The following is a 121,896-nucleotide window of genomic DNA, read 5'->3' as shown; positions in this document are numbered from 1 at the left end:
TCATTTCATGTGTCACAGCACCCCTGGCTGTGGAAAATGAAGAGGAAACCTCTGGCTCATTTTGAGCAGCTTTCTTAAGGAAACCTTGTAAACGAAACTACGGGAAGGCAAGAGTGTTGATAGTTAAGAATAAAAGGACATGAAAGACATTTATGTTAAAGTACTGGGTACCTAACCATAGCTCTGCAGCTTCAGAGGGCAATAAAAGTAGAAGTAAAGCTTAAGATCCTAGGGATGACGAGTGAACCAGCTTCTGTTTCTAGTAAGAGGAAAATGCTTTTTTTCAGTTTAGTAGCATAAAGAATAAACAGAACTGTTGTGGGTGTAAAGAGACAAAGGTTTACTGGTACTCTTGATTGAAAGGGTGGACTGAGATGCTGCTTACAAATATCAATGAAAAATAATCAGTACAAATTCCTCAAATTAAGTCAAAGCAAGTAATAAGGTTCTTCAGGTTTCTCTATTTTTCTCAGGAAGTAGAAGACACAGATCTGCTTTGAGAGGGTGCAAGTGACCTCCATGAAACTCCATCAGTGCTACAGTGGTATAAATGCTAACGGTTAATTTGGAAGCCTAGAAGGATTGCAAGGACTAACTTCATTCAGGATGAGAATTGGTCTGGCCAAAATCTTTGTAGTACTTCCATTCTGCCAGGGAGTCTTTGGGAAAATCTCAAAAATTGTCTGTAAGCTATTCATTGTATTCATCGATGACACTGCCCTGTAACACTAACATTAACATTATTATTAATAAAATATATTAGTGATATTAATAACTAGTAATTAATATAATATTACTAGAGTAATTAGTCACAATAATATGTCTCACTGTCTTTTGAAAAGGCAGGCCCTTAGGAATCAGCCTAGTGTGAGAGCTGCTGAGCAAACCCCAGTGAAGTACAGGTATGTAGTGTCTAAACATCCCATCCTGAAGTTCAATCAGAAGGTGATCACAACCTGTTAATATTGGTGCCTCAAGAAGGTCTCAGGGAGAAACTAATTTTCTAATGTGTTCCTAGCTAGAAAATTGCTCTTTCAGGCTTTCTGGTTTTGCTGATTTACTCTTCAGGGAAACAGTAAGAAAATACACACATATAAAATCAGCTCTTGGACATGTATAACTGCAAAACCACAGTGAAATACCTTCCAGTCTAGACCATCAAAGAAAGCTCAGGAGGTACATAGTGTCAGGCTAACAGTACTCAGCCCCACTGCTTTGATGATCAGAAGCAACAATTGCTAGAATTTACCCCCTTCAGCCTTTGGTGGTTTGGTTTGTTCTGGTTCGTTGTTGTTGTGGTTGTTTGGTTGGTTTTGGTTTTGTTTTTTCTTTCTCTTTCCATTTGCAGGAAGCTTGGTTGTGAGAAATGTTTGTTCACTACATTTCTGAGAATCACAAAGAAGAGAACTTGAGGTTTTTTGCTTAAGTTAGGAACAATTGCCATGTTTGAGAGCTCTTTCAAATAGTGACGGCTATTTTTAGATGGTCTGGACATTTTGGTTGAAAGGGTCTTGGGAATTTTTGATTATATAAGAACTCACAAAGAAAGTTTGCTCTTAAAACATGCTGTTTACAGTATTAAACAGACATAAACACTATGAGGAAGTCATAAAAGCTGGAAGAGTATCCTGATCAACAGGTGGCCCTGGGCAGGATATCTCTCACTATTTGCCCTATAAATAAGTACTGGATTAGGAAAAAGGCCTGGCCTGGGGAAAGACACAAGGCTTACAAGGGAAAGTAATCCATCATCTCACAGCATCTGTCAACCTGTCTTCCATGTAAGTACTCAAACCAAAATAATTTGAATAGACATTTAGAAACCTTAATGGGACTTGGATGCCAGCCAACTCCCATAGCTTTTCTGGTACCACCACTAGATAGAAGTGAACTGCAAAGAAGAAAAAAAAAATCAGATAAAATAAAATTTTAAAATAATTTAATTACTGTGATCATGGAGTCTTCTTGTGTATACCCTCCCGCCTCAAACCCAAACATATCTGAGCATGCACTGGCATGCAGTCTTCAGCTGCCTGATCACATACAAAGCTATTTCTCTGCCCTCAGGACTCCTGTCTCATAAGGGCAACGCAGGGATAACACGCAACTGGGAAACCATCAATTATCTTTCTTCTTGGTTGTGCAAACTGTCCCCGTACTTACCTCACTGTTCCAATAAAAGAACCACTACGTCCCTAATAGGCCACTAATTTCTATGGAAATCTGCCCAGAGACACAGCACTGTCTGGCTTTCAATATCTTTTTTCATGAGTGGCATTCACAGCAATAAGGTGGCACTGATGATGAAGCTGAAAAGGTTGAAAATTAGCCTAAAACTAAGTTAGCCAGCATTAAAGTGGGAATAGGGTCATGATCTGCTCTGACATGAATCTCTGCTTTGGATTCACAATCTTGCGAGGGAATTTTGCATAGCTGGTCAGCCCCGAAGCGGTGGGGTTTTGGGTGGGTTGTTTTGGGTTATCACCCACCACAAAGGAGCTTGTGGGTTAAGCTGTTCCTCTTACTCTTTAATTCAGTTCTTAGAGCACTTACTCAGGATGTTTCTTCCTTGTAACTCATCTGAAGGAATTCAAACTGGTCTTTCCTACCTCCCAGGCAAAGGTTTTCTAAACTCAGGTTCTCAGTTCTTCCCATCTAAGCTGTCCTGTTCTGCATGAGCTAGCTTCGTATTTATGGAAAATGGAACCAAGACGGATTCTGTAACTATAGGGGAGGAACAACCACCTGAAAATGGGGATGTCGTTCCAGAGACCTCCAGCTAATGCTCAAATGTTTTAAAATATTCACTGGAAGCAAGATTTAATCCCAGCTGAATTGATTCTATGCTCATGTACTGTTTCCCTCCTGCAATCCTGCCAGTCTGGCCAGTTATGCAAATGATATTCCAGTTTTATTCTGTCTCCTCCATTCTTCTCCCACATCCCAAATATGCTGGACCAGAAGTAAATACCATAGTACAGCAAATATCCTATTCAACATGTCACTTCAAACTTCTGAGACATCACCACGCCCGATAGCAAAATTACAAAATGCTGGTTCTTGTAGGCCATCTAGTGGTAAAAGCAGAATAGTATAAAGAGAAAGCCATTTCAGGCTAATCCTTCCAGAAGATGATTAAATACAATCTGCAAAACACACAGGGCTACCTTGCTGATCAGTGGATGTTTTCCCCACACACAAGCAAGCAAGACGATTAGGCTCACAAGCCATAGTCTGAATAAACTGAGTGTGTGGCCACAGGCTCCTTATCTCTCCACCATCAATCCCAAAATCTATGCTAGAAGTTCTGTCTAAGCAATGAAAAAACATACTGTAAATCACCTAGAGCAGAGAGGAGATCTACTGAAACGTCTAAAAAACAAATTTTTAAACCCTATATTGGATGAGTGCTACCCAATTCTGGGTTCCTCTGGTTTGCTTCTGAGAACTTGATGAACAATATCAGGTATTATAAGCAACAGACAGAAGTTCTTGTTTCGGTAGACGCTGCAGACAGTAGTTGCTTTGCTTACAGTTCTCAGCATCCTGAGAGCACACACCGGTTCTGCAACCCCTTCCCACCTTCGCATGGGTTTGGCCGTGTGCTGGTTTGACTGAAAGCGAGTTAATTTTCTTCATGCAGTTAGAAACCTTTATTTTCCATAGCTCACATGGTCATTGTTTAGATTTAGTTTAAGATCAAGAAGATAACACCCTGGGAGATAGTTAATGTTTTTAATTGCTCTGGTCTAAGTCAAAAGGCCTCTGAGCTCACTGTCCACAGGTGTGAGGCAGGTAGGAAGGGGGCATAGATGGGGCAGAGCTTGACTGACATCCAAACTGATCAATAAGAATACTCCATCCCATTAGTGTCATGCTTCATATTCAAGGAGAGTCAGGATCTTCCAGTTAGGTTTTTCTCAGAGCCAGGATGGACACCTGCTTGGGGGAGTTCTGTTTGAGACTTTCTTTAGTTCAGCGTTTTGCCATCCTGCCCTTTTGTAGAGGCCTCTAGGTTTTTCTGCCTTTTTCTCTCTTCTCTCTCTGAGATTGGCTGTTCAGCCTGGAGAAGAGAAGGCTGAGAGGGGATCTCATCAGTGCTTATAAATATCTCAAGGGTGAGTGTCAAGAGGATGGGACCAGACTCCTTTCAGTGGTGCCCAATGATAGGATGAGGGGCAATGAGCACAAACTGAAGCACAGGAGCTTCCATCTGAATATGAGGAGAAACTTCTTTGCTTTGAGGGTGCCAGAGCACTGGAACAGGCTGCCCAGAGAGGCTGTGAAGTCTTCTTCTCTGGAGACATTCACAAATCTCCTAGACACATTCTTGTGCAATCTGCTCTAGGTGTACCTGATTTAGCAGGTAGGTTGGACTAGATGATGTCCAGAAGTCCCTTCCAACCCCAACCATTCTGTGATTCTGTGACCAGGGTGCTACTTCCTGGGACTGGCTGTTAAGTGCATACAGAGTTTGTGAGTAATTGCATTGAGTATATTTTATATCCTATTTTACATTTTATATATACTATTAGCAGTAGTAGTATATTAGTATTATTTTATTAAACTGTGTTTATCTCAATCCACAAGTTTCTCCATTCCCTTTCGATTCTCTCCCCTATTCGGGGCCCGGTGTGGGAGAGAACGAGCAAGCAGCTGTCACAGTTATTTTGCTAGCTTGGGTTAAACCACGACAGGCTGCCCGCACACAAGCAAGCTCTGGCACGGCACCTGCGATGAGCCTGCTGTGACAGGGCTGCATGAGCAAGAGCTGGGGGCAGCCTTGTTGAAAGCTTCTTCCCCTTGACTCAACAGCCACATTTAAGTGCATTTAAGCTCAGGCCCTGGGGATGGGTCCCTGCCTGAGCTGTGCTGTAGGTATGCCTGTGCTGGGCCAGGGATCTTACTTATCCTGACCCTGACTTGCTGCCATGACCATACCAAGTGGACACAGGCTACAGTAGCCTCTTAATATGTGACTGTCACAGACAGAAATACAAAGGCAATGACTGTTAGTGCTTTATTCATGTTATCTAAAAGAGAATAAAAATACATACCTGCTTGAATAAAAGTTTATTTCGTGCATCATAGAAAAATCATGTATTCTATCAAATAAGACTTTCAAGATAAAGGATATAAAGGAAAGAAACATACAAATTCATAAATACACTGTTCTCTCATTGTATTACACACAGTACTCCTTAGAGTTACACACTTAAAAGACTAGTTGCTACCATTGCAGTTAGCAGACATTTCACTTGCAAGATTGATCCCTGTTTTTAAGGCTAAATCCTGCCCTCTTTAGTTCAGCAAATTCTTAGAGCTATTGCAAAGAACTCAGCCTGAACAAAAAGCAGAAGACTGGACTTGGTTTCTAAGTATCTTAGGTGCAACATTCATACGCAACTGTAGAACGTAATCCTCTTATTACACTTGGTTCTACTCAGGAGTCAGCTAATATAGTTAATAAAGTCACATATTAAAAACTAGTTCCATTTACTGAATTTGGCTGATCTGACAAATGTAGAAATAGTCTGCAATATCACATGTTTAAGCTTGTAATTAACTGGCAGTGCCTTTCTGGTAGTCACAGTTAATGTTTCCTTATAGTTTTTTAATTAATGCATTTCACATTCTCTTACACAGTTGTTTCACGATAAAGAACAAGTACAGCATCTTTTACTTGAAAAACCTGAGAAACATATCAGTTTTATTCAGATATGGTACTTCAGAGTATAAAGCACTACAAAACACAGCTGAGATACAAACCTGAATTCTTCATAAACTCCAAAACCCTACTGATGTTAACAGAGTTTGGGAGCTGTGCAATAGAGTTATATTTGACTGTTTCATCTTAGTCCCTTTTTGGACACCACACAAAACCACTGAGCAAATTTTTTACTAAGCGTGCAGCAAAGTAAAGCAAACGAAAAGAAAAAAGGTATCACAGTGTATTGAATGCAACTGCTATTATCACATTATGTCAATGTTAATAGGTTTCTCATATACATTCAAATGCTGTTTGAATTCTAGCTGCGTTAAACTATCCAACAAGACAGAAAGAAACTACCACCTTTACTAAGTTAGTAGCAAACTATCTCCATACTCAAAGTGAGAGTTCTATCCAGTAGCTACAGGAAAAAATCAGACTATGTAATGAAAAGATTAGGTTTACATTCTTTTAAATTGAAAACCCCAGACATCTGCATCTCATAATAATATCTGTCTGCTGACTCCAGTTTCAGTGCATCCTCATATTTCTGTAGACATCACAAGGTATAAACACTCCAAACAATGCTGAATGTACAAGAGAAACAGTTTCACAAATGAGATATAACGTGCTTTTTAGGTTACAATGTCTCTTTGCTATCACGCCTCCTTACTATTTTGGTCAATTTTTCAAAAGACAAAATAGTCCCTTGTCAAGAACTTGGTTACATACACATATTTACAACAAACCCAAGAGTCTCGTGTGTTAAATAATTTGAAAAGGATAGGATTTTACCAAGCAACATACCTAAGCCTCTAGTGCTATCATAGTCCACAACATTTTACAAAGATAACTCCCATGTTTTAAAATAAACTAATACAGTGTTTTCTCCTTGTACTAAACATTATTACTTCCAAGTTTATAAGCATAATCAAGACCTATTCCCTGGAAGAAAAATGCATTTTTCTGTAGCTTACCTTAAAGTGTGATCCAAGACAATTACCATGTTATTGAATGTAAATTTTTTTATATTAATGGTCCAACAGTGCAAGAGAAACACAGGATAAATCATTGTAAAGGAAGAGAACTCTTCTGGCTTTCTGTCATGTGCAGTGCACTATGTCAGCTTAATTACACAATGCTGACAAATAACTTCATTTATAAATAGCAACACTGCATCTTTGACATGACACTCAATCAAAAAAATAGATTTGCTGAAATGAAGAAAACTTTCCTGTATAAACTGGAGTATAATTATAAATCAATTCTTTTGTTTCCTCGTCTTCACTGGGGAAACGGTGCAGGCTCTTCCGGGCTGTAAAACATCGTAAAAGTACAGATCACTTTACTGTTATCCTCCCTGAAATCACCTTTCTAGGCAGTTATTCTGTGTAGCATAACAGCAAATGGAATTACAGTAACTTATATGTGAAGAACTGTGAAGATACATCTTCAGGAAGCTGGTTACAGCATATTTTATTACCAGAGAGGGAGAAATTTAATAATTAATTTAAAGCCAAGACTGTACAAAAATATTTATCCATGAGATACTGGCAGTATCTACCAGAGATACCAATACCTGTAACACTGAAAGAGTGTCAGCCTACTGGAAGTTGCATTGTTAGCACAGACTGTGCTGGTGACTACAGTACAAACTGAATCCTTGTCTGATTTATCATGTTGGCAACTCTACACAAGTTCAAATTAAGATTTTAGATATGAAAATGATATTTCAGTAGAACGGTTTAGTTATCAAGTGATCACAGATGAGTATATTTTGCCAGCTGAAAACAGTTTGTTTTTCATCCTGTGGTTTATTTTCTAAAACTATCAACTACTCATTGCAACATTACAATAAGAAGTACTCGTTAAGAGCAGCTGTACACAGATCAGGGTGGTAATGAAAAGTAACTTGTGATTTGGTATAAGAGATGGGGAGTAGACACATGCAGCTGGCTGACAGAAGTTTGCTCTACTAGAATTGAAGTTCAACAGATCGAAAAGCTAGTGAGGCATCTGTGTGGTACTACACACGAGCTCATTATATGTGTATACATATATGAAAGAACTTTCATGTACTGTGTCTCGACAGGACTTACAGAGCTGGCACTTCTTTTGCTACATTTACTTGGATAATGGCCTACGCAAGCTTACTTCTGCCTCTAATACAGCGTGCAGATAGATAGTACAGAACGTAGCAAACAAAACTAGAAAACATAATGCATTCTAGAATTTAGACTACAAAAGAAAACAGACGCATCCTATACTTCCTTCTATTTTCCCCTTTAATTTTGTCTTAGTCTCCCATAAGAACCTTATCAAAATTCTTAAGACACACGAAGCTTATGGATACTGACAAGGAATTTTACATGATTTTGCTACCTTTTAGTGAATGGGAATAGGATTAAATATTGCAAAAAAGAGCCTTGAACTTGTACGAAGCACAACTTTCTATACTCTCACTGACCATGTCAGCAGAAGTTGCATTTCTTTAAACCACAGAATCAAGACGTGCTTTCTCCAGTTAGGTGACTCTCTTTATTAAGGATCAGCTTTAGAAACCAAACTCTATTAGGTTATTGATTATGTTTCTTCATAGTCTCAATCAAGTAAGACAATTTCATAAACAGTCACTTTAAAATATGAAAATGATGTCTCAACAGAACGGTTTAGTAAGTATAAATAAAGGAACAAAATAAGTTTGATCCCTTCAAATACTCCAGTATTTATATCTTGCTAATTTATAATGAATAGACCAAAGGTGTCATAAATTTTAAAAATTTTACACATTGGTTATTTCCAGCTTTTACAGAAGCTCTGTAAAATTTAAAAACTTGTTATGCTCTCTATAGTATATAAATGTTGGGCACTGTATTTCATCCCTTTGATACATCCATATACTGCCCAAGCAGTATTTATAATCTTGGTACATGTATTTTGCAAGCAAAACTGAGACTACATTTAATGACTCTAACTCAGTTTGGAACTGAAGAAACCTCTGAAATTATGAATGCAGTATTTTTTTGTTTCACTGTCTTTGTGCAAGGGAGGCTAAAATGTTACAGTGACCATTCAAAATCGTAGATAGTCATAGCACAAACAACGATTTTGAGTCGGTCTACTGAAAAGAATTAGTGGAATGCCTGGTCTTTTGATGTCACTTTTACCAAGCCATTCTATTTCTAGTATCCCTTGTTTTTTTATAAGGCTATAAAGTTTGCAGAATAATCTTCTCAGAAAGCGGTAAGAGGTACTGAACTTTGACAGCCAAAAAGGAGGTCTGTCTTCAAAGATTTTCAGTCCAAAAAACCAACATTTATAGATAATAAATGTCTTACCTTCGTTAACGAAGAAGTCAGCTATATAATACGCTGCTCTTATAGCTGATGGGGAATGTGGAATGCCTGGTGAATTCTTCCACTCAAAAGCATTTTTCTCTGGATGCCACTGAACGCCATAAATTGGATATTTGTATGCTGCAACAAACACAAAGCACATAAGAAAAGTCTGCCTTAAGAATTATGTGCTAAGCCTTACTGCAAAAGAAACTCAAAGGATAAGCTATAAAAACACTTCACTTATCAACAGTTTCACAAAAGTTTAAACAGCAAGTTGAAATTCTGTTACACCCAGTAGAACTGAAAGGAAACAAAATGCATATTGTAAAAGAAGGGTCTCAATCCATTCAAGAAGATTTTTGTACATCACTTTTTTTATTATTCACTTCAGAATGTTTATATATATAGGTATAAACTAAAAAGTAGTGTTATAAGTGTATCAGTCTCAAAACGTCCTATCTACTGCCAGCAACACTCAACATGCAATATTCAAAGGCACAAAGGAAACCCCTGGCAGTTCCATAGGACAGATCCAAGTCTTAGGTTCTCCTTCAAGGCCCAATCAGTCCAGGGGCAGCTGCCATCTGCTCTGTGCCAGACCTGACACCCACAGGGAGAAACCAGTCCTTAACTGGATTAACAGAGAATAGCAGCACAGCAGTTGATGACTGCTCTGTGATTAACTGCTTGCAGGCACAGGAGATGTCTGTCATTAGCCTAATCAGTTTTTCTGATCAAACTGCTCTTCTCCTCTTCTGGAGGATGGCCAAAGGAATCCCATGGGCCAGCAGCTGGGCCTCACTGTAGAGCTGCTAATAGTGCACTGATCAAGGTAAAACACTCCCTAAAGAGCTAAATTGTTCCTTGAGCTGAGCAAGCCTGGTGCAAAACATACACAAGACGAGTAATGCAAAAGGCTTTTGGAGGAGGCTGCTAAAGTAACAAGGGATGTTGCTGTTACCTCAGTACCCTGAATTGTTCTTCCTTAAAGCAAACACATACAGAGCATCACAGGAGCACAAGCATAAGCAAACAGACAGAAAACAAGGTGCAACAGAAGCACATTGCATTGCACAGGGATTAAACTACTACAGGAAAAGTGCTGTTACACTTCACACCACAGAACTGAAATACTCCAGTGCTAAAGCGTAACAGCATATCTGGAAGGGGAACAGCATGTGAGACAAGTCAGTAATTAGGCTCACAGATATGTACTCATAAGATAAAATATCTCTGCAAAGAGGGCATGTTCCTCACAGCCAGAGCACCAATAGGGCGGATGCTCACTCTGCTATTCTACCAGCAAGCCTGCAGTACAAATTAACATCAGTGCCACTACACCCCTAAAGAATTAGTTTGTTACAGTCACAGTTTACAAAGGAAATTCATTTCCCTACCTTCCATGGTAGATATAAACTCTACTTCATCATCAGTGTTAGTGGTCAGAACATTATAGAAATTACGAAGCTTTTCATTCTTTGTGAAATTCTGCGATGAGGGGAAAAGAAAAAAAATATGTTATTTGCTCATTTATATATAGTTTTAACAGAGCAAATGCATTTGTATTCAGGAAAAAAAATTATCAAATACCTTCATGGAGAGGCTCCACATATGGAAGTTTGATGACAATGGCTTAGTAGCAAATGCATGTAATACATCATCAGGGAAATTCTTGAATAATCTACTGGTTTTTGCAGCTATTACAAAGAAAAATGAAAAAAGGATATTGTCCATTACCCAAGCTGCTAACAGATGGACTAATACTGGAGACAAATTTAATAAAATACTGCACTAAAGTAAACTTTTTTTCTATAGTATAACCATATCATTTTAGAATACATGCAAGGAAAATCAGAGAAATAACTACTACAGGTTTCCAATACACTGTTACCACTGTCCTCCAGTCCTGACACACAGAGGACCCAACTTTGCTGCTTAAGTTCTCAATAAGTATCATTCTTTACCACTCATTTCAGTGATCTTTCCATTCACAACGAGCATAAATGATGGAATTTTTGAATGCTACATAGTCCACAGATGGCTTACTCACAAATTAAAGGATAAAGTATCAACAGAGGCCACATTTCACCAGTGTTGCCGAGTGGCACAGCTCTATCTTAAGGGATCTCTTCTGATTTCAATACTGTACAAGTGGGACAGCAATGCTAATATTCATCATTAGGAAAGATGCAATTTGTAAACTTTAAAATGACCTGCTCCCCGAGTTTGATAGGTTTAGGACCTGTGAATTTTGTTCAACTCAGTAGCAAAAAGGGACCTAAACCCACATTATTTTTGTAGGTCCAAATTATCAAATCACTCAAAGAGTCACTGTGTCTTTTTGCTGACTACTGTGGTTTTCAAATGGCTTTTGCTCACATCTCTGCTTTAGAAGTGATAAAGTTGGCACTGACTTTCTAAAAACAGTCATAGCAACTTAACAAGAAAGAATTTAACAAGCTAATAATCAGGAGCCTCCCAAACATTCACACCTGCATATTTATCACAAACAAACCACAGCACCTCTCAGAAAAACTCAGACATCAGATACAATTGAATTTTTCACCTGAGGTAAAGTTCAGAGGGAGTGCAAAACCATTTGTCTTGGTATTAACAAGTAAAACTTCACCACTTGTGAGATATGTAAGCTCTTCGTGTCCGAGACATGTTCCCCATACTGGGAAATAATCTCCTTTATCGTTAGCCTTCAAAATAAAAAGCAACAAAGCATGTTATGAACACATAGCAAGGGCCCTTTGCAATGTCCATATGCCTGTGCCCACACACCTGTATTAAGAAAACATAAATCCTATTGCTAGCATTGCTACGGTCTTAAGTTACATTCCTATATGCTTGTTTAACTAGCAGCTTTGGATCTGTGTTCCAGAAAGACAAATTGGTAGTTTAAGCAACATAAAAAGTGACAATCATTTTCAAAAGAATGAAAATTGACAGGCAAGTGGAAAAGCAAGAGAAGAAAGTAAAAAGGAGAAAAGGAAAGCAAAAAGAGAACACAACTAGCTTCCTATCACTTAAATAAGTACAGTGGAGATTTGCATTTTTGTATGGTTTATTTCTGATAGTAAGCACGTTATAGACTGGGGTGTTTTAGAACTCCCATTTCTGTGAAATCTGAGTAGTCTTTCTTACATTTTTCTAAACATTTTTAAGTTACGCATACCACACCCTATCACCATTTTTGAGAAAGCTGAAATTACAGGTTTAGAAAAAAAAATGTCACCCTGTTGCATTACTGATAGTATGGTAATGAAAGCCCATATAAGTGCTTCTCAGAGCAAAACACTGAAGATTTACAGAAAGTAGTCTAATAATAATGCAGCATCTTCAGGACCACCCATCATGCATGGCTACACAAAGGACTTGAAACTTCACTGTCTATCTTTCATGTAAGTGAGGAACAAAACCACTAATGGCAAAAAATAGACTATGGCTGAAGAAAAATTACAACTGAACCATAAACACTTTGTGCCCTCTCCCTGTTTTTTTTTAATAAACATTAGCCTGAAGGCTAAGCATATATTAAACAACACCCAAGACATCACATTTTAAAACCTAATTTAAAAGCTGGAAAACAGTATTTCATCTAGATTTTTGCCTGGCTAGTAAAACTCTAATGACTTTAATGATGATTAGCATTTCATATCCTCTATTCATATTAAAGCAAAGCCAGACCAAGTAATTTCTCATTATGAACATTTGAAAACGAAGAGAAGAAGAGCCCTCATGTGTTTTAGAAAAAACCCATAAAATTAACTCAATTCTCTACCTGCTAATATACTCTTGACTATTGTAGCTTACCTTACATTAGTAAAACTGTTGGTATTTTATAGTGCTAATTAAGTCTCAAAAGACAAAAATCAAAACAAACATCACAAATAGCACAGAAAAAAATGACTTATCACTAAGGGTTACCTATGATGAACTGAAAATATTCTGCTTTTAACTCACCTGAAGTACACATACCACCTAATAAACCTGCCTCTCTGAGCTTAAAATTACGACATATACAATACAGTTAATCATTGTGAAATGTCAATAGAATTTTGTAATAGTACTGCCAACCACAAGAAACCTTGCCTCAGTACTGAGTACAAAGACAGAGCCTGCACTTCACACAGTGAGCGGTTTCAAAGAGACAAATGAGATTCTTACAGAAATGCAAGACAGCTTTTGCAAGATTTAGGTTTAAGGCAACAGGCTAACATTCACCATGAAGAAAGACACACAAAAGAATAATAACAGTGGTGCCATGGGGACTGAAGAGTAGGAAGCTTAAACTACTGAACGGCAGCAGCTCACTGGTCCCGTGAAGGCACTACCTGTGCTTTCCTTGCTGGCTGTCGGGAAGTCAGCAGCAAGGGTAGATGAGGAATCCCTCACTGCCAATGAATGCTCCTACCATGGCATCAGTTTAAGCACTACTCAGAACCACCTCTAGAATTGGGCAAAATTTCTGAAGTATGAATTCTGTAATCATTTCAATCAGTGTGAGATGAAAATAAAGTCAGTAAAGAGGAAAAAAGGAAGAAAATTTTTATTCAATTTGAACACAGAGGATCCTTAACATATCAGAGAGATGGTATATAAAGCTCTGTGAATCTCCACACTTTTCCACAATGCAAATTTGACTTCAAAATGCATTGACTACTATCTGAAGAAAAAAAAAAAAAACAAACCTCTTACACTCTAAGAGAATTAAATCTTCAATAAGGATTCAGATCCTTCCTGATGTTCTTTGATAGAATGAGCTTTCCCAGAAATTCAGTATTCTCTTAATAAAGCTAATGATCATACACATATTAAAAAATAATGAATATAATCTTTCAAGTGTTCTTCCCATCTTTTTTCATGTTATATATTAAGCTAGTGTTTCTTAAGAAATCTGCTATATTTACAGTTACCAATGCAAAGAAATGGGTAAAATAGCATAAGATGCTAATGCGGGTCCCTCATCTGCACCTCCAGAAATATTTTTAAATCTACCTATAGATAAGTGAGAATAAATGTGATTCACTAGCTGTAACATGTATGCAAAGGGAGGGTTTAATGTTATATTATTGTAAACTGGTTTATTTGAGAGTTTCTCTAGAATTCTTTCCGAGTCTAACCTTTAATCATAAGACTTCAACAAATGATTACATTTATGTATAACTTTGTTCAACATTCAATGTCAATAGATAGTCTCTGCTTTTGAAAGGCATTATGGTTATTTTATTGGAAGTTCCACAGAGCCATAAAGCCTGAGGTACAATAAATAAAAGATACTGTTCTCATTTGAAGAACGTGGAAGTTGAAGATCATGACACAACATGTAACAGGAGAGGGTATCAGAAGTCTGAATAGTAAGCTATTAAACAATTTTTTTATGCAGAAGCCAGCAATGAGCTACTTATTGTCAGGCTCACAGTTAACACACTGGATTCCAATGCAAAACTATGAAAATATAGGCCTCCCTGTCATTTTGATCTCTGAAAAGTGATGATAACAAGAACAGACTGTTCCTTAGTAATTACCTCTAATGCCTTGTGGTAAAATATCTTAGCAACCCTGGAATATTGTGAAGTCTTAAGATCCACACCACCTCCTGGAAAAAGTACCCTGAAAGGCAACATCCAAGAATCTGATTAGCAACAGTGACCAAACTAAAACTTGGACAATGTACACAGAGAAAGGTCTGATAGTAGTTTCAAGGGTAGGATTTGAGTCTACATTAAGACACCTACATTTCAAAAATCTATAGACAGGCATCTAAGCTTCTATTATGGACAGTAGGGATCTAGTCAGAAAAGTCAACAGAGACTTGAATAGGTTTTCTAGAGCAGACACCTAAGTGGTCAGTAAGTTGAACAGCCCTGTAGGCTCCACTGGCTGTACTGACTAGCATCCCATTAATTACATGACCTTAGACAGCTAGCACACATGCAGACAGCTAAATTTAGGTCTTCTAGTTTTTAACTGAATCATATCCTAAATCTCAGTGCTCTTATACTGAAGAATGGTTATTATCACAAAGCAGTGACTGAGCCTAGTGCAATGTAAGAAGAGAGCAAAGAGAAAATACACAAAACATACAGATTTCAGCTGGTATACAAAAAGGTTATGTGCCATGACTCCATCAAAACCTGTCCTGACTCTTAGTCGGCTTTCCCTAGCACTTTAAAATCCTGTCCTCAATCTCAATTCATCCTGTTCAGTTTCAATAAAGAACTGTAGCCCTGGCAGAGTGACCTTCTTATGGCAGGCAACACAGACCAAAAAGTTTCTATTAAAAAAGGAAAAAAGTACATCTGGCCATAGCCTTTCATCACATGGAATTTAATACAGCCGAAGAAGACTCAGAGACAATTTCAAATAAATAGTGCACAATCTTTTTCTACCACAAAAAAATAATCAGCAATGGAAATTCTGCTAATGCAAAAAGGAAGTAACCCATTAAGGAGCAATGATAATGGCTTGACATTGTCATATAGACATTGAAATGTAACTACTTCTATTCCAGTATCTCTAATCTCTAATTAGTTGATTGAATTTCAAAGGCTATTTCAGGAGTACATTGCTGTATTCATAAAATTCCATCTCTACTATAGTAAATTTCATGATTTTAAGAAGGTGGTGTTTAATAATAAATAATTTCCAACTGCAAAGAATCTGGAGTTAACCTCTTACAACATGAAAGATCAATGTATCTCTTTCTTATTGTAAGTTTCCACATAATGGAAAGTCCTTCCCTCCAGAGATCTTATTTGTTATTTACACACAGCTATAGTGTGGAAGCCATTAACTGAGAGTGGAGAGCAATAAGAGGAAATAGAGACCATCCTTACCCACCTACATAGCACAAACCCACTGCCAGTCACTGCAATGACAGAAGGGTACGGGAACTGGATCTACTTGCCTAACACCCTCTTCTACATCAAGGAAGGCGGTGAGGTAGAAAGAATTGAAGAACTCATTGGTGAAAATCCTTCTGGCAATGAAAGAGAGGCTGGCAGCCATGAGGAAGGGGTGAAATTACTCATTTTGACTCCAGCATGAGAAGCTACAAGGGAAGAAGTGTCACTGCCTTATACTTGCTTATACCAGAAGACTGTGAAGACCCACATGTTGGTGTACAGGGCATTCTGTGGAGCAGAGGACAATGCTCTCCCCAGACAGCCACAGGTCTAAACCTGCAAATTCTATGTATGTTGATTAACATTCTTGTATATGCATAAACCTAACAAAGATATTCATGGTTTAAGATCCTCATCTCATGACTACAATTAACCTAATCACACACTGTGGGCTCACATACAATCAAGCCTGTGAAGTGTAGCATCAGCTGACTCGACTCTTCTAAAGTGCACTTTTAGCAGGCAGCAACTATAAAGGGTTACGCCTGCGCTTAGTTCACAATTAAATGTGTTAAATTAGGTATCCCACACTTAAAATGTAGGAAAAGCACATGGGTGGACAGTTGCCATAGGTCAGCTGAAAAATTAAAATGTTTGTCAAGCAAAGACCTAAGCCACAGAATCAAAACAGGCAAGACGGGCCATTCAAGTAGCAAGAAAGAAAGCACCCACAGAAAAATGGGTAGAAGAGACTGGAAATCAAAAACTTTTATGATAGATGAAATGTGAGGAGTACTGGAAAAGGGAAGAAGGGTAGGAACAGGGGTAAAATACCCAGCAAGTGCTATTAAATATCAAAACTAAGGTGATGACTCAAATGAGGAAGAAGGAAGCATTAACAAAGAAGAAGTGAGCTATTTCACTTGTACAATTGTTAACCACTACAATGCCACTTCGGTCTGTCTGCAGACAAGCACAGGACAATGCCAAGATGGCACTGTTGCAGATTATCTGACATGCTCCTCAAGGAAGGAAAGGCAGCAGACTGACTTTGGATGAAATGGTGCTCTCTCTGTCTTAGAACATATTTACATGTCTGCAGCACTCAGCACGACCTCTCAAGAGAATAGAAAGACAGTGTTCTTGTGAGAACAGCAGAGCTCAAAACCAAAACTATCACATCTTTTAACAAAAAATCAGGGCTCAAAACTTACCCATTAATGGAGTGGAATAGTTTATCATATTCTTCATCTGAACGATTTAATCTGAAACACCAAGAAAACAGTTACATAATATATGAAATATTCATATTTAACCACAAAATATTAACATTATTGAACAGAAACATGATACAGAAAATATGTAGAAAGCATGCTTTCAACAGTATAAAATGAAACATTTCAATTGAAACAGCTCAGTCCACAAGGTTGAAAATAGGACCATGACACGTGCAACTCAGGGGACCCCTTTGCAGACACTCATTGAATTTAACATTTACATGAGTTGCATGGTGGTTATTTCCTGCAGACTGGCAACTCCGGTTTCCAATTGACTCCAAGATGGGCCGAGCTGCAAACAGTGGGTCACACCCAATCCTCAGCAAAGACAGAGTTGCGAGGTGGGAAGATGAGCAAGACCTCAGCATCCGCAAAACACCAGCAAACCAGTATGATGACTACACTCCAACAGAATTGATACACTGGGTATATTCTAAGTGTACAGCTTTGCTGCACCTAACACAGTTGCCAGAATTAGAAGCTTCTATTCATTGATGAAGCTTCTAGACAGCAAACATTCTGAAAGCTCCATCAGCTGCGAGAGGAACACTGGATACTTACTCAGGCACTTATTGGTGCTGGTGGTGCTCTTATTGGATTGTGCAGATAAATTCTATTGTAATTTTTGGCAGTGGCATTAGTATAGCTTCTAAGCTCTGACAATTATAATTTTAGCATTCTGACTCCAGCGCATTTACTATTTTATAGCTGTTATGAAGTATTGTCAGTTGTTACTTACTCTGTTCCTTTTTACCCAACAACAAAAACACAACAACACATGGAGTTGGTGATGCATAGTTTGACCAGAATTGGACTTCGGTTTCTTCAAGGACTACTGACAGCCTTCCTCCACTACTTGAATTCTAGGACTACAGAATGTGACAAATGATAGTATATGTATATATATAACTAGATATCTACATGTATTTATGGGGCACTATACATTAGGACTGAATATAGGTAACTTCAAAAGCCACGGATGCAAATTACACAAGATAAAGAAAATAAAGAAAATTTTTCAAAGAAAGGTTATTATCATAAACAGAACTATAAAAAATTACATGTTCCAGCCTGCTTTTATTCTGATTTCCAAACCATCCTGCAAATTGTGGCATCTTCAAATAGTCATGGAAGAGCTCTAAACACTCAGAAAAGCTGCATAACTGCTTTCTGTGCCTGTGTTAAACAACTATTACCCCCTTGTAAGGATATAAAATTCTACCTTATTGGCACAACTCGGGCACCAGCAGATTCCAAAAACTTCACATACGAAGCTGCAATATAAGAACTTCCAAATCTGTGGAACTTCTCAAAGTGACATTCCTGTGACAATATCCCTGAGGGGTCCAAGGAAAAAAAATACACTATACAAGTAGCAAATGCCATGCACAGAAAGAAAAACAGAACTCCCATTTCCTATATGCCACGTTAGTGTTACATTCACTACCTGAAAGAACTACAAACACTGACACAATGGTGCATCAATTACTTCGCCTAGTGACAAGGTACCAAATAAACACACATTATCTGACTAAGAGTCAGCGTCCCTGTTTTAACTATTTAGTACTACAACTCCTCTTAAATAAGTAAGTGTTATTTTAAGATTTTTGAACAATGTACAGCATAACACTATCTACAAAAGCTTTAACCAAACCCACGCTTTAGGAAACCTTTCACTCCACACACACACCGGGTTTCACGCCGGCTGTAGGTGCCGTTCCCTCCCCCAGGACAGCGAGGGCCGCCACGTTACCCGCCGGTAACCCCCGGGGAGCGGCCGCCGGGGGCTGAGGGGCCGTCACCCCCTCCCCGCGGCTGCCGCCGCCGCTCCCCCAGCCACCGCCACCGCCCCCTACCAATGATGGGTCTCTCGTTGCCCTTCTCCAGGTGGCCGCGCAGCACAGGGGAGGCTGCAGCAGCGCCGAGGAGCAGCAGAAAGAGGAGGAAGGTGGCAGCCCGGAGGGGAGGAAGCCCCGCCAAGCTCCCCATGGCCACGTCGCTCGTCGCCTGTCAGGACCAACGGCTCCGCGCAGCCACTGGCCCACCCGCTGCCGCGCCGCGGGGCACGCTGGGAAGTGTAGTTCCGGCGGCGGGCGTTGGGCCGTGCTCGTGGCCGTCGCCTTGTTGCGGATCCCGGGTCGGGGTTCCCCGGATCGGTGTTCCCGCGGTCGGGGTTCCCCGCCGGCGGCCTGTGCCCGCGGGGAGAAGGTGGTCTCGGCCCTGCTGAGGCCCTGTCTCACTGCTCGGAAAAAGTAACACTTGGATCACTAGAAAGTGACAGACAAGACTGGTTCGACTAGAAAAGGTTTATTAATATAATGATATTAATATGTAAAAAAATTAAACACGTTCTGCATTGCACTGTGCATAGTCAGTAGTAAATTATATTTGCATAATTTAAGAGCAGCTTGCTTTTTTTTAGAGGCACTCCTATTTTCTTAGAGATGAATAATGCACATGGAGACTTTTACTGTTGTATTTTGCTGACTCTGCAGCTCAAAGCCCATACCTCTTCCATTCATTATGCAATTGTCCTAATTATCTTCTCTCATTATCAGCAGCAACTGCAATTGTCCCTTAGATAAAGTCCCTGCCTTCTTTATAACACGTAAAGATTAAAAAATAATTAACAGTCTATGACAAAATAACTGCATTCTCTGCTCTACCTGCTGTCTTAGGCGAACAGGTTACCATTTAATAATAGATTCAGAATATTTTTGAAGACACTTAGGACATTATATTCGTAGAGCTGGTGTAGTCCAAATGAAGATTAAAAAAACACGTAAATTGAGCCCATGTAAATATGCATATATAATCAAATTAAGTCTGCTATATAAACCAGCAATGATTAGAGATTGGGTTCATAGGAAGAGTTCAAGCTTTCCTGTTCACTGAAACACAGTTCATTCTTTTATGTAGTTTACATTCCAGGATTAAAGTCAAAGGAGCATAACATTAAGACAATAGCTTCAGTTCTTCAGTTTGTAAATGATTTAGAACTTGATTTACACACTTGAGGAATTGCCAGATGCCTGACTACTTAGTTTATTTTCTTATAAAGAAGAATTAGCACTTCACTGAACTCCTCTATTTAAGGAGCTTTTATATCACAAAATAGTTCAACCTGAGAAACAGAAACCTATAAGAAAGATATGAATGTATGAAAATCTATCTGAAAAATGTTTCTTCAAATTTAAGCTCAGTATCAAGGATGTTCTGAAAGAATAAAAAATGCACTTGAGAAAATGAGGGAGCTGGAAGAAAAACAAAAGAAAAAAAAAACAACAACAACAACTTTAAGAAGTCCTTGTGAGTTTGGAAAGGATTTTGTACCTGGCATTGACCTTAACACAACAGAAGAAACTACAACCAGCAAGTAATCTATCAGCCTTTCAAAGTTGTTCCTCTTGCTATTCTTTGTTAGCTTCCAATGGCTTCTGCAATAATGCAGTATTAATCATAATCTAAAATAAGACATTTCTGATTTAATAGGATAGTCTCATTTTTCTCCCCTAAGCATATATTATTATAACATCCCAATGTCCTAAAGATTCCACAATAACTAAAGTTAGTGTTTCTAGCTACCTGAGAAACAAGGTAATTGTTATGGATCCATTTATATGAAAATTCATATGGAATGTTTAAATATATAATGCTAATGCAAAGACCCCTTGGGTTATTACAGGAAAGCTAAAAATTGGGTAAACAAACTCTAGCAGTTGGTGCATTACAGAGTTTTTAACAAAAACCTAAATTAAAAGTAAGACAATGTTTTAGGTTATTGAATACTGGGGATTGCAGGATGATACTTCTACGTAACGTGATAGCTTCTACACATACAATGTTCACATTTGAATCACGTCCCTTAAAAAAAAATCTGTTTTCAATACGTAAAGACAGATTTTTTTATTACCCCTACAGAAGTAGAGGGCTCAACAGAAATTAAAAATAATTTCTTCCAGTGCCCAACAGAAGATATAGACTGCTGAGCTGCCAATTACTTTTCTGAAAATAAAGTGAAGATACCCAGCATCTCGTACACTGAGGTCCAAAGTGACCTGCAAGCACCCTTAAACCACAGAACAAATACTTCTAAAGTTCAGGCCTACAAAGGATAATCTACTTCATCCTCCAAAACAAACAGATACTGCAAACATCTAATTGCTCTTGACCTCTGCAGTGGTCTACAGTAGGAATTAAAGGTGATCATAATCTGAGCTGCATATAGCTTGTCTATAGACAGTAGCTCTGGGAAGAAAGATACCAGAGTTTTCAAGGTTCTTTTGACTCTCTCACCAGTTCCTTCTCCTGATTCATACTGTCCTTGGAAGAATAGCTACATGGTGATCTGTTTTCCCTATCTTTCTCTATAAAATTGGGTAATTACTGTGTTAACACAAAAAGGGAATTGCACAAGCAGCACAAAGATTAGCACAAATGTTTCTACTGTTGCTGACTAATTTTCAATTTGACACAAACAAAGCAGCCATTTTCCCTGAGAATCAGTCCAAAAAGCAGCCTCTTTTCACTCTCTGTAAATGAGACCCGTAGTCTTATTTCCACAGCTAACTAGTCTGCTTGGTTCACATTTGATTCTTTTTTGTATCCTATCATCATGACAAGCCAAGATACAAGAGCTAAGCATAAGGTTCTGGACTGCGTTATTACAGATGAGTTGTCTCCAAACTTAACAGAAGCAGTATCAGTCTCTGATATCCAACGCACTCTTCAGCTTTTAGCAGTTAATCAATTACAAACAGTATTGGAAACATATAGAATCCATTAATCTCTTCAGACGTACATACTGATAGACTCCAGACAGTATAAAAGTACAGTCAATTAATACTCAGCACCCTGCAAAGATATACATTTACAGTGATTTCAAGTTTACATGAAAGATTTCATACTACACTTATTCCTACTTCCAGTGTTCAAGAATTGATATAATACTGTAGTAAGGTTATTCCTGGGCAATCAAAGAAATGCTATGAAGATAATCTGCAGATGTCATTATGAAATCAGTCCATTCCTTAGCGAGCTCTTCAATGGAGACTTCTTCCCCCCCATACTCCTGTGGAAGAATGCTAATTGGGAAGTGTTCGGTCAGACTCTGCATGTAGTTACTTCCATGCATATACACCTAAAACAAGAGATGAAAAGCATTACTTGGGTATGAAAACAGGCAGCAAAGAAACATAGTGCAAGAGCCGAAGCCACCAGTTTAGTTGGACTAAATAAGTGCACTTGTTCATAATGAGCTCCTTAAATGAAGAAGAAAGTACCACCATGTGAGTGTGTTTCCCACGGGTGCTCAAACTCTGACCCGCTCAATATCTGCAGCTTGATGAAGCATGGACTGCAACAAGAGAACTGCATTTTATACAGCTGCAAGCACAGGAGCTGAAACCAGCCACACACTTGTTCCAGACCAGTTTAGTGACACGGGTGAGGGAACACGCTACATCCGTACAACTGAGGTGAGCTAAACCATGGAAAGACTGGTCCTGTCATGATAGTTCTCTTGTACTTCTTTTTCAGTCATTTCCAAGAAAAGATCAGTGTTTGGCTCCTGGCCATTACTATCTGGTCCTGCTACATGTATTTAAAAACAACATTACATAGTATGTATGTAGGTTCAGATATGTGCCAAGAAGGATATTCAGAAGAATCTGTATCTCAGTCCTTATGTTTCAGTTCCAATTGAAATTAGATCCAGGACTTCTCCTCCACTTTAACCCTTGTAATACTGTCATTTTGGTTCTTCTTGTCTTGCTTCACTGTAGCTATTTTGAACACTTATTCATGACTTTCAGTCAGAAAGTTGTATAGGGCTCTTGTTAACACCTGACAAAAAATTCTGTAATTATTATTACACATAGATTACAAGAATGTGCACTCAAAAAGTAGTTGGCTGCCTTTATCTAACACTTCCTCGTCAGGAAGTAAGATAACAAGTGAAGAATAATTATTCCTATTAAAGTATGTGGAAGTGACCCTTAGAGCTTTTTTCAGATCATACCTGAAACCCTAAGCCAGAGACAAGCCAATCTCCTTTCCATGAAGTGGGATATCTCATTTGTTTTCTTTCAGGCCTTTACTGTCCATCTGCCCTCTTTTCTGCTTTTTGAGTTCCAGTCTGAGATATTCTGAACTGGACAGGTGACAGGGGCTTATTTGACACGTATTAATGTGCGAGAAGAAGGGCCACAGCATCAGGCTGCTGGAGCACACTCAGTTTCTTCATCTTTCCAGAGTGAGGGACTGACTGTGCTAGGCTGGCAGAAAGAATCCTGCCTCTCTCCTCCCTAACAAAACACACACGCTAGGAAAAGGGGATTGGCGAATAACAGATAACAGTGACAAAAAAAATCTGGATTTACTGTCCTAGTGAGCAGTAGGTACTGCAAATGCACAAGATCCACGTGCCGAAACAAGGAGGCATCAAAGTGGGAATAACAACAGGCAGTGCTGCTTATTTTTTACCTTATTCCTGCTGTTAACACTTCACAGTATTTCCTTTCCTGCCAGCTGAAACCACCAATATTCTTCCTCTGCTACAAAACCCAGAATTCTAGAATTTTGGCATGTTTTGCATCCAAACACAAACAGAGTTTTAAGATTTAAAAATCCAAAACAATCTAAAACAACTAAGAAGCTATTTGTAAAGAAATTTTGAACTTAAGCTTGACCTATTTTTGGTGCGTAAATGCCTTTGCAGATCTTTCAGAACTAAAAAGTTGTCTTCTACTAATTCTGCACAATTTGGAGCATAACATCACTGTTCAGTGACAATATCTCACTGTCATTTATAGGCAGAGTGTTGGGAGGTCCAGGATCTATTTCTTCCTAGTCCTGCAGACTAATTGCTATGTGACCTCAAGCAAATCATTTAACCTCTCTGTGTCACTGTAGTTTTTATCTTCAGAGTGGTGATAACAGTTACTACTTACAACTCTGGCATTATTGATAACTGAAAATGCTTTACAGTTAGTTTCCGGAGGCCCAAATGGCACTAACATTCAGAAATTGTTTATGCTCTTCAGTGCTCAGAAGCACCAGAGTCTGATGGAAGTGCTGCAGATTGTCATGTGGAAATTTTATGGCAGAAAGAAATACTTGTGTGCACTCACCCGTTGTTTTATTTTTTCAGTGAGAAAAGGCTTAATTAGAGCATAGACCGGGTAGAAGAATAAAGGCTCATTAATGAAGTGGATACCTCGAACTTTTAGAGGAAAGGAATCCTGTCAACATACATGAAAAACAGCAAAAGAAAAGGAATGCATTATTAAAAATATTCTATTATTAAGGACAAATATGTGAAAACTATCTAGTCCATAGGTTGGAGCATTCTTCCTGATCTTGCTAATACCTGCACTTCAGAGTGCTCTTAGTTTACACTGCCCCAAAAATGCTTAGAAAATCACATATTGTTCCTCCCATTAGAAAGAAAAAACCTACCAACAAAACAAACAAACAAAAACCCAGAACAGTATGAGAAGAGGCTACTAAAAAAAAACAAAACACAAACCCAAAACAACAAAAAAAGAAACAAGAAAACCTTCACCAAATTACATATAAATAACGTACACAAAGCTTGTGCTCAGCCTTTCCTCAGAAGTACAATTTTTCACAGCAGAGATTCTGCTGCTGATTTACCAAAAAGCTATCCAGCCATGTGCTTTAATTGGTAATTCACAACCTGAAGGATAAGATGTAAATATATATAAATATAAACCACTGGGGCTACTAACTTTAAGTTAAATAAATTATAAATATGATTTAGAGACCTTCTAAATATAGTTTAGAGCCTTGAAATTACTGGCAATTCGCCCAAGCTAGAAGTTCAGATTTACAACAAGATTACTGTCATAATGAAAATAAAAATTATATACGCTATGCAGTCTTTATAATATGAAATACTTCTACTTGCATTCAAGATTCATTTTGAAGTCCCAGACTTTTTCAGGTTTAAAGAAAATATGGCAGTGCTCAAAGACAGCATTATGCCATGAGGAAAGTATAGCTTACATTCATATCCCAGCTAATACCACCTCTGCAACTAGTTTTCTGCCTATAAAAATGGTACTTCTTACAGTTTTCCCCACTAGCACAGTAGCTCTTCTCACATTATTTCATGCATCATTTTATTAAAAACAAAAACAAACAAAAGCCCAAACAAACAAAAAGCATAAACACAAACCCTATACATTTCTTAAGTGCAATTCCTTTTAGATTTTAATGTATGATAAAGACCTTAAAACTATCAGATTATAGGTTTACCTCATGTTATTATGTGTTATCATATATATGAAGTCTACTATCATGTTTTTCACAAAACAATTTGTTTTTTCATGGGGTAACAGATTTTTCAAGGTGATATCACTTAATAATGTTACTATGGTTTCCATTCCTTAGTCCATATTTTCTTTCTATTAACTTATGTTTCGTCATACAGGATTGTAATCTGCAACACACATTTCTCAAGAAAAACTCATGGTTGAAACTATGCTTCCTTAATTTTATTTCTGAGCATATTGAACAATACTAAGACAATCTCTGGGTGAAATATATGAACTCAGCTAAAATGATGAAAGGAATTTGAAACAAAAATTAGTTACACTTATTTCTCATCTTAGAAAAGAACACTGTGTTTCTGCGTTTTTTTTCAATAGCTATACCATAAAAAATTAGAAGCTTGAAAAACATGCAACAAATCTGAAATAGATCAAGATGGAAACATCACATTCAAATAATTTCCTGGTTTGAGATAATGGATTGAAACCATTAGATGTAATTTCAAATCCTGTTCTTCTTCCTTTCTGCTCTATTTGAAGGTTAAAAAATTACTAGCAACTTGCTTACTAGCTCAGAAGTCAACTGAAACACTCTTGCACATCCTGTTCTCATGAGATATGGCCCAGAATCATACAAACATCAAGAGTTATTATTCTAGATGTGAAAAGTTGGGAATACCTGCTGGTTTCACTGAAGTTTTACAGTAGATACCAAAAAGGAAGAACAGCTGGAGTTCTGATGATATTCATTCAATGACTAAGCTTCAACTGAACCTCAGATATAAACCTTACTAAACCAGAGCAAGAGATTATCTCCCTGGCTAATTTCCACATCATAGGCTAAAAGTTTTATTATTACTGATTTTCAGCATAACTTCTGAAGGAAAATGGGATTATAGGACTACACTGTAGCCTTCCTGTCAATTCTCTGTCCCCTTTTTAAATTTGGTTCCTTTTTTTTTTTTTCTCTCAAATTCCTTGGTAAAGTTCAACTGAATTTGACAGAAAGGAACAAGTCTTAAAGACAGTAAAGTCCCTAGAAGTTTTGTGAAAAACAGGAGGTGAAGTAGCAGCAAATTGCACAAAATAATGCTCAAATTGGGGGGGTAAAACCAAGCAGAACATAAACATTATTCATTCTGTTGGTAGCAGCTGGATGGTTAAGTAGCATCATCCATATTGGTAACAAGCCAGTACCGTATTGGTCTTAACTACTCTTAGCACATGCTGCTTCTCACCTTCTCTGAGTCTCAGGAAATTAAAAAAAAAAAAAAGAAGAAGCTTTGAATATTTAGTTAATGTACAAAAGAATGGAAGAGAGGAGACGAAATAGGATAATGAACACAGATCCTTATAAAATTTGGCTTAATCTGCCCTTACACTCATGAAATTCTTGTGTTGTAACAGATCTGTGGAGTTCTTACAAAACATCAGAGGTTAAAGGACATTTACTGGTACACAAGAACATGCTTAAAGTCAAATAAAGCACAACCTGTACCTGAGCTGTCTGACTTCTAGAGGATTTAAGATTTTGTTCTTTCAAGCTGCACAGACTTTAAGAAGGTCTAGAGAAGGAAAATTTACCATAGCTTTAAAAAGATAAAAAATTGGGAGTTATAGCAATGAAGAACCATAAAGCAATACGTCATACTTACTGTAAGCACAGCAGCAATTTTCTTGGCCACTGCTGGGCTGATTTGAAATGCATGAGCAAATCGCCACCCTTGCAGATCAAAGATAACCTTGACTCCATTCCGCTGAGTCTCAATCTCCTTTACAATGAGTTCAGATGTGATAAGACTTACACGAAACACATCGTATGCTGTAAATAAATTGGGATCCCATTGTCCTGAGGAGTAAATAAACTGCACTGCATTATCATGAGGATAGCACATACATCTGTAGTTTTCCTTGTTACTGCTTCTAATGTGCTGCTCAGGAACAACAAATAACTAGCAATATCAAAGGTCCTGAAATAAACAGATTTGCCAGTACAGAAGTTATTTTGTGTCCCTGCTCTGCCACACATCTTTTGAACTGTACAGATGGTACCACCTAATGCTAGACAGTTGTATTAATATATGCCACCTAATGTAGTATGTTCCACCTATGGCCATAGCTTCCAGTACAAGGTTTTGACATGACAGCTTAATTCAAACAATCATGTTAGCAGAAACTGAAGATCATCAGTCCAATCAATGAGTATATTTTTTGTTCAGTGCAGCGATTCTGTCAAGATTCAAGCAAATTAAGTTTGTTTTTCTGAGGCCTGAGCAAAGAATTACATGGGATGAGTTTAACCCTTGATGAAAGCTCCAGAGAACACAGCTTTGCAGAAAGACACATTATTTTCTACTAGACCAGCTGATATTAAAACACTTCTTTAAATGCGGGCAAAAATAATTTCTCTGTCCAAAACAAGCACAAAGAAATATGGTAACACATTTAACTACATCTTTTTAAAAAAGACTTTTGGGAGTGTGTGACACAAAAAAAGGATCTTCAGAGTGTTGTTAGACAGGACTCTCTGGCTACATCTAAGTGGTGAAAACCCAGTGAACATCCACATCTAAACTGGACATTGGTACATGACTAGGTGTACACCTTCTTTTCTGTTCTCTCCCTTCTGTGCTGTGTGTGCACCAGTACCAGAGTCTTAGCACATGGCTTTCAAAACTTGCAGAGAAACAAATAATTATTGGGACACTCAGACCCAAATAGCCACATTTCTTTCAAGTTTTAGGGGTTTAACCTCAAGAGTTTTGTTTGTTTGTTTGTTTTTATGCAGACAAGAACTCCACTGAAAAGAAAATACATTATTCATAAAGGAATGTACAGGTTTAGCCAAAACAGTATTTAAGTCAAGTGATATAGCTGTTACAGCTCAACAAACTCCCTTTATATTAATGTAAAGGTATTTCTAACAGGAAACATAAATATGTTACCATACTAGTTAAGATGTTCTGATATTACCCATAAAATATGTTTATTTTGCTGCTCAAATTGTGATAATTAAAAACAAAACCACGAACAAACAGACAAAAGGGATAAAACCCCACAAACAAACAAACAAACAAAAAATGACAAAATAAAACCAAACCATGACTTCCAGAGCTAGGTGTGAAGTGGGTCCAAGCAATTTTGTCACTCACCAATTCTGTATATTAGAACTTTGCTTCCATGTGGGTCCCTTGATCTCAGGAGTCCATGATATCCAGCTTGCAAAAGACCAAGAACAGAAGATGGGTTTAAATCTCCACTTATTTCTGGGCATTCAATTCTCCACTTCTGGTAATTCTTCAATAACTGGAGAAAATAAATGTAGATGGCCGATAGCCATCAGGCATTACATGAAAAGCACTGTTAAAAATAGCTACAGCAAGAACTACAGATTTTGGATTAAAATTTCCTAAGTAGCTACCATTTAGACTTCTAATCTGAGACCTTCAAAGGAGCTATGAGAATCAGAATTTTTAAGTGACTCATTTCAACAAACCAAAATGTAGGTTTAAATCTCAAAGGTAGCATGCACAAGCTAGCCTTTCAAATTGTTACTGTGTTTCATCAAACAGCAAAACCCCACTGGATCCTCAGCACAGTTTCACAAATTAAATGGGTTCACCACAATGAAAGCATCAACCAACAGTCTTCTATTTCTGTTGATTTGTATTAACGGAAATTAATTTTTATTCATTTCTCAATTACTCCATATTTCACAACAGAAGCATTTGAGTTAAAAGTACTGTCAGCTGCAACTAATAAAACATAACCTTATATAAATTAGAAATTTATTTTATCTATGCAAGTACCATTTTCTTCACCATTTTCATAGAAAGAATGGTCAGAAGGAACCTCAGTGGATACTGAATTAATCCCTTGGAACGTTACAGCATCAGTTATGCTGATACCTACAGACTCTTAGAGGGAGACCCTCTAAGAAATTATAGGTGCTAAGAAATTATAGGTGCTATTTCTCTCATGGAAATAGCACCTATAAATATGTATTTATAGGTACAAAACCAAAAAAGTTAATCTGTCACACTAGAATCCCATTTGATTTGACAATCAGAAAGCTGATAAAAGCCTCATCCTAAACCATACACCATAGAAAGAAACATTTAGCCATTAGGAGAATTTTATTAGAAGGCTTTTGAGTGTGTTAAATCAGTTTGTCTAGGCCAACTTAAAACCAAACAGATAAAAAAGGGCAGGTAGGGGGTGGGGAGAGGGCATAGTAGGAAAAAAAAAGTTAATTTGTAGAATAGAAATTCACTATGATTTCAAACACAGGTCTGATTAGGTACTCTGATTATCTCACTCTGTTAGTATGTGACTCTCTGCAAAGGGCACTGTTTGAGCAATCCCAACCACTTTGTGCCAACCAGACGGCACTGTCAACACACTATGTTCTTTTCCTTGATCTTTCAAATACAGACCCTTAAACAGCAGCAAAACATAAAATCATGCTCAAAACAACTCTGCAAATATCTTCACCCTTTCCCACTTTTCTTGTAAAATCAGTTATACCACAACTTTATGAACCTGGTTAACAATTACATAAATATTTTAAACAACTCTTTCAAGGACTACCTGCCAAAACAAGATGAGAATAAAAATGATATGTTAATTCAAGCCTCTAAATAATTGTATCTTGTCAGTATAGTTAGTTTCTCATTTTAGTGAATATTTACATTTTCCAAGTTGGAAAAGGCAAATGTTTAAAATCTGGACCTCAGGAGAAAGGGAATGATGTTCACAGGTTGTGACACACACAAGATCCTTACGAAGACATAATTTACCTCCTGGTGAGTCCATTAAGGAATAAGTATGTGGTTGGAATACTTCTGACACCTTCTGTGACGTGGGCAAGTGGTGCATCTTTTGACATAGACAAGTGACATGGCTAAGCTCCAAATGTATTTCCCTTGGCCAGAAAGCCAGGAAGTGCTAAAGAGGTCTCAGATTTTGAAAACCTAATCTAATTACCTGAAATGATTTAGCGCTGAAGTAAAGGTTAGCATCAGATAATCTTCCACAGCATCTACAACTAGTTTTGAGCCATATTCTGTAAATTTTCATTTATGTAAACAATCCCTTTCTTAGCAGCTGGACATACTCAGGTCACACACAGACACAAACAGAAATATTATACATAACAACCAGTCTGGATATAGAAGATGAATCAACCTAATATCAGGATAAACAGGAACACTCATTACCTAGTATAAAATATGTCTCATACTTTTAACACAGGGAAAACATCTCAATATATAATTATCTGTGTTTACAAACTGAATAACCTACCTAGCATTTGATCAACACCTGAAAATAGATGCAAGATAACTCTATAAATGGAGAAAGCTGGATGAAAAACTCCAGTGTCTGGAGTTAAACATTAATTAAGAGGTTTTTTTCCTGAGGTCTTTAGGGGATAGTTCCAGATTTCTGAACATCAGAGATGATAAAGTTACTGATTAATCCAAAATTCATGTGCTATGAAACAAAGAAAAGTGAACCTAGTACTTTAGTTAGAATTAAAAGAACTAGAAAACCACATGCTTGTTACAGAAACCAATGTATTTGTATATGTACATTTTTTCATTGTTGTTCATTTTTTTCATATTAACAAGGGTGCTAGACAGAATTAGGCCTCTGTGTCAGCAGTTGTACCAATGCACATGATGTTTAGGAAAAAAATGTTTTGGCAATCTCTGAAGAAGAAACCAACAGCTCAGACTTCAGAATATAAAGATATATATATACATAATCACACACCTTTGGGTATTTCTTTTTTTTTTTTTTTTTTTTTTTAATTATGTGTATATAGCTACACAGAATTTAAACATATGGTATACACAGACACAAAATTTAAAATATTATTATAGAGACATAGAACTTTCCCAGTTCCACATGCAATATCTCTTTGACAGTTGGAAGAAGACTGGCTCATGTCAGTTTAGAGATTGGGTTTAGCACAAAGGGAAGACTGGCTGACTGATTTGTGTTTTCTCAACAGTCAGCCAGGGAGCCTAATAGGGGCTTTTCCATCCTCTCTGTGAAACCCCTCTATATTAATGGAAGAAAAGCAGCCAAGTAATTGACTTAAACTTGCTATTTATATTTGAACAATGTGAAGATCCTCAGAAATAATGCCTGCAATTTGGCAGTATGTTTGACACTATGGAAAACAATCCTTCTTGTACATCAGTTATTCTAAGCAGTGTAACACACTAGAAAGTCTTGATTCCTCCATATACCTTTGTAGCTATCAGAACTCCTAAAAGGATCCCAGATATTTAGACAGTTTTGAGTGCCATAAACCCAATGTTTACAAAAGTCTAAGTGGTATGTTATGAAAACATATCTTGGCACAGAGTTTCAATGTTGCTTTTTTATTGAATTTAAAGTTTTTCATTCTTTTCCCCAGAGTATAATCTACTTCAAGTACAAAAAGACAGTATCCCCAAGTCACTGAGAATTAGCCTTATACATGAGTTGTGGGATGTAAGACGAAGACATAATAAAATGCACTAGGCAAAAAGATTTAGGGAGGAAAGGAGATGCTAGTTCTCCAGATGTCACATATCACTACTGAATCCAAGTGACAGTGGTTTTGATCACAATAATAAAGTCAAACATATATACATAGCTGGTACATTAAAAAAGGGTATATAAACCCATAGCTTTAGCACATTTAATGGAGACCCGTGGTCCCGTTTCTCTGTTTACAACACATATAGTAAGTAGGTTTATCTGTACAAATCAATGAGCAAAAAACATACTCAGCTCTGAAACAAACATATAGCCAGACTGAAATCTTTTGCAGCATTAACACCCGATCCCTACCTGTATCTCTCACAGGGATTACAAAGGCATAGAAGATGTTGTAACGATGTAACACCATTCTTTCTGAGTATTAATTTTTGGTAGGTAAGTATTGCCTAGAAGTCTCACAGGGCAAGAAAATTCCTTATTTACCTATTGAAGGTTTGTTGTGTCATTTGACTGTTATTGTTATTCTGTGTCAAAGGACTTTCTGTTCATTCCTAAAGATACATCTGCCAGTATTTGATGTAGACTGACTTAACACTTTCTTACCAATAAAATTAATGCTTTTGAAATAATTTCATGGAAGCTATCTGCTTAACGTCACCTCTTCTTCTGGAGCCTGTATTTAAGTGGTTCAGGTTCATGCATACATCTCCAGTCACTTTCTAAGATAAGATATTCGGCCAAGTTTAATCTTTCTTGTGATTCAAAACGAAGAAAAAGAATTCTCTTCTAACTTGAGAATAGGCTGTTACTGAGCTTTATTGAATAATCATTTGTTTTAAAAAATACAGACAGTTCTTCTTTGAGTTCTTCAATTCCAGCTACCTGTTTCAGTGGTGGATTTTTTTCAGGTCTGACACATATCAATAGATCAGTACTTGAAAGCAAGTCTGGAATTGCCAGTGCAAAATGTAAAGAATGTTGGAATGAGTTATCATAGAAGATTCAGAAATGGATCTACCTGATTCTTAGTTTCTGAATCATTTCCAAATGTGGATAAGCTAAAATTTCTGAGATGTCAACATTCAGATAAATCTGTGTCAAGTAATAACCAGGGATGCATCAAGAAACCATTTGCTCAGTTGCCACTTAATTCATATTTAAGTCTAAGTATAAGCCCATACTAAGAAAGATGCTTGACAAGAGCTTGAAGACCTTTGGTTATAAACATTGACAGAGCCACAAAACTTCTATTATCCCTTAGCTGCTCTACAAGTACTATGCAGTAGGACACAGAAGCCCAGTTGGCAAAAAGAGGACCATATCAATCTGGACTCCAAACTGAGATGCAACATTTAACCAGGACAGGAGGGAGCAGACACTGTTTAGACTGATGACAGGAGGGCTCTGTCTAGGATGAAGTACTAACATAACCTCTGCATGAGGTCAGACTTGGGTTAGATGAATATTCATCTTATGACTACCACAGATTTTTGCACAATAAATCTCTTGGGCCTTAATATACTGATTGCAGATAAACACATTCCTTTTCCTTTTTTTTAAAGTTTCTTGTCTTCTTCCCATGCTGTAAGAGAAATAACCTAGAAATCAGTGTAAAGTGGTATATGGAAGATGAAGTAAAAGTAGCTAGAGCATTTGGAAACCTGAAATTCTAGATGGAAAAATTAAACACAGGTGGATTTTGAACAGCAGAATCTCTTAGTTCAAAGAAGGTTTCAGACAAGAAATTTAGAAACTTAGCAGCCTGTGGAGATCCAGAAATTCTAATGAGATTCTAAAAAGACTTAATTTTTCTAAAGCAGGTACCCTGACTTAGAGGAATGTTCCTCAAGCAGGGTAGGAAATGTGTTACTTTGTAGACTCCATCTCTTAACCTAGCTTAGATTCCACACTCCTGAAGATTAGTCATAGAATCATAGAATATCTGAAAGTTGCGAGGGACCCAGAAGGATCTAACCTAGAACTACACCATACAACTAAGAGCATCATCCAGATTCTCCTTGAATTTTGACAGGCTTGGTGCCATGACCACTTCCCTGGGGAGCCTGTTCCAGTGACTGACCACCCTCTCAGTGAAGAACCTTTTCCTAATGCTCAATCTGAATTTCCTCTGATGCAGCTTCATCCCATTTCCTCATGTCCTATAGCTGGTCACCAGAGAGAGACCAGCACCTCCCCTTCCACTGCCCCCTTCGAGGAAGCTGCAGACTGCAATGAGGTCACCCCTCAGCCTTCTCTTCTCCAAGCCGAACAGACCAAGTGACCTCAGCTGCTCCTCATAAGTCTTGCCCTCAAGACCTGTCACCATCTTGGTCACCCTCCTCCGGATGCACTGTAATAGTCTGATGTCCTTCTTGTTTTGAGGCACCCGAAACTGCACACAGTACTTGAGGTGGGGCTGTATCAGTGCAGTATAGAGTGGGACAATCATCTCCCTTGACTGGTGAGCTGTGATGTGCTTGATCCATCCCAGGACTCAGTCGGCCCTTTTGGCTGCCAGGGCACACTGTTGACTCATAATCAACTTGCCATCAACCCAAATCCCCAGATCTCTTTCCGCAAGGCTGCTCTCCAGCCTCTCATCCCCCACTTTGTATATATGACCAAAATTATCCCATCCCAGGTGGAGAATTCTGTACTTGCTCTTGCTAACTGTCATACAGTTGGTGACTTCCAAACTCTCTGTCTTTCCAGATCTCCCTGTAAGGCCTCTTTGCCCCCAAGGAAGACCACAACTCCTCCTAGTTTAGTAGCATCAGAAAACTTAGTTAATGTACATTTGATTCCTGCATCCAGATCATTTATAACAACATTAAAGAGCACTGGCCCTGAAATCAAGCCCTGGGGAACACCATTGGTGACTGGCCACCAGCCTGATGTAACCTTATTTACTCTTTGAGCCCAACCAGTCAGCCAATTCCTCACCCAACATATTATGGACTAGCTGGGTGCTGGAGAATTTATCCAGAAGGATACTGTGAGAGACAGTATCAGAAGCTTTGGTAAAATCCATAACTACCACACCTACTGGCTTCTCTTGGTCAACTAAATGGGTGATTTGTCATAAAAGGAAATTAAGTTAGTTAAGCAGGACTTTCCCCTCATGAACCCATGACAGCTATGACTAACGACTGCATTGTCTCTCAAGTGTTTTTCAGTAACTCCCAGAATAACCTTCTCCATAACTTTACAAGGCACTGAAGTGAGACTGACAGGCCTGTAAGTAACAGAATCTTCCTTCTTACCCTTCCTGAAAATTGGACATTTGCCAGCTTCCAGTCAACTGGGACCTCTCCAGAGTCCCAAGACCATTGAAAATCAATGGAGAGAGGTCCCCCAATAACATCAGCCAGCTCTTGCAGTACCCTGTCATGAACCCCATCAGGCATGTGCATCCAGCTTGAGCAGCAAGTCTCAAACAAGTTCAGGGTCATCTGGGAGTTTGTCATCCCCACAGTCAGTCTACCACCACAGGGCTCTGTGGGTTCCAGCCCCATCATCAGTGTTGAAGATAGAGGTGAAGAAGGCATCATTTTCACTTTGTATGCCTATTTGTGAGGTGACCGACCTTGTCAAGCAATGGATCAATGTTATCTCTGACTGTCCCTTTGCTATTAACATATTTTAAAAAGCCCTTTTTGTTGCCCTTCACAATACTGGCCAGCTTGAACTCTCATCGAGATTTGGCCGCACTAATTTTCTCCTTACAGTGGTGAACAGCATCTTCACAGTCCTCCTGTGTCTCCTGTCCTTGCTTCCTATGTCCATACACTTTCCTTTTCTAACAAAGTTCTATAAGAAGTTCCCTGCTCAGCCAAGATAGCCTTCTTCTCCACCTGCTTGACTTGTGACACTTTGGAAATGCCTGCTCCTGCACTTTTAAAGAGATGGCTCTTGAAAAGAGGCCAGCATTCATGGACCCCAGTACCTTCAAAAGCAGATTCCCAGGCGACCTTACTGACGAGCTCCTTCAGCAGCCCTATGTCTGCTCTCCCCAGCTCCAGGGTTGAAGTTTTGCTGGGGGTTTTTCTCCTATTGTCAACTATTTGAAACTCAACTACTTTGTGGTCACTGTGATTAAGACAGCCACCAACCACCACTTTGCCCATGAAGGTAAAACAAATCTAGGAGGGCACCTTTGCCAGTTGGCTCCCTTAGTACCTGCACCAAGAAGTTGTCTTCAACATTCTTCAGAAATTTCCTGGACCTGTTTGTGTCCACTGTATAATATTCCTAGTTGATGTTGGGGACAAGGGAAGCTGATCTAGAGATATCCCTTTGTTCCTTGTAGAACAATTCTTACCTACAACATATCTCACAATTAATCACAATAAAGTGGAGAAACGTATGGGACAAGTTCTGAAGTGCCACTGTCCTGTCTACAGGATTATCAGTAACAACCAATTGTAATGTAATTAGAAGTGAATATTAGGAGAGCATATTATCTTCATTAAGCCCTACTTTTTGGAAGCAGGGAATACAAGAAAACAAAATGGCTTTTGTTAGGAAAGGAAAACAGGCACAGTCCTACAATTGTTAATGCACATCTGATATAAACAATGTCATGAACTTCAAGTAAAAGTAAGGTACATATCTCAAAGGAGTCTGACTTGACTTACTAGTTTTTCTGCTGAGGAGGACAGATTTAAAGCTGTGACATGAATCTCACAACCCAAATGAAAAGAACACAAAATGTATTTTAAAAGCTAATTATTATTATGGGCTTAATTCAATTTCTAGTGTTGTTCTTTAGCTACCCAGATCCTGCAATACATCCATATGCAAACGATCTTCTCTTATGGTGACTAAACTTGGAAAATCTACAGTACAGAGAATTCAAAAACTAAAATTTGAGATCTGTTGGGCAATGCTATGTCATCAACACCAAATTCCACTGAAACACAGCTTCCAGTTGGCACAAGTTAAGAAATGCTTTTGCCCTGGGGAGATTTGGAAGTACTTTCTGTTCAGAATGGTTAGTACTTGTCAATCTTTTTGTAAAAAAGGAAACAACTAATAACACTTTGTACCTTTGGATATTAAAAATATGCACACACTGTCTGTACAACAAAGATAATCACCATACAAACAGCCAGGAGAGTACCAAAACTTACTGAAAGGAGTGTTGTAAATGACCAGACTCCAAGAGAAAATACATTTTTACGCATAGCTTTATGTTAGAGTAATCATAAACCTGTAGTGAAACTAGTATCATTACTAGTAACAAGTAACCTGAGCCTGAAAAGGATGTCCTTTAAATGATACTGTTTCCTGATCGGAGTTGTGGCTGTGCCACACTTACTGCAACCTCTAAGTAACATGACCGTACCACACTTACCATAACCTTTACATTACCTCATCAAGGCTGCACAATGCCAGCCACGATACCGCACTATTATACGGCACCGCGCTGCGTGACCAGCAATTAGTTACACCCTGAAACTCCCTGCTTGGCCCTATCCGACCCACGCCCGCCTCCGTTTGCCCCCAGCAATAACCCCAGACGCCCCTCCGGCCTGCCCGCCGCCCTAGTGCCGCGGCATCCCCGGGGCCCGAGGCGAGACCCCCCCAGGCCGCGGCGTGCGGGGCCAGGTGCGAGCGGGCGGCTGGAACGGCCCCGGGCCGGGCCACAGGGGTCACCGCCGCCTCCTCCTGTCCGCTCCCCCGGCCCTCCTTACCCTCCAAGCCAGGTCCAGGTGGAAGTCTCGGGCACGCAGGAACCTCACCAGGAAGGAGTCGGAGAGGGGCTGCGGCCAGCGCTGCCCGGGCTCTGCCTCCGCCCGCTGCCGCAGCTCGGCGATGGCGCTGCGCACCCTCGGAGCGTGGTCGGGCAGGTCGTTGGGGTGTCCCGCGCCCGGCGGCCCCCGCGACATCCCGCTGCCGCCGCCGGACGGCTCTGAGGCGACAGCCCCGCTCGGTCCCGCTGCCTCCCTGTCCCTGCTCCGCCCCAGAGGGACAGGGGCGGCGTGGGCCGGCCCCGGCGTGGGCCGGCCGCACCGCGGGGGCACCCCAGGGCCCGGCCCCGCCGCGCTGGTGGCCGGGCGGGGTCCGCGGCTGGCCGCAGCGCCCGCCGCATGGGGGTCGTTCCAGGCTGCTGGAAAGCGCTACGGATGGTGGCCTTCCCCTTAGGGGAAAATAAGCCATCTTCAGATACTAAATAGCCAAAAAGCAGCTGGGAACTGCCGTGCAGAGGGGAGGTCGGTCGTGGTGGAAAACTGCCTTGGAGCACGGAATCCTCAGCATGAGTGTGCAGTAATAGAAATATATCCACTCTATCTGGAGAAAAGATGATGACATTGAATTCAACTTTAGTCCAGCTTTACTGCCCAGCAATGAGTTCAGTTATTGAAGGTGAAGGGTTAATTGCTCTATTAGTATTTTTATTGTAACAATTTCCTTTGATTAGGTTTCTTTTGGGATGTCTGGCCTACATATGCTGAAAGTCTTACTTCATTTAACATGGAATTTATGAGGCATACTTAGGCTGATTAAAAGGTTTACAAAACTTTGTTCTAAATAACCTTCTCTGGCTTTCTGCATGTACATTTAATGCTTCCTTACGTTTTGATAGGAATTTTGGTCATATCTAGCCATGTCTTGGGCTGTTACATACTGCTGAAATGTGTACAGGTATCCTTCATTTTACAAATGTGAAAAAATCTGCCCAACTAAAAGCATGCAGGTAAAGAGTGGGATGATTGCGAATAATCATGCCCCCCAAAAAAAGTAATTGAAAGCAGGGACTCAAGGGACTGAACAGGAAAGACAAGTCTGCAGGAGCAAAGTGTTGCAGCAAAGGATAAAAATTGAGAAAGAGGTGGAGCAGTCAAGAGGTGGACGTGTAGAACTGTGGGCAGGAGGAAGGTGTGAGGAGGTATGGACCTGCCCTAGAACGAGAAGAAAAAGCAAGCTGGAAATAAAAGAAGAAACAAAACAGAATGTGGAGTAACAGCAGGTTGTGCTAAACCTTTTGTTTCTGTACAGAGCTGGACAGAGCCTCTATGGGAAAAATGGCATTCAAACGTGATACCCAACCATGGGTGGCAGGACAAAGGGGTATCACAGCAGGGTCATACATAGCTTTCAAACACCCCTTCCTAATTTTTGAGCACTTAGTTTTGCTATCTCAGTATTCTTACAACTTAGGGGGTTGTATGTAAAAACAAAAAGGGTGGGAAAAAAACAGATACTTTTTATTACACTCTTCAGCTGAGCACTCATAGTTTTTAACTAGCTCATCTACAAAACTGACATTACAGTTTGGCTGCATATTTGACCAAAGTTAGTTTACTAATGATTTCAGAGATTTCCCTCAAGACTGAGTTACAAAATATCTGTACATTTAAAGTTTGTATTAAAAATTCCATGAGTCAGCCTGAGTTTGCTACAGTAATGAGAGCTCCTGTCTCTGACAGTGAAGATGCGATATCATCAGGGCTTCACACAGAGGAGCCAACATATCGAATACTTGATTCTTCACCACAGCAATTAAGACCTGTTGCAAGATGAGACTTGTAGGTAAAGCTTTTGTTTTGTTTAATTACATGTGGAAAAGTGCTCAAGTGCCTGAAAGCTCTGTCTAAATAAAATATGCCTGTTTGTAAACTTTGTCTTGTTTGTGTCCTTGGACTATAATGATTACTGCAACAAAGACCTGAAATTGTGGCAATATCTCGTAGATGTTCCATTTTGGCATGTACCTGTGACAAATGGACTTCCCAGACAGCCAGAATTTTCCCTTCTTCAGCAGAAACTTTACATCTGTGTGAAAGCAATATCATAACTTTAACAGGTCTTCTGTGGCAAGTGTTCAAGGGTTATGTGGTTATCTATGACTGTAGAATCACATACATGTACATTTTATATATGGATATGTATATGTATGGAAATGGTTTAGTGGTGGTCTTGGCAATGATAAGGTTTACGGTTGGACTTCATGATCTTAAAGGTCTTTTCCAAGCTAAATGATTCTATGATTCTAAGTTCAGAAAGGTCAGGCAGTAGGAGCTGTTAAAGTTAGTAGTACATCCATAGCAAAGCTTCTGAAGCAAATTGGAAAACAAACCTCAACACTGAAGATTTTTCCTTAAGAAGTATGAGTCCATTCTCCTTTTATTTATTTATTTGTGTTTTTTTTTACGGGACACTATAAAAACGATAAAAGGTTTTTGAGTTTCAACCCTATAGTTGTAGTTTTATGTTCTTTCTGTGAATGATATGGATAAATCGAAGCTTGTCTTTCATCCACACACATTTAGGCTAGCATTAGCACAAAAATTTCAATAGGATCAGGATTAAGTGTTTAACTTTCATAGATGCTGAATACTTTATTTCAGTCAGTAAGGATGGCAGATAGTCAGCATCCCTATAAATTAAGTTCTAGTTAATTTGCTTAAACTTGTGCATAGAAAGCCATTATGCAATGTTTAATTTTCAGATCTTTGATTTTTTACTAAGAAATCACATATATAAAAAGTGTAAGTGCAGAGGTGTGAGTAAGGAAATCAAGACAATAATTAGGTGAGCTGTTTTACAAAGTGCCAAATGGCCTGCCCTCTCCTCTTGCTTTTCTCCTCAAAGAAGTATCCACAACTAGAACAAAATAATCCTTCTCTCCAAAAAAGAAAAAGTTTGAGTATTTCTTCTTCAAGTTTATCACATATTCCAGGGCAGAAACTAATTTGGGAAGAATTACATTGCCACTTATTAACTAGAGAGACAAGAAAATGCATGTCACATGGAAAAAAAAAAAAAAGTATCACTCTGGTATTTATTATGTACAGGTGAAAAAACCCAGCCCTGTACAAGCAAACTCCTACACAAATGCAATCTTCCAGTGAAATCCAGAGCAGAGAGTCAAATCAGTGGGGCCCCCGGTTTGTCATGCAAGTCTGTTCACGTAAAGGACTTTGGAATACCAGTAGAGGAGGAAAAAAATCTTTCAAGCTAAGCAAAACTGAATGGAGAACTCACTTCTGTAGTGAAAGCTGATCATTTTGTACAGCAAAAAGAAAAAAAAAAGTGTAATACATGTCATCCTTCTCTGAACCAGTGAAAGTTAAACCCCAAGGTGTAAGAGGTCCAGTTGTGTCAGTAAATGCTTTCTGCTTTTTTAATTTTCCCATGATCCATCCTTCTTTATGTCTGTCTGCTCACTGGTGCTGATACCATTGTTCAAAACTTTGGCAAACCTTCTCCTATTGTACTAGACCTTCAAGTATATAATATACTGTCTAGCAGGGTTGGTTGGTGACTCAGTAACTTAGCAATAGCCTTTCAAAGTCCCACTCTATAATATAATATAATTTAGCAATCTTAGTAGACAGTTGATGTACATATACTGGAAGAGAACTTGTCTTGCCTTGTACAGCACAATAGATTATTTGCAAAACCATCTTGGTGTAAAAATAACTGGAGGAAAGTGTTGTATAAGCACAGCCCAAGTTTCTAGTTAAATTATATGTAGTTTATTCTGCTCTGTAAGACCCTGCAATCCTCAGTGTGTGAAGAGATGATGAAAAACATTCACAATCAGGAATTGGAAGGGTAACTCAAGGACTGAGTGAGTGATGGGGGGGAAAGACTTTGGTCCTGCTGTCTTGTTGTAGCAAGAGTATGAATCATCTGCACCAAACCAGCTGCAAAAGTGATGGTTTATTTACTGTCAGATTTACAGGCATCACTTTGAAGTCTTGACATTTTATGGAACCAATAAGGACTACCTAGACCCAGCCCTGCCACAAGGCTGGGAGAATATGCATCACACTGTTTGTGTTTAAAAGAAGGAAAGACTTGTGTACACTCCTTAACCCTCATATCTTCCTCCTTTTAAATAAATCTGTGCCCATGCATATGGAAAGGATTTACCCATTGACTGTATATTTGATTAAATATTTCAGGCTACAATTTCACCTATCACAGTTTTCCATCTATCACTCATTTTTAGTTTAAATTTATCTAACTAATTTCACTGGGTTTTCACTGAAGAGCTTCTGTGAACTGGTGGTGAGAAGGAGCCAAAAAAAAAAAAAAAGAAAAGAAAAGAAAAAACATCAAACAACTGCTCTTCAGCAATATTCTTGTTATTCCCTGCATCTGCATGTTTCACAACTTCCGTCTGTGACCGTGTGTTTGGTCTGGTTGGCTCTAGTGTCCCTCCCTGGGACCTCTGCTCACAATTTTTGCCTGTTTTTCCAGCTTGTCAATATTTCCACTGGATAAGCATACAGGTGATAAAAGATTCTAACTCAGGTCGCTGCAGCTGGCAGTTGCTGAAAAGTTGCAAGCAGAATCAACAAGCAGGATCGATAGGGTGAATATTTGTGCATCTACATGGCTCCTCATTCTGCCCGTGTGTATTCCAGCATAAGGTTACTGTGTGCCATATAGCCGCAACAGCAGCGGTCTGTGGGTTATGATTTGCTGTAACAAGTTGCCCTTTCCTTTAATGTCAAGAACTCCGAGTGTGTTGTTTCAAGTGTGGTTCTTTGCTGCCTTGTACTGAACTTGATTTTCTGCAACTACTTGATTGTGTTGATCTTTTAGTCCTGTTTACGGTATATAGCAGGATACAGGGGGGAATAAATACAAGCCCTGGCATAGAAGCTGTATTCAGTGCCCCAACTTAGGAAATATTTGCCTGGGAAGATGACTCTAAATGGAGTTTGACTAGCCAGGGAGTTAGGTACTGACTCTGCACTCTCAAGATGTGCTCATCTTGGAGTCCTGTGCTGGAAATCTGCACTAAAACATGTCAAAAAGAAAGAGAAAAAAACAAACCAACCAACCAAACAAACCAAACCAAACCAAACCAAACCAAACCAAACCAAACCAAACCAAACCAAACCAAACCAAACCAAGGAAACCAATTTCTGTTATTAAAACATAGTCTCTGGAGAAGGGGACAGGTTGTTTCATATTAATGCTAACTTGATGGTTACAACATTTGCCAGTACTGCAAAAGTTCCAGGTTTGATTCCTCCCTCTGCCTTCAAACAACACGTCTTAAACACTATGCTATGAGAACACTCTGTCCCTTAGCTATAGTACACATCGTTCATTAGGATTATATGCACTTTAGGGCATAATAAGATGAGCCTGATGAGGCAACATAGCAATAAGAGTAACAAATAGCATATAGGAGCAGGAAATTTGGTTCAGGATCGTGCTCCAAAAACTGTTTATATATTTTACAAGTAATACACAAAGATACCCAGAAGGAGAGATGGCCAAACAGTACTCCTGTCATTGAATAAACATTGCTGTTGTGTTGAAAGCCTTCAGGCGGCATGGAAATCTCAAAGGCACAGAAAAATGTTATTTTTGTCTTTCAAAAAGAACACATTTGGGCAGAAATAAAACATCTATAGTAGTTATTCACAGCAATTGTTAGCAAACTATTACTGTAGAAATATGGAACGTATTAAATATAATTTAATACATAGAAACTATTGAGATATATGTATTAAATGAGTTTACTTTTGAATTAAAACATTGTGTTCTATCTAAAGACAGAAATGTACCTCTCACAAAGGCTTTTGTCTCTGAAGACATTAGGAAGAAAATAACAATACGAGAACATCAGTACTGTTCACAGTAAACACAGATGGAGATCATAACCAGTGAATCACAGAACCATAGAATCATTTTGGTTGGAAGAAACCCTTAAGATCATCAAGTCCAACCATAACCTAACTCTAGCACTAAAGCATGTCCCTAAGATGCTCAACAGTGATTTATAACTAGAGATCCAATGTCATAATACAGATTCTGAACAAACAAGTTATTCTAGTTCCATTTATTTCTAGAGGAAAAGTTTGAAAAATGAGCATGACTTCTACATATTAGAAGCAGACTAAGTTACATAAACATAGAGACTCTATCAGCCTATAATATGCACAAATTTCAATTGCCAAAACCCACAAGATTTTACATATTGTAAATAAAATATGTGTAAAAAGCATTTTTAGATTTGAAGTGCAAAGACAAACCAGTATATTGAAGTTAATATTCATGTTTTTACAGTGAGCGAAAATATTTCATGTAGAAACTTCTGAAATTTTGCCATTTCTAAGTCTGACCTTACAAAGCAGGAGAAAACAATACAAAAAGTTTGCCTCAAAAGTTTCTCGGGTTTCCTCTTTTTTTTTTGTTCTCTTTTTTTTTTCTCTCTATTTGCATTTGTTTGTTCATATGTTTGTTTTCTGCTTTATTGTAGTTTTGTTTGTTTGTTTCAGATCAGCCTCTCAACAAAAAGCCTGGTTCTGGACCAGTTTGTGGACCCAGTGGTGGTTTATATATGAGGTATGTACTGATTTATTAGCACCATAAGGACTGATTTATCCTGGGCATCCATTAAACACAATCCCTGGAGCTGGGTTAGGCGTCTCACACAAGCCAGCTACCAGACCTAGCTATTGGGATTTAAATACCTAATGGAAACATAATTCTTATCTAAACCACCCGGTGTCCTTCACTGATTTGGTTGTGAAATACTGCACTTCATAATTCTCAAACAGGAGGGTGCAATTCTGCTCACATTATAAACAGTGCCTCTGTACTGTTCAACAGATTTGAAATCTCCATAATCAGAACTTCATAATCATCAGCTTGTCCAACCAAACCCACTCTGTGTAAGACACATTGCTAAATGGGTTAAGGGTCTGTGTTAGATTCTGGGTAAATGAGAAGGGGACCAGAATACAAAGAAATGAAGGGGCTTCAGGAGTTGAAAAGCTTAAGAATCACTGCTGTAGAAATTTAAACCTTAGAAATGAAATCAGCTGTATAAACCCAGCAAAATTAATGGTTAATTTTATATCCTCAACAGGCATGCATTTTTTTTCTGGTGATCAATGAATAAAGTTGATTACCATGCTGTGGAGATAAGGATGACACTAATGAGATTTTGATTGATGTGATTTTCATTTTTATGATCTATTTGTAAGCACAGTCACAGAAAAAGAAATGGTTTTGGCAAATAAGATGGCACAGCAAAGACTACTAAAAGCGATTTCCAGAGAATTAATAAGTACATGGCAAACTTTGTTCAACAGAGGTTGTGAAGCTTTGAAGACATTCATCTTCCTTGGAAAACTGTGAAGTCTAAAAATTTTGAGTAAAGCAGTGTCAGACTTACTGCCTGCTTTTGACACGAGAACATATAGCATTGGTTCTCTGAGACATTCGGAAAACTATTTGCAAGTTGAAGCCTGTAAATAGAAACTTAACATTGAAAAGGGCACCTGCAAATACTGCAAAAATGTATCCAGGTGCAACATGAACACATTTGTGCATGCAGAAACAGAAAAGGTAACCATGCATGGTTACCTTTCACTTCCATACCAGCTAATCTGAGACATATTCCTGTTCTTCTATTTTTATATCTATTATAATACCATATACCTTAGAAAAACTAAATGCAAACTTTTCTTTGGGTATGGCATTTTACTAGGCTTTAGGTTTTTATTTTGCCTATGCTTCAAATAAATTACCTCTCCTGATGAATTTATGCAGCTGTCATTCTGAATCTAAATAGGAGAGAATCCAGTATACCATACTGTATAAGAATGAGATGCTCAACACAGTCCTTCTTTCTAAACTATATGGAAAGGGGATTTTTTTTTCTGGAAAACACTGAGATATGTGTTAAGGTCTGGACTGCTACTACCATTATTGTTGGAGTTTCACAAAACAATATTCCTGTACAGATAAATTCTTACAATAAACAGACATTACACTGTATCTAAAATTATAATGATTCATTTTACAGCACAGAAAATGCAGTATTGACATTTCCTTTTTTTCATTTTCCTTCTTGAAAAATATGTTTATTCTCTTGTGAAACCCAGATTTATTCATTTCTTAAATCATGCTGCTAATCAATTCTGTTAGTAGATATTTTAACAAGCAGTTCTAGGATACATCAAGTCAATTAGATGTAGTAAAACTACCATCCTGTTTGAAACAATGGGCATCTTCTCACCTAGACAAGCTTTGGAATGCCAAAATATAAGTGCTATGATCAGAACTGGGCCACTATAACAAACTGCTGTGTAGAATCTTTGCACAGTTTATATTATGCTTGGACTAAACCTTTGTGAGGCGGAGAGAAATATATTGCATTATTGCTTTTTACTTCAGGTGAATAAAAACAATTTACCTTTACATTATTTAGATACTTAGACAAAAATCGGGCATCAATAAATGTTGTGCCTTTACTGAAAAAGAAACTGGTTGATTCCAGACAGGTACAGCACTGGTTTCAACTCTCTATAAATACTCTTTTCAAATAGTGAGTACGTAAGAAAAATAGCTACACCCCTATCCTCATTTTCCTTCCACATACTGGATTAAAAACTGGTCTATGCTGCCTCCATTTGGTACTGTCTCAACACAGAATTCTTTAAGATGAGCCATTGACAACCTGAATTCATTTAACACCAGGGTGCCACGATGTGTAACCAGCTCTTTCCAGCTGAAGGTGAATTGTCTCTACTGACTTTCATAATGTACTTTTATTTAGCATGTAATATCATTGTCCACTGCCTTGATGACATAAAGCTTCATGGGCCTGGGCATTAATATTCTATTTACAAAAGAGCCCAAGCATGAGAAGTCAAATTAGAGCCATAGCCTGTGGACAGAATTCTGTTCCTCCTGACATGGCACTCATCCTGCTGGCTCCTCACCTGGGATCAATATGAGGTAAACCTAGACGATGAGAAATACAATCCAGTGTGAACCAAGACTAGACAACAGTGCATCTCCTGCTGGTGGCACGTCACAGGACCAATGTAGATTGGAGGACCTTATACAGGGTAGGCACTGATGTCACCTCTTCAGTACAGCTGCTGCCTCTGGGACATGTCAAATTATTTTTGCTCTTTGCAAGACAGCAAAATTGTGAAGGTCCAGAGAACAACTCGTTTTAAAGAAATTCTGTTGATGACATTTCAGAGGAAATGTGTGGTTTTCAAGAGCATTTGTTGGCTATTGGAATTTAGTAAGTGATTCCTTTTACACTATGAAAGTAATGCATTCTAGTTTCCAGTGGACCTGTATTTCAAGTTCCTCCACCATCTTCAGCAGAGTAGTGTCAGCTGCATTCATTGTGCAGTTTGCTCCTGGAGCTGAGGTGAGACCCTTCATCTGGCAGAGAGGATGGTGCTGTGCTGGTTGTGACCCACACAGATGCGGACTGGTGAACCTGGGCAGACAAGAGAGAAATGGGGACAGCTGAGCTCAAGCTGCAGCTCCCAAGGGGAGAGAGAAGGTTGCTTCTGCCCTTTATCAAATCCTTTTACTTTGTAAGGACTTAACACCTTTGGGCACTTGCCTTTCTGTCAAATGTAGTCAACAGTATATATCAGGTTCAAAAATATGGAGGGAGAGAGACAGATCAGATACTCACTGACAGACAGATAGATGGGCAGGCAATGTGATCACATTTATTTCCTCAGGAAATCAGATCTGTAAGCCATATGCAAAACTGTGGATTGTATGTTGGTGGGTGGGGTCTTCAAAAGCTCCTAAGATCCAGAGCAAAAAATTTATTTATGCACCTCATATTAACTCAGATAAAAGGAGAATTAGGTACCTAAGTAACATTAAAAGTCTAACCTAAATGACTTTAATGTATCACTTGAGTAGCCTTAATCCCACTTGCCCCATTTTAAATGGTAGCTGATAGGAGATTTGGCACTGATTTTAAAGAGTATATAATTTCATAAAGCTTATGTAAAAGCAATGATAATGCCTGAAAACCTTCAAAAAGTTAAAGTTACAACATCAGATGCCTTAATTCACATGCATTGTCTTAATGGTAAAAATCTAACAAAGCCTTAGATTGGTGCCAAACAGTCAATGTTGAAGGAATGTTTCCACAAGTTTTTACATTGGTCCAGACAAATAAAAAATATACAGATAATAGGTCTCGCTTTTCCTATAGCTAGTTAAAACACATGGTATATCAGAGAGGAAGACCAGTGAAATGCTTCAAAGGCATAGTCAAGGTAAGTCTTAGTTTGGTTTGCATTACTTCTACATGTGAGGTGTATGGCGGAGCCATATGTCATGGTAGACAAGGTGTAGAGACACTCTCAAGACCTGTGAGCAAATTCAGGCTGAGAACTTCGCAAGAAGGATTGCAGAGGACAGTGGGCAGAGTGACTACAAGTACAGATGTGACCATGCCTGCTGGGCATTGTGAAAGTAAGACTGGTATGCACCACTATCAGAATTAACCTATCCTAGTCAAAAGAAAAGCAGATTCTATCAGTGCATCCAACATCTCACACTCAGGTGTTTTTTCTTCCCAGTAAAGTTACTTTTTAAGAAGATGACTAATTAGTTTTAAATTGTTAATTTTAAAAACTAAGAACAAGGGCTTTTTAATATTCTTTTTCAAATAACCAATTTAAGCTAGGGATGTAAATAAATCTGTTCAGAGGACAACCATCCATTTACTGCATTCCAAGATCATGAAATTTGCTTTCATTGCATACTGTAAAAACCAAAACCGATGAGATCATACTGTGTAAAAATATTTGAGTTTGGATTTAAAATGTCAGACGTATAGTTAGATATTGCACTTCCAGTGACTAGACAGTCAACATGGGACATTTCAGGAAAAAATGCAATCCAAATTGGTAGATCTCTGTGAAAGCTTTGAGCTTAAATGAGGAATATCTTCCGCAAATAAACGGTTCTCAGTAGTTTTACTGTAAAACCTAAACGAATGGCTTGATTTTTCAAAAGTGGATAAATGGGCACAAAGTACCAAAAGAGAGTAAAGGACTTCCAATAATTATGATATTTATTGAGACGCTTATCTTTAGGAACTTCTAAAGAAGTTGGGCAGAGACTAAGCAGTGAAAATATTTTGACCTATTTAAATTCTAAGCATTAGAGCAGTATTTACTCATCTCTCTTGCAGTAACACCAAAGCTAATAAATAACCATATTGCATGATGTTTCCTTGCTACCTTCAGGGAAATCCTGTTTACTTATACCCTTGCCTGCCAAATGAAACAATATTTGAGTTCTTGAATTACATATAAACTTTAATCCAGGTGAGCAATCACTGGGTATTCAGTGACTCAGCTGAGTTAATAAATGAATTGGGTATTTTTATTGATTGTTTTTTACTGTTTTTTCAGCGAATTCAACTAAAAAGAATGATGACGCTGTCTATATTGCCTATATTAATCACATTCAGAGTCCCTATAGTGAAACCATTACAGGAAATATACTACAGCTATTTCTATCTTCTGTCAACATTTTCCTTTCTTTTAGTGCATGAAGGTAGCCAGAGGACAGAACTATGCTTAGACTGAAATAGTCCTTCCCCATGATGCCCTTTCAGCTGTCCAAGCAGGGGAACTTGGTATTGTATCAGTGAAACTAAATGAAAGGCATGAGCATAGAAGGACTGAGAAGGCAGTTTCATTATGTGTTTAACCCAAATGATGTCTGTGATTCCTAAAAGACATGTAAGATGAATAATATTACGTATGCATTGACGATATTACTGCTATGGCTGATGTTACTGTATCACCTTGTTCTCTTAGGTTCTGTGCAGACACAGAACAAGTTGGTCCCTGGCCTCAGGCAGCCTTCATCTACATATAAAAATGAAACAAAAAGACAGAGTTGGACAGAGGTTAAGAGAACAGTGAAACCATACCGGTCATAACAATAAACCTCAGTTATTGCATGTCTGCAACCTAGGCCTTGAGAAGCATGGAAATGTCCCAAACAAGAGCTTCAAGCAGGGATTGGAAGAAAAAAAACCTCCTTTTGCAGAGCTTTTCCCAATAGTGAAGGCAAAAGAGGGCCTGCACCTAATTCTAGCTCACTGCTAAAGAAAAGCTAGTGCCATAGCTTAGATGGCAACAGTAAAAAGTGCTTTGATTTGAGAATAAGCATTTCAGGTTCGACGTGACAGGGAAATGAGAGTATAAGGATGCATACACACTCATGTGCATCAAAGCAACCTTTACAGCAGCCTCATGAGTATGTGCGAGCAGGAAAACACCAGAAAAGGGTCTCAATAAAGGAGACAACCATAACATAAATGAGAACTTCAGAACTTTCTGATTCGACAAAGAAAATTCTATCCTGGACACGTTATGCAGAGGGAATGACTGAAAAAAAAAAAAAAAAGAGGTATGAACTAGGGATGAAGATACAGAGGAGCCTGATAGATGTTCAGGTATAGCCAAAATGACAGGCAGAGGGATGACATCTGCCACAGTATCAAAGAAGAGGCAGAGAAAGGTTGGGCTGAGGGGATTGTTGGCTGATTGTCCATGAGAGGAAGCCAGGCAGACATACTAATATTTCAGTTGCCATTTATAACTGCTTTGGAGGTGAGAAATGGATGTGACAATCCTAAAAGGGTATGACGAATTGCATAGTAATAAATGGTATTTGATATGTATCTGAGAAGCCAATGTAACCAGAAAACAGAGCACATACTGTATTCTATCTCAGAATAGTTATTGGTCAACTCTATCTTGTTGCAAAGGGGTAAGGTATCTCATCTTTGATTTCTAACAGAGTTATTTCCACCTCATATTAGCTTATTTTTAGACTAAGTGGGTAAAAGGTTTTGCTTCCAAACAAAAATAATATGGTCTTAGTGCAGATCCCTGGGATGGCTGGTTACTAATCTCCTTCTACCTGGAGAAACAGTCATTCTCTCTAGCTTTTTGTTTGCTTGTTTTCCTTACACATTCAACGTTTAATTCATAGCAAAATCCATGATTATTCATCATCTTTAATAATCTTCATTCTGAGAGACAGTCTGTTGAAAAACTACAGAAACTATGCTTTTAGGACATCTTTACCTGCTGTTTCAGTAGATTTAAAAAGCTAGCAAAGCAAAAGAAGTTTCTTCCCCTTGACACTGGCTGTGTTGGTTTGGCTTTCCATCAAGGTATACTTCTGCAGTTCTCTCCTCAGACTGACTTCTATCTAAACTTTATACTTTCTGTCTCACAGATCATCCCAGAAGATGTTTCTAGAATATTGACATGGGTCAGTTGTGTGGAGCTACAACAAGAATTATTTTAGCCTATTTTAAAACTAATAGTAGTTTCAGAACATGACAGGGGAAAAAATTTCCTTACTTAACTTAGATATTTTTTAAGTCAGCTTGCACTGGAAAATTTACAAGTTCACTGAAGAAAATACCACCTGTCTTACTTTATCATTAAACACCAAAAAAGCTATATTTTCTTGTTTTTGTCCTGAAGCTTAGTTGTTGCTTTTAGCTGTTTTTACAATAAATTATGGCAAACTAACTAAACCACTTGTTTAATCAAGTGAAAATTTACAAACCTTATGCCACTGAAATAGAAATTAACCCCTTCCTGTTCCTAGCTGAGCTCCTGCCAAGGCAAATACAATCTGTTCAGTGCTTTTTCCGTTCTTGAACCTGAATTCTTCCTCTTCGAATCACATTATAGGTGATAACAATAAGTGCGATGTTAAAGCTCAGAGATCAGAGTATGTTCCTTCTGCACCTGGATTTGGAAACACTCTATCCTGAGCCTGGCACGGGGAGCAGCTCCCTCCCTCTTTCTCAGCGCTCTGCTGAGATGCCCACCTGCAGCTCTGGCCCTGCCTCTGCAGCAGACTTATGTCACTGGCCAGTGGTTCTCCTGGTGATTCTGCCACTGACATCATATGAACAAATATTTTATCAGTCTCCTCTTTAGCCATGAAAACGAAACAGAAGTGGTAAAAGATGAATTAGGCTGGTAGCCCCCTACGCTATTTAATAAATATGTAGACAAATAATAAAATCAACTAACCTGGTCAACCCAAATGTGACTTCTGTCTTTAAAAAAATACTTTAATTTTTGGTAGTATACATACCAAAATATGAAGATACTCAAATACAAAACTAAAATTGGTGTTATACTCTGGCAGCAACAACAATCTGAAGGAAGAAAACAGTACATATATAAAACTTGTGTACCCATTTCAGAACTAAAATAACAAAGAAAAAGAGGAAGCCATTTAACTATCAACTTCGTATTAATTGAGAGTTGCACTAACATTTTCTAATCTGCATATTTCAGATTACTGACATCAGCATTATTCCATGATGCACTGCAGATAATTAAGCATATTTTTTCATGTCCTATAAATCATCTTTGCACAAAATGCTGAGTTTATAATTAATTTCTTCTCTATATCTTTCCAGTGAACCAAATCCTACTTTTTTTTTTTTTCCTATGAGATCAATATCCTTAGGCTGATTCTTCATAGACTATGTTTTAAATATGAAAAATATCTGACATGATGTAGGCGCACTAAGAGTGAAATATTAGCTTCTCATGTACATTGCCCTAGTTTATATACCTTACTCTGCTTCCCACCCTTTGTGCTTTGGCCATGAGCAAATCAGAATTTTTGTTACACCTAAATGACACAACACATTTGACTGCAGCGCATTTATCAATAACTAGGTCTGAATTATCTGGTTCACATGTGCACATTTCAAAGACTTTTATAATAGACTATTTAGAGTCTCTTCCCCTGGCAATTCACACATGCTTTTCCTTCATACGCTGTCTCAACATCAATTTTGAACATTTTTTCTATGAATAACAGAAGCCTGGCCTACTCTAAATTTGTACTGTCTCTTAAACTATTCCACTGTGTTTACTTCCAATTTCCTTCATGCCAACCCTCAACAGTCACTAGTGCAGCACCTTCGACTCCTTCTCAGTCCTCAGTATGATCTCCAGCTCCTTCACCCCAAAGCTGAAGCCCTCCTAGACCCGCCCTGGCAATCAGAGCCCTCCCTCTCATGGGTCTCACCTTCGCTGGCCGACCTCTTGGATAAGACTTACACAGGCTGTGTGTCAGCACTGAATGGACATGGCACGGGCAGCTGCCTTCAGCCACCTGCCCACCAGCATGGGCAGGCAGAAAGGATGGGAACACGCTCATTGTGTTTCCTCCATCTCTTTCTCCATCTATTACCCACTAACCACGTGGGTTAGAGGAGCTTGTTCTCCTGGGGTCTGCAACGAACAGAGAAATGCCTTGATCACCAGAATTTCACCATCAAGGCAGAGGGAGAGGAAATCAGAGTGGTCTGAGGCCTGAAGGTGTCACAGCTTCTCCTGGCAGCTGGAGGGGCTCTGAAGCTCCCACCAGAGCACTTGCGCAGGTGTTTGACAGAACAAACACCCTCTTTGACAGAGAAGCAATGCCATGAACAAATAATTATGTCAGAAGCATTTACTGTCAGATTGAAAGGCAGGGAAGTTATCAGGCAACAAATTGGTGCATGGTGCATTGGTGCACTGACCACAGAGCAGTGGCCCTGCTTTTTTTAAAACTCTGAAGAAGCCAGTTTACATTAGGAAGAGTGACTGCACAGCAAATGGCTAAAGAAAACCTGAGAAAACAAGCCTTGGTCTCCATGAGGAATATGGCACAGTGTCTTTAATTCATACCCACATAACTGGCCATACTGCTTTCCTGCCCCTTCCCCCAGCCACAGGCATCGACATCGCAACAGTTTTCCTTCATTTCCTATTGGAAGTTAAACTTCTTTCAGGACGGATGAAGCAGTAATGCCGAGGTTCATCGTTATTTCATGTATTTAAATAACTACTTCTCCAAATCACTTCGAGTCTGGAGATATACTTGCTCTTCAAAAGTCAAAAATACTAATGGAAAATGATCTGAGAGTACCAGAAATGAAGAAACACTGAAATTTGTAATGAAGAGCAGTTCATCTCCATAATGGTGAACACCTAGTTTTAGTCCTGAAACAGAAAACTCAATTTTGGAAAAGGAGAAACACAAGCACTTAGATAGCAAACTTATTCCTGTTGCAAAGAATATTCCTATTGGAGTTTTGACCACTGAATTACAGTTTAATACTTCACAGCCACAATAATTTCCAGTTGCCCATAGGTTTCCAAGATTGGCTTGGCAACCCTGAGCGAGTCACAGGTGGGTAGCTTATTTCAAGCACCACCTAGTGGATCTCTTTAAAAGACAAAAATAAAAAAAGCAGCAATTAGCAAAATATTTTAGCTTTTGAAGGTAGGTATGGCAGGTGTCAATCTCCCTTCTTTAAATGTTGTTATTTGATTGCTCATTAATAGCAAGTCACAACAGCTCTGAAAAACACTAAATTAAGAAAAATGAAAAAATACGAGTCTGTTGAGCTGTTCCACGTACAAAATTTGGCTCTTACTGAGCCTCAGCATAGGACATTCTCTTCCCAATTAATTAGGCCCAAAACATTGAGATATGTCCTTTGATGATCAGAATTCCCAGAGTAAAAGAGAAATTAACTTCTGCTTTTAAATGCAAAGAAGTGAGACTGAGATGTCATTATTTTAATAATCACAAATACCTAACCAAAGAAAGAAGGTACTTCTAATCTTATTCGCTGGTCAGTAAAATATGGCTATATAATTCAGTAAGTAGTATATTATACCAAGAGATGCTTGATAGGCCTACTATCTGAGCAATTTCCTAAAATAAAAATAATATAACATGAAACAATACAATAAAATATATAAAGAATATAAAGAATAGAGATCTACAAGTAGTGATAAAGAACAGACATTTGTCATTAATGAGGAAATGTAGTTACTTTTTGACTGAATGGAAATGACCAATGTACTATGTACTAATCAACACAATTTTATATCTATTTTGAAATTACCTAAGTTATTTTAGTCTGTACGTAGTACATTACAAGATGTCTCTGCTTTAAAACAGAAATTAAGTTGCACTCTTCCTACAAATAACAATGGGGGAATCACATTTTGGTGCCTGTTCATTATATTCTCTTGTAAATATTTGAATATTAAAACACATAAATAACTTTTATTTTGTGCCTAATTATAGAAATACCTTTATACTGGGGATGCCCAGTGGCTGTGGTGACAAAGTAGGTGTGAGGCTTACATATTTCAAATAAAAGAAAACTTTCTCCTTCTCCAAATTTGTATTAAATATTTTAAAGTGAGTGATGCAAATACAAAATATCAAGTGTTCTTATTCATAGGTCCCTTCTCCCACATACTGTGGTCAAGGAAATAGTGAAACAGTGAAATTAACTAAATTCTCTCAGCCCTTGGTGATTAATTCTTTTTATTATCATACTGATAAAAGGGTGGGTGGCTGGATTTTGTGCCTGCAAAGGTAAATTATAACAATGGTTTAGCAATCCAGAACTACTACATAATACAAATCATAAAATGTCTTTTGCAGCTTCTTTATTTTTGAGGGTTGAAATCAGCCTGGTGTCAATGGGCACAATCCCACTGTCACTGTACACTGATGTCAGGGTTGAATCTAACCTCTCACAACGCTCAGGGAGAATGGATGTACATATTTGTGGTGGTGGTGGTGGTGGTTGTTCATTGAGAGACCCTGACACTCAAGGTACACAGAGAAAAACAGCATCCTGTCTGGTCAGTCAGAACTGTGCTTCACTCTGGCTTGTATGCCGATCAGGATTTATTAACAGGATTCCAGCATCCCAGAAGGCAGATGCTTTTCTTAGAATCATTTCAGTTAGAAGAGACCCTCATGATCATCAACTCCAACCATAACCTAACTCTAGCACTAAACCATGTCCCTAAGAACCTCGTCTAAATGCCTTTTAAACATCTCCAGAGATGGTGACTCCATCACTTCCCTGGGCAGCCTGTTCCAGTGCCTGACAACCCTTTCCAAGAAGAGTTTTTTCCTAATATCCAATCTAAATCTTCCCTGACACAACTTGAGGCCATTTCCCCTTGTCCTAACACTTGTTACTCAGGGAAGAGACCAACACCCTCCATGCTACAACCTCCTTTCAGGTAGCTGTAGACAGAAATAAGGTCTCCCCTCAGCCTCCTTTTCTCCAGGGTAAACAGCCCCAGTTCCCTCAGCCGCTCCTCATCAGACTTGTGCTCCAGACCCCTCAACAGCTTCGTTGCCCTTCTATGAACTCTCTCCAGCACCTCAATGTCTTTCGTGTAGTGAGGGGCCCAAAACTGAACACACGATTCAAGGTGGGGCCTCAGCACTGCTGGGTACAGGGAGATGATCACTTGTCTAGTCCTGCTGGCCACACCATTCCTGATACAAGCCAGGATGCTGTTGGCCTTTTTGGTCACCTGGGCACACTGTTGGTTCATGTTCAGCCGGTTGTCAATCAATACCCCCAGATCCCTCTCTGTCAGGCAGCTTTTCAGCCACTCTTCCCTGAGCCTGTAGAGCTGCCTGGGGTTGTTATGACCCAAGTGCAGGACATGGCACTTGGCCTTGTTGAACTTCATATAAGGAGATATGTGCAATATGTTATCCAAGGACAAAGAAAGTTACCATAGTTCATTGTAAAAAAAGCTTTATTCTAAAAAGGTGATTCTGAATCTTCTGAATATTCTTAAATAAACAAAGATGACAACTACACAATAATTAATAATGTGATGATATAAAGTGATATTTATAAAATTAGTGTATACCCTTAGATTACAGAGATGCAAAAATATAATTATTGTAGATATTTTTAAGACAAGTATCTTTCAGGAACACAGTTCTTCATTTACTGCCTTATTGCACCCTCACTTGGTGATGGTCGGTTTGACTTTCTTGGGAAAAAAGTGTGGAGAAATAACCCAAAATACAAAAGTATGGCATGAAAAATACTGCTTTTGATAGGAAGCATTCCATATCATTTTAAATTTCAGCAATTTTATGCAGCACAATAGAGATTTAGGTAGTTGTTGTAGATATTAAACACTCTCATAAATAATGACTTTTGACAACATCCTATAAGTGTATAAATGGTTTAAGAACATTAACAGAGGACTCGCCTTGCATAGACACACACTTATACATAGCAGGGTCTAGACATAAGTACAGGGTTTGGGGAGAGGGATTACTCTAAGTTTCCCAGGATCTGTCAGAGCAAGCTAGCTTGGAGCTAGCACTGGAGATAGCCTTCCAGTTACTCTTCTTCTTGCTAGCAGATAACATCTCCTACAACATAATGTTATGTGACTTTTGAATCTAACCACTAACAATCTGCAGAGCAAAAAGTAATACTAGTAGTAGGATTTGAGGAAGTATTGTAAGGTATAAAATCGATCTAAAATGTTTCGAGTTTAGAAATCGGATTAATGGACTGGGATGTAGAATGGATGCTGGGAACAGAGCCAAGTCCCTCATTCTATCAAAGAGCAAACTTGCAGGGCTTCTTGAGCAAGAATGGAAAACACAGAATCCTGTAAAAAGTATATTAACTTCTCCCATTTCTGAAAATAATTAGTAAAAGTTTTAGGGGGAAAAAGAAGGATAGGACACTCCCGTGACATGACAGGAGCCAGGCAGTAAATATATTTAACACCATGTAAGAGTCAAAGAGTGCAAGAGTCAAAATGCTGCTGTCACATGCAGAATATGACTTCAGAAATGTTTACAGGTATTTTTCACCAGGCTGAACAGTAAAATATTAATAAGGTGGTAGAATCATGTATCCTTTCAATAATCTATTTAACCTATTTTTCCAAATAAGTGCCAAAGTAAATTTATGGAATGGGTGACTGTCTCAGCAAATGCACATCACATCTCTTTAATACAGTGAACTTTGGTTTAACTACAATGATATTCCTGAAACTGTCACAGGTGGGAATCGCATAATTTGGATTTGAAATATTCATGGAACAGAGTTCATGACATTTTTTCTTAAACATCAGGAAAACTATAATCTTAATTTAAAATTAAGCAGTAGCATTCAGTGCATATTCTCAGGCAAGCAGGTTACCCTGTAAGGCTTAGCATCTAAAATGCTACCATTGTGCATATTTACTTTCAGTTCATCAAAGTCAAACCTTGTAAGCAGCTCTGCTGGAGTACAAAAGTCCCTGGATAAATGGAACTAGAGAACATTTTCTTTCTACAGATCACCTAAAAATATCTGGACAAACAGTGCAGTGTAGGAGCACAATCTGTACAACAGTTCCATGCTTTTTCTGGTCTAGCAAATGAAATAACCTGAAACAGGGTGGAAACAGGCCATGGGCTGCCATCTACAGTGCACTTCAAGAAGAGGGTTGCTATTTGCAAGAGTTTGTGTGTTTTAAAGCCACACACCGGAATTTCTGCTTTTTTAAAAAATACAAAATTACTGTTTTTCCTAGCTGTTATATAGTTTGCTAATGAACGGGGAAAAGTATGGTCTTAAAAGTACTATGATGTGGGAAGAAGTACCCCAGCTATATAAACAATGGCCACTGGTAGTCTCCTCTGGCAGAGTGTTTGGTTGTTACCCTGCACCCAAGCTGTAGTCAGGATGATGGCATTGCTGAGCGTCAAAGGTGCAGTTACGATTTGTGCTGTTGTACACCAGAAGGGAGATTGCTCTGTGTGATTAGGAGCAAAGGCACCAAGAGACACTCATTTTATACAAAATATGAGTGAAATTTAGATTAAAAAATAGACCAATGGTTAGAGAGGGTTTCAGGGAGAAAATGTAAGAAATAAAGGGGATTTTTTTTAAGACTGTCTTTCATAAGAACAACTCATGAAAGAAGATCTGTAAGCAACTAATCATTGTTGTGGACCCAGCCTATATGTGACTATATGCTCCCTTAAGTCAAATAGTTAGCACAAACTGTTATCAAACATACTAATACTGTTAGTACATATCTGGAAAAGAGCTTGCCATTGTGGAAAGCTCCTGTCTTACCTCATGCTCCCAGATAGTGGAGCCCACCAAAAACACCACACTGGATGACAAAGAAAATAAAATCAAAGTATCTAGGAAGTGAAATCATCATTGTTCAAAGACCAGAATCTCTTTTTAAAAGACATCATACACTAACTTAGCTGCTTAATTCTGTCATTATGTTAGCTATTAGCTGTTACATTCTATTTAATTGTCCATCAGTTATAATTTTTTTCTAAGATTATCAACAGTCCTTTTCTAAATTTTTGTTCAAACTCTCTCGTAAGTGCAAGCCTTTATTTCCTCATTCCCAAGAAGTGTAGCAACAACATTAACATACTGTAGAACTTCATCACTCTTTTATGGTCAGTGTATTTTCCACAATGTTTGTTGCATATTTTGAAACTCCCTGCGCCATAGATGTTGAAGTACTATTCAGAACTATTCAAACCTTGGAAAATAATGCTTGCTGGAATCTGCATCCTGCCCTGGCCTTCAGCATAGGATTGAATTTCACACAGAGTGCAGAGAATGTAGTTATTTAATTACCACTGACTAAATTATATATGATAAAGTCTTCATATACACTTATTTTTAATAGCTCAGAACTATTAAATAGTTGAACTCTGTTTTTCATTCATTTGCATCTATGTCACGAGGACTTTCACCAACGCTGTGATCCTTCATGCCAGATGAAGTTGCACAGCCCTGTCTCTTGATTTTGGAGCCAAGGACCTAAGGTGCAGAGCCAAGGTGCAGGTGAAGGTGTGCTAATAACTGGGACAATCTGGAAGGCAAGTCCCTCAGCAGTGACCTATATATGAGCTCTGACTTTGTCTCATGAACCATCCAGACTCTCTCAATCCCAGATAATCATATCAATGTCAGTTGGTGAGGATATGTGGAGGTCACCAACATTAGATCATAATCCACTGATTTATTTTCTTTTGAGGCAGTAGAAACATAAGAACAATAGTATAATGTATTTTCCATTTATTTAACAAGTATTTTCATAATCTTTTTGAGTAGTTGGGCTACACTGACAAACACAAGCATCATGCTATTTACAGTTTGTCTGTTGTCTGGTATTAGTTTGCATAAGTCTTGGGGCCACTTTCGATCTGTAGCCAAGAACTGGCAAAGCACCAGTTTTACAGTCCAGTGACAGCCTCTGAGACGTATGAGAAAATAATGGTTATTTGGATTTGGTCTTTTTTATATTATGCTGGCTAAAAAAAGAATCCTCACTACATTTTCTGAGCACTTAAGAACTTGAGTCTTAAATCTCAATAATTTTCAAATAAATTACTCTAAAGTTTTCTTAATTTTAAAAATACATCTATTCTTCTGGTTTTGTCCAGTGAAGCTGAGGGGAAAAATGTATCTCAGAAGGATAAACACAGTCATCCTTCTGCCCTCTAAGTTTGCCATTAAGTTGACAAAATCACTATGCTGAAAGCAGTAATGGAAAAATCCAAAATGCTTTATTGAATGGAACAGGGAAGACTTTGATAAAGACCTGCTGATTTCATGGTTAAACAAAGGGAATTGTCCTCCTCCTGAGCTCTGTTGTAGTGTAGAGCTACATTTCTAGAAGGGCCCCAAGATGTTTTCAGGGTCAAGAGCACACATCTGTCTGGTAGGTGTTTCAAATACCCACGAGGAACTGGAGTGCTGAAGAGAGTGTTACTGTTGGTTGGCACTCCCTGCCAATCAAGTTCAGTTGGAGAACTGCTGGCATAATGGCTTAGACACAGCTCTGTCTGCACCAACTCTGCAAATCATGCACACGGATGAGGCAAATCTTCAATATGATAATCTGATGGCAAACTATCATAGTTCATATCACAAACAACTTTCCTGAATGTAATTGTTAGATGATGGAAAATCAGAGGGGAAAAAAAAAAAGAGGCCCAACAGAATTTTGAAAAACCAACTGTATATATTTCCAAAGTCTCTAGAGACACATAAGGTGGGAACTTGAACTATAATATTACAGACATAATTGCCACAGAGCATTCCACCTAGTCCTCAGGGGCTTGCATTATTCTCCATCAAAAAGGTTCATTTGAGCCAAAGACTTTGTAGAGCTTGCAGTGCAGACTGGAATACTGCTGAACTTGCACTCCCTTTAAGGATAATTTTCACTCTCCCACATTCCTAATGGTATAGATAAGGAGGAATAACACAGAATCACTTCCTAGCACTGACACCAACATTATCAAAAACTGAAAATATTTGCAGCACACTGGATTATTGTCACACAAATCACAGCAAGCATTATAAACTGAGTTCAAAATTCTTACTGCTTTTATTTGTTCCACTATTACATTGCATATTCAACTGAATAGATACTACTAAGTCACTAGGGGCCAGCACTTTCTCAAAGGCAATACAGTACTTCTTTAAAAGGAGCAATGTTTTAAACTCCAAATGTTCAAAACCAACTGTTAGCCTCACAAAATTAATGGCACTGGGTCAAAACCAATGAGATCCTAAACAAACAGTAAATTTGAGTTCTCCTTTCCTGATGACCATTTCCAAGGTTCTTGGCCGCTTACTTTAAAGACTTCTTTGTCTAATCAGGAGGGGCGAAGCAATTTAAAAACCTAGCACTTTAGTGTCATTTTATGCTTCCAAAGATAGGGGGTTAAAAAATACACTTCCTAGGTCTCAGGACAAAAACCTGAGAATAGGCAAGGTGCTATGAACCAGATGGTTTAAAGGCTGTTATTTCATTTGCCTAGATTCCCTGGGCAAATTCCCTAGACTTGTGTGACAGATTCTTATTGAGTGTTCCTCATGTCAAATTTAGGTCTCCAAGATCAAAACTGGAATTTTCAATGATATATTCAACATATAACTTTGTGGCACTTACCCATGGCTAGTAGTCCCTGTGATCTAAGAAATGTTGAGATTTCAATTCTCTCCTCAGTGGGAAGAGGAGAGATTTCTCATGGCAGTATTCTCCTCACTACACCACAAAGTATTCTGGAGTTGAAGCTATTTCACTATGGTTAAATAAGGATAGAAGATGCCAGGAAAACAAACGAACCAACCAACCCACCCGTCAACAACACAAAGGTAGAATTGAACTTTAGCTTTTTGGTAAGGAGACTATCTAACATGGACATTCTTTCCACTCAAGTTGCCTGGGCTCTGTTTGACTCACTTTTACTTTTCCTCTGTGTAATCAGACTTCATTTTTTGCATGTAAACTTGAAACAACTTCACCAAGAAGTGAGAATCCCCTCATGTCATAGCTGCCTACGGAGTAAGAAAACAGGGAAAAATGAAAGAAGTATCATCTGAAAGACTGAACCTAAGAGTCCCATCTGCCTTTTAAGTGTGGTGCTACAAAAGCTGGGAACACAGTTTTGCTTTGATGGTGTTTTAAAGGAGTCCCATCCAAAGTTAAGTCTGCAGATGTAATAGTAAATTAGTTCATCCAGGTGTCATAAGATGAACGTCATCTCTGCCAGCTGCAGTTTAAATCCACAATATATTGTCCTGTTTGAAAGAGTGCAGACAGAAATGACCACTTTCTTTTGTACATAAAAAAACTTGATGGCTTTCTTCACATCAGCCCTCATTCTTCTTTTAGTCTATCCAAAGCCATTTCTTTAAATCTTTTTTTTTAGAGCCTGATTTCCAGACCTTCCATCATCCTTGATGCTCCCTCTGGATTCTAGCACACATTTCTTGATAGGTCATTGTTAAAATTACAGACAGCACTACAACAGAACAAATGAGCACCCTGCAAGTCTTACACCAATTTTGGGTAACTTCCAGTATAATGTTCACTTCACTTCTTGATAACATTGAGAAATTATTATCCACTATAGCCTGACTCTTTCAGCCAGAACTGCTACTTAACCAATTATTTCTCAGGATCACTTGGTGCAACTGCTTTAAAAAAAAAAAAAAAAAAAAAAAAAAAGGGCACTAGGGCACTAGACACTCTTTGCGAAGAAAAACACTTGCACCCAGTTTCAGATGGAATGCAGACTGAAACTCTTGAGGTGTGCACCTTCCCATTGCCCTGACAGATATGTTTAAACGACAGATAGTATTGAATCTAAGACATTCTCAAAACTCTACATAGCATATTAACTACCATGCTGACTCTTTGGATTCAAGTTTACAAATGCTTAATTCTCCTCCGAGGCACTGTTGGAGTGGTCTTTGCTTTTACTGACGGCTGCTACAGGAAGCTTCTACGCAGTTGCTGAACTTGTGTTTACACCGATTTAAGGCTTGCACTTAATTAAGGATGGAGCTGAAAGCAGGTACATACACAAAAATGCATTTGGCAAACCGTTAATCCTTCTTCCACCAAACCTGTATCAAAGCACAGATTCCCAACTGCAGGCTGGCGCCAGAGCGAAGCGGACGTGGGCTACACGATAAACGTTACCAGCAGGTAACGCCGCTATCCCGGCTCCCGCCCCGGGCAGCGTCGTGCGGCAACGCTGGCTGCCCCGAAGCCACCGCAGACCGCCCCGAGCGGGGACGACGCGGAGAAAGCAGTAGGGCCACATCCGCCCGCGGGAAGACCCAGCGAGGAGGGGGCGGGAGGCCTACCCGGGCCAAGCCCACACCCACCACAGGCGGTAACGGCAGCCGGGCGAAAAGCCGCTCCCGCCGTTATCACTCACGTCGCTGGCGCCAGCTGCCCCTCGCGCATGCGCACCGCACCCCCAGCTCCCCGGCACAGGCGCAGCGGAGCGCAGGCAATCAGCGTTACTGCTCTCCCCCCCGCGCATTCCTCAGCGCTCCCCAAGAGCATGCGCACTTTGTGCCTGACGGAGGGAGAGAGAGAAACCGACTCCTTCCGCCCGCGCCCCACCGCGCGCATGCGCACTCCCCGCCGGGCGCCGCAGGCCCCACCCCCGCGCCATCGGAGTCGCTGGCGGCGGGCGCGCGCGGGGCGGTTTTCGTCCCCACGTGACATGGAGGCGGGGACGGGAAGGGAAAGGTCAGTGGCGACGCCGGCGGAGGGGGAGCGGAAGGTCAGGGCGCCGCGGAGCGGAAGTGGGAGCCGGAGCCCGTCCGCCATTGTGGGGAAGCGGAGCCCAGAGCAGAGGGGGAAGTGGCGCTGCGTCCGGCCGGCCGGCTCCTTCCAACGGGAACCCGATCGGTGGCCGCAGCGAGCCCAGGCGGCGGCGACGACAATCAGGCGGCGGGGAGGAGGCGGCGGCGAGCGGCGCGGCGCGGCGGGCGAGCGGCCCCGGCGTGCGGATTCACTCGAGGCCCAGGCGGAGCGGAGCGAGGGGATCGCGGCTCCCCGTGAAGAATGTCAGCCACCAGCGTCGACCAGGTACCAGCCGCGGAACGGGGGAGCGGCCGTCCGTTCCCTGCCCTTTCCTTTTCCCCGGCCCGTCGCTAGCCCCGGCGGGGGGGGCGGCGGCCACCTGCACCTTCCCTCGCCGCCGGGGCGGCGCGGTTCACGGCCTCCTCCTCCTTCCCTCTCTTTCTCCCGCCTTCCGTCCCCGCCGCCATGGGGAGCGGCGATCAATCGGAGCCGGCGGCGCCTGGGATGGCGGGCTCCTTCCCCGGCAGCCCCTATTTATAACCGCTGATCCGCGCCAGAGCCGCTCCGCGCCAGAGCCGCTCCGCCTCCCCGCCCGCAGGGCCCGCCGGCGCTCAGCCCCGCGCCTCCCGGCCCGCCGCCCTGCCGCCTGGGCCCCGCCGCCCGGCCCGGCTCCTTTGTGTGTTCTCTCCCCGACCGAGCCCCTTCGGCCTGCTGCTCCCTCTCTCCACTCCCGGAGCGCCTTGGGGCCCGGCTCCCCACGACGCCCGGCCCTGGCTTCTCTCCCTGGCGCTCCCCTGGCTTCTTGTAACCGCATCCTTTCTCTTCGTGCCCTTCTATCTACTCACCCACTTACTCTCCCTTCGGGCCTCTGGTTTTTGCTCTTTCCCCACAGTCGCTGCTTCTCCTGGCTGTTCTCATCTGTTTCTCCTAAGTGCTGTTCTGCACTTTTTTAGTTGGTTCTTCACAGAGCTTAGGGTCGTTATTTTTCTATCTTTCTCGGCCTCTGCTGCCTTTTCATTTCTGGTTGGAAGCTATTCTGTCTTGATCTCTGCTTCCTCCGTGGGCCTCTGCCACTCCCCAAAAGTTTTGGCCCTGCAGTCTTCTACCCACTTGTATTTTCTCTATGTGTCTTTAATGTTTTGTTTTTTTCTGTCTCTGTGCATGCTCTCCAGTTCCTTTTTATGCAATTTTTTCTAGCTTGGTGATCTTTTAGCTTTGCATTGCTCTGTTTTCCACGAAGACTGCTTCTTCCCAGCTTTTTTAGTTCTGTGTCTGTTGTTGGTTTTTGCATGCCATTGTGTCTGGAGTAGATCCATCCCAGAAGATGAGTTGGGTTTTTTAAGGTTACAGAGATTTTTTTTCTTTGATATTGGGAGAGGGAGGTGACCAACCAGTGTAGCTTTAGATTAAGCAGTGTTAAACAGTCTTATGATAACTCAGACACAGATGCACGTAAAAGATGGAGGTGGTTGCTTCATGAACTATCAAACCTCTGAATACTGAGTTTTTCAGGACTAAAAGTTGTTAGAGTGATGGATCCTGGAGACCCACTCATGCTTAGTTGTACATATGTGAGAAGATGAATTAGATTTTTATGGACTAGCGTTTGTTTTTCTAACCTATTTTATTTTGCTATAGAGATATTAAGGATACTGTAACTTGTACTGTTGCGGTGATTCTTAGTGCATGACAGATTAACGGTGTTTTGTAGTGACTAATCCTAAAAAAAAAAAAAAAATCCTCCTTAAGGTATTATTTCCTTGTGTGAAAACTCCATACAGACTGTATCATTTTCTCACTGTTAATTGCCTAGGAAAGGAACCCACAACTACTAGTTGAGCTTACAACATCACTGTATATTCCTTTGTATATCTAAAGAGCAAGGCATTGTATGTTGTTCTCTGATAAGTACCCATCAGTCAACCTAAAAGATGACAGATGATAATGAAGTTCTAGTAGTGGTAGTATTCTTAGGCTACTAACTGTTTTTGTTCTTTTACTCTATGCTTTGTTTATTGCTTGTATTTCGGGAGGGGGGCGGGGGTTAGGGAAGGGTAATTGAAGTTAATTTGTTGTTCAGGTTTTCAGCACTGTTTAAGCTTCACATGCTGTAGAAGACTAGATTATTTCAATGCCTTTTTGTGAATTTTTTCATTTTTTGAATTATTTTTGTCGAGGTTGTATAGTATTTTATATGATAGTATTCTATATAGTATCAAATATTTTATAATAGCGTGTTTTCGTAGTATTTGAAACTGATTTTGAAAAGAGCAGAATTGGCGTAGAAATTGAATTACCCTGAAGTAAATATTAGAGGATTCTAACTGAACTTGTTTTGCTTTTTTTCCACTTTCCTATATACAGAGACCTAAAGGACAGGGAAACAAAGGTAAGTTGATTCTTGAATTTCTGTATAAATCTCTAATATTGCTGTTTATTGAGGTTAATATATCTTCAGACAAATGTGGGAAGAGAATGTAGTTATAGGATGTCTTTTATTTTAGAGCAAGACAACAGGAAATTGTGTGCCAAAATGTTACTTCCCAGAATTTTTACTGTGGCACAGTCGTATATCAGTTTAAAATGTTTTATTTCTCAAATGAAGATTAATATCAGAAGTTGGACGATAACATAGCTGTTTATTTTTAGCTGACTTTGTAATATGCTTGTGTGATATCTTTAACAGTATACCTTGGGCCTTTCTCTGCAGTGCATAGAATCAGTGTGCTAGAATCATCAGGAAGAATCTTTTGAACAGCTTCCTTTGCTTGCAAGACAACCACCATGTGACTAGTTACTCATATCTGTGAACAGAATGTATCACCTTCCTTATTCTCAGAAATTTTGTAGGCTTTTTTCATTTTTATGTCAGTTTAGAGTATTTTCTTAGTGCTTGTAGGCCTTCTGCTTTTCTATTTTTTCATATTTCTGTCAGCATCTTAGTTTTTTAAATACCATACTCAGTGGGGTTTCTTCTCTCCCACAGAAACAAGGAACTACCTACCTAATATTCTTCTCTCTAAAATTCTTGGCAAGTCTGTCGTAAACAGCAACTCAGATTATATCTTGCAATTTAGTTCTGGTCTGGAATTTGTTATCTTTGCTATAAAGGCTAATACTCTATTTGGGAATTCTTTTTGTCTAATACTTTGTGCCCACTTAATTCTTAGGTGTATGACAAGATGAGCTATAGAATAGCATGTACACAGCTGCTACCTTCTTGTGTTAATATGCTTATTATTTTTTTATGCAGATAAGAAACTTTTTTTTGGAGCTCATGTACTCTTTGCTCCCCACTGTTCATTATGTGAACTAATCTAATTGTTTTCTTTGAACTGTCATTTAATGTTATCCTCAGCGTCCTTATTCTGTTATTCTGTCTATGTGCAGATTATCTGCTTCCTATTACATATATCACTTACAAGGTGGCACATCATTCCTGAATCTTGCTGAGTTTGGCCTGTTCCTTTTAATTTCTCTGCATTCAGAGAAAAGTGAACTTGTGTTTACCTTCTCAGACTGGTCATTCTGTAATAGTATTCTCTCATATTCTAATTGTTCCACCTTTCCCCCCCGCCGCCCCCAAACAAACTGGAGCTTCTGTTTCTCTGTGTCTGAAGTAGTTTGTGTTTATACTTTCCATGTTGCCCTTAAATGAAAAGTCTGATTAATTTTAGCAAGTAGTTTGTGGCTTTACGTTCTTTGAATTACCATATCTCAGTTTTAGTGAGGTTATTCAGATGCATCTATTAGAGAATCATACAAGTAGTTTTAAAGTATACACCAGATATATGAATTGGAGTGGAAGTACTAAGTATTTCAATTTGGGTATTATGTTGCAGCATGTTTAATAGTGAAAATGCGGGAGTCAGCTTTACTTTAACTTAAAGCACACAAAAATATGCTAACATAAATAATTTGTAAATGCTGCAGAATGTTTGAATCAAAGCACATGTCTAAGTTTGCTATGTAAGGAAGAGATTTTTGCATTTCTGAACTTAGATTTTTATGGAGTGCATCCTTTTAAATGATGGATACTTATTATTTGTTCTCTTGCTGAGAATATAACCAAAATGAAAACTGTAGTGAAACAAAGCAATAATCTCCTCCGTTCTGTTAAATCATTTGATATAATGTCTATTTAAGGGAACTAAATGATGATTTAGCATTAGATTAAAGGGCTGGGAGATTGAAGATTGTGGTACAGTAGTTGGCTTTGGGTTAGAGACTTTTTCAGGAGGATAAATTAAGTCAGTATCAGCAATCCTTACTTGACCATCTGTTAGCAGACTGTAATTCTTTTCAGGTGTCATGATAGGTCCCAGCTTAAAGGACCTTGAAGGGAAGATATGATACTGAGTTAACAGACTAACCTGAAGTTGGTTCTGTGCTTAAGAATCATAATGTTAGAGAGCATGGTAAAAAGATTACTGTCTACATGTCTGGTAGAGTAAATGAGAGAATGTGAGTGAGGAGTATAAGGGGTGCATGCATTAAAATAGAGTATTTTTCCATATTGAAACAAAACATAGTAGAACTGTAAATTATATTGGGATGTAGCTGATTTTTATTGTCTAGTAAAATGCTTTTGAGGCTTTATTCTATTTGATTATAAATTGGTGCACAGTACTGTTTCCCTTGACCAGAATTTGTAGGATTGAAGTTCTAGTGTGTAGAACAGTACTAGTGATCTGTTGTGTTACATATTTGTGTTGGTATTTTGGAGATTTGAATGACTAAATTGTCCTGTCTTTAAAGTTTTCTTGTTCTAGTTGTCAACTACTATACAGTTGGCAGAAAACATAGGAACTGATATTAATCAAATTATGTCTTACAGTGATGTGGAAAAATTGTCATTCCCAAAACTCCCCCTTTTTTTCCCACCTTGTTCTTTTGTTTGTTGTGCCAGTGTATCACACCTGTGATAGGAAAGTGCTGACTTGTGTTTACACATACACATAAATAATGAAATTTTGGAATTTGTAGTAGGCGTAAATGTAAGCATTAGGTTTAAAACAAGAATGAAATGTTTGTGTTTCTTGTAGTATTTATTCATGTTAATTAAGGTGTAACAGCTTCTTGTAATGAAAATCTTATTCTTGTGTCTTTGGCCACAATTTGTACATTTTGCAAATGGTTATTCAGAGGATAGGAGCAGTTAAAGCTTACGTTGTTTTAAGTTCCTTAATTTGATGAGTTGTTTCTTGCCAGTGTCTAATTACATTTTAAGTTTTCGCAGTGTTTGCGGAAGTATACAGTGTTTTCAGGATTGGATTGATACAGATATTTTTAGTAACTGTAGATTAGTTTCAATTAGTATTCTTCATCGCTGCCATGTTCGGTTGGAACACTTAATGTGAGATTTTTTGGGAATGAGGCATGCATCTTAATCTGTTTGCTCATTAAATGTGTGTGGGCTACGTTCTTCATTATTAACACATTATGTAAAGTTAGAATGAAAAACCAAAGAAACACGCTTCTACTGGGAATATTTATATTTACTAGGAAAGTTGTTGGTATAGAACTCTTTTGTGTTGCTGACTTAAGAGCTCAGTACAGAATAAATAAGAAAATACATTTACAAGATTATTCTGTGTTCGTTGTAATGGCAGACCAAAAATAATTCTGTCTTAAGTGACCTTTAGATACCTCTGAAACAATAAACACAGCAGATGTGTGTTTTATGGAAATTAGCTGTCAGTATGAAGAGCTTAATTTTGATAGCAGCATGTCAAGACTAGAATGCTGTTTATTCCTTTATTTGTGGTTGCATGCTTTTAAGAAACTTCTATGCCTCCATCTACGTTTTTAATTACAACAGAATTGTATTTGAGAATTGTGCTCTCCACAGTATTTGGTTAACTCTAAGCGATGGACATGACATCGACAAAAGATTTTGAAGCTCATCCCATGTGTGACTGAGCCAGATATAAAGAGGAATATAGTGTTCCAGCTCATTAATGTGTTACCATTGTGTGTAAATTCAGGATGATTAATGACCTTAACTGAAACTCTGTATGAGGCAAAAAAATTCCCAACACCTAATGTTAATTTGAATTTGGTATTTAATTTAGAAATACTGTTCTGTCAAGTTTTAAAACCCTTTGTGCTCACCTAGGCTGGTTATATTTGGCTGTAGCTAGTATACAAATGCACTGTGCCAATTTGTAGTAAGTGAAATGTCAAGTGTTCTGACTTAAATTTCCAGGAAGATAATCAAAACACAAGTGGGTTTCTTCCTTCCCAGGTATTTGCCTTGAAAAAGAAAAACCCGTTGTTTTATGTTATGAACTTTCGTCTCTTTTTACTGCTCTCTGAAATGAATTTTTTTTTTTTCCAGAATTTTGGTTGTGCCTTGTGATTATATCTATTACATTGTCATTCTTTTCAGCTGAAACTGAAGACAGTTTGTTTTAGAGGTGTTAAAGTCAAATGTGAAAAAAAAATTGAAATGACTTGGTCCAGGCACTACTTGGTTTGCAATGTGAATTTTGGGTGGCAAAAAACCCCTGGAATGAAACAGACAAAATCCCGCTCTTAAACACTACCTCCAACAAAGCTGAAGGTTTAGTTACATGGTTGTATATACTTTTCCAAATCTTTTGCTAAAAGAGGGAAACCATGGAGTCAGTTCTTAACTCAGTGTCTCCAGCTGTCAGAAAATATGATGTTTTGTTGTAACTTCTGCAGTCATGGTTTCTCAATTTGCCTTACTGCTGATCACTGTAAAACTGTGTGGTTGTGTTTGCTGTGTGGTTTGTATTTTTTTTTTTCTTCATTGAACCCATTTGATAAATAACAAAAGTGTGTTTGGAAAAGCAGTAGTATATTTTTGTGAAGAAGTCTTCATCTTCAAGTTGTATAGTTGCAAATTGTTGGTTTAAGTCCCTGTTCTGCTTTGTACTGTGAGAAACAATGGAACTTAGTAGAAGTTTGTGCAATTTGACTTTGTTTAAATAGTAGCCTGGGGGAGGATAGAGAGACATTTCAAGTAATTTGGGCAGCTGGAAAATCCCAGGTAGGTGTAATGCCGTAGATGAAATGAAAGGTAATAGGAGGCCAAGAAGAGCAGGTAGGAAGAGATTCCAGTGTGTAGTGGCATATTTGTTGGGAAAGGATTGTAATTACCCTTGGGGACTTTAGCTCTTGTTTCTGTCTTGCTTTGTATGCTCTAAGGTTCAAAGATGCTGCTAATGCAGTACAGTATAATATTTATGTAGGAAATACAGAATTAAATAGGCGAATAGTGGTGCTCTTCATGGTTGTCTTGGGGGGTAACTGGCTTTCCTCCTGGCAGGATAAAGCTGTGTGTTGCAGCTCTCCCTCAACCTTTTGAATGTTCCTCATCTGGTTGGTCTGCACATTTGCACTTAGTCTGGTATTTCTGGAAATGCTCGATTTACTGCCTGTGCAAATAAGATGTGCTTTCTTCTGTCTTTGGAGCTGAGGAAAAAGAATAGTCACGAGTAGTCTGCTCTGGTTGCCATCTTTCCAGAAATCTCCTGAGATCCGATCGTGATCATTAATAGGATGAGCTATTTTCTTTAAATTTAACAAAGCGGTGTTTAACAATAATGTGTTCAGTCTCAGCAAAGTACAGGTACAAGTATTTCAATGTACAGATGATTAAGAAATGTTACCTAAATTAAAAATGCAACATATATCTTTTAGAGAGTATACCTAATACAGATTTACTTTTAGTTTCAGTACAAAACGGTTCGATTCATCAAAAGGATGCAGTAAATGATGATGATTTTGAGCCATATCTAAGTAGTCAGACAAATCAGGTAAGTGCACACTGTTTACTATCTTGAAGTTAATTTTGGAGTTCAACTGACTTCCAGACTTAATTAATTTTTGGATGATATTTTTTAGCATTACTTATTTGCCTGAAAATCTGCTGAAATATAATTTTATATCTTATCATGTCTTATACAGTATCTTAAACAGGTAAAGTCTTAATTCTGGAAAAGACTCAGTAAAAAACATGTTCTCATATCTCCTGCTCTTGTGTTTCTGCTCTGACTTTAGAAAGATGCAGTTACAAGAAGCTTGAGGAAAAAAAAAAACAAACACCAAAACAAAAACCCCCAAACAAAACACCACACCTTAAATTTACAGTATCTATTGGATGCAGTTCAAAACAACAGTTTCTTTGGCTCTGAGAAAATATTAACTGCTTGGACATGGTTTCCTTTGAAGTTGGTAGAAGTAGCTCTCAGTTGATGGCATAATAGATTGAAGCTTAATGTTACTACAACTTGATATAACTTATGCAAGGAAGTTAATGACTTTCAGAGCTGTGAATTGTCTCTGTAATCAAATGTTAGTATTCATTTAGTTAAGTTTGTAAGTTGTAGTGGTCTTGAGAGAGGGTGAAATTACAAATTATTGAAAGGCTTAGGGAGTTTTGCTTGCCTTCTCATTTTTTTTCAAATAATACAGTAAGGAGCCATCAGCTAGAGGATGATAATGTGTGGTTTTTCCTCCAAACATTATTAGAAATCATGTGGGGATAGGCCTTCAAATGCCTTGGAGCTTTATCTTAAGTAGTGAATTCTGTGATTACCCAGGACTCTTGGGAGTGGAATTTGAATTTAGGTAGGAAACTTTGTTCTCCTGGACCACAGATTGTACTTAATGCCCATTCTCAGTAGTGTGGAAGTGTTAGTTTGATTTGTGTTCCACCTGAAACAAACAGGCATCCTTTTCACTATAGTATTCTGGCAGGTGTCTCCAATTAGAAGTGAGAAACTTTACAAAAAAAAAAGTAAGAATACCAAAACTTTAAATCATAGTGGCAGCTTATTTTTCTGTATTCATGAAACTACAGTCGTTATGACTAATTTTTTTAAAGTAGCTTGTTATTCTCTTGATACTGTTGACATGGAGGTATTTTATACCTAGCTCAGTAACTGAAAATAAAGATAATATATTACAAAAAAATGAGCTCTTCAGTGCTTTGAAAAGGTCTGTTGAGGAAAAAATGCCCATATCTAGCAGATACTTTGTTTACCTTTTATGTTGAAAGGAGTGGTGAAGTTACAAATGCATTCATATAATAATTAAAATGTTTTAGACTGTATAATGCGGGGTTTTGCTTGTTTGTTTTTTTTTTTTTTTCCTCTCCCTGAGCATAATTGCCTGCATTGCTGATTTATTTTATTTTCTTGCAGAGTAACAGCTATCCACCAATGTCAGACCCATATATGCCTAGTTATTATGCTCCATCCATTGGATTTCCATACTCTTTAGGTGAAGCAGCGTGGTCAACTGCAGGCGACCCTCCAATGCCATACTTGACAACTTATGGACAGATGAGTAATGGTGAACACCATTACATACCTGATGGTGTATTTAGTCAACCTGGGGCATTAGGAAATACCCCTCCATTTCTTGGGCAGCATGGATTTAATTTTTTTCCTGGGAATGCAGACTTCTCTACATGGGGGACAAGTGGATCTCAGGGACAATCAACGCAAAGCTCTGCTTACAGCAGCAGCTATGGTTATCCACCGAGTTCTCTTGGGAGGGCCATAGCAGATGGACAGGCTGGATTTGGCAGTGATACTCTGAGCAAGGTGCCTGGGATTAGCAGCATTGAGCAAGGCATGACTGGACTGAAAATTGGTGGAGATATGACGGCTGCTGTGACAAAAACCGTAGGTTCAGCTCTGAGCAGTACAGGTATGACAAGCATTGCAGCAAACAGCGTGCCCCCAGTTAGCAGTTCAGCACCTAAACCAACCTCCTGGGCTGCCATTGCAAGGAAGCCTGCTAAACCTCAGCCGAAACTTAAGCCTAAAGGTAATGTGGGCATTGGGGGCCCCGCTGTACCACCACCACCTATAAAACACAACATGAATATTGGAACTTGGGATGACAAAGGGTCAGTGGTAAAAGCACCCCCGGCCCAAACAGTACTGCCTCCTCAGACTATAATCCAGCAGCCTCAGCCATTAATTCAACCACCACCACTGGTGCAAAGCCAACTGCCTCAACAGCAGCCTCAGCCACAGCAACCACAACAGCAACAAGGACCTCAGCAGCAGGCCCAACCTCACCAGTTGCAGCAGCAACAGCTGCAAAACCGCTGGGTAGCTCCTCGTAATCGGGGTGTGGGCTTCAGCCAGAACAATGGAGCTGCTAGTGAGAACTTTGGTTTAGGTGTTGTATCTGTCAGCTCCTCACCTTCTGGTGTGGAAGTGCACCCAGTGCTGGAGAAACTAAAGGCCATAAACAACTACAATCCCAAAGACTTCGATTGGAATCTGAAGAATGGACGTGTGTTTATAATCAAAAGTTATTCAGAGGACGATATTCATCGCTCCATTAAGTACTCTATCTGGTGTAGTACTGAACATGGTAATAAGCGCTTGGATGCTGCATACCGTTCCCTGAATGGAAAAGGCCCACTCTATTTACTCTTCAGTGTGAATGGCAGTGGACACTTTTGTGGAGTGGCTGAGATGAAGTCTGTTGTGGACTACAATGCCTATGCTGGTGTCTGGTCTCAGGATAAGTGGAAGGGGAAGTTTGATGTCAAATGGATCTTTGTCAAAGACGTTCCCAATAACCAACTGCGGCATATTCGCTTGGAAAACAATGACAACAAACCGGTTACCAATTCGAGGGACACTCAAGAGGTACCCCTAGAAAAAGCCAAGCAAGTGCTTAAAATAATTGCTACTTTCAAGCATACCACCTCAATCTTTGATGACTTTGCACATTATGAGAAGCGTCAAGAGGAGGAGGAAGCCATGCGTAGGGTAAGAAATTGATGTCATTGAAGTAGCTCTCCTGTTTTTTCTGGTTTTGGGAACAACTGGGCTTTCTGTGTGCGAGTGAGTCAGAAAGTGGTGCTTTTTACCCAAGGTGTCTGTACTTGATATAACTGGCTCTTGATGAAAAGGTTTAAGTTCTTGTAAATTGTTTTGTTGACACAGGTATGTGTTTAACCACAGTACTAACACAGGCCTGCTTAAGCAGAGTTCTGACATGTTTTACCCTTTGGAGCAAACAAAAACTGAATTGAGTGTATTACCTGTAACTAAAGTGTTCTAGTTTAGACTTTTATGGTTCTGGATGTCACAAAAAGGACTTGAAATTACAGGAGAGACTTACTTTATTTACCATAACATTTCAGTTCAAAATCTGCTTTAACATAATGTTAACAGCATGATTAAATTTGTCTTTTGTACAGTTGTGAAACACAAAAGTGATACAGTGATGACTTGTACAGTGTCAGAATTATTTTTTGGACATTTCTCATAGTGCAATTCCTAAAAAAAGTGATGTGTAGTTAATTTCTGAAAAGTTTAGCTATGATAAATCTGAAGAGAAACCTTTAGTTTTGGAAGTGTTTCAGAAAACCAGACAAGAGAAAAAGGCATTTAATTTAAGCTCTTCTAGAGCACTTGTTTGCTTTTATTTTGTGTGTATTCTCCCTACTAAAACGCTTGTGTTCACTATTGACCACAATATTTATTTCAGTATATTTTTCTGTCCAGGCTTGCTAGTAACTCCATATATATGATTTGTCTCATGGTTAGACACATTTCGGCAACTGTTGTGCCAGTTAGATAATGTACTGATTCGGAAATAGGAGTTTGCATCAGTGCAGTTTGGTGGTAGTGCTCCCCATTCATCCTGTCACATCACCTACTGAATAAAAAAAACCCACAAAAGTCTAGAGTTTATGCTAATTAGGGGCCTGTGGGATGTGAAGTCCTGAATTTGTTCACTTTTTGAAGGTGCCACAATTCTGGCTGTGTAAGAATTTCACTGCTTCATGGCCTTCTTCTCCTAGGTTTCTAGTACTGCAATGGTTCCACCCCTTTTGTACATTCCTAATCCTTCTACACACATTAAATGTCCTATAGACCAGTGTCGTGCATACCCAAAATCAGTTTTGTGGTTTTATAGCACAGTTCTGCAGTGAATTGACATGTTGGAAGTGTTTGCATTGTTTGGAGGCAAGATGAATATCTCAGTTGGGTGTGTAATGCCTTTTGAATTTTTTTTTTTTTTTAAGAGAATACTGAATGTGCCCTAAATTAGTACTGTTACTTCTGTGACATCTTGATGATAGGAGGACAGACCACATTCTTAACTAATATTCGGTGTTAGAGGAAAACCACCCCTTTCAGGCTTTAGTACAACTTCACTGTGATTTCGGTAGTATTTCAGAAGGGCAATGATTATCCTGTTTTTCTGCAGCCGTAATATTTCATTATTTTCTTAGTTTTTCATGTTATAATACACTTCACAAATAAATTGTTTGCTTCAAAAATATCTAGTTTTGTGAAAAAAGTTATCAAAGGAGTCATAATTCAGACATGCCCTAGCAACTCAGGAAGATAGTGTGTTTTAATTGTGCTTTTGTTCCCACTATAATAGGTGAAAACCATGAAATGGAGACAGGGAACACAGATTTTTGGTAGTTGTTCTATGTATGCTAAACTTAAAATTTAAAGTGCTAAATTCAGCATTTAGTAGGTCTCAAACTAGGTGACTGTGATTATGTATATTTGTGTAATAAAGTCACGTTACTGTTTCCTTTAGTGTCTTCAGGGAAACACAGTATCAAACTCTACTTTTATCTGTTAACAGTTACCTTTCCCAATGCTATTAGGAGAAAACATACTTGCATATTAGGCATTGAGTCCTCTGCATCATACAAAAAATGACTAGAGAGCTGCATATCTAGTTGTGAGGTTTGCTCTTTGTAGATGAATTTGAGATATGCCTTAAGCAAACAAATACCTACTTAAAATGTAGGAAGTCCGAATTAAACTAATGACAGCTCCTGAGAGATCATCTTTACCATTCTTTTATCGAGTGTTGATTTTAAGCCTCTAGGTTTCTTCTTTTATCCCACAGTATACAAATAACCTGTTTATAAATTGTAAACATACAACACTTTTATGATTAAATAACAGTTTGGGAATGCAACAATTAGTATTATAAACTCTGGTTTCTGGTTAATTGAGTAATCCTTTATTTCCTAGTGCTAAGTAGGCTTTTATGGATCTGTCTTTAAATTAGTGCACGTTCTGCTACCCATAGCACTGTGTAAATTGAGTTCATGGCCGTTTGCTGTGGCAATCACATTGTTTCCAGTGTTTCTGTCATGAAAAATGTGTTCATTGCTGTTAATAAAATATTAAATGCATCAAGCAGCAGTAGTCATGTACATGTTCCTTAAAGTTCGATAAATGTTTTGTTGTTGCATAGGTGGTAACAAACTTTCAAACTGCCAGTGATCTAAACATAGTAAACAACATATGATTTACAGATTTAATTTACTTCGTAACTGTTCATCGTTCCAGCTAACTTATTTTAAAGTAATTGGTTGTAAGAGTTTAATCTTAACAACTCAGGGGGACCAATAATTAACTTCCGATATGACCTAGCAGTATATTTTATTAAAATATGTCATACACTTAATAAAAGCGGAATGAATAGTCTGTGATTAACATGAAACTTCAGTCACTTTACCATTTGGTAAAGGTTACTTGCAAATGATTACGAATACTCTCTTTAAGCGTAGATATTAGAACACTAGTGTCTACCACTGTTGGATATGACCTCAGTTTGGGTAAGGTAGCTACAATTGGGGTTGGAAACAAATATGTGCAGTAATCGCACTTTTACGGTGCAGGTGCCAGTGTCCTATTCTAAGTGTACAAGTGCTGTGATCTTTCACCAAAGGAGCAAAGAAATCAACAATGTTTTTCATGAGTTCTGTCACTAATAGATTGAAATAATCTGAAATTGCATTAGTCCTTAGTATGAACTACTGCTTTGTGGTGTAAATGTGCATATTTGTTTGCAGATTATTTAAAAATGTGTTTGATTGCCTTTCAACAGAACGCAGTAGCACAAGTATCTAAAAAAAATGGAATGAAAATCTTAAAATATGCCATTTAAGAGCATGTAATTACATTAGGAAAATAAAGGGTATTGAAAGGAAAAAAAATCTGTATTAGTAGATTTTACTGAGAACCATTTACATACAAGGATCAAAATGAGATGTTGTTTTGATGAAATATGCATTTATTGGAAGATTACAACTTCCTTACCCTCAGGCCATGGCTTGTTAACCTGCAATTACTTGTTGTCCTAGGACTTCTTTTGAATGCTTTTTAGTGCAGAATTCTACTTTTATGGCATATAATGGAAAAAAAAAATGATTCCACATAGCGGTAGAATGCTCTAGGTGGTTTTCTTAGTGAGATAGTTCAGAAAAATAATTAAATTTTATCCATGGGAGAAAATAGAAGAATTCAGTATATATTTGTGTTGACCTAGTTTGCATTTGGAATTTTTACTATTCAGGAAGCCTTTAAATGTCAGATAAATAAGAATTTAAAATGTTGGCTTTCTCCTGTTGTACTACAGATCTTGTAATAGGAGTGCTGATATAGCTAAAACTTTCTGACTCAAAAAGAGTAATTTCTTTTTTTTCCCCTTTTATTGGTACTAATGCAATTTCTGTTTCTCTGATAATTGGTTTACAATTGAACTGCAGTGTTAAGCAGTGTGAGTGCTTTCCACTCCAGGACACTACTGACTTTATGCCTGATTTGGTATTTCTTGAAAATATCTGAAAGGAAGGAGGGAAGTGAGAAAACATCCAGTAAGAGTAAACCGAAGACACTTCCTCCTCCCCTTACCTGCCAACCATCAGCTATTAGGTTATAATGTCAAAATCAGACAAAGATACATCCACAGTCCTGGTACAAGTCAAGAAAAACACGTGGTTGACCAACATTTTTAATGCAGTTAAATGATAGTTGTACCAGACAGCTGCTTAAAGTTTGCCTATTCACATCTAAAAGAGGTTCGAAACAGTAAATGTGAAACAGGTTATGTTTTATTTTTTGAGGAACTTGAGCATTTCCTGTATGCTTTTGGTGTTGTTTCAAGGGGCATGATTTTGCAGTTTCCTTGATGTGTTTATCCACAGTTTCCTTTTCATAAATGTAGATGATATTGCAGGTCTGATGTCTGTTTTAAGAAAACAAAACCAATATGGTCAGAAAATAGAAACAGCAGGTACAGTTTTTGCTCCCTTGGTAATCGTGAGACGAATATGTACCCCTGGTCTTGGGAGAAGAAAGAAGATAATTTGGAACTGGAATAATTTTAAATATACTATTCAGAATTTTCAGCCCATGATGCTGTGTTAGTTATGTCTTCATTTGCTTTTGCATCTCTAGTCTTTTGGAAACACTAAAAAATTACCTACAAGTTCTTTTCTTATCGACACATGGATTTCAAATGAGCTCATTTTCTGTGTCGTTGGTGGAGTTGTTTCTGTTCACAAGTAGGGGCTAGAATTTATGACGGGATGAGGGCAGCATGGAGAGATCTGGGTGTTAAAATATGGTATTGTATAAAGTGGCTATATAAGCATTGAGTAGTGGTGCCTTTCTCCTGTGAAGGGAAAAGGTGGTGCAACAGGGAAAGTGCAATATTGGACTGCTTAATGAAAGAAATGGAATGTAGTTAAACTTTCAGGTGATCTTAGTTTATAGTGACACTTGCATGGATCTTGTAATGTGTTTTCTTTTTGATTTGAAATTCCTATCTGAAAAATGAAGCCTACAGAGTCCTTTTTACAGCATGGGTTAAATTATCTGACTCTGGGACTTGAAAGACCAGCTTCTCCTGTAAAATAGAGACCCCTATTGGAAAAACTAGGAATATCAACCATAGGGTTTACCTTAATGCTCAAGAGATCTTTCATTTCTGGAATCTGATTCTTCAGTGTACTTAGATATGAAGGTAGCTGTCTAAGAGAAGACTTCAATCTTGAATTGAGCTTTACTTCTTGACTTCAAAAACAACAATTTTAAATCTTATAGAGCAAAAGCAGAACCTTGAATATACAGGTATAGCTATTAAAATTCCGGCTACATCTGCTACTAAATTGTCTGAAAGATTCTTGTCTAGTATATTTTGTAGGCTGTACAGTGGATGTCATTTCCCTTCCAAGGTTACTATAGATTCCTTAGCAGGGCAATTAAATAATGTCTTGCTGTTGTTGTTCATGGGCATTTGAGAAAAATTAAAAATGGTGTCAAAGTCACCTTTCTGCTCCTTTTGCTGGGACAGTGATCATTACTCAATGTGGTTTCCATAGATGTAGTTAGAAGCTATCTGTCAGTCTTCAAAAGCCAATGTTATGCTGTGAGCACTGTTAACAAACAGTAATGAGGACCTAGACACTTGATTTTTATTTATTTATTTATTTTTTTAAAACTTGCAGAAATGGCTGCCTTGTACCTAATTAAAAACTGATATTTCAGTTTTAACAATGTACAGGACTGAAAGGCAGCACTTGCTACTGGTAGTTAGAATTGAGTAATCCATCACTGAAAGTATCCACCTGGGAAAACAAGACTGGAAGGGCTTTTCTGGCTCATGAAACTCAAGCTTGGTTTTTGCAGAGCCCTTCCTTGTTGTGTGTTATCATCTGCTATTTTTAAAGTAGTTGGGTTTCTTTCTGTTTCTCTGTCTTCTAAATGTTTGTACCCTATTATTTAGTGTGCTGTGGAATTTCGGATGTGGATTAAGTTCTTATTGCCGTTATCATTACCACAATAAAATAATATGGTCTGTCCATGTTCCACTAACAATGCATCTGTCTGCTCCAATTTAAATTTAATTACCATTTTACAGTAATTTGTTCACATTTCTACTATTGCTAAGTATGTTTCAGAGGCTGAAATAATTAAAATACCCTCAAAACTAATAGGAAGAATAAATAAATTAGGAGTCTAGGTCTTGTAGTTTTTCAGAATTTCTTAATATTCATATGCTTGAAAGCCTCACTTCCTGTCTGGAATTGAAATGATCTGCAGCAGCAGGGTCTTTGAGTATTAATTCATAAGGCTAACCGGAAGAAGGAACTGTTCTTGAGTTGTAAAACCTCATTTGACTTCCGGTGTTCACTTTTTTAATTTGTGCCTTGTAGTTTTCATATTGGGATAGGGAAGAGAAGAAAATGGTTGGCGGGGGCTGGCATCTCCACAGGAAAAATTTCTATGCCCATGTAAGGCTTCTAGAGATCCTTCCTATCCAATCCTTCCCTCCCATCTTCCCAGAGTTTCCAGAAGTGCTTCTCAGAAAAATGTGTTTAAATATTTTTGTCTGGTTGTGAGGTGCTCTCTGTCTTCAGTAGATTTACCTTCCCTAGTTTAGAATTCAAGAGTGAGAAGTTTTTATTTTACGCAATTTTAAATTTTCAGTAGTGTAGTTGATAGTAACAGCCAATGAACTGCTTGTAATAAATGGAGTGAACTATTTCTAGCATATTTCAGTTTTCTCAGTAATCTGTTTTTCATTGTGGTTCTCAAGCACTGAGGTCAATGTTTGTGCTGTCATAGCTGTAATGGTACACGGGGGTGCAATAAACTACAGAATATGGCTGATGCTATTAGTAAATGAGATTTCATGAACTTTGCTGTGGCTCCTTCTCAGCAGCTCTCCAGCTGTCTGTTCTGCCCCTGCCAGGTGTTTCTGCCTACGCAGTGGAGTTGGCAGCAGAGATGTGTGCCTGTTGCCTTGCTTCACAAAATGCAGTCTGACATGTTAGCTTACTTTGCAGATGAGCAGAGTTTTTAAACTGAAGATTAAACTGCAGTTTGCAGTGAAGCAGCTGTGATGTGCTACACATTGCCTTCTGAAGCTGTGGTGAGGATGCTACCTCTTGGGAGAGGGGCAAAGCAGACAGCTTCAGGCATAAACATTTTACCATTGCATTAAGATGCAAAAGTTTGGCAAAATTCTAGTTGTTTTTCTTTTTTGCAAGTAGAGCTGATTGTGCTGAAGGCGAGTGTCTGTGGAAATTATCTGCAATTTGCCTGTGCAACTTTGCAATCCTGGATAGCTTTCAAAATGGACACCTTGAAATTCTTGCACTTGCAACTGCTATAAAAAACAAAACACCAAAACAAAACAAAAAAAAAAATCCCAAATCAAACAAAAAAAACCAAAAGTCCTTTCATGTCTACCTTCCTTCACCTTGAGCTTCAGTTTGTGGGATCTGAGAAGAAAATAGAGCTGAGGGCTGTAGTAGCTTCTTGTTGTTAGGCTATCATTTACATTTTTGCTGCTTGAAATGAGGCTTTTTCATTTCCCTTGTTTTTGACAAAAGATTCCAGGAGGCAATGTTGTGTGCGTCTCAGTAGTTTCTTTCAAATTGGATCAGGAAATGCTTTTGTCGTGTTGAATTTGGTTAGCATAGAGATTTTGTTAAATCTGAGGATAAATTACATTGCAGCTACTTTTCAGCACAGGATCATTCAGTTAGTGTGCTGAATTCAGAGAACTGAAGTTTGGAAATCAGTCAACCTCACAGTTCAGAAGAAGTTATACTGTTAATTCCATAACTTTGCACTAGATCGATGAATGTTTTGGAGGCCCAAGCCTTCTTAGGTTCACCTTCACTCGATTTTTGTCAGCTTGTGTAAAAAGTTACCTGCATGGTCTGGCAGCTACTTTTAACCAGCTGATGCATTCCCACATAGTTCTGATTCAAATGGTACCTAATTTCCACGACCTGCTCTTAAGCTCCCTCTAAAGCTGGGGAATTTCACCTCAGCAAGTTCTGAAGTGAAGCTCACCTCTGGCAGGGAACTTCACTTGACTGGAGAAGCTTTTTATCTGAGAGCATTGCAAGAGATGTGGAAAAGGCTTTGCTCATCTGAATATAACAAATAAGAGATTTTTTTTTAATGAAAGGGAAATGTAGTGGAATCCAGTCAGTAACACTGTAAACTTTCTCTGCTCTGATGCAGGAAACCTGCTGGGGGTAAAATCTTCTGCTGCTTTGTCTGTGATAACTTTTTAATACAAAACCAATCAAACAAAAGCTGTCCAATGGAAAACTAGGAAGAAAAAAAAAAGGCAACTGCAAGACAGAGGAAGAAAGCTTTTTGAGATGGGTAAAGGCAGTGGTAGTGAGTGTGATCTGACTTAAAAGAAAGAGTTTAATTTACTTTTGAGTGTAATAGCACTACCTGTGTTTTGAATAAATCAGGATTTTTTGTTGTCCCTTTTGCTATATAGGGTGTCAGATGTCACTGATATCAATCTAAAGAAAATACTGTGCACTTGCAAAATGTCAAGTTTGTATGTCTGCTTTAAGTATTTAAATATAGGTGTAGTGATATATAACTTTGAGACTATAGGAAAGGTGCACTGGTGTGGTTTTAAAGCCTTTTCCTCTGTAGAATTCAAAATGCACGTGAAATTTGTAACGCTTCTTTTGTTCAATCCGCTGGAAGAAGGTGGTCAGGATATCATTACCTTTCTACTTTGAATTTTTATGAACTTAAATGATTTTGAGTTCAGGAGCTACACAAAGCACAAGGTTGATTACTGTGCAGCAGTTTGCAGTGCAGAGAGAGGCTTTCTGGACAGCTTGGCTCAGTGGTTACAGATGTAATACTTGCAAATGGGAAGGAACTGATGATTTTATTTGTATGTAGGTAGTATTTAAAATTGTGAACATGTTGATATTTCGTTATTTAACATCACAGTTTCGTAGACTCCTGCTTAATACTGCAGTAGTATTTTTTTAGCACTTTGTGCAGTTCTTTCAGTTGAATTCTACTAATAGTAGAGGAATAATCTGAGATGTGCACAAGCAGGCTATTTTTGAATGCCTTACATGCATAGTGAGGCATGAGGCCAGGGATCATCTCTTTTTCAGCCTAGATGTGCTCTGTTAACATATCAGTTTGAATTAATGACTGTTACTATCAATCTCAAATTTTAAACCCAATATCTTACTGTGCAAATATTAGTTACATTTCTTTGAATTAGGAAAAAATGATTTCTAGCAGAATATTGCAATTATCACTCTTGTGTTAAATAGACTGAAGTTCTGCCATAGAGAATGACAGGTCTTAGATACAGAGCTGCTGGGACTGTGAGCAAGAACCCTGTGTGGATTTACTTTTTTAGTGTTCATCTTATAGCAACTCAGAGGGCTGTTTTGGAGAGGATTACACCAGCAGCTGTACTCTAATAACCAGTATAAATTTTATGTATCCTCTTCTTTCATTATAGTGTCTTTTTGGCAGAATTTATTTGGGTCCATATGCCAATTAGGACTTTTCCTAAATAGTTTCTAGCATAATAAAGTTTCAGGATGATATCAGAGTGGTTTTGAAATAATGGTTTAAATGCCTCCTGGTTTATTTTGGTTTTCCCTATTATGTTTATGTTCAGTTTATAACATACTGGAAATGAACCTATGCATCTTCTGTGGAGGTATTTTAAAACATTTATATAATGTGCTCAGTTGTACATATTCAAAAAGGGAATGCTATTGGAAGATAAATTCTTAGTTCCTTAGAGTCAAACTACAGTATCTTTTTACAGTCTAGAAGGTATATAATGAAGGTAATGAGATAGAGCTCATTATCTGTTTTTATTTTTTTCCTAGAGGTAGTCGTAATGCTTAAGTGTGTGTTTATCTTTGACAAATTAGAGAAAATGCACTGAAAATGTTATTTACTCGGTTAGACTCTGTTACAGAAGAAGGATTTGTTAGTCGTTGATAGGGACACAGCTCAGTTAGTATTTTAGCCCTTAACCATGCCAAGTTGTTTATCCGTGTTTGTATTACACAGACAACATCACACACTTTGTACCTTTACACCAAATGCAACATCTCATAATGCTCTGAGGGCTTTGTAGTGAATATGGTCTTGACTGCAACTTAGGCTTGCATTCAAGTGGGCCTTTTTCCAGCCATTCCTACCTCACTGGTTTTGCATTTTGTGACTAAAAGTAATTTTTAAAAAAAGTATGATGGCTTTTTTTTTTTAAATTATTTTTCTTGCCATTCGAGCCATGTGTTTGTATGTATGGAGGAGGTGGTACTGTGCTAGCTTGTTCCTTTACCTTTTGATCTTAAGCACATTGAAACATTTCATTACAGTAAGCTTTGAATGAGATACCTGGGAATATGATCATCACTTTTTTGGGGATATAATAGGTGGAGAGTAGATTATTTAAATACTAATGCAGAACATTTTTGACAAATTAAGCGGAAGATTTAGGGTACCTCTTTCTTGCCTTGTTTGTAGATCACTTGGTCTCCTTTTTCAGCTCACTTTGTGCATTACATTTTTTTGGAAGTGATTTAAAAGCAGCACTGTAAAACCTTTTATTTTTGATGGCTGTATTTGAAACATATTTGCCTTTTAGTTTTATATATACTTCTGTGTTTCTTTTAAAGAAGTTGACTTGAATTAGTTATTTCATATTCCTGAAAAAAGTGAAATTTTTTCCTTGAAAACTTGTTGCCTGGAGAAAATCCAAGCAATACAATTGCTCTGATGATAGGAAAGCAGATAATGTTGAACTGTATTAATATATTATCTTCCTTTTTTCTTCTTTTTTTCAGGAGAGAAATAGAAACAAACAATAACTATACGGAGATGTCCAGCTAGAATTACAACACTAATGATGTAGACTCTGGAAATGCCTAATATGTCTAAGAAGACGTTATTAAAGCTTTTTTCTGCTTAAGGTGACATCTTTGAACACTTTAACACAAAATTGACTCTTCTTGTAATGGTTCTCATCAGTGCATCTGCCCTTATACTCTCTCACCAAACACACTTGAGAACTGTACTTTCGTCAAGCACTTTCTGTCCTGAAGCTTTTACCAGTATCTGCTGTCTTTTGTATTTATGCATCCTAGCTATAAGGCACAGGAGACTGAACGAATGCAAGGATTCATTAACTCTTTGAATTTGTTAAATACTAACATTTAACCATTAGAAGTGGTTCAATGATGTGAGATTCACATTGCTTCAACTTAATTTTTTCTTTGTTGTAGTTTTTTTAATTGTCAGTTTTTAGCTATTCAACAGATTAAAAGCAAATCATGCCATATTTAGTCCTGGAGTAAAACTCAAGTCTAAATGTTCATGTGAAAATTATTGTAGTAATCTTTTAATATGGCAAAGCAACTTTAAGCTGCAGTTTAGCCAAATGAAACGTAACATGAAATTATATTAGAATGACATTTCCCTTGTTTCAAACTGTTTGGTGTAAGAGAATATTAATATGCAGCTTGGTGGGCACCACCAGTTAATGCACATTTCTTTATTTTTTTTTCTGTAACATGTATACTGAAAAAGTGCATTTGTCTGAGGAACTGTTTGTTTGCTACCACTCAATGAATCTCAGTTTTGAGTAAATGTACCTCAGTCTAAATCAGACTTTTTATGACCTTTATAACTACATTTAAAATAATCTTTAATTCCTATTTCTGGGTGTTTGCAAGCCTGACAGATTGCTATCATGAAAGTGAAAATTTACTCCTCTAGGTGAATCACTAGCTAAATAAACATAATTCTTGTTTAGCAAGCATATACTCTGTTTCTCAAATTTTTTGTTTCACTGTCCCAATATCCAGGTGTCTTTTCCCCTGTTTGAAAATATTTTGAGAAAAATACTTTGATCTGTGGAGATGACGTATTCATGGTCACGTTAACACAATTTTTGTTAAAACCGTGCAGCAAGAATTTCAGAATATACATTAAAATGTGTAATTCTATATTAGTTTTTAACTTCTAAAAATTATATCTTTTTTGTTTTCAGTTTATGTAACAACACATTCTATCTGCTGGAAGAGAATATTAAAAAAATGTTAAGCGGGTATATTGACTGTAAAAAAAAAAAAAAAAATACTGAACAGCCTGTACCAAACTCCGGGGATAGCTTTCTCTTTTTAGAACAGCAGTGTAGAAGTCAGATATGTTATACCTTAAAATAGCAATACCACATTTTATTTGAACATGTTTCATGTCTTATGGTCCAACACAGATGTTTATATTGTGTTTTGAGTCCTTCATTTACAGATCCTGGCAGTCAAAGTTCTGGAGCTTGAGTGGCAAAGGTTTGTTTTGAATACAGACTATTTTGCTATATTTTACTTTTCTCTCTTCCAAAGCCCCTTGCACTCTTCTAACCTTGCAAACACAAGAAGTTCAGTACATGCTCATTATTTAAAATGTTGTTTGAGACTGCAGGGTAGCAGATAGGAATCTTAATTTTTACTGCCAGTTTTTGGGAAACTCCAAAGGGAAGCCACTCCTGTATTTTGGATAAAAGAAGCAATCTCACTTAAATGTGATTGTGTAACAAGTAGCAAGTGGGATGAGGGAAGGACAAGTGAAGTGCGAATTGTAAGAGGAGACTTACATGAAAGCTTAAAGCCCAAACCCTATGAAATTTGGCTTGAGCCCAAAAATTGCTGCTTCCATGCATTTCTGTTTCTGGCTAACAGGTTTTATAGCTACTTGTTTCCCTCTGTTGGCTGATTTATGGATTACTGCCCATTTTTCCAATTGTTAGTTAGGCCAAGGTCAGTGTTGTGAGTCTAAAGAATGTAGTCCTTCCGATGATCCTTCATGGAATGGATTAGCATGCTTCTGCTCCATTACAAAAATATCTTATGAAAATGCACAGAAGTTTCCAGTTAAAAGAAAGCTACTGATAGAGTCAGGAATTCAGGAATTGATTTGCATGTGCAACCATAGTTTGTTTCCACTGCAGTATTCATATTTTTGCAGGCTTTGTTAGTATTTCCTGCTTTACCCCTTGCCTTTTTTATTTTAATAGCATGAGCATTACTCTTGGATTGAATCAAGCTTAGTATAAAATGGGATCATCACTCTGTTGCAGACTTTGAGAGCTTGGAAAATGAGGCAGGATTGTGAGAAAAGGAGGTGATCACATTTAGAGAGCTGTGACAGTTCTTATACTGTTCCAGGATTTTTAGCAAACCTACAAATAGAAGAGTTTCATTCCTGATGGTGTTAGTCATGTTGCAACCGATTTGATGACTGCTGGGAGTCTAGTTTGTGAGGCTGAAATTAAAAGGAATTTCATGTGCATATAAAGTGCTGTAAAAATAGTATATAATATTGTAAAATCAGCTATGGAGTGCTGTACTAGTTAATGGACATGTGAAACTTTTAGCTTTCAGCTTCCTTATGCACGAGTTCTTTTCCTCCAGAAAGAAAAGGAATGGTGCTTAATATCTCAAATAAATGTAGAAATACATTTTTTGGTCTGATTTTTCCATACAGTGAAGTTGGTGTAATGACTACTTGCTAATGGAGGAGTCCTGTTCCTGATGCCTCCTCCTTTGTGTCAGCATTTGTTTTCCTGTGATCCATACTGAGCCAGTTCAAGATGTTTTCTGCAGATTTAATGGTCTGGGTAGTTCTCTGTGAGGTCAGATGTTTAGAAGGGAGATGTTGGGAGGTGAAGAAAGGAGACTTGTCCTTTCAGAAGCAGGTATCCACTGTAGAATAGGCTTAGCTGCACTACACACTTAATGGGTTGGTGAACCAGAGATGCAGCAGAATGGTTAAAACTGGGAAAGGCTCTCCAAGAAAAAAAACAATTCCATTTTCAGTGTAAGATTGTGGTTGTGTACAGTAAGATATGATGTTCTTGCATATGTTCAGTGATAGCAGGAAGAGGGAAAAAATACTGAGTATATATACTACTTTTTCCACTTCAAGGAGACCTCAGAATTCATATAGAAAAGTTATTGCTGGAAAGGCTTGTCTGACCAACACAAGTGGGACAAACTGAAGTTGTAGGAGCTTTGCTAACCTTGAGTGTCTCTTGACTTTGTAACATCAGCATCATTATCATAGGTTTTTTTAGTATTTGACTTTGACGAGAAATAATTCCTGTCAGTTGAATGCTCAAGTTACTGGGCACTACTGTATTTTGAGGGACTTGGATTGGGGAAAAACTCCTTATCCACAACTAGACAAATTTCGTTACTTCATGTCTCTTTCTGTTCCAGGCTTAATTTATCAAATACTTGCTTCTATACATCCTCTTGCTCTGTTCATCTTTTTGGATACTCTGGCAGTCTCATAATGCACTGTCTGCAAAATTCAGATACAAAAGCTCCTTGCCAAAATGATTCTCATCCCAGACAAATCTGTGGCACCAAAAAGAAAGAGAATGTTAAGAATGTTAAGCTCTTGGTCAGGTGCTAATAACGTAATATTTAGGAGGAAGCATCTCAAGTATTTTTTGCAGTTTAGTCGAAGTTCTATTTTGAAGTTGCTTTCTGTTTCATAGGAAGATTTTACACACTTGAAATATGTTCCTTAAGAAAGAAGTTTTAAATAAACTATTTTGATGTGCATCTTTTCTAGCTGAAACTGAGTTGAAGCAACAGTGTTTTGAACTGTGTTTTTCAAAATTATTGGTGGCTCTTTCACCAGAAAGGTATTTATATACTTCAGCTGATTCTAGTGCAGCAAAAATCCAGTGTGGACAGTCTCTGAGTTTTCTGCAGCTCTTATTTTTAAATCAATAATTCTGGGCATTCAAATACAAATCACCCTTTAGGATTTTGTATTATTTTCGAAGCCATTTGAACTCATTTTTCCTACCATTTTGTGTAGGAAATACGCACAGATTTTCTGTGTCTTGTTTATTCTTTTGCCAGGTGAAGAGCCATGTAATATACTGATAAATTAAGAGAGATTAAGAGACCAACTCTTTTCAATTGAAGCAAAACCTTTTTTAAAATTTTGTAGGTTTTTGTGTACATTAAAGTATGATAACTCAGATGAGAATTCTTTGGCATGAGAATTGACCATTTGATTTTATTTAATCTGCTTGAAAATTTCTGTGAAAGTAACCTGTTTGCATCTTTATTCCTTATTTATTTTATTCTCAGCCTGACGTATCCACCATAGTTTAGCATGGGAGGGGGGAGGAAAGAATTTTTCTATGGATCAAAGGAATTTTAAGCAGATGAGTTTGGCTTCATATAAAATTAGAATATTAGTGTACAGTTGGCATGTTGTCCTCAAAGCATCTGTCCTATACTGTCTGTTCTACTTTATATATTTTAATAAAGTGCATTTTAATATGATGAATATGGACCTTTCAGTTCAAAAAGTTAAATTTGTATCCTCTTTAGGCTTTTGACAGTATTTCTCTTCCCATAATAATCCTGAAACATTCTTATTACTACTTTCAGTGTCCAGGGATATCTAAGCCAAATATTATTAATAAAAAATGCTGTTTATTAATATAAGGGGATGTATGTATAATGTTTGTGTTTGTTACCTGTTCCTTTCTGACCTTGTCCTTCTTCACAAGTGGAAATTCAACAAACAGAAGTCAAACACCAGTTAATTGGCTCCTCCAAACAATTTCCCTACATATTTCACAAGAAGCTGTTTTGCCACTTTGGAAGCAGAATGCGAATGGTTAGTGGATCTTCAAGCATTTTCCTCCAGAAGCCTGTGTTTGGTCAGATGTTCAAGAGCCAATGAATTTGTTACTCCCGCCTAAGTAAGCATTCCTTCCCACTTCCCTGCCCTTTCTAGGAAGACTCCGCTGTGCTGCCTCTTGTCTGCTGCTCCCTTTGGATGCTCATGGGGGAAGCCTGGTGTTGGATCCTGTTTTCACCATCTGCAAAAAAGTTTTCTGACTTTATTTTCTCCTCTGGACAGAGGAAAACTTCTGGCTGAGTTTAGCTTGTCTCAGTTTCTCTCGGCCTGTTTGCCACAATGTAAATAGAGAAATTATTGCTTTAATAACCAGATGAATTCAGTCTGCCATGTGGTGTATGCCATTTTTTTTAAAGTTAATTCTGCAGCATTTTTGTTCAGAAGATGGAAAGGGACATTATTTCATTAGAATTTTAAAGGGCATAGAGATTTTTTTTAAATACAAGGGTCCACTCTAAGTGTTCTTCTGAATTTTAGTGGTGGTGGTAACTGATGTGTTGAGTGAGAGTTTATAAGGTGTTTGCACATCCTGTGTGCATTTGCACTTGTCATCTTAATACTGAATTAACTTCCTTTGCCTGTAAAATTAGTTTGTAACACTTGAGAAATTTTACTTTGTTATTTTGAATTTCATCTACTCAGAGGTACTATTACATTTAATCTGCCTGCACAAATTTACGTGCATCTTGAGAATGAAGTGGATGTTCATGTAAAATTAAACAAGGTACTCTAGAATGATGACTGTGTTTTAAGTTGAGCTTGTGGGCTTTCAGATGAACAAGCTGTCTTGATTTGTGCCCTCATATGTGAAGCATTACACTTAAATATTGAACTCTGAATTTATGCATCCTTTCTTTCCTGTTCTGCAAACATCTGAAAGAACCTCAGATGTTAAAAGAAAAAAAAATAAATCCTTGCTTTATGCTTAGTCCAGGAATGAAAATTTCCAAACTAAGCATTTGAGCAAGATACATGGAGGTTTAGCTTTAGTTTGAGCTAAGCTTATGGCGTTTCATCAAAAGGGTAAAATAAAAGGTTGCGAATCTGTCATTATCTACTGAAGTTGTATATCTGCTATTAAAAAAAAAGAAAAGCTGAAATTTTATTTTGCAAGCATTAATATGTGCAACTGCTGTTCAGTATTACCCAAGAATCTTAAAAGTACTTGCATCAGTTCAGATTAGCAGCCATGTAAAATAGAGGATGAAATGACAGATCTCTTTTCTCCAGGAATACAGAATTGTTAAATTGGTTAAAATTCAGATGTTTGTGCTGTGTGATTGGAATACATTGGATGTTAAATCTATCCCTCTTCTGCTAATTCTCTGGAAAACATTGCTACTAAATTATTTTTCTTTTTTTTTTTTTTTTAATTTAAATTGGCTGACAATTTGTTTTCAGCTGCTTAACTGGTTTGCAGCTTAGTTCTCATGAGATGCTTCACTGGGTCTTGTGAGTGTGGTGCTTCATCAGAATGTGTAGAACTCTAATTTCTTCAAGTTAATGTAACTTAATTGCTATTAACTTGATCTGTATTCCATTCAACTTCATATTTTATGACAATGCTTGGTCTTTCAGTTGTATTTATCATCTTTAATTTCAAGAATACCACATGCAGAACAATTCGGAGAAGTTTTTAGTTCCTGAAATTTATGCTTATTTTAAATGTTAATAAATAACTATTGTATCTGCTCTTTGGGTTGCTAGTGAGTATTGATGATTTTTTTTTTGAAAACTGAAAGTCAAAGGTGGAGACAGGAATACTTGTTCTGGGAAGCAGAAGATGAAATGCTGGAACGCCGAGAGAACTGACAGCTGTATGAGACGAAGGATGTTGGACACCCAGGAGAGTGTTGGGGGGGTTGGTTCTTCATTCACACTTCAGTGCAGCTTTTCAGGTGCTGAAGAATCTTTTGAGCAAAGAATTAAAATCAAGTATGTTCACATAGTCCAGTTGAACTCCTAATTTGGTCTCTGATTTTGTCTGCTTGGTTGCTGTTTGGGGGGTGGGGGACAGGACAAAGACTTTTTAAATTTGTGTCATATGTATCTCTTCCACTTCTCTCTTAACGTTATGATTTTGCTCTTGACCTTACATCAGTTTACAGTCTTGGAGTTATTATAACTTGTGCTTCTTCAGTACAAGGTTCCCTATTTCACATTTTCTGTAAGTCAGTCATATATTTCCCAGGGCTTTGAAGGTTGGTTGTGTTCGGTGCATAGGCCATTCCTCTGCCCCTAATTCATCGTTGCTGTTTACTAGACTTCCCTAGCTGATTTCATAGTTGGGGATTTTTCTGATCCTGCTTATTTTAAATGGCTTTATCTGAAGAGGTTATTCAGTTACTAGTTTATTTCTGTGAATAATTGTTAGTCTTTGGAGCAGGCTATAGTTATAAATTGCTGCATTTTTTTATCATACTGATCAAATGACAAGAGAATGAAATACAATGAAGTTCTACATTAGATTTAAAAAAAATACTGTTTCCCACACAAGCTGTGTTTTGAACATTTTCACTGTTTAACTCTTTTGCAAGTTCTAGTTAGCTTTCTCTATGCTGAATCTGTCTTAACAGTGTTTGAGACATTTTTAGGTAGACTGAAAAAGTCTCTGTTTAAACACAGCTTTTCTGCAGCATTACACCATGATAGTTTCTCACTTAGTGTCTTTCTTTAGATCTTGAATCTCATTCAGTGAGCCTACCTGCTTTCTTTGCAGCAGAAGAGTCACTTGAAAGGACACTTTGACTTTCTACCTTCTTTTTCTGTTCATGTTTTCCTCCCATTCCATACAATTCAATTAATCACACCTATGGCATGTAAAAGAACAATGAGCTGTTGGTTTATTTGGTTGGAACAAGTGGGAGGGGTGATGGGAAATCTTTCAAGAAAATGACAAATGGGTGGAATTGTGTGATATTTCCACCTGCAGGGAGCGAATACACCAACAAACCCTAAGGTAAAGGAAATGGGGGAAATGCTGTCCAGATGTACTGTTTCACTATGCGTTTGTATGTTGGTTAAGTATGGAGATAAGGTGGTGAGGTTGTGATGTGGTTTTGAGTGAGTTTGTTTTTTTCCCCCCTCCAGTTGGGAGAAAAAACAAACAAACCAGGAAGTTCTACAAGCAGTGCAGGAAAAAGTTTGTGTAATGCAGATACTTGAACAAAATGAAGTTTGGGAGCTTAGAGGCAATTGAGAGCCCACAAGGAGTGTGCAAAAAGAAACATCCGAGGTGCTGCTACTTGGGTGACCATGGAAAATAATGCAGCTGATGATGCAGAGACTTGAGACAGAGCTCACACCTGCATTAGATCTCTGATCAAAAGAGTTGCTCTTTTTTATAATTATGCTCCTCAGAAGGTACCCCTGAGGCAGAGACTTACTAGAGACCTCAAATGAGTCCATCCCTGCTGCATAGTATTTGTCTTTCAAATGATGCATGAGCAACAGGGAAGGAAATGACCTGGTGGGTACAAATTAGAGTTAATGATTTAATGAAGCACTGGGATAACAGTGTGATGAGGTATACGGAACAGAATAGCTACTTACGCTGCTGTACCTTTAAGTTGTTCAGTGTGGTAAGATTTATTTAAATAAGCTAGCTAATTTTTCTAAAATGCTGGTATTGAAATACTACTGGAGAAAGAGAAATTGTTGTTTGGCAGCAAAAAGGTAATCTTGAATGTGATACTTCAAATGTTTATTTCTGTGAACATCAATGCCTGCAAATTTCTCCTGTTCATATTTTTAGAGAAACAGATTTTCAACTAGACTGTACAAATGGAATTCAGTAATGCTTACATTTATACCTAGTCAACCACCAGCAAGTATCAACTCATCTATATTTAATTCATAATGTCATAACGCTATTATAGTAAGTCCCATTTTCTAGAGGAGAGTTGAAGGACACGCAAAAGGTGACAGACTTGCATTAGAATCTTCACAAATTGATGTCCCTGGATTTGAAAGCTTGTAATTAAGGCAGACTGAGGAAATGGGGATAGTTAAAGGAAGAATGTTCTGGCAGCAAATAAATATATAATTTTTTAGGAGAGTGGGAAAGGGTTAAGTGAAAATTGACAGTGATGTGATACATGCAAACTCTAGGGAGAGGAACTGAAGGTGCAGGAGCATTAAGGGACTGAGAAGAGTTCAGTGGGAAAGGTACAGGACAAACTGCAGATAGAGGGGGTGTAGAAATGGATGCAAAGGGATCTTGAAAGAAATCTGTTGATAGTAACTGGGAATTTTTCAGTCTTAAGATTGACTGAACTGGGAGAAAAGAGCTGTAGCACAGGTGTTGCATCACACAGGGAGGAGGAAAAGGATGGAAGTGTGGGTGCTGCTCCCAGGATGGCTGTGGTTCTCTGGAGGCTGCAACTTTCTGTACAAAGGTAAGAGCTTGACTTTGAATCACTTCTGCCCAAGGATGGAAGTTGAGATGGAAACATCCCAGTTGGTAAGTAATTTATTCACTAATCTGCCAGCAAAATGTAAAAACAAATGAGTTTTGCAGCTTTTCAAAGACAAGAACAGAAGTGCTGAGTCTTAAGAAAGATTATACCTCTGAAAATGAAATTTTGCAAGTGAGTTTTAACAATTTTAGCTTTCCCCTGTCATCTAGCTCACATGACTATATAATGAAATGCTCACTGTTGGCTGACTTGGATCCAGATTTGTAGTTCTTGCAATCTGTGTGGGACACTGATATAGCAGAAAGTTCTGGGGCCGTGTTCTTTTTAGGCACAAAGCTTCACAGACTAAAGTCTAGCCCAAAGTCTTTGGCCAGTTATGTCACCAAGACTAATACCCAATACAGATATAATTAAAATCTTGCAGTAATGTAAACCCCCCAAAAAACATGTAGGAGTCTTCTCCTCCACTAACTGAAGAAATGAACCAAAATGTGGGATGTAAAAAAGTTGTATTAAATTGCACTGAATTTTTTTCCTGATCATTTCTAAATCAAAGTACTTGAAACATTTTCATGTGTCTTAGTATTCATAACGTAGTGCTCAAAAAAGATTGTAGAAATAAATACATGAAATATGTAAGTAAAACTGTATTATTTTTTTTTTTTTGCCTGAACTGAGATCCAGGGAGCGTGGAGATAGTTCTGTCCTAAGTTTCAACAAGTTCCAGAAGTTCGTTGCAAAAATACTTTGAAATTTTGACCCCGTCCTTTTGGCAGGTATTTTACAATCAAAAGCTTCCCACAAATTGTAATCTAAGAAGGGATATGCCAGAACGAAGATGTGGCTAATCTGACATCCTGCCTCTGCCCACAACCAGTTGCGAACATTTCAAGAATGGTGTAAGAGCAAGGAAAGCATAAACTGCCTCTGGCATGCTGTCCTAGCCTCCAGCTAGCTGGGGTCTTTCTGGATCTTTACTTAAATAAATTAGTTCAGTTGCTTTATGATTTATGAGTTATAGAAATAGCTCAATGCAACTTGAACAGATCTGGAAAACCTTTAAAAGGAGGAAAATTCTACAGCAAAACATCATTTTTTAAAAAAATAATGTATCTGCAGTACAAATATGACTCATTTGACAGCTAAGAAAAGAGTGTTGAACTTTCTTAAAAGTACTAAGTTAAGCATGGAGTTTCTCCATTAAAAATAGGAAATATGAAAAATTATAAAGATGATAAATGGAATGCTGTTCTACATGCAAAATTGCATTGACTTTGCAAAATTATACAGTAAACGACAGAAATGTGGTTGGAAAGCTTCAGGTCATAGGTGTGTCAAGAAGGACTATCCACAGACTTTGCATACTTCTTCCCCGACTCCGGCTTGGAAAAACACCTCAGAGCTCCAGCAATTAGTTACCTTTGGGAAGCATTTGGTCAGAGTTCCCATCTTTAAATGTGCTTGGTATTCTAGAGGAAGCATACTAAAGCAACCTACAGGAGAACTAAATATAGGAGCTAGATGGGGGCAGGTGCTGCACTCCCACTGAATCGAGTGCTGCTATCCTTGTATGAAGACAAAATGTGCTTGACGTGGAGTGAGTTACTGGCTGGAGTTTGCTCTTTCCTATTGATTTCTTCCCTCATGCTCATGTCAGAGCCTGCAGGAATTAACAAGAAAAACCTGTTCCCAGGTGAAAGTTGGATCTTTTGGTTTTACAGAAGTGTAATTGCTGGAGGGAATACTTCCTGATATAAAGAAGTGGTGCTTAGGAATCCATGCTTTCCTTCCAGGAGCTTCTGGTTCGAGAAGAGGGGTGACATGCTGTTGGGTGTTACCTCTTATATTCTACAGATTTTAACCTGGGTATTGAGCCCTCTTTATAGAGGTAGAGCCCTTCTGTAACAGATTATGTATTTCAAATATACCATAATTTACAGAGAGCTCATATTGTTCTAATGCTAATATAAAGATGTCTTTACCCAAGTTACTTTAATACTTATGAGAGAGTGAGAGCTAGGGTGAAAAAAAGTAATTTTTATACATTGTAGTCGTAGGTTATTATCTCTGCAAGTGTTTATTTAGTTGCCAACTTTGTTATGCACCTCTGCTGCCTGCGTGCCCGCTTCTACATGGCCTGCTGCAGGCTCCTGACTTAAAACTGGCTTGTGTCTGGTGAGCTTGGGGCAGTATCAATTCAAATGTGCAGGAGTTTCCCTCTTAGTCCAACCCCCCTGCAATGAACAGTGACATCTTCAACTAGATCAGGTTGCTCAGAGCCCCGTCCAGCTTGGCCTTGAATGTCTCCAGGGATGGGGCATCAACCACCTCTTTGGGCAACCTGGGCCAGTGTTTCAACACCCTCATTGTAAAACAATTCTTTTTCATGTCTACCCTGAATTTTCTCTCTTTTGATTTAAAACCATTACCCTCTGTCCTATTGCAACAGGCCCTGCTAAATGTCTGTCCCCATCTTCCTTATAGACCCCTTTTAAGTACTGAAAGGCTGCAATGTCTGCCTGAGGCCTTCTTCAGGCTGAACAACACCAACTCTCCCAGTCTGTCCTCATAGGAGAGGTGTTCTAGCCCTTTGACCATTGTCGTGGCCTTCCTCTGGACCCTCTCCAACAGGTCCATGTCTTTCCTTGTGCTGAAGACCCCAGAAGTGGACACAGTACTGCAGGTGGGGTCTCATGAGAGCAGATTAGAGAAGGAGAATCACCTCCCCTGACCTGCTGGTTGTGTTTCTTTTGATGCTTTCCGGTTTTTATACCTCAGACTTCCTGTTGAACACCAAACATCCTTTAATCTTTATGCCTTGGTTTCATGTCAGTCATGCGGACTCTTCTTGACCTAGCAGAGGTTGGGGAACAAATTAAATGAGCATGAAAATACTGCAAAGATAAGTTTCATGAACTTCTTTTGTCTCAGACTTTCTGACACTTGGTTTGATCCCAATTCAGGATAATTATTCTAGCTCTGTAGGCAGAGTTTGGAATAGGTACAAGAGGAGCTCTGAGAGGCTGTGTTCTCTCTTCTGTCTAAAAAAGCACAGAGGATGGGCTTGCTAACTGCTTGTATTAACTAATTCTATTCCTCTTCTACCCCTTTGCTTTCCAGCATCACATATGTTGAAGGGATGGATGAAAGTGTAAGTGGTTTGGTTTGTTGGTTTTTGGCTTTGTAATATGCGTGATTCTTATATTATGATTGCTTATTCCAGCACTGCCACTCAGGAAAGTAATGCCAGTAAACCAGACAGTGTGCAGCAGACAGACTAAACTGGAGTGAATAAAGTGAATAAACTTCTTAAAAGTGAGAGTGTCAAAAGACTTAATCTGAGGGGTAAGTATGTGTGTAGACAACTCTATTATACCCACATATTTGGTAGCATTAAGAGTTAACTTTTCAAAATATTCTAATTTATCTTTTGCTGCTGATGCCTGTATATAGTACCTACATCTGTAATAAACTGATGAAGTCATTTGTACTGGCAAGCTAGGTAAAGAAGATCTAACAAATTCACTGGATATAGGCTGGATATAATAGCGAAGAACCATGTTTTTAACTGAAGGCATTTGGGAGATATTTAAATATGGAACTATCTTAATATTATTTGGGCATCTTTCACTTGAAATATTTCAAAAATTCTTTCAGATTTTTCTTGGTAGATTAGGATGGTCCACTGCAGCCTAAATCTGGGATATTAGAAGTATTATCTAAATTCAGATGGGTAGAATTTAATGCGTGAGCCTAGCCCTGTAAAACTACAGAGCAAAACCATTTTATGCTAAGAAGTTGTTAGTAATAAATTTGAGTGCTTGTATAGCTTTGAAAGAGTAATAAATTATGGTGTTTGTATAGGTTTACAAAGAATAAACTAGATTTGCTTCCTGTAGGTGAATTAGCCTACCATAATGGTAAAAATGTACTGGGAAAAAGTAAAAAGGAAACAGAAGTGGAAATCTAGTGGGTAGTTTTGCTCTGCCAAGGGTATGGGAAAAGTGGAAATATGACAGATTTTAGTGTGTTTCCTGGAGAAAGGTGATTGAGAGAAATACAGCTGGGTATAAGCTTTAGGCAAAATTAGACTTTAGCTGTTAGTGCTGCCTGAGCAGTTTGGTGAGAGAGAGAAATACTCTTCCGCCCGTTTAAATAGATTCCTAATGAAAAGTGGGGTAAGTACAGTATGGAACATCCAGTGATCTCAGTTTCACCATCAGATAAGCGAGATGACCACTGGCTATTTCAGTGTATACTTCTAAGTATGCTTTAGGCGGGATGCCACAAATGCACCAAGAAGTCTGGTGTGGAGACCTGACAGAGAAGAGTTACGGCCGGTCCTGGGCATGACAGAAGCTGCTTAATTTAGAACCGTGAGACCATCAAACGTTGCAGTGTGTGAGCGGTAAATATAGCTCCTGGTTTGGGAGGTATCAGGTTCGGAGTGCACAGAAGGCGGAAGCGGCTGGGGCAAATTCTGTGACTAGTATGGAAATACTCACTGCAGCCGTTTTGCTAACCTCAGGCACCAAATATACTTCAGGGATGCATGAGGGGAATGTGTCGCTTGGCAGTGTGTGCTTCAGCTGGGCAGCCAAGGTGGCAGGAGCCCTTGCCCAGCAAGTCCACGCTCAACTGCCGCCCTCCACCTCCTATGCCTGGGGAGGTGGTTCCCATAGACTGGAAGTACTCAAGTACTTGCTTTCCTCTTAAACTTGCACTTCTGTGTTTCGCCCAAGTGCTGTTTTATGACTCTCCCTTTTTGTACATTGCTGGGAACAAATTACGTTCTCTAGACTTATTCTTTAAGTGTGGGAGGGCATATTTTTGGGTCTGATTATGGGTCTTTTGAGTGGCCTGTTGACTTCAATGGCTTGGAGTTAGGTCCCTGAAGGTGTGTTCATCACTAAGCTTCCTACCACTATGCTAAGAGGCAAACAAATCCTTGTCAGCTGTGTGGCATGACATCTTGGTATTGCTGCTTTGCTACTCACCTGTGCGAGGTAACTTCAATCTGCTCCATCACCTGTCTCCTGGGGCTGGCAAAGGGTGAGGCAAAGTGCTTGCCAGAGGTAATACAGTTCTCCAGCTTGTTTCATTGGTTGTGGAATATTTTTTGGTTTAGGAGAAACATTTTCTGTCTGTAGGACAGTTCCTGTAGCTTTGAAATTTTCATTTCCCTTTGATACAGTTGGTTCATGCAAAGTGATGTGGCTTCATGAGAGGCAAATTCTGTATCTCTTTCTGCAGTTAAATCCAAAGCTGATGACGAAGATGATTAACTATTCATAAACATTTTTTCCTGATACTATCCATAACTGCTGTGCAAATGTGAATGGATGATACTGTTCCAGCCATTATAAGCGGGTATTGAATTGCACTTTGAGGAAGCTACTTTTGGACAAAGGTGTCTTTGACTCTTCAGAGCTGGAACGCTGTATGATGTGTGAAAATACTAGATATTCACTGACTGAGGCTGGGGGAAAAAAAAAACCAAAACAACAAAAACCCACAAAACTGTACAAATATAGTGAAACTTCTAAGACATGACAGCAGAGGGAGCCATTGAGATTTGGTTTCTTTGCTTCTCTTTAAAGGAAAAAAAACCCAACCCACCGGACTTCATACTGTACAGCACTTTCCCCCTTCACATTTAATGGAATAGACACATGAGAATTTTGGGGAAATAAAATAATCCACGTTGGTTTGATACCTTTTACACTAATGTCACTTGTTGTATTGAGATGTGCCATATTTTGATTATGTTAGTATTCTGGAGAGCTTTCTAAATAAATTCTGAGGACATAACTGTGGAGCAATCAATGACATTACTCTGTCATGTGTGCACACTCTCTACTAGAGTGGGCAATGTTGGTTCTTAAAATCTTTGCTATAAACCTGTGTTATTTTTAACCTGTATTTACTTCTGGCCCCATTTTTGTATCTACCAATATTTCTTTATACTGTTTTGTATTTACTTCAGTCTATATATTCCCATATGTTTGCACAGTGCCTGGAGCTGTGTGGGCTTTTCAAGAGTGTTAACAGTTTCCAAAAGCAAGCTGTATGTGCACAAAATGTGTTTCCATGTTTTCAAAAAACATATTAACAGACTATGGCAAATGGGTGAGAAGAAAAAGGCATTTAAATTCTTATTATTGACTCTCCTTATTACCTGCTAGTAACCACAACAAGAAATGCCAGCTCATAGTGCTACATACTGTCTCTGCAAACATATTGAAGCATGTGCTCCCTGAATCGAGCGGTGCGGCATAAACTGTGGCGTGGGAGGAGAAAGCGGAGGTGGGACAATGAAGCCAGCTGCCTCGAGCGGATCGATGCCAGTAGAGATTTTACTCCAGGCATCTTGGTTCCTGTAAACTAGAGCTAGATGATAATGTTTGCTTGAGAAGCAGGGTTTAGCATGCTTGCTGCATGTTGTTTGCATCAATACCCTGCTCTCATGCAGTGCCTCTTCCCTAGTTTTGAATAGCAGCAATGAGTATAATGTGTACTCTTCATACTGATTCCTGTTTAGTTACATCCTGAAAGTACATCATTCTCAAAAAACCAGCCCTTCTTCTTCAGTTCACAGGGGTTTTTTTGTTTCTTTTTTTTTTTTTTTGTAAACATCTAAGATACAATGCTGATTTGACGTTTGAACACTACTTGTGTCTTTGTAGGGGGAGACTTCTGTTTCATGCTTTTCTTGCCATCCCATCTTCACAATTGTTCTGATGTACTTTCTAGAACTAGAGAATGTTTGTCAACAAATGTTGATGTTGAAGTTGGCCTCAACAAACTATTTTTGCATTTTTAACATTTGGGCAGACAGCGTGCAGACCTGTCTTGTTATCAAAGGTCACTGGAGGTCTTCAGTGTTTAGATGTGAGGAGTAAAAAGTTCAGAGTCCCTTAAGGGATTGTTCACAGTCGTTGTTCTGATATGCAGAAATCTGTACGGATCTGTCAGACCTTTGAAATCAGTGCAGAGTTCAGTGCTGATTATTAAATATTTCTTTATTAATAAAAGAAAAAAAATCTAACTGAAGATTCTTAGACATCAGTAGAAAATATTGAACTGAAGATAAAAGCGCACTCAGGACCAAGGCTTATGTTCTCAATTTAGAAAACCTACACTCATATACACACAAAAATGAGAGTCCAGTGTTTAAATGCATATGTAAATGAGACTTCATTTACATACTAGAAGCCCTACCTGCAGCCAGACAGCTAGCATTTCTGCTTCTATACCACCTATAGAGCTACATATATTGTAAAGAGAGACAGATTTGCTGACCCTATCGCTTCTGTGCAGCAGCCAACCCCTGTAAGTCAGCTCTGGCAGTATTTTTAAAACATAGAAAGCTAGATGGGAAAATAATCTGCCAAATGTCTTATGCATAATATGAGCTCCTTGAAGTGCGTTGTATAACCAAATCTGGTGTCTGCAACTTCCAGATCCATGAAAAGCTCGTGTACAGTAGATGAGACATGGTATGTGTTCTTTTTCAAGAGCTGCAGCACTGAGGCAATGTGAAAAGGGGACAATTTTTAAATAGCGTTTGTGTTGTCTTGATCCTCTTCTGCTTTCTGGTGTCTGAGCTTCCTTAGACTACCCCTGCACCTGGATTGCTCTTGTAGTAACCTGCATCTCTATGGGGTTGTGATGTTTTGTGTTTGCATCTGTGGTAGAGCCTGTGTTGGCAGTCAGGGTGCTGGTTATGCCAGCTCCTGAACCACAGCAAACCTCTTCGCTAGCAGGGATAAGATTGACTTGTCTGGTTGCTGCTAACTGAGGTAAAAGGTCTGGAAGGTGATGGTAATCAGACTTATTCTAAAGAGGTCTGCATCCTCTGTAAGCTTTGGATGTCGTTAACTGTGGAGTAAACTGCTGCTCAAAGAGCATGTCCTTGAGGATAGATTTAGTTCAAAATTTCCTTTAGGAGGTTTTTCAGGAATAGGGAAATATCAAGAGGGATGAAGACAAACTTCAGGTATTCTTATACTGAAGAGCTAAGTCTTTTCTGGATCACCTTAGAGTGATCTTTACCAAGTGTTAAACGGGTAGTTGGGAGATCGTGGGGTTGTCTGGGTTCAGCTGTGTAGTGCTATAATTGGAAGTAGCAGAGGAAGGGATTTCTGGACATAGTGTGAACTAAGGGGTTAAAGTAAGCATTAGTAGAAGGTGGAGGAAGAGACCAAAAAGGTTTCCATTTGTAAATTATAAGCAATATAACCACACAGCACCAGCATCCGGTAGGGCTGGTGGCCACCCAGGCCCAAGAAAAGTGGGTGGAGGTAATGTTTGGAATGTCTCAGTTGAGAAGCCCAAATGTGATGTTGCACGTTGTAGTACCTGTTGTATTGAGTCTACCTACACTAACTTTGCAGACTCTCAAACAGAGAGATCCTAAAGTAGATATGCAGATAGTGGATAATCCAGAAGTCTGGCTCTGATGTCTGTGTTAACAAATCACTGGGGGGAGGGAGAAATTCCTACATTCTGACTAGATTCCAGTACAGTTAATGAGATGTGTGTGTTAGGTATGATCCTGCAGTATTTCTGTACCCACAAATGGTGATTGCTTTCTTGAAACAGAAATTATAAAAAATTCTTCTAATTTTGATGAATCTATTAGTCTTTGCTCTAAACAAAAAAAAAAAGACACTTCCAGGAAGAAATCTGTACATGCAGAGCTCTGTAAAGAAAACACAGTCAACTGAAATAAAGCTTTGGGCATTCAGAGATTTCTAGGTTACTAGAAGTACTTGCATTAACTTCAAAATAAAACAGAATCTTATGTTTTGCCTGGATTTGGATATTTGCTTTGAAATTGGAGCATCAAAACGCGAACTTGTTTTTGTTTTTTAATTTTTTGAAAGATTGAATTAACCTCTAAACTCTTAAGATTTAGACTTATTGAAATCTAGAGTTGAGCAGAATGAACGTTCTCTTAAAAAATCAATTCAGTAACTGCTACAGCTGAAAATTGGAATTTTGCATTGGGCACCAAGGAAGTGGCAATAGGCTTCTGTCCTTTTAAAAACAACTGCTTCTGAAATCTAATAGAAGTAGTTTATCTGCCTTAACAGATTTTCTACTGCTGTTCATTCAAGGGGGTGTGCAGAGGTCTCAGGATGTTAATTTTTTAGGTGAAAGAAATAATTTTTTTAACCATGGTTTAAGATCCTGTTTAAATCAAAATTAAAATTTATGTTCTGTATAGTAATTATGTTTAAAATCCTGTTATAACAACTAATTCTTTAATTGAGATTATTGATGTTTTACTGATGTATAATGCCTGAACTTAGAGTATCATTTAAGAAGTGTATTTTATTCTTCAGAAGGTTGTAAAGACTTTTTACAAGTCGAGTTGCAGATATTCCTGATCTTCTTACTGTTTTTATTTTGAAATTTTTCTAGTACTAATAAAATGAGGCTTCCAAAAGGAGAAAAATATTTTTCTTTTCTTTAATCTTCTTATTGTAATGTATGTTTACAGCATGAGAGGGTGCTTTCAACTAAGACAACCTCCATACATTTTTAAGGTTTGTTTCCACTCTTGGTCCAACTCATTCGCGTAACCCGTTTGCTGATGGCTGGCTGACTGTGTTATCATTTTCCTCTTAGAAGAATTATGCCAATCATTTGTTGGCTATGGTTTGTTGCAGTTGATATGAAACAGCTCCTTTCTTGAAAATGCAAAAATCTAATAACTTGAAGTTCTAAGAGCTTGCAATTGATTTAAAACATGTAAGCTTAAAAAAAAATTATGATTACTTCTAATATATATATGAGGAGAAAAGAAGTTTAAGGAATTTTGATGGCTAATTTAAACAATATTTGGGTTAATACAAAGATTTCTGGTATACAACTGTAGAATTAACCTTTCTTTTTACACTGTTAGTTTTGTTGATAGAATTCTATTATTTTTTTTTTTTTTCCCCCCTGCAAACTAATCATGTCATTTTTAATTCCTACGCAGAGCATCAAGTGAAAGCTGGGACACTCTGGCATGTCTGTCCATTGTAATTACTTTCTTAAGACTTTTTTTGTGTCAGGTTGACCTTGTTAGGTTCCAGCTGTCATATAGTAATATACATGACAATATAGTATTATACACTACAAGGATGTTCATCTTTCCGTATGTAATTGTCCTTCATTATTGCCTTTCACATGTCTAGATAGTTTTCAGTTATAGCCGCTAAAATTATGAAGTTGATGCTGAAACTCTGTCACTTCTTGCAAATGTAATGTCTGACCTTCATAGCTATATTCTGCCATTGGGGCCCAGAGATAAACAACTTATCTTGTTGGCATTTTTATTCGTGTGGGCAGATGTACGCTCATGATATCATCAGGTTGGAAGTCACTCTACAAACTTTGACAACTTAGCTGTTTATTAGCAAAGCACGAAAAAAAAAAAAAGGTGAAACCAATTAAAGAACTGAACAAACCAACTAGAAGCTTATATTCAGAGTAATATTGGTCTTCAGCACTGAAAGCGTCAGTCAACTCTGGGATCTGGTCCCTCATGAAACTACATGGTTCCCCATTGTAGATAGTAGGCTGGTGTGTGTGCTGTTAGCTCTCTGAACTAGATCTTCATATCCAAAATAAAATGTTGCTCCTTCAGAAAGACAGAGATCTCACCTGTGCCACTGGCATCAAGGTTGCTGATGCCTACTATTAGATTTCTCAGAGATTTTGGACATGTGATCTTAAATATCCTTCAACTTTAATAACATTAAAGAAGGCTGCATGCTATCTCAATTCCAGATGCAGTTGTGTGAAGTTTAGGTCTGTTTACCTCTCCCACAGGCTATTACTAGTTTCAGTATTGAAATATTTGGTTATAGTCAAGTTTGATTTAATTTGACTTGTTCTGTCTGCAAAGAATTGAGTTTTTTGAAACTGGATCATTTTATGATCATTTGTACACACAAACCCAATGTTTTTTGTCTTGTAAAAAATTAAGTTCTCATCTAAGTTAGAATATTATCCACTGACCAAGCACAGTATGAGAATTATTGATTTCAGAGATTTGTTTTCTTTCTCTGATTAACTACAGATAATAGGTCCTAAAGTAGTTACCATTGAAGAGTTTATCATGCATCTGATATTACTCATCTCTATCATACTTGTTGGATAGATGTCTCATGTTACTTGAAAAAGGGTACTAATGATATGCTGTCAGGATAGTTGCTTTCTAAATACTTGATCCAGGGACCTTTTACTAGAATAGTAAAACACTACTTTTTGAAAAGTGGAATGGAAGAGCTGCAGTCAGTTGCATTGCATTGGGTGTCAGATGATACACTTCAATGAGCAGGGTAGAAGACGAAGCATCGTGAGGTGCAGTTTCTACGTTAGATTTGCTGTCACATGGTTACTTAACCATTTTAGGCCTTGGATTAGCCACTTTCTGAATAAGAATGGCAGTGCTTCACAGTTGGGGAATGAGCTAATTGCTCTGAATGAACATGATAGAAATAAATAATCAACCAAAAATCTGTACTTGCTCTGACACTGGTAAGGGAATTAGGAAAAAAAAATACTTAATATAAATAAACATTTGTAACATTTACTGTACTTTCAAAGTACAGATGTAGTTTTGTACTTGTTTTACTATTGGGCCTAAAACTTATGGGCATCAGTGGACAACAAATGGCATACTTTCCATTACGCTCAAAACAGACAAAAAAACCCCAGCTGCATGAAGGAGGTGAAAAAAAAGTGTGTTCCAACACTTTCAAGTTTACAATACTTGAAATATGGGAGATTATCACAGTATCACAGTATGTTTGGGATTGGAAGGGACCTCAAAAGATCATTTAGTCCAATCCCCCTGCCAGAGCAGGAACGCCTAGGTGAGGTCTCACAGGAACATGTCCAGGCGGGTTTTGAATGTCTCCAGAGTAGGAGACTCCACAACCTCCCTGGGCAGCCTGTTCCAGTGCTCCATCACCCTCACTGAGAAGTTTTTTCTCAAATTTAAGTGGACCCTCTTGTGTTCCAGCTTGATCCCATTACCCCTTTTCCTATCATTGTTTGCCACTGAGAAGAGCCTGGCTCCATCCTTGTGGCACTCACCCTTTATATATATTTATAAACATTAATAAGGTCACCCCTCAGTCTCCTCTTCTCCAAACTAAAGAGACCCAGCTCCTTCAGCCTTTCTTCATAAGGGAGGTGCTCCACTCCCTTAACATCTTCATTGCTCTGTGCTGGACTCTCTCCAGCAGTTCCCTGTCCTTCTTGAACTGAGGGGCCCAGAACTGGATACAATATTCCAGATGGGATCTCACCAGGTCGGAGTAGAGGGGAAGGAGGACCTCTCTCAATCTGCTAACCCTTCTAATACATCCGAAGACGCCATTGGCCTTCCTGGCCACAAGGATGTGGTGAGTGCTGGCTCATGGTCATCCTGTTGTCCACCAGGACCCCCAGGTCCCTTTCCCCTACACTGCTCTCTAATATGTAATTTCCCAACCTATTCTGGAACCTGGGGTTGTTCCTGCCCAGATGCAGGACTCTACGCTTTCTCTTGTTAAATTTCATCAGGTTATTCCCTGCCCAACTCTCCAGCCTGTCCAGGTCCTGCTGGATGGCAGCACAACCTTCTGGCGTGTCAGCCACTCCTCCCAGCTTGGTGTCATCAGCAAACTTGCTGATAGTCCACTCAATTCCCTTGTCCAAATCGCTAATGAATATATTGAATATTATTGGCCCCAGTACTGACCCCTGAGGCACTCCACTAGATACTGGACTCCACACCATTGACTACCACTCTCTGGCTTCTTCCCTTCAGCCAGTTTGCAACCCACCTCACTACTCTATTGTCTAGACCACACCTCCTCAACTTAGCTGTGAGGATGCTGTGAGAGTTTCTGAGTTCCAAAGCATGTTATTTACCACACTCAAATTGGGGCTTATGAGAACTTCAGGGGATGCACCACTTAAAATATTGTTCAAAAGGAAGTATAATAAAAAGAAAATTAAAGATTAAAAGTTAGTCACAAATTATCAAAAAAACAAGACTTTCCCCCAAGCACCATATCTTTAAATAATTAATAGCACTCATGTTTGATCTTGACACTTAATTCAAATTCAGGATAGACTCCAGACCCAAACTGAAAGCAAATGCTGGTATTTTTTCTCCCTCATTTGCAAGGTCTCTGTGCAATGCCAGATTGCTTGTTTACTTCTCTATGATGCTCCATTTATCTAGTTATGTTCCATAACACACATGCTTTAATATTTGATCATGAAGGCTGGGCTCCTGCGCAAAGAGGCGGCTTGATCTCTTGAGGCTACCTAGATCATAGGCCCAAAATCTAAGCCATAGATATGTTTTCCTCTGACTTGAATGGGAATTAATACTTCAGATTAAATTTCAGTATCAAATACCCACTCTATATTAGCTTCATGCTTTCTTTCTCTTATGTTTTTGTTTGATCTCAAATCTTGTTTCAGACTTCTCTCGAGAGATCATTCACTAAACTTGTTCTTTAGCAAACTGTGACCTCTGTTTGCATGGCTTCCTTCCCTCTTTCCAGCCATCACAGTGTCTTCTCCAGCACTGCTTGTTGGCTCTGTCTCTCTTGGTCTCTCTCTGACTGTTGATCTGTCAGTGTCGATTTCAGCTCTTGGGTTTTTCCCTCCCATCCTCACTTTGGTGTCTCACTGGAAGTCCTACCTACTATTCTTTTTCCCTTTCTTTTCCAGTTCTATGCTAGGCCATTACCCATTCTGCTTCTTTCCCTTGTACTATGCATAAGCGACTCTCACACATCTCACCAAGATAATTTCTTTCTATTTCTTAGCAGTACTAAGACTGACTTTGACTACATGTTATTTGGAAATCCAGTCTGGTTTTGGTTTTTATTCCTCTGTTTCTTCTCTCTGTTTTATTTTGTCGTTTTTCTTTTTCTGATGAATGCTGTGCTAGTTAAATTGTATTTATCAGAGATTGCTATTGTTTCTGCACTTGCAAAATTACTCTCTTTTGTCAAACTACCTTCTCATCACCTGGAAAAAACCTTCATTCTGTCTTTGTGTTATAGAATCATGAATTTCCAACCACAATTCAAATCCCCAAAGGGTCTATATTATAGCCTTTATGTTTGTATAAATGCAAACATGTTTTCTTTTATATATACACATATATAAAAAGTGATATATATATATATATGAAGAAGACAAACTCTCTGTTGTATATTCAAACATCCACATCCCATTTTTATCTCTGACAGCAACTTTGCCTTCTTACTTCATTCAGAACTATAAAGGAAGGTATATTTTTGGGTATCGTCTTTGCCGGTCTTATATGCTACAACCATTGTTGCAGATATTCCTGGTATTTCCAAGAGAGATGGTCTTTTCAATCAAATTACACAGGTAAAATTTTTCTAATTTTCTGAGTCAGTTATAACAACATCCATCTGGGCATGAGAGTTGTATCCTTTAGTCAAATTTGCAAGACATAGCTGAAAAGATGTGGTGTTTTGCAACCTCCTCCCCACCCCCCCCAGCCATTTCTTAGACTTTATCACTCCTTTAGCACACCACACACAAGCTTCATTTTGCAGTTCCTTCCCAGCCTATCCACCTTCTTTCTTCCACCGTGAATATGCCAAATTTTTATCTGAAGTAGCCTAAGTTGCCAATTTCTTTATAGCTTTTAATTTCTCATATAAATACAGTCATTCTTTTTCATGCCACCGACTTGTCTGTGTACCTTCCTTCAAAATCATCTTCTCTGTGCCTTTCTAAAGTATTGTTAAGTGATGTGACCATGAAGGCTGATGCTGACCAGCAGCATCTCACTTCCTTGTACTTCCCCTGCCATGACCTGAGGTTCAGCTGGCTGGAACAAGCCAGGGAGGTGTCACAGCCCCAAGCCTGTCAGTGTTCAAGAAGAGACTGAACAATGCCCTCAGACACATGGTGTGAACTGTGTTGTCATATGCAGGGACAGGAGCTGGACTCGATGATCCTCATGGGTCCCTTCCAACTCAAGACATTCTAAGATTCTGTGAAGTAAAGTCTACTGTCCATGCAAAGACAACTGGATGGCTTGCTGAATTCTGTGATGTGGACCCAAGGCACCTCAAAGAAACTTCTGTCCATCGCTGCCAGGACAATTCCCTGGCCTGTGGATGGATATATTCCACCCTTTGTCACCTCACTGTATTTCTTCTTCTGTTACCTAAAAAACTCTGCACGGTGAGACAAGGATGCCTTCCCACTTTCCCTCTCCCCAATGTCTCTTGTGGGTTTATGTATTGTCCTACTGCTAGAAGGAGTTCCTGATTCATGACCAAGACTCCTAGAACCTGTCAGTATATGAATAGTGTAGTTTTGTCAATTTATAAATTAAAGTTTCAGTGTGTTTTTTTTTTTGTTTTCTAAGGCGCAATCTTGTTCTATTGAAAAGTCCTGAAAGCTTATTAAATCACGAAATCTACTTTTTCCCAAAAGAGTCCCAGAGTTGGCCTTAAATTGTTTGATAATAAAGCTATTAGATATTTATAATTATTCAATGATAAAATTTAATTATATAATAAGAGTTATTATTTTTCTATTCTATCTAGAAGTTTGATTTTTTTAATTTAAAAGTTTTAACCAGTTCTAGAGCTGTGAAGGATGCTCTGGTTTTGGTGATGACAACTGGGCTTTTTTTTCAGAACAGAATGTTTTTCCTTCTTGTCAGTTAATCCCAAAGAAATGCATAGGAAAACTCACTGCTGATGTTCTAGTCTCTATTGATCAGCTGACCCACCCTTTGGCCAGGGCAAATGAAGAACTTGCACTGTAAGTGTTTGTTGTAAATTATTAGTGCTTTGACACTCAACAAGCTACCAGAAAAGTCTGTTGAGGTCTCTGTCAGGTGTTGCTGTGCCTGTCACAAGAGACTTCTCTGCATTTCATGGAAAACCTGAACTGACTAGTGAGAGGAAGAAAATGTTGTCGTGTATTGACTTTGGATTGTACTTTGTCTTTTTGCTTCTGTTTTTTATCTCTTATCTTAACAGTTTTAAAAGTGTTAACCAACAGGTCAGTGCTTTTTAGATGTCACCTGTAGCTTCTGTAATAGTCAATAGGAGTTCTGTCATTGTCTTTGATGAAGGATTTGTCTTGTGGGAAGGAGAATACTTTTAAAGAGGGAACAATAATATTTCTCAGTGCTCCTGATGCTGCTGGTGAAAGGCGATGTCCTTTCCAAGCTCGGCGTGTCTCCAGTGGTGTGGTGACGTTAGGTTATTGTTGGACTTGGTAATCTTGAGGGTCTCTTCCAACCTAAATAATTCTATGATTCTATGAAGGCAGGTGCTTTTCTCCAGCTCTGGGCCTTGCAAATACCTTATTTCCAGTCATGTTATTTTTTCCAACCTTATAACTTCACGGTTAAACACTATTTTTTTTTTTAAATGAAACTTGTGTTTTCTGTTTGCCAGCAGATGGCAGTAGTGTAGGAGTGTTGAACAACCGTCAAAAAAAAGGGTTTTGCTGTAAGTGTTTGCAGGCTCCTGTGTACTCTGTCTCTTCCAGCTGTGAGGGGACTATGAACATATTTCTCCTTGCTCTGCATAAATTGGATCATCTCATCAGCACTTTCTGATCAATTGATACATTTTGAAAGCGTGTTTTTAGCAGTCACGTTTTGTAGTGATAATGATACCATCTTGAGTATTAATGAAAATGGATGCTGATTTAACAAACAGAATTACTTTTTACACAGCCTTTCCCTAGTGACTTAGGATCATTGAGCGTCTTCAAGTCTTTTTACTTTTAGAAATGGCAAGGTGAACATTTTCTGATTTGTAACTTAGTATTTTAAAATGTCTGTTTGTTTCATGATGCAGAATTTGAAATCAACTTGTGTTGGTAACTTATAATTTCTACAGATGCATCACTCTGCATTTATCAGGAGTGGCTTTATTGGAAGGGGGGAATATAACGAGCTCTTAACCCTTTGTTTGCATGAGTGGATATGGATCTTGCTCGGAACTCCTGGGTTGTGATCCTGACTTCACAGCTGCCCACCACTCAGGTCAGGGCTGGAGGGGGATGCCTTTCGCCACAACATGCTCTCCTGATGCATCATGCCTGTCAACATACAGATGCCAGAAAGTATTTCAGCCTCACGCTGAAACACCCTACTCAACTGCTCTCTAAACCTGAATATACCTGCGGTCTAAAAGTTAATTGATTGTTTTAAAATGTTAATTAAAAATTACAAAATTACATTCAATGTAAGACTAGAATTGTTTTAATTTTGGAAGCGACGAGCATTCAAGTGCCTTATTTGTGCTCGAGCCTTTTCAGGCTTCAGAAAATTGAGTGTGTCTCTGCTTATGTCCCTGACACAGTAGGCGAGATGCGAGACTGACTAACCTAGACTGACAGAATACAGTGCCTCAAAAATTCTGTTGTTCCTTCTGCTCTTTTTTTTAGTGCAGTTGAATTCTGATGTCATGATGACTTTCTTTTATATAACAGGTTATTTCTTAAGTGCACCAGGCATTTCTCAAAAGCTCTTGAAGTCACCAGCTCAGCTTCACCACACCTGTGTCAGAAACTTGCTTCCTAGTCAATGAAGGCAAAGAAGCAGGTTGTCTCCAGTCATGACTCAGGTCTTATGAATATAGGAACAGCTCCCAGGGGCTCTTTCATTTTTGTGATGTAAAGAAATTTTAAACTCTTAGGCTCTGGCCTACTGCCTCTAGACTTTCAGTGTAGGCTTTTTGGTCAGTTGCTTCAACTTCGGTGACATCAGTCTATGACAGCTAGGAGTCTGAGTGAAGAAAAGCAACATGTGTGGTTGTTCTTCGTAGCCCTAGAGATAATTCGGAAAAAAAAAATAAACCGTCATTTGAAAAGGAATTTGAGAGACAAGCAGTTGTAAAAGTAATTGGCTCAGGTGGGAGGTCTTGCACAGAATTATCAGGATTGATGAAAACATGAGAATATCTAAGAAATGGTGAAATGTAGATCAGCTGTTGAATTTAGCACCAGGAGTGCAGGAGGAGGCACAAGATAAGACAAGACAATCTACAGGAGAAGAGAAAGTAGGGAACACATTTAAATAAGGGAACAAGAAGATCAGCAGGGGTCAGTGAGGTAAGGGCTTAATTAGTATCATCTTTTTGCAAGAATATCTTAGGAACTGGAAAAATGATTTGCTATATAGGGAGGGAAGCAGTGAGTGATGTTATCAAGGAAGTCAAGTAGGAGGTAGCTGAGAGGACTAGTGTTCTTTTTCCCTTCTGTAAAAGATGACATAGGTGATATCTCCCTTCTTCACACGTCAAAAAGGCACCTAGACTTTATCTACAAGGAAAAGTTGCTTGAAAATTTCATGCCCCATATTGCAAGTGCACATTTCTCCATAATAAATCCCACCCTACCCCTGTTGTCTGACTGAATTGTAGTTAAGTATGCAAATATCATATACTTTTAAGTGTAATTAAATATGAGACAAAATACTTCTAAGAGAGTCCACATTAGACATGACAGGCCTAATTTTACTGTCTTTTCTTTATCCTCTGGGTTTGCATCTCATGCCAATACAAATTATAGCCTTGCTGTGTGACCACAAGATTTAAACTGAGGGCAACCCACAGAAGGAATATATTGAATCACTGGTCCTACTGCTTGCTGGCATCTGAAACTTCAGAAACTGTGGTTACTTACGCTGTTGTTTTTGAGGTTCTAGCCTGTTTAGAGAGGCAGTGATAAGTACCAGCTGCTACCAAAAAATGCTTTGGTCTTAAATAAAGAATCTTTCTGGGGGGAAAGATTTTTCCACTAGATTTTCACACTCGTTTTCCTGGGGAGTGAAAGGCACCAAACAGCCCTGTTGCCAAGTATCTCTTATCAGCTAAAGCCAAGCATATAATTGTTCATGTATTGTAAAATTTATGTAGGCTACTGGCCTTTCTGAAATATGCAATAGTTAGGCACTTCAACTTATTTCAATGTTTCACAATGGAGCTGTGTAGAGGAATTCTGAATTCCACTTGGTAGCCTCCAGGTCATCTTCTGCTTCAAAATAATTGAAAATATGTAGAAAAATGAGTTATCAGAGATGAAGTCAGTTCTTAAAGTAAAAAAAAAAACCCACCATACTCAAATGCAGATCATGATTTGATAGATGTTTGTACAGCACTGAGCAAACTAGGGTTCTGGACTTGGGATACAGAATATTATTGCAATACAAATAAAGACTGCTCACACTTTAATGATTTAACATAGTGCTCACGGGGCCAGCGAACTGTATCAGTCAACGCTTTCTGTAAATACTGAAAATTGTTCATGTGTGTTATCAGCATGCTTATGTAGCTCCAATATTGTTTACTTTGTACTGTGCCTTTTAATTTTTGATGGCACTGTCATTTTGAGAGAGAATTTAAGTAGCTTATTACAGAGAAGGAGGTATGTTGTACTTAAGGTGAAAATGGGTTTGCTGCATCCAAGGAAAAATAAGAATTTGAACATTTCTTTATTTGCCATTAAAACCTATCTGTGAATAAAAAAGCAGGTATAAGTTTGCCCACAGAAGCATATGTGTGTGTCTCACAAATATGTAGGTACCATCACCTTCAATTAACAGGACAATGGGGAAAAAATGTGCTTTCTAATCCTTGTTGGATGAAAATGATATGCAAGTTTCAAATCTAAAGGAGAGGGGTGACAAGTAGTTACTTCATCTCCTGGCTGTGAGGAGCACTGAGGGCTCACATGGTGAATGGACTCATGGGGAGGACAGGGAAATAAGGATGGGCAAAAATCTTTACAGCTGGTGGAAGCATTAGCAGCCAGCCTGCCAAAAGGATTGTAAAAAGAAATGAGTGACACTGCAAATGATGACAGGTATGCTTGCAATGATAGGCAACCGTTTCAGTGAAAAGAAATGCCCTTGCATCAGCAGGATGGGAGAAACACTCTGCAAACCATGCAGGTACAGGGCAGCATACAGTGACCATTAGAAAGAGATGCTGATTTCCTTTCAAAGTGTTGAGTAAACGCACAGTTTCTGAAGGTACCTGTTGGAATTGTGCGCTTGCAATTTTTACAGCTGCATCAGTCACCTACCCTTTTGCTTGTTATTTGTTAAGGAGAAGGAAGTTAAGCAGACAAGTAATGTTGCTGTGTACTTTGTGTCCTGTTGATGGAAACCAGATTTTTATGAATCCAGTGATGCAGTAAACTCTACTATAATATGCTTTTTATGATTACCAGAAATGCCATAACATTTCAAGGTACTAGCTTCTGAGGATAGATTTATATAATTGAAAAATCTTTGAGGAGAACAGATGTGAACAGTGGAACCAATTGAGAGCGTGTATTTCTCACATCTGTCCCTTTAATTTTCTGCATCTTTGTGACTCTGTCTGGAATTGTGGGATGCTATATCTGTCATATGCCAACAGATGGCAACATTATAAGTCCATTTTTAAAGATGGTTAGAAATAACCGACCTCTCAGCTGCTCCAAATTTAGTCAGAAAAAATGAGGAAAATTAATTACGTCTTTTCTTCAATGTAAAATGAATTTTTGTGCCATTTAAAAATAAAATAACTACCCCCAAAAAACATCACCAAAAACCCCATAATGACAGGTACCGTTATTTCTTCCTTCTCTTTTAATATTTCTTCCAACATCTCCTGTATTTCTTTCTTTTACATACTTTACGTTAAATTTAATATGCAGTGGTGTTTGACCCGGTTTTATTATGTTACTCTTCCACAAGTGTGTATGAAACAATGTTCAGTGATGTTTCCTAAGCCTTTTGAGGTCTCAGAAGTAATAAAACTTTTACATAGACAGACGTCTTGGGTGTTTTCTACTGTTTTCCTTGATATGTTTGTATAATATTTTATCAGAAGCAGCAACAGCAACACAGAAGCCACAGGGTGAATTCCCATTGTTTCATATTATACAGAAATCAGATGAGATGAGCCACTGACCCTGCTAACTTAAACTATGATGCTTTATAATAATACTGAATGAAATTCAGACTGAACCTTTACAATTTATGAATAAAGCAATTTGGTTGGATTGCTGCAGCCAGCTCACTCGTATCACTGGGCTGTGCATGGTGGGTCAATGGGTTGGGAGGCTCATGGCAGCTTCTCCAGCCTGCTCAGCAATTCAGTAAGTGACTCCAGGGGGCAGCACAGCAGTACTGGGTGGTGAAATGGGGTGGAAAGTGAAGACATTTCAGGAGGGAGACCTAAAAGTATTGTGGTAGAGGTTCAGCCTAATTGGGCAAAATCTTCGGGGGATCACCATCTTGCTTGAAATTGTGTGTCTGCTTCAGAGTTTATTGATTTTTTTTTTTCTTCTTGTGCATGTGTGTGTAGTTTTAAAATGTACATTGTACACCCGACAGATCTGCTTTTTAGTGTCAATAACATTCTAATTTAAATATAAAATAAGAATTGTTATTCAAACAAAATATGATGTGTATACAGCCTTCACCTGTTTTCTAAAAATACTGTTCCTTGAAATAAAATTTGTGAGCAATTGATCTTTAGGGACAATCTGCATGAAATTGGAGGTAAGGACGTTTAGAGATGCAGGCAATTCTGAGAGCAGGAATAGGCTGTGGGGAGTTGGAGTAGGAGCACTGCTGGTAGATAGGCAGCCTCCAGCCTGAGCTTTACATATTAGCCTAGGTGAGGTCCCTTCGCCTTCAGGTGTGTAGATGCCCAGGAGAGGCTTATTGATTTGCGATCACGTTTTCATGAAGGGATTCTGAATATTTAAAGATGAAACATCATTTACAAGTATGGGGTGATTATTGCTGTCATTGTGCCTACTATTATGATGTATGTGTAAGTATCAGCACCTGTTTGGAATCCTACAGCACAGTATCATTGAGCTGAAGAGTTCAGAGAATATAATGCAGGCAGGACTCTTAATTTAGTTACAAAGCAGAGACTAATGACACCACTGTAATTTGGCTTTAGGCCAAAACCTGTTGCCTTCATAATTAATTGGCTTGTTAGCTTGCGAAAAAGAATGGGCATAGGTTGTTGTAAATGGTGTCAAGTTAATCTTAGAAGCAGGCAACACAGTGTACCTCAAGGGTCTGCTCTTGAACTTTTTCTTCATTGCTAGCAGGCAAGTTAATGAAAAAAGTACTGCATATTTTTGATTGTTAGGGCATCTTTGATAGGCAGTTGCTTTTCTTCCCACTGATTCTTAAATTCAATTTGCTTCCAATATGAACCACTGACAGAGATACTACCCAAACTGTGTAGCTGGCTTTGTAAATTTGTTGTATTTGGTAATGAGTGGTTTCACCCACAAAACCTGAGCATGAGCTATGGGAAGAAGCTCTCTGTGGTGTGCCCCACACTGCTTCTGGGGTATACGTTTCTTCCATGTCTCAGAAATTAAGCTGAGGTGGTACTTTCCTGTTTTCTTCCTCTAGTCCAGGTAATTCACACTGATGGACCACCTGTGTCACATTGTACTTCCCTCCCTGCCAGCTAGATTACCTTTAGAAAAAGGAAAAGTTATACCTGGAAGTGAAAAGGGATGGTTCTTCACCTGGACTACTCTGATTGCATGTTTGAGAACCAAGATTAGAAGAGCACCCAGGCACCCTCTTGCCCAACTTCATAAAAATTGTCCTGCAAGTGCCCCTTTCTGTGCATCGGCTTATGTTTCCAGAAACCAGGGAAAAGTTGCTATGTTTCACCAAAGCACTCTCTACTTCCATTGTGTATTTGTTGAGCTGTGCCCTGGATTTTGTTTGAAAGCGTCAAATCAGAAAACAGGCTGTGCTGTTACCAAGGCTTAATGCTGCGGTGCCCCACGTGGGATCTATCTGTGGCTATTGAGCATCAACAGAGCAACTTCTGCTGGACAGCCTGAGATCTGTGAGGCTGCAGCATGAGGAAACAGCCAGTACCTTGAAAAACCCTGAAAAACTGCAGCTGTTCACACATGTATTGACCTCAACCTTATGGAGCCAGTTGTTCATCTTCAAAAAAAGCCTGCTTTTGAATTATTTCAGGTGCAGTGCATGATTGTTTTTGTCTATGAAACCCTGTTCAGTGTGGGATTTGGCCTTTTCAGAAAATATCTTGAGCTACTTGCTCTCATACAGGTTGAACTTGAGTAAGTTTGCAACCTGTGAAGTATATAGGACCAGAGGACATTGGTTTATCCTGACAGGTGTCAAGTATGAGATCTATTATCTGTGGTGCCCTTTGAAAAGCAGAGGTGTTCTGGGAGACAGTGGAGAAAGGTTGCCTTCGAGAGAGCAAACTGGAGCGAGAGCTGAGCTCTCTGATATTTCATATAGAAAACGCAATGCCTAGTAATTCGCTCTGCTCTGCATATTACAGAATCACAGAATCACAGAATGTTAGGGATTGGAAGGGATCTCGAAAGATCATCTAGTCCAATCCCCCTGCCGGAGTAGGAACACCTAGATGAGGCTACACAGGAATGCGTCCAGGCAGGTTTTGGATGTCTCCAGAGTAGGAGACTCCACAGCCTCACTGGGCAACCTGTTCCAGTGTTCTGTCACCCTTACTGAGAAGAAGTTTCTTCTCAAATTTAAGTGGAACCTTTTGTGTTCCAGTTTGAACCCATCACCCCATGTCCTACCATTGGTAGTCACTGAGAAGAGCCTGGCTCCATCCTTGTAACACTTACCCTTTATATATCTGTAAATATTAATGAGGTCACCCCTCAGTCTCCTCTTCTCCAAGTTAAAGAGACCCAGCTCCCTCAGCCTTTCCTCGTAAGGGAGATGCTCCACTCCCTTAATCAGCTTTGTTGTCCCTATCAGAGGGTGCTTTGCTAGCATCTTTTGTCTGGTTGTTTTGATGGCTTTCTGGGGCTAAATACTGTGTGAACCAGAAGATAGAGAGATGTAACCATGTGTCTGCTGCTGTGACACAGTCCTTGCACATGGGCTCTGCTATGGAGGAGATACTGGTAAATCCATGATGAAGCTGCACCTGAATCACAGTATCACAGTATGTTTGGGATTGGAAGGGACCTTTAAAGATCATCTAGTCCAATCCCCCTGCCAGAGCAGGAACGCCTAGGTGAGGTCCCACAGGAACATGTCCAGGCGGGCTTTGAATGTCTCCAGAGTAGGAGACTCCACAACCTCCCTGGGCAGCCTGTTCCAGTGCTCTGTCACCCTTACTGAGAAGAAGTTTTTTCTCAAATTTAAGTGGAACCTCTTGTGTTCCAGCTTGATCCCATTACCCCTTGTCCTATCAGTTTGCCACTGAGAAGAGCCTGGCTCCATCCTCGTGGCACTCACCCTTTATATATTTATAAACATTAATAAGGTCACCCCTCAGTCTCCCCTTCTCCAAACTAAGGAGACCCAGCTCCTTCAGCCTTTCTTCATACGGGAGGTGCTTCACTCCCTTAATCATCTTTTTTGCCCTACGCTGGACCCTCTCCAGCAGTTCCCTGTCCTTCTTGAACTGAGAGGCCCAGAACTGGACACAATATTCCAGATGGGGTCTCACCAGGTCGGAGTAGAGGGGAAGGAGGACCTCTCTCAATCTACTGACCACTGCCCTTGTAATACATCCGAGGAGGCCATTGGCCTTCCTGAGTTATATCAAAGAGACCTTCAGGGACTGTATCTGGACCAGCCCAAGTCGATTAGCTGACCTTTGATTGAGGGCCTTTTTCTCACTAGCTTTCACAGCTGCTACTTCCTAGCCCTTCACCCTTGACAGAAGGAAGGTGTCTTATCTCATAAAGGTGTCCTGGTAAAATATATAAATAATACTGAAGTACACCAATAGTCACACAAGAAGACCTGTAAGCCACGATAGCAATGTCACCTCAACTTACAGGATACAGACTGTAGATTTATGCAAGTATTTAATAGTGGCTTGCCAAAAGAAGTGGTGCTCTTTTCAAAAGGAATCTTTCTTTGTGTCTTTTGATATTTAAAGAACTGTAATTACAATGGCAAAGCTTTGAATTTTTTTTTTTTTCTGTCCTCTTTTACACATTAATTTATGGACCAATCCAACATTACAGACAAGCTAATGAAAGAACCACATACTCCCTTTATAATTTTTTCTTATTTTTACAGTTTCACTTATGTGGATGAAGGCAAAGTAGTTAGTGCTATAAATAAGTTTAATGATGTATCTCCTCTCAGTTGCTGGATGTTGATGCTGCAGTCCTGCATAACAGAAAAAGAAAAGAATTGAATTTAAATCTTTGTCTCCCTCTTTGTCTCCCATGCTCCGAAAGGTTCTTCCAGCTACTAAATACAAGTATTGCTCTCTTAGTTCTATTCTATATATTTAAAGCTCTCAACATGATTCCCTCATCACCTTGCTTCCACTCCCATTTTTATATTTTTAGCTTTGTGAAAAGATCGAAATTGCATAAGCCAATTTTCTTCAGCAAAATCAGCAAAATTTGGCAACCTCCTATGAAATGATGTCTTTTCAGCTGGTTGGGGTTGGTGGTGAACAGCAGCAGGTATAAAAAGGGAGGAAATTCCAGCTGTGAGGTTTTTACTGCTGCCTCATGAAGCATCCACATGTTGTCATCTATATTGTGGGGAAACATGGGACTTGTACCCTTCAGGACTGAGAGTGACGTTCAGCCCTGAACAGCTAAGATGCTTCCACACCAGAGCTTAATAACAATCTGGTTGTAACTTAAATTGTGGAGTACCTGGGTTGTCTTTTGGAGTTTGTTACAGTGCAATCCTCTGCTAACAGGACTATACAGCTTCCATATTTTTTTATTTGGGTAATCTGGAGCATAGACAGAACAAACCTAAATTTGCCTTGAAGCAAGACAGGTCAGGCTTCTACAGTTCTTAAGTGGTAATCTGGAAAGCTATAAAAATACTTCCATAAACTTAAGTCAGCAAGACTAACTGTAACACTGTTGATGGGACTGTGTGGCAGCTGCAGACACCCCAATAAGGTCCAGAGCTTGCAATACAGGAATTGCTGGCTTTTTCACACCTTTTGTGCCCCACCCCAGGGCATGGTGGTTCCAGTCACGTACACACCCATGGTTGGGGGAGCAGGAAGGGTGCAACCCTCAGTCAATAGACAGAGTCCTCAGCCAACGAGACATCCCAGGCCTCAAGAAGCTTCCGGACCACGCTTGTAATGACCACAGCTCAGATCTGACCAGGCTATAAAATTGGGCGCCCACTGAAGACCTCCTTGAGTAATATTATCCCTGACTGGTATATTGAACCTGCAGTTTAATTGTTGCCAGAGTGCTGTCTGATTTTGGATTATGCATCTCCATCCTGCTCCCCACACTTTGTGTTGATTTCTGTCGTTTGGTTTTGGTCTGTCGATTTGGTTTTGGTTACAAATGAAAGTTCATTTAAACTTATTTTTTGCTTGGAGTCATTTTGTGGTGCCTCCGTGACCGGGACATACTGTGCTCTGGGAAAGAAGTGCCTTGATCAGAAAGCCTATAAGGCTCACAAAGCAGTTGATCTCCTCATCCTTGTAACAGATTTGGGAACAATCTGCTTCTGACAGCCATAGCTATCTTGAGAACTAGGAGGTAGTTTCCACATAAGGGACATCTGCAGAATGAAAGGTCTAATTGTGCCCTTTTATCTAAGGAGGCAACAATAATGTAAAATGTATTCCAGGATATCTTTGAAAGCAGCAAGCTCTTTTCCCAAAGGATTGTAAATGATACAGATTGCCCAGGGACTCATCTGTCTGTCTGTAATGCTAATGCAGTTGTGTGACAATCTCTGTCTTGAAGGGTTCAGGAAGAGTATGAGCTTTGGGATTGTGGTTGCAAGATGCTATGGGACCAGCATTTTGCATCATGGCAAGTGCAACTTAACACAGTCCTTCAGCATTGCATCAAGGGTCTGGGCATGACAGAAATGATTTGTGTCGCTTTAGACAGGGATCACATCCAGTTCCCTTGAGATGCAAGCAGATAGTTTGTGCTGATCTCAGAAGAAAGACTGAAAAACCCCAGGGTGCTTTGATTAAATAAGATTTTCCTTCAGAAAACTGAATAAAATGTTTAAAAAGGACCACTAAGTGAAATTTCACACTGTGCCCCTTGGAGAAGTCCAGGTGTGTCTTGTGGACTATTCCATGTTGTTATTCCCGCTCCTTCTTTCCCTAGTTCTACAGCAAGGGTGAAGGGTGCCTCTGCACCTGTTGACAGGGAGGGTGGCACTCTGTATTTAACACCCAAACCTGAGAAATGAATACAACTAAACATCATTGAGCTGTGAACAGGGTATTTAACGACTCAGCTGTTCCACAAAAGATGGGATGTCTTTTTTCCTGTTTTTTTCACACTATAGTGCTTTAGAAATAGAGGTCTCCTCTATAAGAAAAGAAGGCAGATGCCTGGTCTCAAAAGTGGATCCTAGGCTGTTGGTCTTAGGTGAAGCATGGTACCAAAGAC

The 121,896-nt window shown here is 38.7% G+C and overlaps 3 protein-coding genes and 1 long non-coding RNA gene across 5 annotated transcripts; 1 reads left to right on the top strand and 3 right to left on the bottom strand.

The window, feature by feature from the left end:
- Window positions 1–5,058: 5,058 nt before the first annotated feature.
- GGH (gamma-glutamyl hydrolase) lies at window positions 5,059–19,233 on the bottom strand. The gene is made up of 9 exons (XM_065832673.2): window positions 19,036–19,233; window positions 18,402–18,516; window positions 17,117–17,167; window positions 14,583–14,667; window positions 11,615–11,753; window positions 10,639–10,745; window positions 10,446–10,536; window positions 9,049–9,186; window positions 5,059–7,025 (listed from the first exon to the last, which is right to left on the bottom strand). The coding sequence occupies exons 1-9, from the start codon at window positions 19,166–19,168 to the stop codon at window positions 6,904–6,906; spliced, it is 981 nt and encodes a 326-aa protein (XP_065688745.1). The 5' UTR covers window positions 19,169–19,233; the 3' UTR covers window positions 5,059–6,903.
- A 237-nt stretch (window positions 19,234–19,470) lies between these two features.
- Window positions 19,471–37,940, bottom strand: TTPA (alpha tocopherol transfer protein). Of its 2 annotated transcripts, none has more exons than XM_065833049.2 (5): window positions 37,665–37,940; window positions 28,626–28,779; window positions 27,129–27,322; window positions 24,310–24,420; window positions 19,471–22,319 (listed from the first exon to the last, which is right to left on the bottom strand). In XM_065833049.2, the coding sequence occupies exons 1-5, from the start codon at window positions 37,857–37,859 to the stop codon at window positions 22,140–22,142; spliced, it is 834 nt and encodes a 277-aa protein (XP_065689121.1). In that variant the 5' UTR covers window positions 37,860–37,940; the 3' UTR covers window positions 19,471–22,139. The 2 variants fall into 2 exon arrangements, with proteins under 2 accessions (XP_065689121.1, XP_071660177.1); XM_071804076.1 differs by having other exon boundaries at window positions 27,129–27,295.
- A 5,574-nt stretch (window positions 37,941–43,514) lies between these two features.
- Window positions 43,515–63,576, bottom strand: LOC136099122 (uncharacterized). The gene is made up of 3 exons (XR_010651036.2): window positions 62,988–63,576; window positions 47,399–47,516; window positions 43,515–47,194 (listed from the first exon to the last, which is right to left on the bottom strand). It is a non-coding gene; the product is annotated as an uncharacterized lncRNA (long non-coding RNA).
- Window positions 63,577–63,632: 56 nt separating this feature from the next.
- Window positions 63,633–89,676, top strand: YTHDF3 (YTH N6-methyladenosine RNA binding protein F3). Its single transcript, XM_065830007.2, has 5 exons — window positions 63,633–64,010; window positions 66,090–66,114; window positions 71,427–71,512; window positions 72,902–74,494; window positions 85,156–89,676. The coding sequence occupies exons 1-5, from the start codon at window positions 63,987–63,989 to the stop codon at window positions 85,177–85,179; spliced, it is 1,752 nt and encodes a 583-aa protein (XP_065686079.1). The 5' UTR covers window positions 63,633–63,986; the 3' UTR covers window positions 85,180–89,676.
- The last annotated feature ends 32,220 nt before the right edge of the window (window positions 89,677–121,896 follow it).

The sequence above is a fragment of the Patagioenas fasciata genome, chromosome 2 (genome assembly GCF_037038585.1).
Source record: "Patagioenas fasciata isolate bPatFas1 chromosome 2, bPatFas1.hap1, whole genome shotgun sequence".
In the NCBI taxonomy this organism is placed as follows: domain Eukaryota; kingdom Metazoa; phylum Chordata; class Aves; order Columbiformes; family Columbidae; genus Patagioenas; species Patagioenas fasciata.
This window is presented reverse-complemented; position numbering and strand designations above follow the sequence as displayed.

Coding starts and splice junctions, on each gene's coding strand:
- GGH (XM_065832673.2), bottom strand. CDS start 19,168: ATGGGGAGCTTGGCGGGGCTTCCTCCCCTCCGGGCTGCCACCTTCCTC. Junction 17,168..18,401: donor GCCCGAGTTGTGCCAATAAG/GTAGAATTTTAT, acceptor TTGGTGTTTCAG/ATTAAATCGTTCAGATGAAG. Junction 10,537..10,638: donor TGTGGAGCCTCTCCATGAAG/GTATTTGATAAT, acceptor CCCTCATCGCAG/AATTTCACAAAGAATGAAAA.
- TTPA (XM_065833049.2), bottom strand. CDS start 37,859: ATGTCGCGGGGGCCGCCGGGCGCGGGACACCCCAACGACCTGCCCGAC. Junction 28,780..37,664: donor ACCTGGACCTGGCTTGGAGG/GTAAGGAGGGCC, acceptor TATTTTCTCCAG/TTATTGAAGAATTACCAGAA. Junction 24,421..27,128: donor AAATTGCTGCTGTGCTTACA/GTAAGTATGACG, acceptor GTATGTTGACAG/GATTCCTTTCCTCTAAAAGT.
- YTHDF3 (XM_065830007.2), top strand. CDS start 63,987: ATGTCAGCCACCAGCGTCGACCAG. Junction 66,115..71,426: donor TAAAGGACAGGGAAACAAAG/GTAAGTTGATTC, acceptor ATTTACTTTTAG/TTTCAGTACAAAACGGTTCG. Junction 71,513..72,901: donor TAAGTAGTCAGACAAATCAG/GTAAGTGCACAC, acceptor ATTTTCTTGCAG/AGTAACAGCTATCCACCAAT.